The sequence below is a fragment of the Spermophilus citellus genome, assembly GCF_964194105.1.
Source record: "Spermophilus citellus genome assembly, chromosome: 14".
NCBI classification, from domain to species: domain Eukaryota; kingdom Metazoa; phylum Chordata; class Mammalia; order Rodentia; family Sciuridae; genus Spermophilus; species Spermophilus citellus.
The window spans coordinates 71,049,755-71,181,391 of NC_138194.1; the positions used below are offsets into that span (position 1 = coordinate 71,049,755).

At 39.6% G+C, this 131,637-nt stretch overlaps 1 protein-coding gene across 1 annotated transcript; it reads left to right on the plus strand.

Annotated features, from left to right (window-relative positions):
* Positions 1–66,143: 66,143 nt before the first annotated feature.
* ATP6V1C1 (ATPase H+ transporting V1 subunit C1) lies at positions 66,144–117,588 on the plus strand. Its single transcript, XM_081265715.1, has 13 exons — positions 66,144–66,319; positions 85,103–85,273; positions 86,450–86,517; positions 95,392–95,477; positions 97,242–97,336; positions 99,195–99,286; positions 100,543–100,641; positions 102,395–102,463; positions 109,211–109,303; positions 109,384–109,477; positions 111,234–111,331; positions 113,073–113,199; positions 114,158–117,588. Exons 2-13 carry the CDS (start codon positions 85,142–85,144, stop codon positions 114,251–114,253), a joined length of 1,149 nt encoding a protein of 382 aa, XP_081121841.1. The 5' UTR covers positions 66,144–66,319; positions 85,103–85,141; the 3' UTR covers positions 114,254–117,588.
* The last annotated feature ends 14,049 nt before the right edge of the window (positions 117,589–131,637 follow it).

Genomic DNA, 131,637 nt, shown 5'->3' on the forward strand with positions numbered 1-131,637 from the left:
AAAAAGAGAAAAAAAAATATTTTGGGTTGGTAATATGGCTCAGTGGACAAAGCCCAGTACACAAGGCCCTGATTTCCATTCCCAACATGAAAGAAAGGAAAGGAAAAGAAAGAGGTTTGAAACCAGGCATGGTAGTATACACCTTTAATCTCAGCCATTCAGGAGTCTGAGGAAGAAGGACCTCTAGTTCCAGGTCAGCCATGGCAATTTACCGAGACCCTCAGCAACTCAATGAGACCCTGTCTCAAAATAAAAAATTAAAGAACTGGAGATGTAGCTCAGTGGTAAAGTGCCCCTGAGTTCAATTCCCAGTACAAAACGAAAAAAAAAAAAAAAAAAAAAAGATGTCTGATCTATTGTTTAAGACAGAAATCCTATGGTATTTCATTATAGCAGCCTTTACAAACTAAGACACAACCTGAAGGCAGAAACAAGGGGTGTCCAAAGAATGCTTGGAATAAGTACCCACTCAATTAATAGATGATGAATGAATAGACACATGCATGTAGGAGCAAATATGAACCAAGAACAGTGTGTACACTCTTAATTCTAGCTACTTGGGTAAGACCCAAGTAAGACCTGTCTCAAAATAATATATGAAAAGATGTAGCTCAATGGTATAGTGCTTGCCTAGCATGTGGTCTGTGTTCCAATCCCCCGCACTGGAAAAAACAGAGGTGTGGTGGGTGTAAATATAAGCCCACTGACTCTGGGCTTGATTGTTGCATTTATGTAGAACTTTACATATGCAAAAATTCTGCTAGAAATATGTTATGAACATATAAACGTTCTGAGCAATAATTGTTAATAAAACCTGTTGTCAAAATGAATCAATTTTTAGTGGGCATGAACTAGTAGCATGACCTTGCATTAGTTAACTCTTCAAAAATGTATCTGCCTTAATAGCAGAATTATTAAAAGGTCTCAGAACTGGCATCCTAATTCATCTCTGCTGTGGTTTGGCTGTGGTTTTTCTCTTAAGGGTTCATATACTGGAAGCCTGGTCCTCCATGTGGAAGTGTTAAGGTGGTGGCCCTTTAAGAGGCAGAACCTAGTAGGAGGTTGCAAGACACACTTCCCTCTCCCTGGCTTCCTGTGTTGTGATGTGGTCATTCCTCAAGTGCTCCTGCATCGTGGTGCCATCAACATTGAGGTGATGCAGCCAAAGGGCCTTTCACCATAGTTGGCACTATGCTGTTTGGATTTTGAGACTCAAAACTGTGATCTAAACAAATCTCTCTCTGTCTCCCCACCTCCCCCCAGGGACTGAACCTAGGGTCACACATCCTCTACCCTTTTTATTTTTTATTTTGAGATAAGGTCTCAGTTGCCGAGGCTGGCCTTGAATCTGCAATACCCCTGCATCAGCAGCCTGAGGTTCTGGGATTGCATGGGTGCTCCACCACAGCAGGGCAGACCTCTTTTATTTATGAATAGTCAGCCTTGGATATTTCATTCTAGCAACAAAAGAAATGGACTGATCTCTTAAATTGCTTTTTAAACCCTCTATTAACCTAAATCTCTTCTCCTTATGCCTAATGCAGTTTTCGTGATGTTTCCAAAGTTAACTAAGTATTTTATCTTTGGTATCAAACTACTGCTCTCTTCTTCCTCTTCCTTCATTTTCTCCTCTTCCTTTTTTTTGGTGGGGGTGGTGGTGGTGGTGGTGGTGGTGGTGTGTGCGTGTGTGTGTGTGTGTGTGTGTGTGTGTTTCTGGGAATTGAATCCCGGGTCTCACACACACTAGACAAATTTTCTACCATTGAGTTACATCCCCAGTTCTCAAATTTATCCTGGCTGCTTTTGTATTTCTTCAGATGTTTGTAATTTCTTACTGGACATTCATTGTTTGACCAACTAGAACAACGGCTCTTTTCTGGGAAAGTCTCCATCAATGCCAATAGGAGGGCTGGGCTGTAGTTCAGTGGTAGAACAGGTGCTCAGCACATGTGAGTCCCTGGGTTCCTCCCCAGCACGTGCACATGCATGCACATGAACACACGCACACATAAGCCCAGTGTGTCCCTTGTGGGGGCAGCTGAGAATCACAGAACTTTGCTCCAGAGCCATAATGATTAGCCCACCATTAGACACAAGACCTAAGCTGTATCAATTATTGTGCTTCCCTGGGAATTCTTTACCTTAGGAAAAAGAGGGAAAGAAGAGGACTTTTATTGTTTTTACTTATGGAATTGCTTACTGAGCTAGACACTCAGACCATTCCCTAACCCATGAAGCAAGGAACTTTGTAATAGAGGACGTCTCAGTCAATGTCGGAAAGTAACAGGGAGAGATTTGGGAGAGTCCCAAAGGCTTTCAAATCCCTGAATCCAGAAGCTAAAGTCTTAGGGATTCTGTTTCCTGACCTGCCAAGGCTTAATTGTCAAATTCATCCTTCATTCTGCAGTCCCCAAAGTCGGCTGTCAAAAAATCTCCCTTTTGTAGAAATGAGTTTAAACTATGTTTCTGTCACTTCCTATCCCCTACCCCTGACACACACTCACCCACACATTTGTCATTGGATTTAAACATTAATCTGAATACTCATCTTAATGTAAGGTTCAGTGCTGACCATCCTTCACAAGGTGATACAACATAGGGTGAAGGTCACCAGCTCAAGAGCCTTGGGTTAATCCTACCTTCCTTACCAACTCGCTAAGTGATCTTGGGATAGATATTTATTTTGTTTGGTTGGTTGGTTTGGGGATAGATATTTAAATCACCTGCGCCTTAGCATCTCATCTGTACAAACTGAAATGTTAAGAGAATTATGCACATTAGATGGGATTATATTTTTTAAAGTCACAGGACAGCACCTGAACATAACACAAACCCAATAAATAGAACTATTATGATCTGGTTCCTCTCATGTCATTGATGTCTTCCATGGCATAATCATCCTGTAGAATTCCTTATACATTCATTCATTCTAGACCTTCATTTTCTTCCTTTCTCTCCTCCCTTTTTTCCCTTCCTTCTCTTGCATTAGTTAACTAGTAGTTAACTAATGCAAGAGTTCTTTCTAATGGTACTAGAACTCAAACTCAGGGGCTCTCTACCACTGACCTATATCCCTAGCCCTTTTTTTTTTTTTTTAATTTTATTATTTTTTATTTATTTATTTTTTAGTTTTCGGCGGACACAACATCCTTGTTGGTATGTGGTGCTGAGAGGATCGAACCCGGGCCGCACGCATGCAAGGCGAGCGCGCTACCACTTGAGCCACATCCCCAGCCCTCCCTAGCCCTTTTTATTTTTTTATTTTGAGACAGGTCTCTAAATTGCCAAGGCTGACCTTGAACGTGTCATCCTCCCACTTCAGCCTCATGAGTGGCTAGTATTACAGTCATGCACCATTGCACCCAGCTCAAATTTCTTTTATTTATTTTTACTTTTAGATTGTTAAAATAAATATTTATTTTTATTTCATGGCCTTTCTCATGGACCACATTCTGCTTCTCTTTCTTTTTGCTAATGGTTCCATCCTGCGTATTGTTCTTTCCATATTTCTTTTCCACAATACCTTCTGTTCCTATTCCCCTGCACCATGCTTCTTTTTATGCCCACACACTGGAACTTTCCAACTACAAGGAGCAGTTTGCTGCGTGTTTATTTTCTTTGGAATCATCTCCCCTTTATGGAAACAGGATTATTTATCAGCCAAGGATAAAGCTGTTCCTGGTTTGGTTAGGGCATGCTGCAAATGGCCCCCGTAATTGCAAGTCTCTGTAATAATGCTTTTTTTGGCCAGGACACAAACCACAGTCAAAAAGGTCTTCCTGAGTTCTGAAGGTCAAGCAATTAGAATTTTCTCAGGGCTTTAGAAGAGTGGAATTCTGGAACCAAGCCTGCTCCCCACGGGGAGTGTCTGCTGGTGGTAGTTCCGTAGGTTGGAACTGGACTTGGCAGTTGGTGGCACCTGGGCGCTAGTCCTGCCTCTGCTCTTGCTATCACACCTTATCTTTCAGAGCCTCAATTTCTTTATCTATAACATAGGTTTACAGCAGAATTACCTTGATTTTGTATGAAAATCAAACTGAAACAATTCGGTAGTTTGTAAGTTATGAAGTGTTCATAATGAGAGATGCTATTAATGCTAGTTTGGGGTGAGGGAGATTGAACCCTGGGTTTCTCTATCACTGAGCTACATCCGGTCCCACGCCCACACCCTTTTTCGAATTTTTAAAATTTGAGACCGGGTCTCACTAAATTCCCGAGGCTGACCTCGAACTTTCAATCCTCCTGCCTCAGCCTTCAGAGTCAAAGTGTCAGCTTAAATAGGAATCTGGTGACAGATATAAAACAAGGGATGGTCCTCTTTAATTCACTTTGCCCGGTGCCATGTGTGGACCGACAAGACAAACTCAGGATACTCTGGTGAAGACTCACACTGAGAATCTTAAGTAAGGCAGACAAATGGAGTCACTTATTTGTGGCCCCAGTCCCTCCTTGAAATTTCAGAGATAGGACACATAAGGAATAACTGCAATTTGTGCAGCTCAGTAGGAGTTTTCAGAAGCAGACTAAAAGGACCCCTGTGGCTCTCTGGGCCTTCCCTTATTCCATCTTCCCTGCCTTCATTGCTGGGTCCCTGTCCTCACTTGTCTAGAGGGGCCATCAGAAGACTCTTACCCCATCTGGCTCATGGGATACAGAATTTTCTAGCACCTCTGGCCAGCCCTACCTGTTTTCCCATAGTGCTGTTGCTCTATAAGCTTAGATTTTGCCTGCCTGTAAAATGGGAATAGTGAAGTCTATAACGCATGTCTCAACACAGAGCGGTGACTAACCCTGCCCGGGGAAGGGCCAACTTCACAAGGAAGCCAATTTTAGAGCTAAGTAGTGAAGGCGAAGGAGGTGTTGCCAGAAGGTAAAGGTTGCAGAGGAACCCCCGCTCCCTGTCCCCCCAGAGGGAACAGCGTGTGCCTTTGACAAAGGCATGAAAGAGCTTGTTGTATTGGGGAAACAGCACGGAGCAATCCTGGCTGCAGCGAGAGCCGCTGGGTGGGAGGGGCCTGGTCGAGCTGCAACCGAAGGGGACACTTGGGAAGAGCTGCCCAAGTCCAGCCCTGGGGCCTGTTTCCCCAGCCACCCTCTGCCGGCGACACAGCTGCACGACGAGGTATTGCTTTTCGGTCCCCGTGGGGAATATGATTCAGTTAGATGCTCTTTCAGCCAGCTTTTGATAGGAGTTAAAGTAATTTCCGAGATGAGTTCTGATGAGTCTTCTGAGAGATGGGCGGCTTCGTCCCCGCCCCCCACCGCCCACCCCACCCCCCACCCCACCCCTTTCTTTTAACCTCAGCATCTCAGTCTTTCTCCCTGGGGACAGAGAGCCTCTCAGGCAAATAAGGGACAGGCCCACGGTTACCAAGGTCAACGTTTAAATCAGGTTTTTGATTCTCCAAATACTGTGTACACAGTGGAGCCAACTACTCAACTTTCCCCAACCTCAGTTTCCACATTGGGAAAAAGGCTTTTGTAAGAATTAAATTAGATGATATGTAGGCTTCTCTGTTCCCAAATCCTGGTTCCTTCCTACCTTGGTGAAATGCATTCTCCTAACTACCCAAACCGGAAACCTAAGGGTCAGGTCTCAAGTTCTTGCTAACATTCCTCAGCAGGTCCGATGGACCCTACCTCCCAATTATACCTTTCTTCTCTCCACTTGTATTTCCATAAGTTCTGGCCAACACTGTCACTCACAGCACTGCTGGACCATCATGATCTCTCCCTGCTTCTCCATCCACCCATAACCTCCACAGGGTGGCCAGGGCTTTGTGCCCCAGCTGAAAATCCTCCAGTCATATTCTACTCACCTGAACTCCTAAGTCTTTATCATGGCCTACAAGACCCTGAAAGACCTGGCCTCTACCTTTTGTGATCCTTGCTCCCATCAATTCCTGCCACCCATCCATACTGCTCTTGGTACGACTCCTAGAACATGCCAAGTGGCAAGCTCTCTCATGCCCTTTCCATTTCCCCTGGCTTTCCTGTACCTGGCTCCTTGTCTACCCTCCTTGCCTAGAGCAGCTTTTTCTGTTGTTCTTTCTCCACCACAATACTCCTTTCTCCGTAGACTGACTGCAGCTTTTCATTATTGATTCACTTGCTGTCTTATGTCAGGAGCACAGGGAACCAACCGATCCTGAGATGAAGAGACATGTACAAGTGATTTGTTATTTTCATTTTGGGGAAATGTTTCCAAAGGGCAACTGGTAGGGGAGAGGGGAAGAAGGACAATAATGGTGGGATTTCAGGTAAAGTCCCCTTCGACCTCCTCCCACAGGGGAGCCCTGCAATGTAAATTTTGCCTCTGAGTTTATCCCAACTTGAAGCACCACATTCCACAGCCCTCTGTCATTAGATAAGGGCGCTGGGGTAGGCAGGGACAAACTCCCAAGGCGGCCTCTGGAAAGTGGCAGGTGCACTCATCTCTCTGAACATACCGGAGTCAGCCAGGCATGGTGGTGCATGCCTGTAATCCCAGAGGCTCAGTAGGCTGAGGCAAGAGGATCTCTAGTTCAAAGCCAGCCTCATCAATTTAGTCAGACCCTGTCTCTAAATAAAATATGAACATGGGCTGGGGATGTGGCTCAGTGGTTAAGCGCCCCTGGGTCCAATCTCCAGTACCAAAAATAAATAAACAAACAAATAGGAGCCAGTGCTCTCAGTATGGGCCTCAGCTTACCCTACAGGAGGCTCTGAGGTTGGCTTGGTCAGAGTTGTCTTGAGTTTAGTGCTATCAGAGTTAGCAAATAAAAATGTAAGATGTCCAGTTAAATTTGAATTTCAGATAAACAATGAATAATTTTTAATGTAAGTATGTCTGATACAAACTTGCAACATAGTTACATCTTTTTCATTGTTTATCTGAAATTCAAAGCATCATGGTTGCTATTTGGCAATAGAGTGAGGGGGTCAGCCCTTTGTGCCCTATATTGGCCAGTCTCTGAGTTCAGACTGTGCCAGTGGTGGGGCTTAACCCTAGGTAATGAGACTGTTCTCAGCTGAGCAATTCTCTGGCGGCTACCAGCTGAGGGCTGCCTGCCAGCAGCCCACTCAGCAACTGAGGGAGTAAATTCTTCAGACTCAGAAGAGAATTGGGAGGGCCTCTCCCAGTGTCTACTATAGAAGCTCCTTGTCCATAACTTACTTGCTTGTATGTACTGAAGGATATTATATGGCACAGAATCAGAGAGAGGTGGGGAATCAGCACCAGAAAATAGACAAAGATCAACTACCTGGGAGGCCAAGGCAGGCGGATTGCAAGTTCAAAGCTAGCCTGGAGAACTCAGTGAGAACCTATCTCAAAATAAAAATAAGAGGAAAAGAAAAAGGACTAGGGATGTAGTTTAGTGGAAGAGATGCCCCAACTTTAATCCCAGTACCATGAGGAGGAGATAAGCAGCAGAAAAAGAATTCCAAAGTTCTAGCAGAGCAAAATGTCTGGCTAAGTTGTTGCTGTGAGTACCCCAACCTACACCCCACACTCACCAGTAGATTCTCAACCTTGCTGCTGCCATCTTGAATAATGAATGTCCCTCCAGTATTGTGTCAGTCCTTCAAGGTGCCAAGTCCTGGTTCGAGCCTCTAATCAACTGATTTGGGTCACTGCACTTCAGCTCTGTGGCCTCTCATGGGGGCTCTCAAAAATGGAGATGCTTCCAAAAGATTGAAAGACTAAACTGGGCGCAGTGACACATGCTTGGAATCCCAGCAGCTCTGGATGGAGGCTGAGGGAGGAGGATCACAAGTCCGAGGTCAGCCTCAGCAATTAAGTGAGGCCCCAAGCAATTTAATGAGACTCTACCTTAAAAAATAAAAAAAATTAAGATTGGGGATGTGGTTTAGTGGTAAAGTACCTCTGAATTCAATCCCCAGTACTCCCCCCCCCTTAAAAAAAAGATTAAATGGCTACATCGGGGCGGATGACAAGGACATTAAGAAGGGGTGATATCTTTAAAAGAAGTGCACAGCCATCTGAAGCATGGTCCAGATTGGTCTTGACTGGCCCCAAGGACTGTGACCGTAAGACACAGGAGAGAAACTCAGATGTGATTACAGAGCTGATTCTCTCAAATATGATATGCAAGTAACAGAGGGTAACCCTAATAACTCCAGGAACAGGAATAAATCTAATTAAATCTAATTATATAGATACTTTGCCCAAACACAAAGGTGACTTTCCAATGCAGAGAAAAGCATTTTCTTGTGTGGAACTTGCTTTCTGGGGCAGAAGTGAACAGTATATCATATTTCAAATCTGAGTCTCTAATGGAGAGGGAAGAGGAGGCACACCACTCCTCCAAATGATTGAGGAGTCCTGTCCCTTGTTTAAGGAATATTTTTAAGTTTTTAGGCTTCTGTAGCATATCAATGAGGAATATACATTTTTGACATATGGAATATAGTTTATAAATAAGTGAACTCAGAAGCACTTCACAGCAAAGAGGTACAGGAGCTATTTCAGGGAAAGCCTCAATGGGTAGATGTAACATATGGGATCACAGCTTTCAGGGGTCCTCAGTTATGTAGACTCAGGAACTTTTAATCTCTCTTCCATCCATCATCCATCCTTACATTATCTGTGCATCCATCCAACCATCTATTCAATAGCTGTTTTTTGGGCATCTAACCTGTGTCGGGCACTGTGTATTGGTCCTAGAGAAACAGTGATGAATAAGAGAGTCAGGTTGTGCCTTGGACAGCTTACAGCCACTAAGATAAACAAACAAACCCCCAGTAAGCAGATAAATTAATTGTAAATTTTCATTTGCAAGGAAGTAATTAAGAGGCTGAAATATAAAATAAAAGATGGGGAGAGAAGATAGCTTATTTAGAAGGGCTTGCTAAATGAAACCCATTTGTAAACCCAAATTTACCTTTCCAAGGATACAAGGGGGCTGGGAATGTAGCTCAGGGGTAGAACACTTGCCTAACATGTACAAAGTCCTGAGTTTAATGCCCAGTACCAATAAATAAATAAATTAAGAATCCAACAATAATTCTCAGAGAGGCAAGTCTTCACCACTTTCTTTTTTGAAAGATGTTTTTTATTTGTTTTGCTTTGTTTTGTTGCTGTTATTTTGAGTTTGGTTTTGTTGTTGTTGTTGCGATGGGTCTTATTATGTTGTCTACACTGGCCTGAAACTCCTGGGCTCAAGTGATCCTCCTACCTCAGTCTCCAGAGTAGCTGGTACTACAAATGTGAGCCACCACACCCAGTGACATTACTGTTTTCTATGAATTTTGATGATTTTATTATGTTTATTTTGTTTATCAGTAAACAGAAGGCTGTTTGATGGTTTGCAATAGAATATAAATTGGACATTTCTAAAGGACAGTATTCTTTAAACTTTGAGTCTCAATCTACATGTGAGCTGTGAGTTTGTTTGTTTGTTTTTTTTTTTTTTTTTTGGCAGGGAGTACCAGGTATTGAACGCAGGGGCACCACTGAGCCACATCTCCAGCTCTATTTTGTTTTTTGTTTAGATACAGGGTCTCATTGAGTTGCTTAGCGCCTCGCTTTTGTTGAAGGTAGCTTTGAACTCACAATCCTCCTGCCTCAGCCTCTGGAGCCACTGGGAATACAGGTATGCCCCACTGCAGCTGGCCAATTCTAATTTTTTAAAAAACTTATTTATTTTGATACTGGAGACTGAACTCTGGGTGCTCTACCATTTCATTATATCTATCCCTAGCCCCTTTTCTTTTTGAGACAGGGTCTCACTAATGTGACCAGGTTGGTCTTGAATTTGTGATCCTCCTGCTTCAGTTTCCTAAATTGCTGGGAAAACTGGCTGATTTGCATGTATTAACACATTTAATTGCATATACCACTGTGCCCCACCGTTGTTGTTGTTGTTGTTGTTAATATGAGAGTTCATGGCACATAGCCTGAGTACTACTGCATTGCATTTCACTTGTTATATGAGAACATATACTGGGGCTGAAATAAAATCTGTTCTTATTGTGGAACATAAGAATTTCTACAACTCTAATTTTTTTTCTCAGAAAACAAAAAGAAATATGCAAGAAATGTGAAAAAATGTATTATTAAGAGCATAGCAAACCAGGTACACTGGCACATGCCTGTAATCCCAGCAACTTGGGAGGCTGAGGCAAGAGGATTGCAAGCTCAAGGCCAGTCTTAGCAATTTAGCAGGCCCTCAGTAACTTAACAAGACCCTGTTTCAAATTTTAAAATAAAGTGGGCTAGGGATCTGGCCCAATGGTAGAGCTCCCTGGGTTCAATACCCAGTACCCACCCCCACCAAAAGAAAATAAAAGCAAGAAATCCTGTAAAAGCATAGCACGTGAATGTTGCAAAAATATACATAACCCTAGAAGGCAGATTGGCACAGAAAAGAAGACAAATGAGCTCATGCTCAAATCCTAGCTCTGCCCCATCAACTGGGTGGCAGAGTCGGACAAGTTCGCAATAATGATAATAACTAACTTTCATGAACATTCACATTGTGTCAAGCACCAGGCTGGCTGATTTGCATGTATTAACACATTTAATTCCCTCCCACCTTCTGAGTTAGATTCCTTCAGCTCCATTTTTCAGATGAAGATACTTTGGCCCGGAGAGGTTAAGAACTTTATATCCAGGGTGACACTGATGAATGTTGAACTGGGGTGGGAAGGAGGCAGGCTGGGTTTTACATGACACTCCACTCTTATTTATTTATTTATTTATTTATTTATTTTGGTACTGGGAATCGCACCAATTGAATTGAGCCAATTAACTCTCACTACTACCCCACCACTGGAGCAGTCTGAATTCAGAGATTGGCCAACACAGGGCATAAAGGGCTGACCCCCTCACCCTATTGCCCCATAGCAAACATGATGCTCAGTTAATTTGAATTTCAGATAAACAATGAAAAAGATATAACTATGTTGCAAGTTTGTATCAGACATACTTACATTGAAAATTATCCATTGTTTATCTGAAATTCAGATTTAACTGGACACCCTACATTTTTATTTGCTAACTCTGACCAAGCCAGTCTCAGAGCCTCTTGCTGGGTAAGCTGAGGCCCATACTGAGATTCCACTGTGGCCTGTCCACTGGCTCCTATATGTTTGTTTGTTTATTTATTTATTTTATTTTTGGTACTGGGGATTGGACCCAGGGGGGCTTAACCACTGAGTCACATCCCCTGCCCATTTTTATATTTTATTTAGCAACAGGGTCTCAGTAAGTTGCTAAGGGCCTCACTAAGTTGCTGAGGCTGGCTTTGAACTCAAGATCCTCTTGCCTCAGCCCTCCCCACCCCACCCCCAAGCTGCTGGGATTACATACCTGGCTCCACTTCTTTTTTTTTTTTTTTTTTTTTTTTCTTTTGTGGTGCTCGAGATTGAACCCAGGGCCTTGTGCATGCAAGGCAGGCACTCTACCAACTGAGCTACATCCCCAGCCCTTCCACTCTTATTTTCTAATTCATGCATTGTCATTATACATAATAGTGGGATTCATTGTTACATATTCATACTTAAACACAACATATGCATGTACATGCTTAACCATGGTGCCACACCTCCTCTTATTCAAAACCTCTCCATGTCTGATTCCTGTCTGTGGAGGAACACCTAGGTTGCTTCATGGTTGTTGGTTGTTTTCTGCCTTTCTCATCTCCACCACTTGATGAGACCCAGCTAGTTAGCAGAATCTTTCCTGAGTTAATGCCCGCCTCCACTTTACATCTCTTCCCCCCAGTGCTAGAGATAAACTCCAGGGCCTTGCATGTGTTAGGTGTCTGTTCTACCACTGAGCCAGGTCCCCTGTCCCTCTACTATCCACCTAGAGAATCACATCCCATGCCTTTGCTCACGCTCTTCTCCTACTGCTAGAAGATCCTAGCTTTAGGTGGGTTGCAACTTAAATGGTATATTCAGAAAAAGGCATTTTGAGAAGATGGTATATGAACAAACATCACCCAAAAGGTGAAACAGCCACCTGCAAAGCTGGGAAGAAGACCTTTCTGAACAGAAGGAATGGCAAGTACAAAGGGCCTGAGGTAAGAGTGTGCCAGACATCCTTAAGGAATAACAAGGAGACCATTGTGGCTAATAGAAGAGCTAAGTCACTGAACACATTGATGCACACCTGTAATCCCAGTGACTTGGGAGCCTAAGGCAAGAGGATCAAAAGTTCCAGGTCAGCCTCAGCAATATGAGGCCCTAAGCAACTTAGTGAGACCCTGTCTCAAAATAAAAAATAAGAAGGGCTGGGGATGTAGCTCAGTGGTAGAGCACTCCTGGGTTCAATCCCCAGTACTGAAACAAAAACAGCAACAACAAAAGAACTAAGTCCTACAATTTCCTTTGTCCTGTCACTGAGGATCTTTCAAAATCCTCAAGGGTACCCATCAATATGTACAACTATAATGCACCAATAAAAAATAGAAAAAAAATTCTCAAGGGTAGGCTGGGCATGGTGGCGCATACCTGTAATCCCAGCTACTCAGGAGGCTGAGGCAGAAGGATCAAAAATTTGAGACTGGCTTGGGCAATTTAATGAGAACTTGTCTCAAAATAAAACAATAAAAGAACTGGGGATGTAGCTAAATGGTAGAGCTCCCTCCTGGGTTCAATTCCCAGTATTAAACACACACACACACACACACACACACACACACACACACACACAATCCTCAAGGCAGGTTAGACTTTTTTAATTCCTATGGAACTCTCAAATCACCCAAGGAAGAACTGTTCCACAGACGAGTTCTGGATTAATTCTGAGCTGTGCTGACCCAGATCTTCAAAGCTAAATGGGAAGCGGCAGTGGAGGGGGGAGGATTGCCTGGCTGGGTCCTCTTTGTTCACTGGAGTCATCTCGGGGGCAGAAGGATTATCCTCCACAGAGCAGCCCTCTATCCAGCTTGGTACATTAAAATGCTAATTGATACTTGGTAGCTGGCCTTGAGTAAGTAATTAAGTGGAAATATCTTCAGGGCTTTCTTTTTTCCTTTGAAATCTAGCTAAGGGGTCAGTAAACTATGGACTGAGAACCAAATACCAATGGACCCCATGTTTCTGTGTGGCCTTTGAGCTAAGAATTGTTTCTACACATTGAAATGGTTGAAACAATAAAAAATAATTTCTTGACACACGAAATAAAGTGAGATGCAAATTTAGTGTCAGTCATTTATGCCTGACACTGTGGGATACAGCCACATGAATTCATCTGTAGATTATTTTTCAGTACCCTCCTGCTACAATAGCATAGAGAGGAGTCAGATAAGAGATGACGCCTGAGGTATTTACTATTGAGAGCAGGACATAGAATAGAGGTGTGCTAGGCAGACAGGGTTCAGACATCCACCCCAGAGTTTACAAATGGGGTAGACAGCGTCTGACCAGGGACTCCTCTGGAGCCTAAAAGTATACCTAGGAACCTTGAGCCAGTCCCTGAGTTAAGGCGGGGGTGATCAACATCCTGACTGGACAGGGGGCTGGTGAACACCAATTGCTCTAGTGTAACTGGACTCAAAGACTCACTTTTTAAAAATCTCTAGCCTATTTTTTTTTCTTTCGGTACTGGGATTTAACTCAGGGGCACTTGGCCACTGAGCCACATCCCTAGCCCTGTTTTGTATTTTATTTAGAGACAGGGTCTCACTGAGTTGCTTAGTGCCTCGCTGTTGCTGAGGCTGACTTTGAACTTGCGATCCAACTGCTTCAGCCTCTGGAGCCACTGGGATTATAGGTGTGTGCCACCATGCCCAGCTAGCCTATGGTCTTCAAGGCCACATAACTTTCCTTTAATTTTATCATATAAACCCCTAGATACCAGTGAGCAACCTTCTCTTAGGACCTCTTCCCCTGTGGAAGCTTTTCTTCATTCCCCCCCCACACTCCTGATTCCCTCCTTCCCTCCCTCCTTTCCTCTCTTCTTTCTTTCTTGTACTGGGAATTGAACACAGGGGTGCTTTACCAACTAAGCCACATCCCAGCCTCTTTTAATTTTTTGAGACAGGATCTCACTAAAGTTTGCTTAGGGCCTTGCTAAGAGGCTGAGGCTGGCCTCAAACTTATTATTCTCCTGCCTCAGCCTCCAGAATCACTGAGATTGCCAAGGTGTGCCACCATGAATGGCTCTGCTTATTTTCTATTACTTTAATAAATCCTGTTACTTTGCTCTCACTTTTCATGCTCCATGGATCTTATTATTTGAATTCACGATAGAAAGAACCACACAGAACCTTCACCTCATTATCAAATTATTTACAGAAAAAGAAAATGGGGTGGTGGAGGGGCTGTGGGTGTAGCTCCGTAGAGAGCACTTGCCTGGTATGCACGAGGCCCTGGGTTCATTTTGCTGATGCCTGACCTAGACCATTACTTTGGGGTTTAACTGCATTTTGGAATCATTGGGAAAACTTTAAAAAATACTGAGCTACTGATGACTGAGCTCAGGGATGTTGATTAATTAGTCTAAACACTCTTTTAAAAGCTATTCAAGTGATCACCATGTGGAGGCAACTTCAACAATAGCTGACCCAGATTACTGTTCTCTGTGTTTAAGGGACTGTGGACACCTGATGGCCTGTTAAAATGCAGATTCTGATTTAGTTATTCTGGGGGGGGGGGGCCTGAGATTCTGCATTTTTAATAAGTTCCTTGGTGGTGCAAAGGCTACCTGTCTTTGGACCACAGGTTGAGTGTAAGGAATCTGCACTAGCCAACCTTCTTGTATTGTTTTTGGCCATGGGTGATGAGGATTAAACCCAGGGGTGCTTAACCACTGGGTTATCCCTTTTGATTTTATATTTTGAGACAGGGCCTCACTAATTAGAGTCTCTCTAAATTGCTGAGGCTGGCCTCAAACTTGTGATTCTCCTGCTCAGTCTCCAAACTGCTGGGATTACAGGCATGGGCCACCACACCCAGCTCAGTCCTTTCAAATTTGAACCCAAGTCTCACTAAATTGCTGAGGGTCTCACTAAATTACCAAGGCTGGCCTTGAACTTGTGATCCTCCTGCCTCAGCCTCCCAAATTTCCCATGACTGGGATTACAGATGTGTGTCATAGGGCCCAGCTTTAGCCTGTCTTATTTTCGCTTAAAGTTAGGTTAAAAGATGCTATAAAACAAATGTGACTCATGTCATGGTCTTCTTAGGCAACTTCACTGGACTGGAAATTACACCCTGAATGGGATTTTTGATCCTTTCTCAGAAAACAAATGGTTTTTGCCTCACTCGCCTGTCATCCCTATGACTTTCGAAGCTGAGGCAGGAGGATCACAAATTTGAAGCCAGCCTCGGCAAGTTAGCAAGACCCTGAGCAATTTAGTGAAAACCTGTCTCCAAATAAAAAAGGATGAGGATGTGACTCAAAAGTGTTCCTGAGCTCAATTTCCAGTACCCCAGTAACAAAAAACAAACAAACAAAAAAGGTTTTGAATACCTGCCCTAACATCAATCCTTTAAGACTTCATGTGTTCCTGTTGCGATGAAAGAATAATTACAGCTCTCTCCTTTCACACTCCCAGTCCTTGGGGAAAGTTTTTGAGGAGTGTACATAAAGAAACCTTCTGTTGGTTAACTGCCTTGAAATTGTGTGTGGATTGTCAATTAGTCTGAGTCCAATGCCTGGGAGAAATGCTTCCCCACTGGCAATAGTTGCACTTTAGGAATTAACTAGGAGGACTAGAATGTCCTTCTGGGCATGGAATGCTCTGGAATTTCTCAGCTGAGTCATTTGAAATCCTTTGCTAGTAAAATTGAAAAGGAAGACCCAATCCAATTCGATGGAGACATTTTACCCCTAACTTCTCCCTGCTTTGCTATAAGGAAGGTTAAGATTATAGAATTTCAAAATCTCTTTAGTTAATCTCATTGTTAGTTTGGTGGATTAGAAACATACTGTCCTTTTAAATACTTTTGCCTCCCCATCACCTCTCCAACACCTGAGTGTTTATCGCCGTAAACCCATTTATTATTGGGATCTGCTTGATCTTAAGAAATATAAATCTACATGAACCTTAAGTATATTAATATGATAGTAATGGTTTCTATGGAGAAAGGTTTCACTTCTGTTTCCTTTTACCTGAAGTAACAAGCCACCTCAAGGAAATTATCTTATCATGGCCCCAATTTGCATAGAAAAAAAAAGTCTTCTCCTTAAAGTAGTAGTTTCAAGTTTGAGATTTAAGTAACCTGATAACAATTGAAACTTTTGTGACTCAATTGAAAATTTCATAAGGCAACTGAAAGCCCATACAGAATGGAGACCTGGGAAGCCATACAACCATGGTAGTTGGTGGTATGCAAGGAGGGGGACTTTGAAGAGAGTAGGAGGCTCAGCTGGAAACACCCCTGGATTGATTAGTCCACATCCAACTCAGTGCCCCTGTCTGTATAACACATCCCTGCCCCCTGCCCCTTCCCGACTCCCAGCCATGCTCTTCCTAGAATTTTTTTATTCATTTGAAAGAAAAGTAATAGACAGCAAGGGGAAATGCAGAGAGTTGAATTTTTTTTTTTTTTTAATAGTACTAGGCATGGGCTGGGGCTGTAGCTCTGTGGTAGAGCACTTGCCTAGCATATGTGAGGCACTGGGTTCGATCTTCAGCACCAGATAAAAATAAACAAATAAAATAGAGGCATTGTGTCCATCTACAACTAAAAATTATATTTAAAAAAAAGTACTAGGCATTGAACCCAGAGCCTTACACATGCTAGGCAAGTGCCTTACCACTTTCTATATCCCCATTCTTTCGATGATGATGATGATGATGATGATGATTACTACTATTATTATTTTGTGTGGTGCTGGGGATTGAACACAGGGCTTTGTGCATGCAAGGCAAGCATTCATCCAACTGAGCTATATCCCCAGCCCCTCTATTAGGAGACAGGGTCCCAGGCTGGCCTCCAACTCGCAATCCTCCTTGCCATAGCCTCCCAAGCAGCTGGGATTATAGGCATGCGCCACTGCACCCAGCATAATATATATATTTATATTTTATACTGGAGATTGAACCCAGACATGCTTTACCACTGAGCTACATTCAAAGGGATTTTTAGTGAAATCCTGTCTCAAAATAAAAAGGGTTTTTTTTGTTGTTGTTGTTGTTATTGTTTGTTTGGTTTTTTTTTTTTTTTTTTGAGATTGAACCCAGGGGTGCTTTACATCAAGTCATTTTAGAGTTGTTTTATCTATTGTCCAGAAAAAAAAAAAAAAAGGTATTTAGGTCTCAACCTGTAGATAGGTTTTTATCACTTTACCAGCCGTTTCTTATTTTTTATTTTGAGACAGGGTCTCATTAAGTTGCTTAGGGCCTTGGTTAGTTGCTGAAGCTGGCCTCGAACTTGTATTCCTGCTTCCTCAGCCTCCTGAGTCCCTGGGATTACAGATATGTGCCACCACACCCAGCTCATGAATTTTTTCATATAATAGTTTTATTAAGATATTATTCATATACCATACAACTCACTCATTTAAAGTATACAGCCCCATGGCATTTAGTACATGCGCAGATGTGAGCCATTTCTGCTCTAATTTTAGAACTTTGTCATCACCCCAGAAACAAACCTTTTCCATAGTCACTCTCTGTTGACCCCCTCCCTAACCCCTGACAAGCACTAATCTACTTTCTGTTTCTATAGAATTGAGAAAGAAGGTTTTTGTAGTCAGAAGTCTGGGTGCTGGTATCAAAATTTGGGACCCTCAGCTGGCTCTTTCACTTCATCTCTCTCAGGGTCTCAGTTTCCTCATCTGCCAGATGCGGGATTCTCAGTCTTGGCTGCATATTAGACAGTGAACTCTGAAAAATTTCTGATGCTCAGATACTACTTGATCTGGGGTGGGGCTGAGGCATTGAAATTTTAAAAAAGAATTTTAGAAACATCTCTGTCCCAGATATTTTCCATAATCTTGCTAGCCCAAAGTGATCCCTAGACCAGGAGAATGAATTCCCTCCCGAGGACCCAGTCTCCAAATAAAAATAGCATGTTGATATTAATAAGACCCCTCAGGTGATGGTAGGCACACTAAAATTTGGAAAGTCCTGTTGTCAGCTTCCCTCTGGCTTCAACAGTCCGACAGTTTTGTGATCTCGGCTCTTTCCTACCAGAGGCACCAGGTGATATTACTAATCAGTTCCCACAAACCAAAGTTTACCCCACACTGGAAAATTGGCTCTCAGTTTTGCTCACTGAACAGGATATAGGAATATGCCATTGGCAAAGCCCTGCAAGAAGTTTGTTCAGTGATAGTTAATTACACAGTAACTTGGAAGAACATCAAGTCATTTTAGAGTTGTTTTATCTACTGTCCAGAAGCAAAAAAAAAAAAAGGTATTTAGGTCTCAACCTGTAGACAGCTTTGAAGCATTCTATACTTTCCATAAATCACACATCAGGAAAGCCATCCTTTTTACATTTGAAGCAGTATGAGAGAGAGGTCCTTAGCTTTGGCTGCCAATTAGAATCACTTGGGATATATATATATATATATATATATATATATATATATATATATATATATATATATATATACATATATACAGCACTGGGGGGTCAAACCAGGGCCTTAGCATGTAAGTCAAGTGCTTTACCATTGAGCTACCCCCCTAGATCCCACCTGGGGACCTTTTAAAACTCCTGCTTTAGCAAGATCTTTTCTCAAAATTAAAATTTTGAGAAATTTCATTTCTCTGAGCTACCCTGGAGATATAGTTCAAGGTCATTGCTAGAATGCCCCTGGGTTCTATCCCCAGTACAAAAGCAAAACAAAACAATCAAAAAACAACTCCTGTTATCCAAGGCCCCCATCCAGACCAAATAAACCAGAATCTTGGTATTTTTATTTATGTATTCATTTTTAGTACCAGGGACGCTTAACCACTGAGCCACATCTTCAGCCTTTTTTATATTTTACCTAGAGACAGGGCCTCGATAAGGTGCTGAGGCTGGCTTTGAACTTACAATCCTCCTGCCTGAGCTTCCCAAGTTGCTGTGATTACAGGCATGTGCCACTGGGCCTGGTCTGCACAGATATTTTAAATAAGACCTTTCCTTCCTACCTATAGATTTTAGGAATTATCCCATCAGCTATGTAGGTTTGATTTTCCCTTTGCCTTCAAGTACATGTTATGTTATGATGTCGATCTCAAATGTCCCCCAAAGGCCATGTATTGAAGACTTTGTCCTCAGCCTGTGGCACTAGTGGGAACTTTTAGGAGGTAAGGTCAAGTGGAAGAAAGGTCACTTGGGGCATGCCCTTGCAGGGAACATTGGGACCTAGCCCCTCCTTTCTTTTTCTCTCTTGGCTTCCTGACAGCCATGAAGTGAGCAGCTTCTTCTGCCACCCGCTGCCCCCGCCCCACTATGCCATACTATCTCACCACAGGCCCACAGGAAACAGGCCCAGAGACCATGGAAACTGTGAGTCAAAGTCAATTGATTTTCTCAATTACTCTGTCATAGCCATGGAGAGTTTAATAAGGCAGTGATACTAAACAGTTAATCAGCAGGGCTGGGGTACAGCTCAGTGGTAGAGTGTTTGCCTAGCAAGTGCAAGGCCCAGGATTCAATCCCCACACCTAAAAAAGAAAAAGATTAGTTAACAGATATCTACTAAAATGCCTTCCAGTGTACCTCAGGGAAGGACTGATAAAGAAACTTCGAGGCCTCCAGGCTCTTACCAATTAGATAAGGCATCCATTAATTGGACAGTTAGCAAACAGTGCAAGGCTGAGAGAGGGGATGGTAAAATCAGCAAGGACTGCAGAAATTTGGAGGAAGAGAGATCAGTGCTCACTGGAACAGAATGGAGAAGCGTTACAACCCAGGTGGTAAGATGGTTCATGGAGGAGGGAAGAAGGGTCTCGGAGGAGGTGAACAATTTTTATGATATTCTTATGTTCCATAGAACATTATTTGTGACTGTGAGCCAGGTATTGTACTAAATGATTTCCATGCATTGTCTTATTGATTCCTCCCAACATTGTAAGAATGATAATTGTCCCCATTCTGTAGATAATGATACTGAGGCACAGAGAAGCTAAATAACTTACCCAAGGACCCAATGTAGGAAGGTGACAGAGAAAGGGTTTGAACCTGTCATACAGATGACTGCCAAGGCCAGGATGCCACTGTGCTATATTGAACAACCACTTAACAGTCACTAAGAAGATGCCAGCATGTATGTTCCTGACCTTCTACATGAGCTTATTTATCCTCAAGACAACCCCTTTGGGTAGGAAGTAGTATTTTCAAGTTCCACAAAAAGGAAATTTGGGTAGAGAGACATTAAGTAACTTGCCTGAGGACTATGTTGCCAGATAAAATACAAGACATCCAGTTTTTTTAAAAAAAAAATTTTTTCAGTTCTGGAGATTGAATTAGGGGGACTCTATCATTGAGCTGAATCCTCAGCCCTTTTAATTTCTTTTTTTCTTTTAATTTTGAGACAGAGTCTCACCAATGGCCAAGACTGGCCTTAAACTTGCAGTCCTCCTGGCTCAGGTCCCCCACCCCCAGTAGCTGGGATTATGTGTGTGTGCTTCCATGCCCAGCTTCAATTTGAAAAATAATAAACATGTTGATATAACTAGCTCATAGGACATGCTTATTCTAAAAATTCATTGTTTATCTAAAATTTACATTTCAATATCTATCCTGTTTGTGTCTGATTTTGCTATAAAGCAAGGTTTGAATTAGGTGGTCTGATGATATTAGATGGCCTATACTTTTTTTTTTTTTCTTGTAGCACTGGGGATAGAACCCAAGGCCTTGTGCATGCTTGGCAAGTGTTATACCCCCAGATCCACTTATTTTTTTTTAAAGCCAGTTTTTTTTTGTTTTTGTTTTTGTTTTTTTTTTTTAATGTTTGAAGCTCTACCATAAATTTCTAGTGAATGCCTGTGGTCACTTGTCACATTTCCAGCAGATAGTTTGTGTCAAACAAGAAGAGTTTGGCTATCAGCAGACCAGGACACAGAGTTGCACTGGGGACTCTGCTTTCCTATTGGCGCTAATAACTTCTTGCTTCCATCTTGCCCCTCAAGTCCCAGTCTTGATGCCAACGAAGGTTGAGATCCCATAGCATGGCCTGGCCGTCCTTGCTTCTAGATGCAGAGGGATCCATTTGGGAAGTCACAGTGTTCTCACAGTCCATGTGGCCAATGAGGGCTCACCCACTTTGACGACTGCATTCCAGTTTGGCTAGAGGTGCTGGGTTGGAGATAATAGCAGCACCTTTGGGAAGAAGTAAATAGTTCTAGGCTTCCTTGCTTTCTTACATCTGAGCTGATGGTTGAGAAGTGAGGAGTTGGATTCTGCTCCCTCCTCTACCCTGTGCTCACATGATTTTGCCATCACCCCCACGGGCAGGTAATAAAATCCTTAAAAGTGCTGAGTGACAGAGTTTCAGGGTCTGGTAACAAATGCTTGTTTCTGATGCCCAGAGCAAAAGGAAAAGAAAACAGCAAAAAAAGAAGGGAGAGTCATTATGTGGTTCTGTAGACACCCTCACGGGACCACTACGTGAATAAATTGCAGAACTGCCCACAGGAATAGACCATCACAGACACCCATGGCACAAACCACAGCGACTGCAGTTCCGTGACCACCCTGTAGGCCACTATTGTCCAGGGAATTAGAACTCTCAGGGAACCTTTGAACCAATCAGATAACTTAGACCTAGGGGCAATCAGTCAGATGGCCATGTGGCCAGAGTGTCACTTAGAGAAGAAGAAGGCCTGAGAAAATGTGGCATCTCCAGGGTAGATGTTGCATTCAGTTCCAACACTCCCCGCCATGGCATTCTGGCCTAGCATAGGGAGCAGCAGGGGACTGCAACTGCAGAGACAACCGCCCCTGGGTCAAAGGCGGTGAGCACTTATATAAGTGAACATCAAGCAAACAGAACAGATCTGAGAGCTTAATGGGACCAAAGCGACGCTCAGAAAGAAGCAATAAGAATTAGCAATAAGAAGACAAGCAGAGCCAGGAAAACTGCTCCCTCCTGTGCACTAACAGGGATTCATAAGCAGATTCACCACATATTAAAATGTACACACACATTTATGCTTGGTAAAGCTATATAGGATATTGTAGAGTTTATATTTATATTTCGTATTGTTTTTTTTTTTTAAAAATGATTTTTATTAGTTCTTTTAGTTGTTTTTTAAACGTCCAAGTAAAAGAACTCCTTGAGGTGGGATATGTTCAAGCAGTAAGGAAATGGCTAAGTTGTGGCCCAAAGATACCAGTTATTGTCAGCTTAGATCTCATTCCAAGACTGTTTTGAAGATTTATTACTCAGTTGCCCTACTTTCCATCTCTTGCCCTCTGATTAGCCTTCCATGCTGCTATTATCCCTCTAAAACATGGCTGATTTAGATCACTATCAAATGCATAAAAGATAAAATTGCAAAAATTCAGTACCTTTTGCAATCTCTTCCTTAACTGTTTTCTAGATTCTTCTTTCATGCTCTTTTTCTTCTATCCCAGACTACACTGTCTTTTCTTTTGGATCTCTGATTCATACTACACATGCTCCTCTATTTCCATGTCTCTTCCGGCCCTGATTTCACACTATGCAGGACAACAGCTAACTAATCTTCAATCCTCCATGTCTTGGCATGTGAGGTCTCCTTCACCTGATCCCTCCGGTGGAGTGCTGGTGCTGCTCTTACTGTTGTGTGCAGCTAGTAACAGTGCTCGGTGACATAATCTTGGTAGTCATAGTAAGAATATTTACACCATAGAAATTGGCAAATGCTGTGCATCAGGGCTCTCTTTCCCTCCTGGAGTGCTGGCTGTAGCATTCAACAATGTTACTTCCTACTCTTCACCTAGAAGATTCCTTTTTATCCTCGAAGACTAAGTGGTTCTCTCTCTGTGAGGCTTTCTTGTACGCCCACAGAAAAACAGGGAGATGAAATAACTTCTCTTTGCTGAGCATCTGGTCTGGGTGCTTTACATACATATTCTCATGCCTCTTTAAAACAGTTGTGTCATATTGTAAGCATATTGTTGTAATGGTCTCCTTGGTCAGTGCTAAGGGCAAAGATTGTAATCTACATTGATCTGTAAAATCCTAGGGGCCTTCAAAGTATCTCATAAATAATGAGTTAGTGATTGCCATACTATTTAAGTAAAAATCAGGAAGAAAAACTGCACTTCTTTGTTTCATCTTTCTCTTTTCTCCCAGAAAGCCCCCATCACACCATAAACAATGCTGGACATTTCCCCAAGGTCTCCAGATGGTTGACTTTTTTCCTTTTTTTTTGGTACTGGGGATTGAACCCAGGGGTGCTTTTCCACTGAGCTATATCCCCAGTCCTTTTAATATTTTATTTTAAGACTCACTAAGTTGCTCAGGGTCTCACTAAGTAATTGAGGCTGTCCTCAAATTTGTGATACTGCTGCCTCAACCTCTCAAGTCCCTGGGATTATAGGCATGCGCCACTGCACCTGGCTGGTGGGTGAGTTAAACAAAACAAGACAAAACAAAAAAGACTCCATAAACATACATACTAAGGTATCACCGGTATAATTCTTCTGGAGTGTTTACAGATGTAAAAGAGGCTGCAGGAACTAACGTACAAAGGTGAAAATGTTAGGTCTGTGAATAACAGGTGAGGAAGACATTTTTGAAAAGGGGGACCTTCCAGTGATGGCTCTTGGTAAATGTTTTAGGGTAGAGGAGATTCCCTATTTGCATTTGTTTTTGCTAAATTTGGTAATTTTATGAATGTCCCCTTGCAAATCAAAATTTGGGGATCAGGTGGTCTGGCTATAGGGCCCACACTTAAAAAAAATAATTTTATCACCAGCGTACAGAGTAGGCGATGGGATCAGGGTTCCCCTTGGTGGAATGGGCTGGCTGAGAAATAAAAGCCAAGAAAAATAGAACAGTGAAAAAGCCACAGGACACACAAAATATTTTCAAAAAGCAGGGGCCAGACAGGCTAGCTAATCATATAGATAGAGCTTCTACGCTATGGCAAAGTGGAGTCCCTCATATAGATAAAGCAGGCGCAGGCATCAAAGGGCTTCCATAGAATGTTCTTCTCCAAAAAGGTTACAGGTGGGCTGTGCAGTTCCCAGTGGGTTATGCCCATAGTTGGGGGGTGGACAACAAGAGATCTTCCTAGCAGAGCCAAGATACAGGTCATGTATGTGCCTTGGGCAATCTATTGCTTGGGAGAGTCACGGATAGTTCCCAAGGTTAAACCTAAAATCTCCCTGGCTGTATACCAAGAGAAGATCCTCACGTGTTTTTCACAGATGGCTCCTCACAATTTAATTTATCTATTTATCTATTTATTTATTTATTATATCTGAAGCTCTTCCATAAATTTCTAGTACCAGTGGTCACCTGCCACACTCACACCATGCAGTTCACATTGAACCAGCAAACATGGTCTGGCTTTTGGCAGGGCAAGCCAGACCAGAGAGGTGTACTGTGTAGCTCTAATACTGATAACTTCTTGCTTAGGGACATGGTTCCTGGCCTAAAATAGGGCCTTTATAAACATACCCATTGCCATTGGTGCTAACACCTCCCCCTCCCCCTCCCCTTCCCCCTCCCTTCCCCTTCCCCCTCCCCTCCTCTCCCCTTCCCTTCCCCCTCCCTCCCCTCCCCCTCCCTTCCCGTAATGAGCAGTGTTAGGCAAAGCTGAGAAACTGATTTGAAGCTATTTTTGGAAACTTGTAATTCTCCTTGTTTCACGCTCTCACTTCTTAAATTTATTAAAGCATCAAAACATGATGAAGAAATCTATTTTGTTGTGGCTGTTGGGGTGCTTTATAGGACTGCGGATGTGGTTCAGTGGTAGAATGCTTGCCTGGCATGCAGAGGCCATAGTTCCAGCCCCAGCACCCCAAAGAGAAAGAGAGATTCTTTGTAAATATGACTCATCCACCCTTACCTCCCAGTGAGAGAGGCAGACAATAAATATTAATTTAACCTGCCTTCAATAGAAGCTGCAAAATGATTGGCTAAGAGTTTCTTTCTTGTAATTTATTCAAGTTAACTTGGTTACAAGTTAAGGTGTAGATAAAAATTGTGTCACACATGTGCTTTAAAAAGCAATAGTATATTGGGCTGGGGATGTGGCTCAAGCGGTATCGCGCTTGCCTGGCATGCGTGTGGCCCGGGTTTGATCCTCAGCACCATATACAGAGATGTTGTGTCCGCCAAGAACTAAAAAATAAATATTAAAAAAAAAATATTTCTCTCTCTCTCTCTCTCACTTTCTTAAAAAAAAAAAAGCAATAGTACAGCAAGGTGTGGTGGCAGACACCAGTAATCCCACTTGAGGCTGAGGCAGGAGGATTCCAAGTTCAAGGCCACTGTAGGCAATTTAGTGAGATCCAATCTCAACATTTAAAAAAAAAAGCAGTAGTATATAAAGAAGCAATAGTTTGTCTTATGTCATCTGAACTTAACAGCTGCATAATAACTTTTCTGCTGCAATAGCAAAGTATTCTGATCTTATTGGTCTTTCCCTAAAGGCAGACCTTTGCAGCAATAGAATCGAGAATAGAGATAGCTGTGGGCTGCAGAGGTGGCTTCATTGAAGAGATGAGACCCGAAGCACAGCTAGGCAAGGAGCTTGGATGTTGTCCTAAGGGACGAAAGTAATTGGGGCAAATGTTCAGAGCAGCATTTCCTGCTCTGTGTTTTGCAGAACAGCAGTTAGCAAAAAACCATAGACATTTAGGAAATGCAAATAATGCAAATAATCCAACTTGGATTAGACTATTATAGACTGAGAAGTCCTGAAGGAAAGAAACCTGTTTAGCTTTGTTTAATCTAAGTTTCCCAAATGTGCTTGATCATAGAACACTCTTTAACATCTTCCAGAATATTCATCTTCTGTGGAATACTGTTGGGCAATACTAATTGTTTTAGTCAGCTTTTTTGCTGCTGTGACTAAAGGATCTGACCAGAACAACTATAGAGGAGGAAAAGTTTATTTGAGGGCCCATGGTTTCAGAGGTCTTAGTCCAGAGAAGGCCGGCTCCATTCCTTGGGGCTCTAGATGAGACTGAACATCATGATGGAGTGTGTGGCAGAGGGATGCAGCTCACATCGTGGTGATTAAGCAGCAGAGAGAGACTTCACTCTCCAGACACAAATCTATACCCCATAGTGACACCCCCAATTAATCACTTCCTGCAGCCACACCCCACCTGCCTCTAGTTAGCACTCAGTTAATCCCACCTGGGATTAATTCACTGATTAGGTTAAGACTCTCACAACCCAATCATTTCTCCTCTGAACCTTCTTGCATTGTCTCACATGTGAGCTTTTGAGGGACACTTCACATCCAAAACTTAACACTAATTAATAGCATCATTTTTTTTATTGGTTGTTCACAACATTACAAAGCTCTTGACATATCATATTTCATACATTAGATTGAAGTGGGTTATGAACCCCCAATTTTACCCCAAATGCAGATTGCAGAATCATGTCGGTTACACATCCACAATTTTACATAATGCCCTATTAGTAACTGTTGTATTCTGATACCTTTCCTATCCCCTACTATCCCCCCTCCCCTCCCCTCCCATCTTCTCTCTCTACCCCATCTACTGTAATTCATTTCTCTCCTTGTTTATTTTCCCATTCCCCTCACAACCTCTTATATGTAATTTTGTATAGCAATGAGGGTCTTCCTTCATTTCCATGCAATTTCCCTTTTCTCTCCCTTTCCCTCCCATCTCATGTCTCTGTTTAATGTTAATCTTTTCTTCCTGCTCTTCCTCCCTGCTCTGTTCATAGTTGCTCTCATTATATCAAAGAAGACATTTGGTATTTGTTTTTTAGGGATTGGCTAGCTTCACTAAGCATAATCTGTTCTAGTGCCATCCATTTCCCTGCAAATTCTATGATTTTGTCATTTTTTTATTGCTGCATAGTACTCCATTGTGTATAGATGCCACATTTTTTTTATCCATTCATCTATTGAAGGGCATCTGGGTTGGTTCCACGGTCTAGCTATTGTGAATTGTGCTGCTATGAACATCGATGTGGCAGTATCCCTGTAGCATGCTCTTTTAAGGTCTTCAGGGAATAGTCCGAGAAGGGCAATAGCAGGGTCAAATGGTGGTTCCATTCCCAGCTTTCCCAGGAATCTCCAAACTGCTTTCCAAATTGGCCACACCAATTTGCAGTCCCACCAGCAATGTACAAGTGTACCCTTTTCTCCACATCCTCGTCAGCACTTGTTGTTGTTTGACTTCATAGTGGCTGCCAATCTTACTGGAGTGAGATGGTATCTTAGGGTGGTTTTGATTTGCATTTCTCTGACTGCTAGAGATGGTGAGCATTTTTTCATGTACTTGTTGATTGATTGTATATCCTCCTCTGAGAAGTGTCTGTTCAGGTCCTTGGCCCATTTGTTGATTGGGTTATTTGTTATCTTATTGTCTAATTTTTTGAGTTCTTTGTATACTCTGGATACTAGGGCTCTATCTGAAGTGTGAGGAGTAAAAATTTGTTCCCAGGATGTAGGCTCCCTATTTACCTCTCTTATTGTTTCTCTTGCTGAGAAAAAACTTTTAAGTTTAATTAAGTCCCATTTGTTAATTCTTGTTATTAACTCTTGTGCTATGGGTGTCCTATTAAGGAATTTGGAGCCCGACCCCACAATATGTAGATCGGTGCCAACTTTTTCTTCTATCAGACGCAGAGTCTCTTATTTGATATCAAGCTCCTTGATCCATTTTGAGTTAACTTTTGTGCATGGCGAGAGAAAGGATTTCAGTTTCATTTTGTTGCATATGGATTTCCAGTTTTCCCAACACCATTTGTTGAAGATGCTATCCTTCCTCCATTGCATGCTTTTAGCCCCTTTATCAAATATAAGATAGTTGTAACTTTGTGGATTAGTCTCTGTGTCCTCTATTCTATACCATTGGTCCACCCGCCTGTTTTGGTACCAGTACCATGCTGTTTTTGTCACTATTGCTCTGTAATATAGTTTGAAATCTGGTATCGCTATACCGCCTGATTCACACTTCCTGCTTAGAATTGCTTTTGCTATTCTGGATCTTTTATTTTTCCATATGAATTTCATGATTGCTTTATAATAATAGCATCATTTTTTTAAAAATTAAATTAATTATTTTAGTTAGATATGCTGGCACCTGTCTATAATACTAGCTACTAGAAAGGCTGAGGCAGGAGGATTGTTTGAGCCTAGAAGTTTGAGGCCAACCTGGGCAACAGAGAAAGACCAGTATCTTAAACTTAAAAAAGAAAATTTGTTTTAATCATTAAAACAGGGACTGAGAGTATAGCTCAGTGATAGCAATTCAAGGCTCTCGGTTGCATACCAGCACCAAAATAATTAAGTACTTTTTTGAAATTGTACATTTTTATGGGGTACCATGTGAAGTGTCAATACATGTATACATTATGTAATACTTGAATCAGGTTAAATGTATCTGTGTCTTCAAACATTTATTATTTCTTTATAGTGAAGACATTTAAAATCCTTTCTTTTAGCTTTTAAAACTATACAGCACATGATTGTTACCTATAGTCATCTTGCTGTGCGATAACACAGCAGAACCTCTTGCTACTGTCTAACTGTACCTTACTACCATTGACCAGCCTCCCCCCTCACTCCCTCCCCCTCCTCTCCTCTGCCTTTGGGAACCTCCATTCCACTCTCAACTTCTATGAGATTCGCTTTCTAAAACTGCATTTACACAAGGGAGATCAAGCGGTACTTGTCCTTCCATATCTGGCTTATTTCCTTTCACAAAATAATCTCCAGTTCCAACCACGTGGTCACAAATGACAGTACTTCATCCTTTCTTATAGTTGAATAGTGTTCCTTATACACAAGTACCATATTCTCTTTATCAGTTCTTCAGTTGATGGACACTTAGGTTGTTTCTATTTCTTGCTTATTGTGAATTGTGTTTCAATAAAATAGGAGTGCAAACACTGACATACTGATTTTTCCCCTTTATTTATTTATTTTTATGTGGTGCTGAGGGTCAAACTCAGTGTCTCCCATGTGCCAGGAAAGTGCTCTACCACTGAGCTACAGCGTCAGCCCATTTTTTTCCCTTTAGATATATACACAGTATGAGATTGCCAGATCATATGGTAGTTCTATTTTTTATTTTATTTTATTTTATTTTTTGGTACTGAGGATTGAACCCAGGAGCACTCTACCACTAAGCCACATTCCCAGCCCTTTTTATGTTCTATTTTGAGACAGGGTCTTACTAAATTGTTTAGGAGCTCCTTAAATTTCTGAGGTTGGCCTTGAATTTGCAGTCCTCTTGCCGCAACCTTGCCTGAGCTGCTGGGATTAAAGACATACCCATCCCCCCACCTTGTGCTTTTATTTATTTATTTATTTATTTATTTATTTATTTATTTATTTATTTTTTGAGATCTCAAAAGCGTTAATCTCACTTCTCAGTTCACACTACCTTATCATCACATTTTCAACAAGGTTTTTCTTGTTCTATTTCATTCCCTTCCCCATTCCTGAACCATATTTTCTTCCCTAAGTACCCACTTTCATGTTTCCTATGTTTCCTTAAACACTCCCTTATCATAGGCTGAGGTTGTGGCTCAGTGGTAGAACAATCCCCTAGCACATGGGAGGCACTGGGTTTGATCCTCAGCACCACATAAAATAAATAAATAAATAAATAGTGTCCATCTATAACTTGAAAAAATATTTTTTAAAAAACGTGCCTTTATCATATCAAATAAAATATATTGTTTAATGTATATATGGCATAAATTTTATTCTTTGTTACAATTTTTTCTTTGTACTGGCGATTGAACCTATGGGAATTTTACTTCTGAGCCACATCCCCAGCCCTTTTCATTTTAATTTTTAAAATTTTGAGACAAGGTCTTTGCCTAAGTTGCTGAGGCTGGCCTTGAACTTGAATCATCATGCCTCAGCCTCCCACATCACTGGGATTATAAGTGTGTGCCACTACTTGCAGCTCATGCAGATATATATTTTATTTTCTGTTTGTTTATTTTGGGGTATTGGGGATTGAACCCAGGGATTCTCTACCACTGAGCTACATCCCCAGTCCTTTTTTTTTTTTATGTTTTGGTTGTAGTTGGACACAATGCCTTTGTTTTATTTATTTTTATGTAGTCTAAGGATCAAATTCAGGGCCTCCTCGCACGTGGTAAGTGAGTGCTCTACTGCTAACCATAACCCCAGCCCCACCAATCCTTTTTACTTCTTATTTTGAGAGGGTCTTGCTGCATTGCCCAAGCTGGCCTCAAAATTTGTGATCTTCCTGCCTTGGACACTGGAGCCACTGGGATTACAGGCATGTGTCACCAAGCTGGGTCCAGTAATACGTTATTTTATTTTATTTTTAATTTTTCTTTTCCCATAGCTTCAGTAATACATTTTAAAGAACTGATTGGCTGTTGTGAGTTCATCCCTTCTGATTTTGTTATGGTGGTGGTGTTGCTGCTGTAGACGGAACTCAGGGCCTTGTGCGTGGTAGGCAAGCACGGTAGAGTGACTCCTTTAGTCCTCCTATGTTGTTTTTATAACTGCCCCAGAGTTATTCATCCTCTCCTGAACTATAGGACACCAAGTTCAGGATCTTGAGATTCAGGTACCAGGGCAGAAAATATTCACTATTATTGGGTTTGAAGAGTTTTCTTTTTTTTTTTTTTTTAAAGAGAGAGGGAGAGAGAGAGGAGAGAAAGAGAATTTTTTTTTTAAGAGCGAGTGAGAGAGGAGAGAGAGAGAGAGAGAGAGAGAGAGAGAGAATTTTTAATATTTATTTTTTAGTTCTCGGCGGACACAACATCTTTGTTGGTATGTGGTGCTGAGGATCGAACCCGGGCCACACGCATGCGAGGCGAGCGCGCTACCGCTTGAGCCACATCCCCAGCCCAAGAGTTTTCTTTTAAATAAATAACATGATCAGTTTTGGCATTCAGACCTGATCAGGTTCTAGAATGACAAGGAGTAAGTTTCAGAAGCAACAGCATTTGGTAGCAGAAGAACAGGAACTAAAAATCAACTTGCCTCAGAGAATTCAAAACTATGATCTTTGTCCAATTTTCAAAACTGTACCCCTGGCCTTAAAGTATGATGGTTGAAAATAAAAGTTTTTTAAAATTTAAGAAAGAAAAGTTGGGCATGATGGTGTACTGCCTGTAATGGGAGTGATTTGGGAGGCTGAGGCATGAGAATTGCAAGTTCAAGGCCAGCCTCACTCAGCAACAGGGGACCCCCATCTCAAAATAGAATAAAAGAGGACTAGGGATGTGGTTCAGTGGTAGAGTACCCTGGGGTTAAATCCCCAGTGTGTGTGTGTTGTGTGTGTGTGTGTGTGTGTGTGTGTCTGTCTGTCTGTCTCTCTCTCTCTCTCTCTCACACACACACACACACACACACACACACAGAGTGGGGGGGGGGGACAAACAGTTATAAGTTTATGGCAAATTGCCCCAAACTGGGGCCGGAGCTGTCGGCCCAGTTGAGCAAGGCCGAGGAGGAGGGAGGATTGGCATGAGTCCCTTGAGTCTCTTGGGACGTTCATAATGAGACACACTGACCTTCCCTCCTCTCCCAGCCCCTGTTTAGTAGGACAAGTAGAGCATTTGAGAGTAGGAATTCCTTGCTTCAGGTAGTAACTATGGAAGAGAATCCTGGCAAGTGGGAGGGCTGAGAGGAATGACCATCTCAGAGGAAGCGGCCAATGATGCTGAACAGGAAGTATCATAGAGTTCAAGAACTTCTGAGCAATCAAGGAAACTATTCCTGGTAATCAAAGTACCTGGAATTGTTCTCAGCTTGGAAGTTCTTCACTTCCTTTGAAGCGTGTGTGACTGTGAAAGCCCTCTGAACACTCACCACAGTTCTGATGGACAGCAAAAGCCAGGTTTCATCAGGACACCTGGTCTCGGGCTGAACTGTGAAAAATATGTACTGATGAAGAAGAAATCCCTTAAATTCTTTAACCAATTTTCATGAATTGACAAAGAGGCAGCTGAACTTAGAGAATGAATTTTGTGTGGGTATAAATGGAGAGACAGAATTTTCTGTAATTGGGATTAAAAACCACAGCACAAACTCTTGAGAGGCAGGAAAGGTTTCTAGACAACAAGAAAAAGAGCTGAGTCGAACCACAGGGAGACTTCTGGATAAGACTGGATTGGTTTTTAGCCAATCCACAGCAGCAAAAGGACAGGTTTATATATTAAAAAAAAAAACATACTGTATATCATTTGTAGTATTGTTTCCTGTCCTTGACTCAGTAGCCTAGTGCCTGGAACATAGGAAGCATTGGTTAAATATTTTTGATTGAGGTAGCTTAAATTAACTGCTGACAGAGCTGGGTGCGGTGGTGCATGACTGTAATCCCTGCAACTTTGGAGGCTGAGACAGGAGGATCACAAGTTTGAGGCCAGACTCAGCAATTTAGTGAGACCCTGAGCAACTTAATGAGACCCTGTCTCTAACTAATAAGTGCTGGCAATGTAGCTCAGTGGTAAAGTGCCCTTGGGTTTAATTCCCAGTACCAATAAACAAACAAACAAACAAATAAATACTGACTACTGCACAAATTTTATTTATTTAATTTATTTAGTGTGTGTGTGTGTGTGTGTATGTGTGTGTGTGTGTGTGTGTGTGTGTGTGTGATGCTGGGGATGGAACCCAGGGCCTTGCACATGCCAGGCAAGTGCTCTACCACTGAGCTACATCTCCAAGTCAGAGTGCATTTTATTACATATATTTATAAAACTGTAAGTCAAAGAACCCCTTCAGTTATGTAGCAGGTGAACCATGTCTAACGCTGTAGTCAAGCCCAGAGAGCACAGTGGAAGGGCCAGGTTAGCTGCTGACTTTTAGCTAGGGGACTCAACAAGGTTTGTTTTTGGCAGGGTCTGATGCATGTTGGATTATCCTAGGGGGGGAAATGCCAAATATCGGGCCTAATACCAACATTTCATTATTGGATTAGATTTATCTGGTGTCTCTTAAGTCACAGGGAAATGTAGTCCTCCATTTTAAGTGTGAGATTTATGCATTCATAACCTCAGCTCTAGGTCTTCTGTGCTGTCCCAGTATGACATAGTCAAATGAAGCTGCGCCTAGATTAGTGTCTGGCGTATTGCTCTGCCAGCCACGTATGTGGTTCTAGCCAAGCAAGGCCTAAGCTTGCCAGATGTTTCAGCAGAGCTTACAACCCATCTGTGCCTTTGGCACTTGGCGGATGCTTGTGGGAAAATGCACAGATGCGAGGGCCTGGCTCCCAGCACTAGCAACAACAGTCATGACTTCGGAAGAGTATTTGTTTTGTGTATTTTCTCAAATGTTTGGAAGTAAGCTTTAAAAAAAACTCAATAAAAATAACACAAGCTGAAAGGAAACTTCAGGATAATCAGTGCATTCTCCCTGGTGTTGAACAATAATTATCTTATAATTCTACATTTTGAAGGAAACAAAACAGTAGAGTTTCTAGCCAGACATCAATCTAAACTGCAATCTCTCTCTCTCCCTACACACACACACACACACACACACACACACACACACACAGTGTGTCAGCTTTCTATAACTATAACAAAATACTTGAGGTAATCAACTTATAAAGAGAAAAAAGTTATTTTGGCTTTTGATTTTGAAGATTTCAATCCATAATTGATTGGCTCCATTGCTTTGGGCCTATGGAGAGGCAATACCTCCTGACAGAAGCACATGGTAGAAATAATCACTCACCTCTTGACCTAGGAAGCAAAAGAGAGTGAGAATGGGGTGAAGATCACTTAATCCCCTTCAAGGGCACACCCCAGTCGCCTAAAAGCCTCTCACTAGGCTTCTGCTTTCAAAGGTTCCTCCCTCTCTCGATAGTGCCATGCTGGGGACCAAGCCTTTGATATAGGGCCCATTGGGGGACATTCAACATCCAAACTATAGCACCCAAACACGTACACATATATCTATATACCTCTATATATCTCTATATCCATAGCCATACACATATCTGTATATGCAAATACTCATCTATCTGTGCATACACATATTGTATGCATACATATATATCAATATGTTAATATATACATCTATCTATCAACATTTCATTGGGAATATGGGGAGGCAGAGAAAATAGGTTATTCATTTCTGAAAAAGATTTTTTCTTAAGTCACCTACAAAATTCTACCAATTAGTGGAGTGGTCTGCACAAGGGGCCAGGATATCTGCAGTGTCCTCCTTTTGGTGCTGCAAAAACGTGTTAACCTGGGTTGGAAGTGTAGCTCAAGGTAGGGTGCTTGCCTAGTGTGAAGAAGGTCCTGGGTTCAATCCCCAGCACTATAGGAAAAAAAAAAAGTCTTAACATTATAGAAGTTGTTAATTTCTCTGGATTCAGTTTCTTCAGTTACACAATAAATGTGGCCACCTCTGACATCTTGTCATCCTAGGATTCTGACTTCCTTCTCTTTTTTTTTTCATAGTGCTAGGAATAGTGATCAAATAATGATCATAGTGATCAAACCCTCATGTGTGCTAGGCAATGCTCTGAGCCACATCCCCAGCCTCTGACTTCCTTTTTGATCATTGAGTCCTCTCTCTCTCACACACACACCTTCCTACACAGTCACATGACTGAAAAATGTACAAACGCTGGTGGTCTTCTTGCCCTCTGGCATTCTGTGTGAGGAAGAGTATGGAGGCTACCCCAGCATCTGTGTCCTTTCCATTGCTAACAGTGATACCGCTGTTGACCAGTGACGAGTCCTTGCTTCCCCCGATGTTGAAGAATAACACCAAAGAAGCACGCCGAGGCAAGGTCAGAGTAGAAATTAGAAGTTTATTAGAGGACAGAGGAAAAGACTTCTCCCGGAGGAAGAAGGGGACCCAAAAGGTGGAATCCGCGGAAGTGCGGTTGTTTCCCCTTCTTATAGTTTTGGTGATGGAATGTAGGTGGGAGGGGTTGGGACACAGGTGGGCCAAAGAAGTCATCTGGGCAGGAAGGACTTCATTATCACTTCTTTGGGATGGGGTATCTTTAAGTTTGCTGGGGGCTGTTCATTAACACTTCTTTGAGGTGGACTTTGGCCTAGGGCCTTTTCGGGACTTCGTCATCATTCCATGAATTGTCCTGTGTTTTCCCTGAGTCATTCCCAGCATGGCCTCCATTTTAGATTTCACTCGGTATTAGACCCGATTTACCTAACTACACTGACTACCTAACTTTAAATCTGGCTTCAACAGCACTGAATTATTTTGGGAGAGCTGTCCCTCCTCAACACTGTCCTGATACTTGGACGGAGGCGTGTGTGTGTGGGGGGGATTCTGATAGTATATACGAAAATGAAGTTCTAGATGGAATTTAAATTACCTTCACTCATTGCAGTCACCAAACATGGGACACATTTCCTAAGCACCACACTGTGCTCAGTGCTTCTCAGGAGTAGGACACAGGTACTGCATTGATTTTCCATCGCTGCTATAGCAAATCACACAAACTTAATACATTTATTATGTGTTTTTGCCCCCACCCTTACTGGGGATTGAGCCAAAGGCCTTGAGCATGCTAGACAAGCCCTCTACCACCGAGTTACACCCCCAGCATTTATAATTATTTTATTATGAGACAGGGCCTCACAAGTTGCCCAGGTTGGCCTCGAACTTGCCATCCTCCTGGCTTAGACTCCCCAGTAGCTGGGATTATAGGTTGTGCGCCTGCTTCCAACATCCTGACTTGTTGATCTTTGCTGTCAAGGATGAAACAGTCTTCTTTGCTCTCTGTGATCCTCTGGTTGAAGCTGGTGTTAAGAATACTTTCATGTCTCAAAAATCTGAACATAATCACTTTTCGGAATTTGATATGTTAAGATATTTTGACATAATATTTCTTTGCTTCTTTCATTCTCTGGGTTGAAACTTACTGATGGAAGATCTCTGTCTCCTTGATGATTTCAACCTATAAGAAGCACAAACTATTCAAAAAGCACTATGGTTAGGACAGAGGTAAAATAATAAAAGAAATACACGGTATTAAGTAGAATTTAGGATTAATAAATCAGGTTGAACTAAACCTTGGAGAGTTTGGAATAGATGTTGAGTACTCCTACATAGCCACATGCCTCAGCAGTTTATCAAAAGAGAGAGGGCCATGAACGATTATGTAACACAAATCTCATCATTATGTACAACTATAATGCACCATAAAAATGTGGGGAAAAAAATAAAATTCCTTGATCACACACACAAAGAGGAAGGGGGGTGCTTCTTTGTAGATATTGAGATGGTTCGTCCTTGCCTTACCCAGACTCGAAAAAATGATTTTTTTTCTACCTCCTGCTCCTCCCTGAACCCGGTGCTAGTTAAGACTGAACAGGGGAGAAGGAACTTGTGCATCCCAACAAGAACTCCGTGAGCAAGTCCTTTCTCCCTCACTCCCTCGGTTTTCAGTAGGCCTCGCCTTCTGAACCAACTCCTTTCAGGCAGGGCTCTGTGGGCCTCCGCCCACCTGATCTACAATCAGGGGCTGTAATACTGCTCAGGCGCAGTGTCAGGCTGGGTCGTGGTGCTCACTGCCCACTGTGCTTAGCCCGGGGCTAAATCTCATTGTAATGGGGGTGGGCAAGGAGGGGAAGAGGGGAAGGGGAAGGAATGGGATAGGGTGTGGCCATTCCTTTCCCTCAGACTTTCACAGTGCACCTTTTGTATTCTAGAATTAGAAATCTGCAAGTGGGAAGAAGTGGGATAGCCCTGGAGAAAGGGAAATGAGGGATGTGGTTCTCTGCAAAGAGCTGGAAGCTAAAAAATCAGGATGTTCTTCCTTATCAACCACGGTTTGATGTGGTCTCTGCCAGCTTCCAATACAGCAAAAAATTTCTCCAAAGCGCTCCTGAGTCCAAAGACTCTGGAGACTGAAGCAGGAGGATATAGGTTCAAGGCCAGCCTCAGCAATTTATTTATTTATTTGGGGCTCAATGGCTGAGCCACATCCCCAGCACCCCCCCCCCCTTTTTAAAAAATTTTTTATTTTGAGACAGAGTCTCTCTAAGTTGCTTAGGGCCCCACTAAGTTGCTGAGGCTGGCCTTGAACTTGCAATCCTCCTGCCTCAGCCTTCCAACCTGCTGGGATTACATGCATGTGCACCACAACTGGCTAGCCTCAGCGATTTATCAAGGCTCTTGGCAACATAGTGAGACCCTGTCTCAAAATAAAATAAAAAGGGCTGAGGATGTAGCTCAGTGGCAAAGAGTTGCTGGGTTCAATATCCCGTACCAGAAAATAAAAGTTCTCTGTATGTATAAATACTTAATGTTGTTTTCACTATTCAAAAATTTTTTACTATTTAAATAATTTAAAAATATTTAAAATTTACCTAAATTTTAGTGACTCAATATTATATGTAGACACTTGGATTTATATTGAGGTTTCATATGTATTTTTATTTGGTACTGGGGATTGAACCTGGGGCACTTTACCACTGAGATACATCTCCAGTCTTTTTTTTTTTTTCTTTTTTTTTTTTTTTAAAGAGAAGAGAGAGAGAGACAGAGAATTTTTTTTAATATTTATTTTTTAGTTTTCGGTGGACACAACATCTTTGTTTGTATGTGGTGCTGAGAATCGAACCCGGGCCGCACGCATGCCAGGTGAGCCCGCTACCGCTTGAGCCACATCCCCAGCCCTCTTTCTTTTTCTTTTTTTAGACAGTCTCAGTTTCTCAGTTGCTGAGGCTGGCCTTGAACCTGTGATCCTCTTGCCTCAGTCTCCTGAGTTACTGGAATTACAGATAGGCACCTCTGCATCTGGCTGTATTTTTAATTATATATTTAACCTGTTTTAATTGTAATTTGTGCATTTTTTTTAGTCACATTTTATTTTCCATTCCCCTATTAAGAATCATTTGAGAGCTAGAGATGTAGCTCAGTGGTACAGAGCTCACGTGACTTAAGCAAGGCCCTGGGTTCACTCCTCAGCACACACAGACATAAAAGAATAATTTAGGTTGTTCCAGTTTTGCATATTAAAAATCCTACATGAATAACCTTGCATTTTCTCCATGAGCACAAATGGTATATTTTTTATAGATAATTTTGCAGTCTAACTTTTGTTTTCTCTAAAGAGAGAAGACAAACATCTACCCAGTGCATGGAATGACTGTGATGAATAAGAAACTCTGTAAATATAAAATTGCTTTATGATTGTGACACATCATATAAATATACAGTATCATTCACAACCTACTATAGTGATCGTTATTATCTGAGTTACTAAAGCTCTCTGATAATCAATTTTCTTCCAGTTATAACATCTTCACCATCACAGAATAAAATTGTTAAAAATCACTTGAAAAACAAAATCCAAATACGAAGATTACATGATAGGTTGTCTTATTCAATAAGGTCTCAAGGACACAGACACACATCGTTGCAGGTTGAGCTTTTCAGAAGCAGAAACAGAGGAATCTGGAGTGTAAGATATTTAGAAGGGATCAACTCCAACAGAAGAAGCTGGACTGTGGGGTAGGCCCCACAAAGGCTTCAATCCAGTGGGCAGCATGATGGGAATATGGCCCATCAGAGCCCTGAGTTGGGTTGAAAGGGGCTGGGTCAGCAAACAAAGGTATGAACTCAGGAGAAATGGGGTTTGCAGCTGAAGCAGCCCTGAAGCAAACAACAGCTGGAATTTATTTGCTGGCCCCTTTCCCTGGGTGGGCAGCATGTCCAACCTTCCTTGAAAAGTCTTGGAGGGTGTGTCTCCATGGCCACCACTGTTCACCCCTATACGATTATTCTCTGCGGACATTTTGGTGGCACATCCCTGTAATCACAGCTACTAGATAAGTTGAGGCTGGAGGATTGCAAGTTCAAGGCCATCCCGGGCAATTTAGCAAGATCCTGTCTCAAAATGAAAAATACAAAGGGTTGGGGATGTAATTTGTGCATCCGTGGTAGAGCATCCCTGGATTCAGTCCCCACTATCACAAACAAAACAAAGTAAAACAATTTTAGATAAAATAAATTTCAATAGTTTATTTTGAGCAAAGAATGATTCATGAATGGGGTAGTACTCAGAATCAGGTGAGTCAAAGGGCTCCAGGTTGCTACTCAAAAGGGAAGACAGAGAAAATGGACTTGATTGATTCAGAATGGAAAGACTCTAGTTAGAGGTTAGTTGATGATTTCTGATTGGTAAAGTCTGTGGTTTTGTTTTACTATTTACATTGAGCTCTGGTTTGCTTATTTAGGAATCTGAAATATTGGAACTGACTCAGTCCATCATTTTCCTTTTTGTTTTTTGGGGGACGAGGGATTGAACCCAGTGGTGCTTAACCACTGAGTCACATCCCCAGCCCTTGTTATTTTTTATTTTGAGACAGGATCTCAAAATAAAGTTGCTTAGGACCTTTCTAAATTGTGAGACTGGCCTTGAACTTGTGATTCTCTTTGCCTCGGCCTCCCAAGTCACTGGGATTATAGGCATGCACCACCATGCCTGGCTGGGATTGGCTGAGTCTCATAGCCTTCCTGTTAGGCTGTTTTTAAAACAACTGTTCCCCTTTGTTCAACCTCTCATTTGTGACCAAGTCATGGTATTAGGCTGATTGAGGAAAGACTTCTTTATTGATCCTCTCACTTTAATTGCTCTAGTCACCGTGAGACCATTTGGTGTACCCTTAATAGCTGTGGACACACATTGAAGACTTTGAGAGAATACAGTGCACCGGGGAAATTACAATGATGACTATATTAGGAGTTTAATACCAAGAGACTAGAGTATGCCAAAGTCCCTAAGAACCAAACTAGTTGAAAATCAAACAATGGATGTATCAGGGGTTTCCAATCTATTTTAACCAGGTGGTCTGTTTTTTAATTTCTTGCAATTGAGTTTCTGTAATACAAAAGACATTTATCCAGGTAAAAAAGGAGTCATTCGTTACTATACATATTACCAGAGTTGTAGGCCAGAGGTCTGATTCTGCAGGTCCCAAAAAGCCAGATCTGGCTGCCTGCCACCTTGAGAGTCCAATCAGAGACAATAATGGTGGCAAAGTACGAAAGAAATATATTCAATATGGCCATATAGGAAGAACTGGGTTGGGGAGGGAACCAACATCCTAAGTCCTGCCTTTGGAGTACTGACATCAGCTCTAGGATTGTACAGGGGACAGACAAAATCAGGGCCCACTGATATGCATAGTAATCAGTCTTGGTCAAACTGTGGTCTGGTTGATCACTATCTCAGGTCTGATTCTGTGGGATCCTTATGGTGCTGCAAAAATTGTTATTGCTGGGGGGGGGGGGCGGGCAATTCATTTTCCATCATGAAGTAATCTGCCTACAAGTCTAGCTGTTCCTGGAACCTGTGATAAGCTGAGGAGAAGGTGACTCTAAGAGAAATCAGTTTTGATAGACAAAAATGGAGTTAGGCTGGGTACAATAGTGCATGCCTATAATCCCAGAAGCTGGGGAGGCTGAGGCAGGAGGATCATGTGTTCAAAGGCAGCCTCAACAACTTAGTGAGGCCCTGAACAACTCAGTGAGACCCTGTCTCAAAATAAAATATAAAAAGGGCTGGGGATGTGGCTCAGTGATTAAGTGCCCCTGGGTTCAATCCTTGGTACTAAAAGGAAAAAAAAAAAAAAAAACCTGGAGTTAGGACAATGACAAAAATCCTCCTTCACACAGACTCCTCTTTATTCAACTAATAGATAGTTTGATGCAATACTATTACCTAACACTACTTGAGTAAGAGAATTCAGAGACTTTTGCTGGGAATCTATAGTCTTAGCTATAGAACCAACCATAGTAACCAATGTCAAAGACAAATTTCTAATCATATTTTATTTGTATTCACCTCAAACCCTGGGGAAAGGTACTTAACAAATGATGCCCACCCAGCAATGTTGAAATCTGCTGAAATCTTTCATTTTCACAGATGATGCAGGTTCCCAGGATGGACAGAAAATTAGCTTCTGATTGGTTATGGAGTAACAGTGGTGCCATCAAAACTGCTAGTCTCCATTGGCCTATGAATCTCCATCCATCAAGGAATGGAATGGCCCAAGCATATGGCTAAGTTCAATCCTCCACAGACAAAGATATACCCTGGGGATACACATAAGGTTTCTCCTTGGATGACTTAATTTATGAAGCCATTATTTGGAACAGAAGCATTTTCAGTTTTTAACCAAGAGACTAGTGCTGAGTTATTACATGTTAGAAGGCTGCCAAAATACATGGGTAGATAGGCATCCTTGCAAATAGCTCTATTTAAATTCCTTTGGCTACACAGCCTCCTTTCAATGTAGTCAGCAGACCTGTTCATCCCATTCCATGGTTGGGTTAGATTAAAACAAGGAATAAGAATATACAGGTCTAGAGATTTAATTCTGTACCAATCTAAACAGATGGTTGCATTTGAAATTCTGGTAAAACAGTCACAAGGTAGACCAAAGGATCTCTAAAGTTTTATCTGTATTTTGGCTTAGGGTACAAAGCCCAGAATTCAGTTTAATTTCCTGCAGAAGCTATTGACTATGAGATTCTAATTATGGACTGTCATTACTATGCACAGATAGAAAGGAAGAGGAAGAAACAGGCGAGAAAAAGGAATATGGCTTCTTGATCGGGAGAGGAAGATCTTCATTTGTAATCTTGTGAAAGCTGCATATGCTCAGGATGCCATCTGCTTCTGGGGAGAGACCTCCCTGGTCAACTTTACCTTGAGGTCTGCAACTGGCAAATAGTTCTGAAAGTCTGGAGGGGGCCTTTTACCAGAGACACGGGGATCCAAGCCCCCAGGTCCTGAAACTTTGCTGCAGTGTGAGGGGTGAGAAGAACTTGGCATGATCCCTTCCAGTGAGGCTCTGGGACAGTCTATCTTTGGTATATTTTCTGAAAGACCAAATTTCCTGTTCTAAGTCATGGAAAATCTAATCACCAATTAGTGGGTCACAGAAAACATCTTTTTAATGATGGAAATGTGCTTTGGCATAATGTATGAAGGCCTGGCAATTCTGAGTCACATCAGAGGTCAGCAGTACCAGGGATACATGAGATTCTATCATGAAGGCACAGTTCTTCCAGTTAGTATTGTTCGTAGGTATCAGCTTGTGCTTTCCACCAGGACTATCTCAATTGTCATTAAAACCAGTGGCAGCTAAGCGTGGTGGTGCACACTTGTAATCCCAGGGCTCCAGGAGGTTTAGGCAGGAGGATTGAGCCAGCTCCAGCGATGGCAAAGCAGTCAGCAACTCAGTGAGACCCTGTATCTAAATAAAATACAATAAAGGCCTGGGGATATGACTCAGTGATTGAGTGCCCCTGAGCTCAATCCCCATAGCCCCCACCCCCGCCTTACCCCTCCACTTCCTCACTCCCCCAAGCCCGGCTGCAAAAACAACAACAATAACAACAAAAAAAAAAAACAGTGGTAAATTTTTTGGCTACAGAATGCCTAGAGCAGCAGGACATGCCTGTAACACCAACAACTCAGGAGGCTGAAGCAACTTTGAGGCTAGTCTAGACAAATTAGTGAGACCCTGTCTCAAAATAAAATTTAAAAAGAGCTGTGGATATAGCTGGGTGGTAGAGCACTAATGGGTTCAATACCTAGTATGAATATTAATTCTTTATTTTTTGGTCTGGAAAATCTAGTATATTCAATTAGATTAGACAATTATAGTTTTAGAAAGCCTCTGTTCATTCAAACTTTCCAGAAGGCTGGGGATGATAAAGACAATGATAGTCATTTTTACTGTCCCAAACTACTATGGAAAGTGAGGACTGCTGTTCTGTGCTATTGGAAGCACAGATGACCTTCGATTCTGGCACTACTCCATTCATGTGTCCATTGTACCAGTTCTAGCTGATGGTTTAGGAAGGTCAGAGTTTGAAATGTTAAAATCTTTACGAATACACACAAGATTCTCCATTCCATTTGTTAGGGTTAAAAGACACCCAACCCATTGTCCTTATACCCATCTCTTCCTTCAAAGACTCAAATGCCTGATACACTGCACCTGCTCAGACATCTACTCCCATTGGTACACATTTCCATTTCACCCCAGAGAAAGATTTAACAAGTGAATGGCCACCTGTGTGAGTGGTGTCTGGGCTATACCTGCCACCATCATGGGGTCATCACAGGCAGCCTGTTGGTGTGTGGTCTACTTCCCTAACCTTATATCGCCTGCTTTTTTGGACCATACCCAACATCAACTGTGGCAGGTTAGAGTCTCTGGAAGTTTGAGGTGCAAGGGATTTATTAGAGATCAACACTTGTAAAAGGGCGTGTGTGAGAGGAAGCAGGACTGTACCCAGGAAGAAGTTAACTATTATGTCAGCCCACCTAAGCCTTTGGCAAACTAGCAGGAAAATCTGAAGCAAGCATTGCTTGTCAGAGTTTCTCCAGGTCAAAATGGCTGCACCTTTTTATCCCTGCCACTCCCCTCATTCCTTAGCCATTGACCTGGAAAGGGCATGACCTTAGATGAAGCAACTGAGGACCTTTAAGGAACTGACAACTGAAGGCTGTTGTTGGCCACATTTTTACAGCTGAGCAGCATGCTGTTCCTTCAGGGGGGATTTTGATGACATATCAGTGTCTACCATATCTTTGGGGTCACATTCCTCATACCCAGCTCTGTTGTAAATAGAAAAATTGACAAAAGATCCTTCCAGTTGCAAACCAATTGTAGAATACTGTAAAACTAGAATAGAAGTCTAACAGCATAAGTTTCTTCCTGACATAGGAAAAAAAAAAAAGGATAGGAGGTCATTTATTCATGCATATTGGGGGTGGGGGGGAAACGCTACCTTTTTGCAATTTCTTTATTACAAAATGGATACTCCCAAAGAACAGTGGTTTATATTTCCCTCTTTTAAGTCTCCTAGATGAAAATCTTGAAGGATTTTTCCTTTCCAGTCTCATTGGAAAGACAGAGTCATCTGTTAAACCCTGTTACTAATACAGTTAAACGGTATAAAGCTAAACTCATCTCACATGACTGTCATGGGTTCTCTCCAAGGGGCTGAATCACATATACAAAAGCAATCTCTCTTAGAAAAGAAAATAGAAACATGGAAAATGAGAGGAAGCCTCACTGTTAGAGACCCTGCAGGAAGGGAGCTTGGAGGTTAGCCATGAGCTGAACTCCTAAGGTGCTAAATTGGTCACATGATTTCAGCCTGCCAACAAGTGTGTGCTTAGCAATACTGCTTCTGAGGTCACGGTTCCTGAGGGGACTGTGAGGACCACAGAGACTAAATAAGTCCTTCAAAGTCACATTGCTCACTTCTGACAAAACTGGGGCTAAATGGGCTAAATCCCAGACCTCCTAACCACAGCTGTATTCCTCTCTTTAGCACCCAGTGATGTGTCTGGTGGACTCATGGATACAAAAAATGGAGGCTTTGCTGCTTTTCATGACCCCACTCCACTCTCAAGATCCCCATAGCAGATGCTATGTGTGCAGGGGTCTGGGGGTGCTTTCTGCCCACAGGCCACAGCTTCTTCTCTATCAGAGCACTTGTATGCATAAGAGAGCCCCATGTGCCTGGGGAGTCTACCTGTCCCTGACTCCCAGCTGTCCTTAGTTAATGACTGGCAGGTTTGGGAATATAAGTATTCTACCTCCTTGCTTCCCAGGAGACAACTCTGAGACCTACTCTGTCACCAGGTCAACCCTGCTCAATATCGCCTCCTTTCCTTGTTTGGTCCCTTCCCTTTTCTGACCCACTTCTTCATTCCCCTCATGATTTTTCCCCAGGAATACTCCTTAATAAATAATTTTCATACAAACTCTCCTTCTTTCAAATCTGCTTCTGGAGAATCCAGATGAAAAAAACAAAAACAAAACTGCTGACTCTGAAATTATGATTACAACCACTCTTTCCTGAGCACTGGCTGCCTGGATGTGGGCCTTAAAAATCTTTGGTTAAAATACTGGATTCATTGGTGACTCATTGTTTGTCTTGGGACATGCAATTGAACCTCTTCTATCTAAGTTTTCTTGTAAAACATGGAAAAGAGTCTCTCTTTCTCTCCAGAATGCTTAGGGCCTATCTATTGTGTCTATCTACAACTTATGTGAGTGTGCCAGGGGATTGGCATTTATTCCAGAAGAGGGTCAGGCCACTGCCTTAGCACACAATAAGTCTGCAGCTAAATAACTTGAGTACTTGTAACCAGAGAGTGAAAAAAATTATTTCAAAACTTTAATGATCAGTGGGGCAAGAAAAATAGCATTTTTTTCTTTTTTCTTTTCTTTTCTTTTTCTTTTTCTTTTTTTTTTTTTTAGGACTAGACCATGAAAGGGTTTTGCAAGCATTTGTTGATAGACTGGAGTCCTACAGTCAGGTGATCTCCCAGAGCTTCCCAAGGGGACACAGGCAAAGAAACTGAAGTGGAGGGAGTGGAATAGGCATGAGCCAGAGCAGCAAGTCTGAAGTCTTAAGGAGCACCTGAAGATTCTAGAAAAAGAGGATGGCCATGAGGGTGGAATGGGCTGGAGGGGGTGAAACTGGTGGGTGCACAAAGCACATACAAACACCCCAGGGAGAGAAGCTTCCAAAAATGTTTAGTTACTTACAAAATGCCAGACAAAAAGACTATCAGAGACTTATAGCTAAACAACCCTGCACGCATCCTATCTGCCTAGGAAGAGCCTGCAATGGCCAATTGAGATGCCTGAAGTTCCTATAATTAATCCAGCCAACAATCTTTAGGGCAAGACATCTTAATCTGATATCTAAGGATCTTGAAGTCAGGTATGTGAACGTGGATAAGGAAAAAAATTGTCTCTTCGTTATCACCAAATTGTATTTTTGGGGTGGAGGGGGTCTGTATTTTTTTAACAAGCACTCCAAGTGATTTAAGAGTAAAGCTTAAGTAGGGGGTCTTGCCTACATAGCAATGTTGGGGAGAGAAGAAAATGCTGTAGTTTTCCAAGGAACAACTCAGCTGTCCTTGACATACTAATTTGTACCTGCTTCCAGAGAAAATGGAGATTGCAACCCTTGCTGGGTTGTAATCCAGCCCCCTACTGAGGCAGGTTCACTTTCCACTTCCCTAAACTTTAATTCCCGTCATTCATGTGTGTAAATTACCCTATTTCTCAAAGCTCAGTTTTGGGGCTTTCTTCAAACTAGATGAATCTTTTTTAGTAAGTAGGTCTGAGTTCTAACTAAAATTTCTATCCAGATTTAGAAACAGTGAGATATTTACTTATTAACTAATACTTATGTAAATCAGCATTCTAACCTTGGTGTAATTGAATGCAGGATTTTTTTTTTTTTTTTTTTAGAAGCTCTGTGGAGTAAATCTGTGGCACAGTTCAAAGGGAGATTTAAATTGCTAATTTCCCAGCACTGGAATGTGAGGAAGGATTGTCACAGATTTAGCATGAAAGGCACATATTTAACATTCCTGTGTAATAACCCTCTCTTAAATTACATTTGGGTTTGAGAAACACCAAGAATAAATTCAGTACAAGGGGGACACTTTGTTGTTTATTTTACAGGAAATGAAAATTGATAAAGAACTTCTGCTAGCCAGGAAAAAAAAATCCTTTTTCCTTAGTCTCCCACATGATTTTATACCATTGATCACATTGGAAATAACTTCTTTTTCCCTAGTGCTGTCTGAGTTCTGTGTTTTGGGACCCAGAATAAGGAAGTGAAGGGATACGTAAGAGACACACATGATGGAAATGTAAAGAATAAGCGTGTCACCAGACAATAGATGTCTTTTGGAACAAGGACATTTTTATTTGCCTAAGGCTCAGAAAGTCACACCAAAGGATGCTGGGAGGAACTGGTTAGGTCTCTCCTTTTCCAAACTACTTCCTTGCCTCTTTGTTTTCAGATGGCCAAGACAGGTATTTTTGACTGCTAGCAGAATGTCATTGTGACGTCTCAATGACATAGTTAGTGACAATTCAATCAGTTTTTATTGGGTGTCTTCCACATACCTCAGGGACTGGGCTCAGCCCTTTATGTACACAGGCTTACTGACACCTCACTATAATCCCATTAGGTAGAGGGATTTTCCAGTGGCTGGCCTAGAGACAGCGCCTAAGGAATGGTGGCTACCATCTTAACTCACCATTACTTTCAAGAATAACTTCTATATGAGACAATAAGAAATTTTTAAATTTCAATATGAGCCTTGGAATACAGATTCAGTTTTAGTACCTGGAGAAAGATGGGAAGGAGGCAGAGAGCCAGCTAAAATAAACGCAAGGCTTCAAGAAGGAAAGTCGAAGGACTGTGAGGGTGATTAGGAGAAAACTGGTTTGTTTAAGTTGAAGAGTTTGTTCCCAGGCTTATCTGGAGTCCTACCATCCTAGGTGATGACCTAATTACCTCTGAAAAGTTCCACCTCTTAACAATGTCCCCATGGCAACTAAATTCCGAAAGGAGTTTTGGAGGAAGCATTCAAACCACAGCAGTAGGAGTAGACCCCCACTCCTGAAATCACTTAATGAATCATCAAATTAAAGAACTAGCAGTTTATCCTCTGATACTTATAAAGAGATTGCTCAGATCAGCAAAATAATGTTTATTGTTCTTAACCACATGTACAAAGAGTTGTGCAACTTTTCCTTGCTGGACCTAAAGTAATTACCTAATGAGGAAAAGGTGCATTGTATCTTAACAGTTAAATAATGTTTCCAAGTTTGAAAGTATTTGTTTTATTTTAGAATATAATCACATAAAATTAGGTTCCTTTTTGATAATGAATGCTAAACATTTGCTCATGTTTTTTCATCCGCAACACCAAGTTATTCCATTGAATTTCTTTATAATTGATTGTACCCAGCAAACTGACAGGTATACAGGGAGACTATTTCCTCCTTGATTACAAGATGTACGTTTATTGAAAGAAAACTTTTGGCAACTCGGGAGGCTGAGGCAGGAGGATTGCAAGTTCAAGGTCAGCCTCAGCAACTCTCTGAGACCCGTCTGAAAACAAACAAAAAACAAAATGTAGCACACTGAGGAAGTAGCTTAGTGGTAAAGCAACCATGAGTTCAATCCCCAGTACCAAAAAAAGAAAAGGGGGATAAAAAAGGGAAAGAAAGAAAGAAAGAAAGAAAGAAAGAAAGAAAGAAAGAAAGAAAGAAAGAAAGAAAGAAAGAAAGTTAGTTTACCATACCACTTATTTAGCTGTTCAAAATAAATAGGTCTAAATGCCAGCTATCAGATTTATGCATGCTTGCTTTCATATACCAATTTTATTTTCTTTTATGTCCCATTACTACTTCTCTCTAATTCATTGTTTTCATTCTAGGTGGTAGTCACTCGCTTTGCTTTGGGAATGTACATGTATTTTCTCAATGAACCCACCAGTATTACTACACCATTTAGGATTGGGTATGGTAAAGTTTAACTGGGAAATGTTTCTTATGATCATTATCATAAATAAAACTATGTAGTAAATATGATTTCAAAACACTCTCCCCTCATTATCTCTAACCTTAAAACTTGTGAGGTGCTAACATTAATCCCATTTAACAGGCTAGTACTTGGTATTTTCTCAGGCTCATATGACTAGTAAATAATGGAGCCATGGAATTTATTTATTTATGTATTTATTTATACAATTGTGGATTTGGTAGTGTTATATAAATAATTTAATGTCGTGGGATTTAAAAAATTGTCAGTTATCTCATATTTTTTATAGTATGGACTGTATCTAGGTATGCTGAGTTGATAACTTTAGGGTACTATTAATGTCAGGGATTGTTTTAGTGTGATCTGGTGTTTAGCTTCGGTATCAGCTTTTAAAAACAAAAGTTAAATAAAAAGGTTTTTCAAGTGTGTGTGTGTATTTAATTTTTCCAACATTTTTTATTGGTGCACTACAGTTGTACACACTTGAAAAGTTTTAAAAGTGTGTGTGTGTGTGTGTGTGTGTGTGTGTTAACAGAAAACAGGTTGTGATTGTTCTTTATATGCTACTTGTGTACAGTATCTTTGGCAATTTTTTTCCAGAGGCTCAGGGTTTGCTTCCATCTCTGAGGCTTACCCTGCTGAAGCAGAGAAGTGAAGCCCTCTAGCTCACCAAGCTGAGATTCATGATCATCACTCTTGGACCTGACTAGGGGCCTCTGTTCAGATAACTTGGCTACTATCTTTTTGAGACTCAATTCCCTTTCTTGTATTCCAATTCAATTCATAACAATGATAATTGTTATGTGCTGGGCTGGGTGGGGCACACCTGTAATCCCAGCAGCTTGAGAGGCTGAGGCAACAGGGTCCTCAGTTCAAAGCCAGCCTCAGCAACTTAGCAAGGCCCTAAATAACTTAGAGAGACCCTGTCTCTAAGTAAAAAATAAAAAGGGCTGGGGATGTGTGTGGCTCAGGGGTTAAGCACCCCTGACTTCAATCTCCTCGCCCCCAGTGATAATGATCACTATAACTAGCATTTTATGGGGAGTCATTTTATGCCAGGTACTTGCTTAAATGCATTGTATGTATTATCTTACTTAATCCTCTTAATAAGCCCACTGAGGGGTTCACAGGTGGGAAAATTGAGCTCATATACATTAGCAAGTTGGTAGAGCCAGGCCCACCTGACTTGTGCGCAAAGCCTGCTAAGAGCCACAGCCAAGTAATATGATGCATGGCATTTTTGGTTGAAAGGTGATGCCAGCTAGCCATTGAGATGATATGATCATGTTAAGATTGGCATTCATATGGATATTGAACTCCTGCTGTCCACCTCTGCCTTCTACAGGACTCCTGGAGAGTTCCCATTGGTTGGAGAAGTACAGTAGGAGGGAATTCCGGGAGAGGAACTCTCTGGGGTTCCGGGAGAACGCTGCGTGGGTCGATCGGGATTGCTTCCCGGGGGCATACAGGACATTGGCGGCAGTTTCAAAAAATAAAGTTTGTTCCTGCTTGAGTGGCTCGTGATTTTGTGCCTAGCCAGACTGCGGCAATTGGTGGCCCGTGCAGGGGGCCCCTGAAGCTTGGAGGTGAGTAAAATTGCTCGCCCCTGAGGGAAGGCGACAGAATGGGTGACCATTTCAAAAAACAATGTGTTCTTGTTTTGATTTATTTTGTTTTTGTTTCAAGCTGCCTATCCCTAGAATTTTCTCAGGCAAACTGGGAAAAATGGTTGGCTCAAGGTTTGAAGTTGCTCGGCCGTGAGAAAGAGAAAATTGATACAACTATTTTTTTGTTCCATTTTTGTTTCATTCTGTTTTGGTTTTGTTTTATGCTATCTTATTGGGTTGCATTACCTTTATAGTAGATTAGAAACTAGTAAAAAAAAAACTGAAAGACCGTTAAGTAAATTGTTAAAGGTCCAGACTATGGTAGAAAACATGTTAGGTCAAGCAAAAGAGAAGGTCTCTCGAGCTAGTCAGACAGAGGAAAATTTGAAGAAAGAAAGCTTAGAGGAAAAACAACCATCAGGCGGGGAATTACAACAGGAGGCTGCTACTAACTCCATTCTATCACCAGAGGGCGTAATTCAACCAACAGCTCCATCTACAGGTGAGCGGCCCTCAACTCCCGCAGTTGATGGATGGAATCCTGAGGCAGGACCCCAAAGATTAGCGTACCCTGTACTTGAGCAGGCAGGAAGGCAACGAATTCACCGTGCTTTAGATTTCAAAACAGTGAAGCAATTAAAGGAGGCTGTAACAACCTATGGGCTGCAAGCACCCTTCACTGTGAGCATGGTCGAATCCATTACCAACTTAGACATGACGCCAGCAGATTGGGCTAACATGTGTCGATCTGTGCTACATGGAGGACAATATTTGTTATGGAAGGTTGCCAATGAGGAATTTTGCATGGAGACAGCTAGGCGAAATGCAGCAGCCGGTTACCCTCAAAGAAATCTAGATATGTTATTAGGAAAAGGACCTTATGAGGGTCAACGGCAACAAATTGAATATGATCCTGGCGTATACGCACAAATTGCTGTAGATGCAGTTAGGGCATGGAAAACTTTACAGGGGCATGGCGATTTACAAGGACAATTATCTAAGGTAATACAAGGAACTAATGAACCTTACGCTGAATTTGTAGATAGGCTTATTCAAACAGCTTCTAGAATATTTGGAGATACAGAACAGGCAATGCCATTTATAAAACAACTGGCTTATGACCAAGCAAATTGTTGGTGCAGAGAGGTCATTAGACCATGGAGACATGAAGATTTAAACACATTTATTAAATTATGTAGAGACATTAATGAACAAGGGCAAGTCTTAGCAGCAGTACAACAGGCTTTAGATGCCAGGCCAAAAACATGCTATAATTGTGATCAAACAGGACATTTTAAAAGGAGTTGCCCCATAGGAGGAGGGTTTAACAAAGCTAGGTATCAAAGGAATAGAATACCAGGTATTTGCCCACAATGCCGTAGAGGGAGACATTGGGCTAATGAATGCCGTTCTCAAATGACCATAGAGGGTATTCCGTTATCAAAAAACGGACAAGGACCAAGTGTTTACCCACGATATCGTGGAGAAAGGCATCAGGCTCCATTGCCAAAAAACGGACTGGAGGGCCCAATGCCCCGGGGCCCAAAACCACAAATATACGGGGCAATGGAGGAACCCAGCAGCACCATCAAGGTAGTGCCGAGGACGCATTATCCATTAAATCCCTCATCAGACAAACTAGAGGGAGCGCAGGGTTGGACATCTGCGCCTCTGCCAGAGCAGTACTAACTCCAGAGATGGGAGTTCAAATCATTCCCACAGGAGTAAAAGGACCTCTTCCCCAAGGAACAGTAGGCTTATTATTGGGACACAGTTCTTCTACACTAAAAGGACTTATGATAAGTCCTGGGGTAATTGATCCCGATTATGAAGGTGAAATAAAAATTATAGCCAGTTCTCCAAAGGGTATATCAGTAATTTCACCAGGAGATAGAATAGCACAGTTACTAATAATACCCAGCCTGCATGATAAATTTTCCAGTTGTACTGTAAAAAGAGGTTCCAGGGGATTAGGCTCCACAGGTGTAGATTGGGCTATGCTGTCTTTAAATTTAGATTCTCGCCCCATGCTAAAACTAAATATTCAAGGACATGACTTTAATGGGCTACTGGACACAGGTGCTGACCTTAGCATCATATCTCGTCAAGAATGGCCAAAACAGGGCTGGGGATGTGGCTCAAGCTGTAGTGCGCTCGCCTGGCATGCGTGCGGCCCGGGTTCGATCCTCAGCACCACATACAAACAAAGATGTTGTGTCCGCCGAAAACTAAAAAATAAATATTAAAATTCTCTCTCTCTCTCTCTCTCTCTCTCTCTCTCTCTCTCTCTTTAAAAAAAAAAAAAAGAATGGCCAAAACATTGGCCATTACAACAAGCCACTCAAACGCTTCGAGGCCTAGGAGTGGCAACTAATCCCCATAGAAGTGCAATGGTATTAGATTGGAAGGATCCTGAAGGATGTGAAGGAACTATACAGCCCTATGTATTGGATCATCTTCCTATAAGTTTATGGGGATGAGATGTCCTAGATCAATTAGGTTTGAAATTAACAAATAACATCAATCCTAACGCACCCACTACTAGAGCTAGACAAGGCTTTAGGAAAGAAAAAAGATTAAGAGAACAAGAACAAGGTATGACAGCACCAATTCAAATAGATCAAGAAATAAATAGACATGGATTGGGTTTTCAGAAAGGGCCACTGAGACAATCAAAATTACTTGGAAATCAGAAAGAAGAGTGTGGGTTCCTCAGTGGCCCCTGACTAAAGAAAAGATACAAGTAGCCCATGACCTGGTCAAACAACAATTAGCGGAAGGACATATACAACCTTCCATATCTCCCCATAATACTCCCATTTTTGTCATTAAAAAGAAATCTGGTAAATGGAGATTATTGCAAGATTTAAGAGCCATTAATAATGAGATGGTTATCATGGGACCTGCTCAATCAGGGATTCCCCAATTGTCTGCTTTACCAAAAACCTGGTATGTTTTAGCTATAGATATTAAAGATTGTTTTTTTTCAATTCCAATTCATCCCGAGGATAGTCCACATTTTGCATTTACTATCCCTGCAGTAAATCATGAAGGTCCTGATCAGAGATATGAATGGAAAGTACTCCCTCAAGGGATGGCTAATAGTCCAACTATGTGTCAAATTTATGTTAACAAAGCAATCCAGCCACTTAGAAATCAAAATCCTGAACTACAAATATTTCACTATATGGATGATGTGTTATTGGCACATAAAGATAAAAACACATTGCTAGAATGTTATGCCACACTTACAAACTGATTAAAAAATTATAATCTAGAGATAGCAATAGATAAAGTACAATTAAATCTTCCAATTAATTATCTAGGAGTTCTATTATCCTCAACCATGGTCCGTCCACCAAAAATTCAAATACGAGTAGATCAACTCAAATCACTTAACGACTTTCAAAAGTTATTGGGAGACATAAATTGGATAAGGCCTTATCTAGGCATACCAACAGGAGAGTTGGGGCCTTTATTTGATATTCTAAAAGGTCTATCAGATCCAAATTCACCCCCCATGTTAACGCATGAAGCAAGAAAGGCATTAAAAATCATTGAAACATATATGGAAAATATGCATTTGGATAGAATTGATATAAGTTTGCCTTTATTATTTATTGTACTACCAACAAAAAATATTCCTACAGGAGTATTTTGGCAAGAAGGTCCATTATTGTGGATACATTTATCTTATTCTCCAAACACTATTCTTACTAGATATCCTGAGGCTGTAGGACAATTAATACTCAAAGGAATAAAAGCAGCAAAGGGAGTGTTTGGGATTTCTCCCAATAAAATTATTACTCCATATACTATGAATCAAATTGATGAGTTAGCTAATGAGTTAAATACTTGGGCAATAATCATGTGTAAATCTAATGTTTCATTTGATAACCACTTACCATCTAATCCTTTGTTGTCATTTTGGTCTAAGCATCCTGTAGTTTTTCCAAAAATGACAAGAAAAACACCTATCATGAATGCTCCAAATATATTCACTGATGGGTCAAATAATGGTACAGCAGCAGTAGTTACACCTGATCAAACTTTTACATTTTTAGTACCCAAACAATCAGCTCAAAAGGTAGAGATTAATGCAGTATTACAAGCTTTTATGATGTTTAAAGATTCTGTATTTAATTTATTTTCTGATAGTCAGTATGTAGTTAATGCTATAGTATCCCTTGAAGATGCTGGTAGGATTTCCCCTTCTTCTACTGTTTTCTCTTTGTTTTCCACTATACAAAGTCTAATCTGGGACAGAAAAGATCCATTCTTTATAGGACATATCAGGGCACATACAGGATTGCCTGGAGCCCTTAATTTGGGCAATGAATTAGCAGATAAATCTACACATGACATACATATTTTCTCCACACTAGAAGAAGCTATAAAGTTTCATAAAAGGTTCCATGTCAATGCTAATACTTTACAAAAGCATTTTAAAATAACTAAAGAACAAGCCAGACATATAATAAAACAATGTCAAAATTGTGTGACATTTTTACCACAAGTTAATCTTGGAGTCAATCCTAGAGGACTGATACCTAACCATATTTGGCAGATGGACGTCACACACTTGCCAGAATTTGGAAAATTAAAATATTTGCATGTTACAGTTGATACTTCTTCTGGATTTTTGATGGGCTCCCTTCATGCCGGAGAAAAAAACTAAAGATGTTATAGCTCATTGCTTACAAAATTTTGCCACTGTGGGCGTTCCAAAACAGTTAAAAACAGATAATGGTCCTGGTTATGGTTCTACCTCTTTTAAACAATTTTGCTCATCATTTGGCATTACTCACATAACAGGAATTCCATACAATCCACAAGGACAAGGCATAGTTGAAAGAGCTCATCAAACTATTAAAATGTACTTATTAAAACAAAAGGAGGGAATTGGAAAGGGGTATATATCCCCCAAAGATAAACTTAAAATAACCCTTTTTACTCTAAACTTTTAAAATTTGGATTCATCAGGGCTTAGTGCTGCGGAGAGACATTTGTATCCAAAAAATGTACATAAGCCTAAGGTACTTTGGAAGGATATTCTAACAGGACAATGGAAAGGTCCTGACCCAGTGATTGTCTGGAGTCGGAGCTCTGTTTGTGTTTTTCCACAGGGAGAACAGCAGCCGATTTGGATTCCAGAGAGGTTAACCAAAACAATTTCTACAGACCAAAAAGAAGATGATTTGACTCAAATCCATAACAGCTGATATCCAGAACTCCAGCTTGGCTATTCTTACATCTGCAACAGTGATTAACCAGGATGCTTTTTTCAATATCTATTTTATTATTGCTTTTTCCCACATCATAAAGTTCTATTTTATTTTTGAGCTCATACAGACCTAGGTTAATGTTTTTCTGATCAGTTTTATTTTTTGACTATGGAGTTTTTAAACATTGCAATGGAGATTTCACCTGTGTAAAGCTACAAGGCCTTTACTATTGTCTTATGTGTTGTATGTTACGTGTGCACACTTCTGTTTTGTGTTGTATGTCTGTATGTGCGTATGTCCATATATCATATATGAGGAGCGCTCATGAATAAATGGATCCGAATTTTTTTTATTCACGTGATTTTAATGGTTTAATTTAAATTGGGTAAACAGCTGTTGAGGATTGTTTTAATATGTGTACAAATAAGCAGGTTAACAGATCTGTTTGTTTACTTTCACCTTTCCTTTTCATTATATTTAATAATTCTGTTCAGGATAATGTAAATCATTCAAAAAATTGTTTTCTTAGTACCTGTTGGAATGTTACATAATTTTTTTTTAGCATCATTGTCAGAATTCCTATCTTCATCCCAGTGCCGGTGAAGACAAGATGAAACCAAACTACAGTTTCTTCGATAGTTATCACAACAAACTGTATAAACTGATGCATCAATGAATAATAACTCAACAAGTAATGCTCAATCACTGAGTCGATTTATTTTGGGAGGAAATGGACATATTGATAGATTCCTCCGCTTTACTGCTTACAAAACTTGCCTAGACTATGTATCACTTGTATGCATTGTGCTCTATCTGTTGATGCAGCGAATTATGGTAGTGCTGGCGTGTCTTTGCTGATGTGTCACCAGTGATGCAATTTTTCCTAAAGAGCCGTCAATTGACTTGGTGTCGTGGCATTTCTGTATCCTCCTCCCTTCTACTAGTGATGGTCTAATTTTGGGGGCCAACAGAGGTGAGGCAAAGAACATCACCCCCCCACTAGTGCATAGGCCTATCCACAGGTATGGCTATATGCTGGACGGGTAGTCAGTGACGGGTGTGATCCAATTGCAGTGGTATCAACCTTAGACAGGAGGCTGACGCCTAGAGGTCAGTTTTCCAATGACAGGTAAGAACCATATGTTGAATTGGACAAACCTAACAGGCATGGTCCCTAGCTACATTGCTTGTTGCTTAATTGAACAGAAGGGGGGAGATGCTAAGAGCCACAGCCAAGTAATATGATGCATGGCATTTTTGGTTGAAAGGTGATGCCAGCTAGCCATTGAGATGATATGATTATGTTAAGATTTGCATTCATATGGATATTGAACTGCTGCTGTTCACCTCTGCCTGCTACAGGACTCCTGGAGAGTTTCCATTGGTTGGGGAAGTACATTAGGAGGGAATTCCGGGGGAGGAACTCTCTGGGGTTCCGGGAGAACGCTGCGTGGGTTTGCTTCCCGGGGGCATACGGGGCATTGGCGGCAGTTTCAAAAAATAAAGTTTGTTCCTGTTTGAGTGGCTCGTGATTTTGTGCCTAGCCAGACTGTGGCAAAGCCCATGCCCCTGTAATGTCTACAGCTTCCTGAGTTCTCAAGTTCATGCTCCTTCTTAATAATCAGAAAACTCTCATGCCCCTCAGACAATCACTTATGCCAAGAATAGTTTGTCAGTTGTTAATTTCCATAAATTGTATTAAATGCAGTGTCAACTCCCATCCATGTCACCCTCATACAAAAAGATATTATAATTTTAATTTTACTTTTCAGGATACATTCCTCCCTATCCTGTTTGAGGCCCCTTACCACAGATTCCAGGTCCCACATCCTGCATGCCTTTTGCTGATGATCAGTTCAGGACTAGATTTCTATTGCTGAACTTCAGGCCAGGAGCCAGGGGCCTGCTAATGGCTCAATTTCTGCTGGAATATCCTTTTACTGTGCTCTGCTGGAGTGACTTCCATTTGCAGCCCCCACATGTCCTCTCATGCAATACCTGAGGTCTGTTTCCTACATCCCCTGGACACCATGTTGGATTGATTGGTCTGGACGTCCCTCTCAGACCTTATAGTTCTTACCAGTCTAGTTTCCTCAACTCTCCATTTTTCTCTCATCTTCGTCCCCACAATGGTCGCCATGCTTCTTTGGGTTTGGATAACATCCTTTATTTTCTTCCAATCGATAAACAAAGACTGTTTGATATGGCCAAGTTCTATGCAGAACTCTAGCCTTGATTTCATCCTACACAATTATTAGCCTGTTTAGTTCAGTTCAATAAGTATTTATCAAACAGGAATGTGTTCATGTCTTCAAGGAGCATGTAGTCATTTGGGGAATGATTGTTGTTGTTGTTGTTGGTACAGTGATTGTCAAAAATGTGAAGGGTTTTGGATTTTTACCCTATTTGTAAGCTAGCAAGTTAATTTGTCATATTTTAAAGGATACTGGTTTAAGACACAAATCTGTCAGAGAAAAGGACCTTATTACTCATGGCAGGGAATTCAGCATGAACATCAGCATTTTTATGTCAGTTGTCCTTGCCTTCTTGTCCCTTAGCTATGGTGTAGACAGATTTGGGCAGAAGCCTGCACACAGTGGGTTGTGTTACAGGATAGAAACTCTGAGCTCAGGGAACTTGAATTTTACCTACACAGATATACCTCACTAACATAAGATGATAAAATACTGCAAACTGAACATGGGATATATGAGAACGCTCTGCTTCCTTAGTAACTTTTCTATACATCTAAAGCTATTCTAAAATAAATATTTGTTAAGTTTTTAGAAAGCTTGTCTCCTCTTTGTTCTGAAGGGGGTTTCTATTTCTATCTTCTAACACTGTTTGTTATACAAACACTTGTGAAAAGAGTTCCCAGAACAAAAGCAGAAATGCAAGCAATTCATGGAGTACCTGTCACCCAATAATATCTACTCTTCTGTCTACATTGTCTTCCCACTCTGCTGGCCTTGATTATGACCTGATTGGTAGTAAGCTTTCTGCCACTCTAACAAATACCTGAGAAACATCAAATTATGACAAGGAAAGGTTTGTTTTGGCTCACAGGCTTGGAGATCAGTTAGTCCCAAAGCTTTGGGGCTAGTAGCCAGGCAGACATCATGACAGGGAACATGGGAGTATAGAGTGGAACCATCTGCTCCTCATGGTGGGTGGGAAGGAGAGAGAGGGAGAAGGCAAGAGGAATCCCACAGTGCTCCTCCCCCTTTGTTTTGTTTTTGTACCTGGGATTGAATCTAGGGGCACTTAACATCCCCAGCCCTTTTTGAATTTTTTAAAATTTTGAGACAGGGTCTCACCAAGTTGGTTAGGCCCTTGTTAAATTGCTGAGGCTGGTTTTGAACTCACAATCCTCCTGCCTCAGCCTCCTGAGCTTCTAGGATTAAAGGCATGAGCCATCCTACCTGGCCACAATCCCCTTTGAAGGAATGCCCCTAGTGAACAAAAAACTTTGCATTATGCCCGTCTCTTAAAAATTTCTGCCTTCTTGCCATGTGATCAATATTCTGGGTCAAATCCCCACTATCCACCCAATAATAATAATAATAATAATAATTGTTATTATTATCATTATTCCACTACCTTCCAAAAGTGCCACGTTGGGGATCAAGACTTTTTTTTTTTTTTGCACTGGAGTTTGAACTCAGGGCCTTGCACATGCTGGGCAAGTGCTCTACCATTGAGCTGCATTCCCAAGCCCTTTTGGATTTTTAAAAAATTTTTAGACAGGTGTTGTTAAATTTCCCAGGATGGCCTCAAATTTGTGATCCTCCTGGCCCAGCCTCCTAAGTAGCTGGTGTGAGCCAACACACCCAATTGGGAATAAGCCTTTAACACATGGACCTTTGGAAGACATTCCAGATCCAAACTACAGCAGCACTTAAAATGAGTGGTCATGGTTTCAACTGATAATTTTTGTATTATTAACTATTATGTATTAATAACTGTCTTGGAAGATAAATACATTAAATGCATCACTCTAAACATAGTTGTTGGGCTGGGGATATAGCTCAGTTGGTAGAGTACTTGCCTTGGAATGCACAAGGCCCTGGGTTCAATCTCCATTATATCTTCCTTTATAATGTAAACATATAGGGGCTGGGGATGTGGCTTAAGTGGTAGCGCGCATGCCTGGCATGTGCGTGGCAGTGGGTTCAATCCTCAGCACCACATACGAATAAAGATGTGTCCTCCAAAAACTAAAAAATAAATATTAAAAAATTCTTTAAAAAAATAATGTAAGGGCTGGGGATGTGGCTCAAGCGGTAGCGCGCTCGCCTAGCGTGCGTGCGGCCCGGGTCCAATCCTCAGCACCACATACAAACGAAGATGTTGTGTCTGCCGAGAACTAAGAAAAATAAATATTAAAATTCTCTCTCTCTCTCTGACTCTCTCTTTAAAAAAATAATGTAAACATATATCATGGAAGATATATGTTTGCAGCAGGTGTGGTGGTGCATGCTTATAATCCCAGCTACTGTGGAGGCTGGGGCAGGAGGATTGCAAGTTCCAGGCTGGCCTAGGCAATTTACCAAGACCATTTCTCAAAAAATAAAAAGGGCTGGGGATGTAGCTCAGTAGCTCAGTGACAAAGCATCCCTGGGTTCGATTCCTTGTACCAAAAATATAAAAATAAAAATAAAAAATAATACAAGTGAAATTAGCAAGCAGAGGTTTTACACTGCAGAGGACATGGGTCTATGTGAAGAGCATGGAACTCAGAGTCCACTTCTGGGGCTCAGGTATAGCTCAGTGGTAGAGCAGTTGTCTAGCATGAGTGAGGCCTTGTGTTTGATTGTTAGCAATGGGAAAAAAAAATCACATCTGCAGCTTGCTAACTTCTTGGGCCTGTGGCACAGGTCACATATGCACAACCACATGAATAGACATATTCTCGAAAAGTGTCCTTAAGTGATTTTAAGGCCAGGCCCAGGGGGGCCTCAGATATGCTTTTGGCAATGGGTAGCTTTCATGAAGGAGTCATGGTGAGCTGCGGCTAAGAAATTCTTGGAAATCTAGTTGTCCATCACTGTTGAAGTCCAGCTTCTTCATCATGTAGTTAAGGACACCAGGATCCTTCTGTTTCTTTGTGAAGGCAGCCAGTTCTGTACTCATGAAGTTTAGGAATCCCATCTTGGAGAGAGTGCAGCTGCTCCCATTCTTTCCGGCATACTTCTACAAAACAGCAATCAGGGACTCCATGAACGACTCAGTCTCTGTAGGGTGGGACATTTTTGCTGAGTTGGAGTGGAGCCAGGAACAGGCCATTGCAGCTGGGAGTGGTGCCTGACTGATGTTGGATCAGGTAATTCTCTTTTGAGGCTGTCCTGTGTGTTGGCTTCCACCTAGCAGATACTGGTTGTATCCCTCCCTCCAGGGTGTGCTAACCAAATGTCTTCAGATATTGCCAAATGATCTCTGATTAAGAACCACTGGTCTAGTATATTCTATTCATTAATCCTGTGCATTATACCCTAAAATTTCAAGATAGAAACCTCATACCATTTTCAATACTTAACCTTCAGAGGGGCTTAGTTCTCCAACTAATCTTTAACAAATGATAATAAAACAACTATGTTTATTTGTGGTGCTGGAGATTGAATCCAGGGCCTTGTACATTGCAAGGCAAGCACTCTACCAACTGAGCTATATCCCCAGCCCAACAACTATGTTTATAGTGATGCATTTAATATATTTTGTGTAAGATTTCCCCCTATCTTTTGTATTATTTCCGATCTCACGATATCAAATGGAATCAGCATTTTTTCAGGCTTCTTGTCCATACTGTCAAATTGATGACAACAAAAGTTGTATCAATTTACATTTCCATTGGCAACTGTTTCCTTATTGTGATTGAGAACCCTGGGCTTTGCTCAGCATGTGCTCTACCACTGACTTGCCCTGGGAGTCTAGCTTAGCACATCCTCACCAAAAATGTATGTGTATATTTGTATCTTTGCTAATATAAGTTCTTAATTTATATATAAACATATTGTTCATATACATATGTGTGTGTGTGTGTGTGTGTGTGTGTGTGTGTGTGGTACTAGGGATTTTGGGTACTAGGGATTGAACCCAGGGGCACTTAACCACTGAGCCACATCCCCAGCCCTTTTTAATATTTTATTTAGAGACAGGGTCTCACTAAGTTGCTTAGGGCCTTGCTAAATTGCTGAGGCCGGTTTTGAACTCAAGATCCTCCTGCCTAGGCTCCTGAGCTGCTGGGATTACAGGTGTGTGCCACCACACCTGGCTCTTATTTATATTTGAGCACTAGTAAGTATGAACATTTCCTCACATATTTTGGCTAGTGGTATATCTTCTTTCCTCAGTTATTCATGCTTACTGCTCCTTTGTTGTTTTTTTTTGTATAATTCTCATCAATTTTTCAGAAGTCTTTATGTAATTTAACTTGGATGTCATAAGATTATTCAAAAAATAGCTCACATAAAGCATTTGAGCTTAGGCTTTGTTAAAGGTTGGGCAGATGGCAAAGGATTTATAGCACTGAAAATGAACCAATCTCAAATGAAGTTCTCATTTTTTTTTTTTACAAGTCCTTGGTTATCTTTTTTTTTTTTTTTCATTTGTTTGTTTGTTTGTTTGTGTGTTTTTTGGTCTTTCTCCTTTCTCTTCCCTATGCCTTCTTCCCACCTCTCCACTCCCAGCCCTTGATTCCTGTTCCTCTCCATTGTAAACTCATTTAGATATCTTTTTGATTTCTTCGTGTTTACCTAAGTACTTTGTCTTCTGCCCTAGTAGTTTATCAAGGTACTTTCCTAAACAAGGACACTTCCTTTCCTAAGGGGAATACCAGTACCAAATTTTAAGATATCTTTAACATTGTAAGACAGTTAAAAAAAAGTTATGAATTCAATTGTTCTATTTGCTTCAAGTGTTTTCCCAACTTCAATTTAAAAATTTTATTGTGGCTGTCATTCCATTCTGCAGGGCTATTTTCTGGAACATGGTTGTTTATCTCCATCCTCCTTCTGACTCATCTAAGTGCTTGCCATCACTCCAAGGAAGAGTCAAGAAACATGAACATGAGCTTTCAGAGACACCAAAACTATCTTTTCCATTGTGAACTAAAGGCTGACAAAGATTATCACTTTATAGTGGATAACGATGAAAATGAGCACTAGTTATCTCTAAGAATGATCAATTTAGGAGTTGGTGCAAAGGACAAATTGCACATTATTGAAGCAGAGACAATGAGTTATGGAGGCAGTCTGATTAAAATCATGCTGGCAACTTTGAAGTAGTCTGTACAGCCAAGGGTTTCCCTTGGGGGCTTTAATTTAATACTGCCTGTGGCCTTATAGTTGAAGCGTGGTTCAGGGCCCAGGCCCATTAGTGGACAGGACTGGACAGCTGTGGAGAAAGATGCAGAGTCAGAAGATGAAGAGGAGAAGGATGTAAAACTCTTATTTATCTGGAAATTGACCTGCCACTGGAAATGGTAACATTTTCAAGTAAGAAAAGTAAATTTGCTGCTGATAAAGATGAAGAATATGATGATTTTGTTGAGTATGAAACTGAAGAAAAAACTCCACTGAACAAATCTATATGAGATATCAGATACTCTAGTCAAAAATGTATAAAACTCAAGTCAGGATAGGAAAGACTCAAAATCAGCAACAACAAGATCAAAAGATTAAGAACCTCCCTCCCCCCCCCAAAAAAAAAACAGTAAAAGAATAATTAAAACACCAAAAAGACATAATTCTGAAGAAAAAAAAGCAAATATGCAAGTGAATATAGAAAAAGCTAGTTCTTTTCACAAATTGGAAGCCAGGTAAATTGTTTCTGTATGACTAACCAAGAGACTTCTCAAAATCTCTGAGGCTGGTTTTGAACAATTATAAGTCTCTCTAATAAAATAGTTTAAACAAGTTGTTAAAATTTCCTGTCTTACCTGGTATGGTGGTGCACAACTAAAATCTCAGCTATTTAGGAGGCTGAGGCAGGAGGATGGCAAATTCAAGGCCACCCTTGGCAATATAGAGAGACCCCATCTCAAAATAAAAAATAAAAAAGGGGGCTGGGGTTGTAGCTCAGTGTAAAGCAGGACTCCAATCCCTAGTACTGAAGTGGAGGAAAATTTTCTGTCTTGTTTCATTTCCATAACAGTTGATATCTGGCTGTCCTTTTTAGAATGCAGAGAGAACTTTCTTTACCATGTTCGATAAATGTTGCCCAGGTTCCACTGCCAAGAAAGTGTCATCTAAAAATGCCAGTTTAGGTTTTAAAGATGGAGCTCCTCTCTTTGCTTAGTTTTAATGTATGGACTGTTATTATAGGACATAATAGCAGCCATGGTCAGACATGGAAATGGTGGGGAGACAGAAAATATACAAGTGAAGTATTTTAACAAAATGAAAAGAAATAAACTTGTATTTTTTCCTTTAAAAATGTTAGGGGACTGGGGTTGTGGCTCAGTGGTAGAGCCCTTGGCTAGCACATGTAAGATTCTGGGTTCAATCCCCAGCACCATATATAAGATAAATAAATAAAATAAAGCCATTGTGTCCATCCACAACTTACACACACACACACACACACACACACACACACACACACAAATGTTGTCAGGAAAAAATAAATCTTTGGATGTTTTTTATGACTTTTTTTTTTTTAAGACAGGCTCTTGCTAAATTGCTCAGGTTGGCCTCAAACTTGTAGTCCCATTGCCTCAGCCTCTAGAGTAGCTGGGGTTACAGGGATGTGCCACTCACTTAGTTCTATGCACCTTATGCTTTAAGTTTAGAAGGCACTTCTAGATTGGTAGTATTTAGAGTTGGAAGAGAAGAAAATGTGTGGCATACTTGTTACATTCTTAGATAATTATGTATGCTTCTATTAAGGGCAGAGAGAAGTGAGCCTCCCTTATCTTTGTAAAAACACATTCTTTACTATTATAAACCAATGAAAAGCAAGTATGTCCAGGTTTTGTTAAACACATTTGCTAGATTTTTAAGTGAGATATGCTAGGCCAGTAATGATTAAGGCTAACATTTATTGAGCATTATTCTGCCTACCAACTATTACATGGAGGTTGGAAAATGGAGCAAGGTCGGAAGTAGATGCATTTGACTTAAAACTCACGAATTCAAGATGAGAAGTCTACTCAGGATGACATATAACAAGAAGAAACCAAGAAGTTTCAAATGCAGGCACTAAAATTTCACTGCCTAAAGCTATTATCACCAGCCTCATTTGGCCATTTCAATTTTAACTAACCTGGGGCTGGGGTTGTGGCTCAGTGGTAGAGCGCTCACCTAGCAAGTGCAAGGCCCTGGGTTTGATCCTCAGCACCACATAAAAAAATAAGTAAAGGTATTGTGTCCATCTGTAACTAAAAAATAAATATTAAAAAAATTTTAACTAACGTGAAATAACTTTTAATTTAAAAGTCAATTCCTAAGTCACATTAGTCACATTCAAGTACTCAATAGCCCATGGGACTAGTGGGTACCAGATGGATAGCAAGCACAGAATAAAATTTCCATCATTACAGGAAGTTTTGACATGGAACTAATGAAAAATTGTCTTTATGTTCACATTGTGATGCCAGATAAAGTCTATGGAATTTCTGACAAGTTTCCAAAGCTGTGAAACGAACTGAAAGTCATCCAAAATTGTGCAGTTTGGTTGGTTTTTTTACTTTCTGTTCAACCTAATTCTGTAACCTTAAGAAATTTTGTGGTGAATTTCTGCAGGGACACATAACAGAAAATGTATAAGATAGATCAGAAAACCTATGCCACTGGCATTTCCTATGTGCCAAGCACCATGCTATTGCAACTACATCTAACCTGCAGGATAGCTCTATCTGTATTTATTTATTTTTGTACTGGGAATGAACCCAGGGGTGCTTAATCACTGAGCCACATTCCCAGTCCGTTTAAATACTTTATTTAGAGATGGGGTCTCTAAATAAAGTATTTAGAGTTGCTTAGGGCTTCGCTAAATTGCTCAGGTTGGTTTTGAACAAGTGATCCTCCTGCCTCAGTCTCCCAAACTGCTGGGATTACAAGAGTGCACCACAGTGCCTGGCTATCTGGTTTATTGTTAATCACCATTTTGCAGATGAAGAAGTTGAAGTTTAAAGGTAGAAGGTCACAAGCTAGCAAGGAGGAAGGCCAGGATTTAACACCAGGAGTGTTTATGGTGCTATTTGGCTCTGTGCCTTCTAGTTCTTCTCTTTCCTTAACTATAAATCTAAAAGGATCAACTTAGTGAAAACCTCAAAATCCTCTGTTTCTAAAACTCAAGTGTTCTAAATTAGAAATAATACCACCTATCTACCCAAGCGAATGAACTATGCATGAGTAGGAAGGGCAGTTTGCTACCTATTTTTTCCCCAAAGAATAATGCTTCCCTCCGTCGTGCCTCTGTCCTGAAGCTTTGCTTGGTTTCCCTTATCTAATGTGGTTTGGATCATTTATAATCACCACACACCACAGACCCTCCCCCTGCCTAACTTGATCAGAAGCTCAAGGTAAGGGGCCATTCGCTCCAGGAATCCTAAAAACAACCAACCAGTGCGGGTATATAGCGGGTGCCCAGTCCATGGACGTTTATGGAACTAAGTGGAACCGGACTGCAAGGAAACTGTGAATCAACCGAAGAGCACGATTGAGGATATTACTCAGAAAACTGGCCTGTGCAGGGGGTTGGAGATAAATTCTGACCAGCAGAAATCTCAAGCGGGAAAACTTTAGGGATAGAGTCCATGACGCTCGCAGGTGGCTAGCCCGCGGCCACCCACAACACCCGCAGCAGCCGCCAACCCCACCCACTCCAAGCGGCCGCCGCGGCCCCAGCTCCTGGCTCCCAGGCTCCCCGGAGCGTCCCGGGCCCGCCCTCTCCGGCGGCCGCGGCTGCGCAGTGGCGCGCGCCGCGGTCAGCTGACTGCTCCGGCCGGCACGTGACTTGTTCTGTGGGCTCTGGGGTCGAGGAAGCTGTGAGGCCGGAGCTTAGGTCCGGCAGGGATGGAGCGCTGAGCCGTTAACGTCTGCCAGGCCGCCCGCCTCCTCACCTGTTTCCGCCGCCGCCGCCGCCGCCGCTTCCTCGTTTGACACCTTCCCGGGTCAGTGAGCGATAGCTATCCCTGAGGGGGACCCCTGGCCAGGCCCAGGCTTGCGCTGCTGTCGCCGCTTGGGAGGGATGGGGGCGGGGGCGGGCCCGAGACCGTAGCGTTGGCGTTGGAGCTGGAAGGCCTGGTGCCTGTGTCTGCTCCGCGTCTGCTGGTCACTGCTTTGGGCCTAGGTTCAGTCTCTAAGGAAGAGGAAGGAGGGAAAAGAGAAACGGCCTCAGGGGGTACTCAGTGGCAGAGGCCGAAAGGAGAGACAGAGCGGACTTGGGACCTTGCTTAGGCAAGGGTTACTGAGAATCCACGCGGTCTGATGGAGGGGATGGAAGGTGACAGAGTGGTTCAGGTGAGGATCTGGGGTGGTGTGAGTGAGGTCACAGGCAGCTCTAGAGACCAGGACTGGGTGTATGGACTTGTGTGTGAGTAGGGGGTTGGCAGTTTAAAGGGCCTAACAGCTCCTCTGCACGCAGGGATTGTCACAGGGAAAAACAGGGTCGGTCTAGGTAGGAGAAAGCACAAGAATCCAGGGAACTCAAAACCTTTTTTTGCTGTTTGTTGGTAGAATGGGGGAAGGGTAGGCAGAAATCTCCGAAAGGGAACTTGTGCGGAGAGTCTGTTAAGGCATATTGAATCACCTGCGAAACAGGAGTAAGAGGAAAGCTGATATTATTTTCAGAGGAAAAAAATCTGAGAGTTCTATCCTGAGGGTGCAGCAAGTTTAAACTAACCAACCTTAGGAGTTCCACCTAATGATATTGGGAAGAAAAGTCACATATGCGACACATTAAAGTACTCTGAGGATATATATATAATTGTCAAAAAGAATGCAAAGTGTTTTGAAAGCGTGAAGCAGGAGCTATGGGAAAATACCCTGGAGGCAAGAAAACTTGAATTGGGTCTTGTCAATCCAGTGGGATTTGAACTGGTTGAGGAAAATGGGGACACCTTTCTAGGCATGGAAAAGCAACAGGATTTGAGAGCCTGAAGATGAGGGGAAAAGTTTTGGAGAGTGGGGGACAAAGGCCAGGTTTGTGGTGGGTTGTGTAGTGGAACAGTGGGAAATAAAGTTGGGCTCAAATAATGAGAACTTTGAATGACTTTTATTTACTTACTCAACTAATGTATTGAGTACATGCTATATACTGGTATTGTGGTGATGCAAAGATTCAGAAAATAAAGGATTTCTATCTACAGAGAACTTTTAATAGTCAAATTGGAGGCGATAGAGTTTAGTAATGATCATGCAAGTGTGAAATGTGCTTTGAAGGAATATCAGTGGTGTGAAAGAGTTTACCAGGAATAAATTCTTTATGGAAGAATGTTCAAAGAAGGTTTTTTGAGCTTATGACTTGACCTGAGGTCTGCAAAGAGGCTGAAAAGGGGATGTGATGGTACCAGTGGAAAGAACCTTAACTGAGGAACAGTGTGTATGAGGAGGAATACAGTGTTTGAGAAGTTGTTGGAGGGCTAGGGTGGCTGAAAAGTGGGTAGGGGTTATGAGAGCTAGGGTCAGGCCCAGCAGGGCTTTTACCCTAAAAGCAAAGAAACCAGTAATGATACAAGCAGTGGAATGAGTCAGACTGTGGTTTTTGAAGAGATAATTTTGTGAAGAATGTGGAGGGTGGCAAAAATGAATGAGAAAGCCAGCTGAGGAAAACATTGTTGTAGTCCACTGAAGGATTTGAAGGCATTTTTCTCTCTTTACTGGGGATTTAAGGAGACCTTTTAACTTTATTCACCTTGAGAGGATTAAGGAGTTGGGAAAGAGGAAGAATGATAGAGTTCTGTTTGTCCCTTTCCCTGAAGGTAGTTATAACTACCTCCTAAGCAGTCCTGAAATACACAGGGAGGCCTGGATTGTTTTGAAGTTCATGGGAGACTTTGTAAAAATTTATTTTGACTTTTCAAGTGTGTTCCTTAGTAATGTCATCTGTTTCAGAATAGCTTTTGTTGAAATATAGTCACAGGAAGGGATCAATTATCTTTCATTTTTTTTTTTTTTTGTTGTTGTTGTTCTTACAGGTCTTTGAGGGATGGTAGTTGAAAATGCTCTCATTGGATAGATAGGGACCTATCTCCATCTTTGGAACTAGAAACAGAAGTAAAGTGATTTGGCTAAGCTTGGCCTGACTTTCACAGTCTTCTGACTGCTCATAGATTATTCCTGCTGATTACCTACCCAGCACTTACTACTATTCAACATGTAGAGAGCAGGGTGAGTTTTTCAAAGTACCTTGTAATCTTTGATTTAGCATTTTGGGTGAAATTTCTCTAGGATAGCTTCAAGGGATTTGGGAGTCTGTACTTTAGAAACTGCTTCTCTAGGAGCTTGGGGAAAGCACTTCCATTTACAATCCAGTTGGGGGAGATAATAAGCAGCAAGGTGAGCTGAAAGTACTCAGTTTGCCATTCTCAGTTCTTTGGCAACAAGGGAATTTCAAATTTTTCTGAAGATGGAGCCTCAGGGTTGTGTCTCAGAACTCTGGAATCTCTTTCTCCTTTTGTTATTCTTTGCAGAGACTATATAAAATTTTAAGAAACAGTACTCAGGATCTAACTAAATGCTGAGAGCTATGTGACTAGAATAATTTTACTTTTATTTTTTATTATTTATTTATTTTTAAATATTTTAATATTTATTTTTTAGTTTTTTTCCTCATACACAACATCTTTGTTTTGTATGTGGTGCTGAGGATCGAACCTGCGCCGCACGCATGCCAGGCGAGCGCACTACCACTTGAGCCACCTCCCCAGCCCATAATTTTACTTTTAAAACTGGATAGGAAATACTCATTTTTATTTTTTGGTGTATAAGTCTTAGGAGCCTCATTTATTTAGCTTTTGAAACCCAGAAAGAAGCTTCTGGGCTTCACAAATTTGATTCTGTGATTATTTTCACAACTTGTGAAATAATTTTATTGGCCAAAGCAAAACTGGCCCCAAAACAAAACTTCTGCAAAGGTAAACCTTTGCAAAAGGGTCTTCTTGCAGCCTACCTGTCCTTAGCTGTAAGTCTTGATTTTGCTTAGAAATAACAATTTTGATTGACAACAGTTTTGACTCAATAGTTTTGACTGAGCACATCCTAGTTTAATTTTGTTCTTGAACATATTTTGATCTATCTGCAGCATACATCTTTTCTACCTTTTGGATGTAGACTTACATATCATTTTAGTTATAAATCAATTCATGTTCAATTTTCTTTCTCTCTTTTTTTTTTTTCAGTATTGGGGGTTAATCCCAGAGCTTCATGCATGCTAGGCAAGTGCTGTACCACTGAGATACATCCCTAGCTCTAGATTTTCATGTCATCAATGTTTTTTGTTTTTTTTTTAATATTTATCTGTTTTTTAGTTGTGGTTGCACACGATACCTTTATTTATATGTGGTGCTGAGGATCGAACCCAGGGCCCTCGCACCTGCTAGGTGAGCGCTCTACCACTAAGCCACAACCCCAGGCCTGTCATCAGTGTTTTTAAGACAGTGAAAACGGGGGCTGCAGTTGTAGCTCAATGGTAGAGTGCTTGCCTAGAATGTGTGAGGCACTGGGTTCGATCCTCAGCAGCACATAAAAATAAATAGATAAAATAAAGGTATTGTGTTCATCTACAAATAATTAAAAAAAAAAGACAGTGAAAACATTAGCATGATGCTTTTGGAAAGAGCTCAGGAAATGTAAAAATTTCCTATTGACATGAGTCTTAGAATTAGAAATTTCATTTTATTTTTTTTGATAATGAAACAAAATTATTTTCCAAAGGGAGAAGAAACTACTTCTAACATTATGTGAATATGCACATGTGCTATAAACTTATTGAGTTTAAAAATGATCCAAGTAGGCAGGAGGTTAGGTGCTTTGGTTATATCATGAGATGAAAGGCAGAATATTAGCTAGGTATCTAAAAAGTGATTGGTATCTGTATGTATTTTAAAATAGAGAGTGATGTGTCTTTTGAGGTATATTAAGTAAATTTATCAATGAACAGTGAAGTTGTTTGTATATTAAGCTAACCAGCAGTTGAATTAACCTTACCATGAAAGGTTATCTTCTTGACCCAGCCTATAGTTCAGTGTTTTTGCATGGGTGCTGTTGGTATTTTGGACAGTACTATCTCATGTTTAGCCTTCATCCATCAAATGCTAATTAATGATCCTCACATTGGGACAACCCCAAATGGTCCCATTTACTTCCAGACTTCTAGAGGAGAGGGATACCATTTGTTGCAAAACATGCATGTGGTGCCATCATTTATATGTTAAACAAATATTGAATATTGAAAATACAGAGGCTAAGAGAAAGGTCTTTTTTTTTTTTTTTTTTTTTTTGGCAACAGGGGTTGAACTCAGGGCATCCAACCACTGAGCCACATCACCAGCACTATTTTGTATTTTATTTAGAGATAGGGTCTCACTGAGTTGCTTAGTGCCTCACTTTTGCTAAGGCTGGCTTTGAACTCATGATCCTCCTGCCTCAGCCTCTGGAGCTGCTGGGATTACAGGCATGTGCCACTCTGCCCAGCTAGAGTAATATTTTAATAGATTCAGTTCTTAATGTTTTAATGTAACTCCTTTAGTATGAAAATACAGAAACTAGTCTGATATTTCTTTGAGGAACTTATCTGTTCAAAAGCTGCTTGAATAACTCAAATAGGTTTCCTGTACCAATAAAATGTAGTCACTAGCTGTGTGACCTTGAACAAGCGGTGTCATTAACTCTTTCCTCTTCTGCAAGAGGAGGGCAGTGATAATGTCTACTTTGAAGGAATTAAGTACAAAATTGCCTAACATACTGAATGAAATGCTTGTCACTGGGCACTGCACATAGTATATATTCAATAAGTGGTTGTCCTTACCATTTAACATAATCTCAAGCTTACTGGAGTTAAAAATATGGAAAATTTATTTTGACTCTTTAACTTGATAAATTTCAGGCCAGAATACATTGCAACAGAGACATCAGCACCTTCTAGCAGAGTGTGGTACTATGGTTCAGTCAAGATTATAAGTGATCAACCCAAAAGAAAGGGAAGTAACATTTGGGGAGCCATGAATGTAGATTCAGGGAATCCCCTGGCATGGAAGGAATTGTCTGCTCCCTTTGTCATTACTGAGTTGAGTTGCCTGTACAGAGAGGAGTCTCTGGGAGCCTAGAAGATTTTGATGATGACTTTCAGTAGTAGCCGTTCAACTGTTCCCTATTGGCTATATCTGCCGTTTCAACCAGCTTTACTAGAAATTACTAGAAACTTTCCAACATTGTATTTTGTGTAACTACTTCCTGCAACATGTTTCAAGTCTTTTTTCCCCCCTGTATTTGGGTGGAGCCCAGGGCCTCATGTATGCTAGGCAGGTGCTCTACCCCTGAGCTACATCCCCAGCTCTTGTTTCCAGTTTTTATGACATCTCGTGTGAAAGGAAGGCTTTCCTTTTACAAATTTATTTCTTGTCAACTGTGGCATGAAAAGAGTGTAGTGGTGTATAAAATGTATCTATTAAAGATTAAATTTTCTTTTATATTTAAGTATATTTATCCAGTGAACTTGGGGTAGTCTTTAATGGGAGATAGAGTATTTATAAATATTGTTGAAAACAAAATATATAAGAGTTAAAATTTGTTTAATGAATGTGTAAGTTGTGACAGTTTTTAAATCTCATTCCATATGAATCATGGAAATATTCCCTGAAAAGTAAAATTCCCCTTTTAGTTATTGGAAACATTTAAGCAAGTTACAATAGAAGTAAGCCTCTCCCACCATCCCATTTAAGACGCTTATGTTTTGAAGGATGAAATCTTTACATTCAAAGAGGAAATGGTCATTCTTTCTTTCATTTTATGCAGTGTAAATGATTTCTAGGCAATATGGCAACTAAATTTTAAAATGAATGGCTTAGCTGGGCATGGTGGCTTTAATCTATAATCCCAATGACCTGGGAAACTGAGGAAGGACGATTTTAAGTTTGGTCAGCATGGACAATTTAGCTAGATTCTGTGTCAAAATAAAAAATAAAAAGGGCTAAGTATGATGGTGCATGCTTATAGTCCTAGAGACTTGGGAGGCTGAGAGGCAGGAGGATCACAAGTTTGAGATTAGCTTCATAAACTGAGTGAGACCCTGTCTCAAAAAAAAAAAAAAAAAAAAAGGGCCTGGGGATATAGCTCAGTGATAAAGCACCCCTGAGTTTAATCTCCAGTACTGAAATACATACATAAATAAATAAATAGGGATGGAGATATAGCTCTGTGGTAGAGTGTCCTTGGGCTAATTCCTTGGTACCCAAATAAATATTTTGTGTTAAATGTTTCATACTGGTCAGTTTCACTAAAAGTTGAAGTACATATTTGGAAGGCCATGTGATATTTCACTGATACCTGAGGCATCCATTTTCCTTGTGCTTGTTGAAATAAACTGCTTTAGTAAACTTGGTACAGTTGCCCTTTGGTGTCTGAGAGGACTTGGTTCCAGGACTTCTCACGGACTCCCTGGTGGATACCAAAATACAAGGATGCTCAAGTCTTTATATAAAATGGCATAGTATCTACATACATTACACACGCTTTCCCATATACTTTAAATTATTTCTAGATTAATTGTACTGGGTAATATAGTGATAAGGGTAAGAGTCTGCATATTCAGCACAGATGGGATTTTTTTCCTTGAATATTTTCATTCCATGGTTGGTTGATGCCTGAGATGAGGAATCTGTGGATATGGAGGCCTAACTAATTATAAGAACTGAAAAGGAAGTTGTTTGCATATTGGCCAGTTTCTAGGCTTAATATATTGTGAAAGATGACTGCATTTCAGAGACTGCAGTATTCTTGAAAGCATTAAAATCAGTTAAGGGTTGGAGCACTTTTTGGGGTGCTGCTGTTTTCTGCAGCCCTGTCATGGGTCAGGCTCGTACCTTCCATTCACAGAGGCAATGCACAGCAGATCTCCTGTTTAGGCTGAGCACCCCCACTTTTTGTGTTGTTGAATAAATTACTACATTATTGTTTTAATTTTACATTTTAATTAGCTGTGGTAGGAAAATAATTAATTGTTTTCAAACTCCTAGAACTGAGAGATACAGTATATAAAAAGTTCCTGAGGGGCTGGGGATGTGGCTCAAGTGGTAGTGCGCTTGCCTGGTATGCGCTGGGTGCGGGTTAGATCCTCAGCACCACATAAAAATAAAATAAAGATGTTGTGTCCACCGAAAACTAAAAATAAGTATTAAAAAACTCTCTCTCTCTTTAAAAAAAAAAAAGTCCCTGAGGTTTGGACCCAGGTTTATCTTTCATTTCTCCTTCCCACTTGGCCTGAGGTCAAAATGGATGAAGAGTCCAGGAAGATTGTGAAGATAAAACATGAAAATTCAGACAAGGACTAGTGCTTGATGACAGTGAAGACTGGCAGATTTGAGTTGCATTTCTAAGAAGCAGGGTTAGGGGCATATGTTTTGTGTTATTCAGTCTTCTGTCCCTTAGAGAAGGAACACTGGTCACAAACCTATCTGATATTGTATGTAAGGTTGTACTCTGTTCTTTAATAAATTCTATATACTTTTAGGAAACTATATATTTTAAAATTTTGAGATGTCTCATTAAATAACCCAGGTTGGCTTTGAACTTGTGATCCTCTTGCCTCATCCTCCCAAGTAGCAAGGATTATAGGCTTTGTGCCACTACACTTAACTGATTTATACATTCTTCCTTTTCTGGTACTGGGGATTAAACTTGAATTTAATGGTGTTGTACTACTAAGTGACATACCCATTCTTTTTTTTTTTTTTTTTTAATTTGAGATCAGGTCTCTAAGGTTTTAAGGGTCTCACTAAACCGAAGAGCCTGGCTTCAAACTTGTGATCCTTCTGCCTCAGTCTTCCAAGTTGGTATGGGTGTGTTTAGCCTTCGGCCAGCACAGGCTTCATAAAAGAAGGTTCAGCTAAGTGAGAAATCCGAAGGGAGTTTTGAATTAAAGAGACAGGCTCTAATTACCTTTAAACCAGCTCCAGCCTCCAGCCACCTATTATGGTAGCAGGTAGCAAGGTTTACTGAAAAGAGAGGGGGGGGGGAGGGAGGGAGGAGAGAAGAGAGAGAACACGCCAGGGAGTGGACTTTTATTGGGGAACAAAAAAATTCTGGGGAAAATCCCATCCAATGAAGATTAAGGAGGGGCAGTGTCCCAAGGTCAGGTGCGATGATTGGGTCTTCCAGGTAGTGGCCAGACACGCTTCCACACGGACAAGCCCTCGGACCTGAGAAGAGTAGGGAAAACTCTAGACACAAGGATGTGTCTAAGCGCCTCTCGCCCAGCCAGGGAGGTAACTCAAATCACGTACAAGGATGGCCTTCCACAGGTGTGCACTACTGTACTTGGTTGAGTTATGCATTTTTTTTTAAATTTTTTTAAATATTATTTTTAGTTTTCGGCGGACACAACATCTTTGTTTGTATGTGGTGCTGAGGATCGAACCGGGCCGCATGCCTGCCAGGCGAGCGCGCTACCGCTTGAGCCACATCCCCAGCCCTGAATTATGCATTCTTGAGCAAAGCAAGAGTTTACTCAGATATCATTTTGTTCTATACTTGATTTCATATGTTGTTGTTGACTTTATTTTCTCAGCTTGTTAGTTGTCATCAAAAACGTATACAAAGTGGTTTGATATATGTGCAGTATATGTGTGTGTATATATGGTTTCTAAATTTCCTAGAACAAAAAAGCATTTATGTGTTATAGAACTAAAAATGCTATGTGGTTCTTGATGATGATATGACATTTAGCTATCTTTTAATAAGCATATTGCCATTTCTTGTCACATTGAACTCACTATATAATCATGAAAATGCCTGTTTTGGAATAGTGGCTCAGAAATCTGGCTGATCACCTGATTTACCTGAAGGACTTAATAAGAAAAAAGATAGTCCTGGGCCTCACCCAGTGTAGATTCAGGAAATGAGTAAAGGAGCAGAATAGGTTTTTGGATAACAAAATCTAATCCTCTCATTTTACGAATGAGGAAATTTTTACAGACAATAATATTCAGAACTGGGGTTAGATCCCAAGGCTTCAGTTTCTCAGTGCAGTGCTCTGTCGGTTACACTGTGCTTTCTGAGGTTAGCATTTGGATTTTCTCTGGCTATGATTCCTAGTGAGATAAAAACTTTTGTTGACCAACCTTGATCCCATGCTTGAGATGTAGCTGCTGTTAATCAGCTTTACTCTTCTGCTTTGTATCATCATCAGGTTTCTTTGTTATAATGTTAATAGCTTTTAAACTTTTCACTGTTTTCAAGTATGAGAGTAATGTGCTAATAAGGGTTTTTTTCTTTGCTGTTGTTTTTGGAATGCATGCTTACATATAGAATTCATTATTTAAAAATTGAGAAACAGGAATCTGCACAAAAAATGAAAATAAAAACATTCATGAGCCACTCCCAAGAGGTAATCATTAACGGCTTTTTTAAAAAAACATAAATTAATGTTTTATGCTTATCTCTATCCTTATTTCCTTTATTAAAGTTGATATAGCTGGGTCAAAGGATATGCACATTTTTAGATAGTGATGATATAGTATATTCTAAAACATTTTAGATCTTTTATTAATGATGTCAAATTATTATAGTTTCAACAGTGCTTTTATTTATATAGGTACTAGGGATTGAACCCAGGGGTACTTTACTACTGAGCTATATCCCTAGTACTTTAAAAAAGTTTTTATTTTGAGACAGGGTCTTGGTAAGTTGTTTAGGGTTTGCTAAGTTGTTGAGGCTGTCCTTGAATTTGTAATCCTCTTGCTTTAGCCTCCTGAGTTCATGGGATCACGGCATATGTCAATGCTCCTTGCTTTATCAATGTTTTTAAATGACTTTATAATTTACCAATCAAAATATCTTGCCATATGTTTGCAAATTAATGGCACATACATGAATGTAAGTGACATCTATTCAGGCTGCATCTGTTGTTGTTTTTCAAATAAAAGTGAGTATTTCTCCCTTTGTTACCAAAGTAATACATGTTCATTGTTCTGTTCCATTCTTCATACACAGTATTCAGTCTTTCAGCCTAGATTTGTTAAATTTTTGGTGTTCATTGTTATTAATTCTATTTTCTGTTAAATGTAAAACATGGGACTGAGAGAGGCTGGGAGGTTGTGGCTAAATTCCCACACAGAAATAAATAGTAATTAGTAAAACCAAAAACTCATGAATAATATGTATAACACAACTGGCTGAGACTTCAGTTTCTGACTGCAGTGGAGTAACTGGTACCAGATGTGCTTTCCCACCATAAACAACTACAAATGTGGACAAGACATAGGAAGAAACTGCTTCTAGGTAGTGGATAGCGAGCAGTACAAGAACTGAGAGAAAGGAAACAAGTGATGTGAGCTCTGTAATCTCTCCAGCTTTCTTCCTGTACATACATACTCTGCACCATAGTTAGCAAGCGTAAAACCCAAGAAGAGCATATTGATCTTACTGATTTAAGGAGATTAGGTTTGGGGAAGGTTTATCTGGCTAGAATTTTGCAAGTCTGATTGTCAGAGACATAAAACCCCAGAAAGTGACATAGGTCTCTCTCAAGGAGGATCCACAGGGTTTGAAACTGAACAATTGCTGGAGCTCACAGGATTGGGACATTCAATAAAATCCCCAGTGGTCAGTAACAAAATTAAATTAGTAAAGCTGAGGGCTCATTTTAACAAAGTTTAAGAACGAGCCTTGAGTAGATCAAGCTGATCCTCATGTCACTTAACTGCCTGTCAGAACAAAGTACAACACTCTTAAAAGGAAGACAGCAAAACCCAGTGATCAACAATGTAACATTGTGAATTATAGTAGGCTCAATGACTTAACAGAAAACATGAACCTAATGAAGAAAGAAATGGAGAACGTTAAAAATGGAATTTATAATGTAGAAAAAGGCACCTGAAGTGAGATACTCACTGGATGAAATGAATGATAGATTAGAGACTATAAAGAAAGGTCGGCAAAATAAAATGTAGAGCAAGAGACTATCCAAACTTAATGCAGAGAGAGAGAAACAACTGGAGGAAAACAAACAAGCAAACAAAAAATGAAGCTCAGAGACCTGTAGAATAATATCAAGTGGTTTAAAATGTGATTTTATCTCAAGAGAGGGGAGCATAAAAAATTTTTGAAGAAAATAATGGCTGAAAAAAATTAAAGATTTGATGAAACCTATAAATACGGATCCAAGACACTCAGCAAATTTCAAGCAGGACAAATAATTATTACCTTGGGGTAGGCAAATTTTCTATCTACCACAGAAAGCATCTATTATTTTAAAAAATATACATTGGACGCTGGCAGAATTGAAAATTTCTATTCAGAAGCACCATTAAGAAAAGGTAAGCCACAAATTGAGAGAAAATATGTAAATATCTGTGTAGTTTGGATATGGAGTGTCCCACAAAATTCCATGTGGACAGGCGTGGTCCCAGCGTGGCACTGTTGGGAGGTGGTAGGAAATTTAAGAGGTTGCCAGAGGTACACACCTGTAATCCCAATGGCTTGGGAGGCTGAGGTTCAGAGCCAGTCTCAGCAAACTCGAGGTGCTAAGCAACTCAGACCCTGTCTCTAGATAAAATACAAAATAGGGCTGGGGATGTGGCTCAGTGGTCAAGTGCCCTGACTTCAATCCCCAGTAACCCTTGCTGCCCACCCCCGCCCCCCCCCCCAAAAAAAAAAAAGAAAGAAAATTTAAGAGTTGATGCCTTGTTGGGAGGCTTTTAGCTCATGGGGTATCTGTGAAAAATTATGCCCCTTTCATACCTTTTCTTTCTTTTTCTATGCGGCCACAGGTGAGTGCTTTTGCTCTACCACATGCTTCCGCCATGATGCACTGCATCACCGTAGCCCTGAAAGTAACTTGGCCAACCAGTGATTATAGACTGGCACCTCCAAAACTGAGCCAAAATAAACCTTTTGTTTTTCTAAGTTGATTATCTCAGGTGTTTGTTTGTTTGTTTTATAGTACTGGGGATTGAAACCCAGAGCCTTGTGCCTGTTAGGCAAGTGCTCTACAACTGAGTTGTAATCCCAGCCCACAGGTATTTGTTGTAATGGCATAAAGCCTACTAATACCATGTATGGATATCACAAAGAAATTATCAGTATACAATTTCTACAACTCAGTATTAAGTCATCTTATTATTATTTTTTTTTAAATTGGGCAAAAGACTTGAAAAGAGACTTCTCAAATGAAGATCCACAAATGGCTAATATCATGGAAAGGTGCTGAACTTCATTATTATGAAAATGCAAGGTGTCCCTGCAGTCCTGGAATGACTAAAAATGAAAAGACTGAGAACCCTAAGTGCGAGTGAGCATGTGGAACAACTAGAGCTTGCATACCTTGCTAATAGGAATATAAAATGTTAGAATTTCTACTTAGAAATTCTGTTCCTAGAATTTTACCCAGGAGAAATGGAAACACATCTTTACAAAAAAAACTTTGTGGAGGAATGTTCATAGTGCCTTTGTTCCTTTTATTTTTTTGGCACTGAGGATTAAACTCAGGGGCACTCAACCACTGAGCCACACACCCCCAGCCCTTTTTTATATTTTATTTAGAGACAGAGTCTTGCTAAGTTTTTAGGGTCTTGCTAAATTGCTGAGACTGGCTTTGAATTTGGTGATCCTCCTGCCTCAGCTTCCCAAGCCACTGGGATTACAGGTGTGTGCCACCATGCCTGGCAGTGCCTTTGTTCTTAATGGTACCAAATTAGTAACAATTCAGATGTCCATCAGTAGCTGAACAGATAAATTGTAGTATATTTATGCAGTGCTGTTCTAAGCAATAAAACTTAATGAAGTACTGATATACACAACATGGACAAATATCAAGGACATGCTCAGCAGAAGCAGCTAGATAGAAAAAAATACATTCTACCACGCGGCCTGCGCAGTGGTTTCATTAATGAGGTTCTAGGCATTAAGTTAGTTAGAAGAGATCGAAATAAAACACACAAACTAGTACCTTATTTTACATTGCTAGGTCCGAGACGGCTCGCCTCCCTGGTTCCCGCCTCCAGCCGCCCAGCAGGGCAGCGAGGATTACTCTGGGCTAGCAGGAGAGAGAGAGAGCGAACACGCCGGGGAGTAGCCTTTTATTTGGGGGACAAGAGATTCAGGGGAGAATTCCATCCAATGAAGGTTGAGGGGGGGCTGCACTCCAAGGTCAGGGCCAGTGATTGGGTCTCCGGGGTCAGTGGTCATGCACACCCCCACACAGATGGGCTCTCTCATCAGGAAAGGGTTGGGAAAGCTCCGACACAGCCAGAGCGCCTCAGGCCCTTAACGGGAGTCACCCAATCACGTGTCAGAATGGCTCTCCACAATACATGATGTATGCTTCCATTAACAATGAAATTTTAGATCATATAAAACTAATCTGTGGTGACATAAAGCAGATCAGCATTTGTCCAGAGCTGGCAGTTGGGCAGGGATTGATGGGACTAGATGTGAGGGAAGGTTTTGAGATGATAGAAATGATACTTTTTTTTTTTCTTCAATACTGGGGATTGAACCCAGGGTCTCAGTTTAGCAGTGGTTACACAGATCTATATGTATGCCAAAAACTAATTGAACTCTTGGATATATGATTGTATATAGATTATATTTAAATAAAGTCGATTTAAGGAATAAATTGGGAAATGAAAGGAGCCCACCAATTATGAGTTAAGTAATTTATGTTATTTAAGTCTCACATTATTTGTTTATCCAAGAATATTCAACAAAGACATTTTGAGACTCTATCATGCCAGCTTCTATGCCATATATTGAGAGAATACCATGGTGAGCAAAAACTACCATGATTTCTACTTTATTTAGAAGGCAGATATTAGTAAAAAGTGTTCTATAGAGAATGTGCTATAAGAATATGTAATATTACCCTTAGCATATAATATATAGTCTCATCTAGTATATAATATGGTACATAATATATATCATCTGAGGTATTTTCTGTGCCTTGGTTTCTTTGTAATTACTATCCCTCTCATGGGGTTGTTTTAATAAGTTAATGAATTAATATATGGGAAGTACTTTGGTGAAGTAGATAGGAAGCATCTGATCAGTATTGGTTGCTGCCTTTAGAATATTTGATGATCTTAATTGTCTGGTGTTGCAGAGGTACACCTAGGCTAGCTCAGGGAACACTGGATTAGGACCAAGGTTGGGATGATGAGCTAGCTAGAAGTGTTAGGTGCTTTTGAGACATCAGAGTGGAAAGGTAGTCAGTGGCTGATATTGTTGGGGTACAGTTCTTTTTGTTGCAGGAGAGCCCAGGCTGACAATATAGTTTGGGAGTGTCCAGCATTTTGCCTGGAATTGCCTAGGGTGTAGAGAAAACCAACAGGAGAGAAACACATTTACACATTTGCACAAGGGAGGAATGTAGACTTGAGTCTGAGTCTTAAGAACCCCAACCTTTAGTCAGTGTGCCTATTTGATAATTTTTTCTTCTGTTTAGCATATGATGTATCTGCATTTATGTTTGATTTCAAAAATACAAGATGAAGCAAAAGGAAATAGTTAGCAATAAAAACAAGTAATTTGGCTGGGCATGGTGGTGTGTGCCTGTAATCACAGTGGCTCAGGAGACTGAGGCAGGAGGATTGTGAGTTCAAAGCCAGCCTCAGCAAAAGTGAGGCGCCAAACTTGCTATCCCTAAATAAAATATAAAAAAAAGGGCTGGGGATGTGGCTCAGTGGTTGAGTGCCTCTGAGTTCAATCCCTGGTACCAAAACAAAATCAAACAAACTCCCCCGCAAAACCAAGTCATTTGAAGCAGTGGAGGTGTTCAGGTTCTTGTTGAGTTCCTAACCATTGGCCACTTATTTTGACTCTTTCCTCACATCTGAGAGAAAAAGGGAAATGTGTTTAGCAACATGGATTTTATTTTCTCAGCCTCCCCACTCCCCAAATAGTACAGTGTATTCCCAAATAATAAAATGTATCCCCAAATAGTAAATTATATCTACATTTTATTTTCAACTAAGTTAAATTATTCTTAAATTTCAAGAATTTTTTTAAAAATGTGACTCATATAAGTTTAACTGTGGACATTGTGTGAGGCTGTGGGTTCTATCCTCAGCACCAAAAAAAAAAAAAAAAAAAAAAAAAGCTTGGGGTGGGGGATAATGTGATAAGTGCATGATAGTGGCATTCATAACATATAAGTAAACAGGATATTTCCCTCCTGGGACACTGGCGAGAGCCTGAGAACGAGAATGTGTTAGGGACATAGTTAATATAGTTACCTCCAAAAAGATGTAGGTCATCATTTTATTCATTCCTTCCAACAGTTGTGTAAAGAGGTTTGTGGAGTTTCCATTTTGCACATGAGAGGACTTACAAGGGGTTAGAGTAAGGGTTTTAACTCTTGTGAGACTCCAAAGTTTTTGTGTTCTTCTATGATCTGACAGGTTAGGTCCCTTGAATCTCTAATTTTTTTTTTAAATCTTTTTGTGTGGAGTAACCATTGTTCCTTTTAGGAGGTAGGATAGTTTTGGATACCAGGTTCTGGACTATTTTAGAAATTTAGAAATTGTGGGTGAAAATAGAAGAGTCAGACACTTTTATGTAGCAGAATCCATTAGACTTCCAGGGTACTCTGAACTTGGAACTGAACAGGGTGAAGGGGTTCTAGGTTGCTTGTGGATCTCTCTTCAAATGGAAGATCTCAGGCATATGTGACTGCAGAGCATTCTTCTTTCCTAACCTGACACAGTAAAGAGAACATGGCCTTTATAGTCAAACACAACTTGGATTTGAATCCCATCTGCCAGTTGTGTGGCCTTAGATAAATTATTAATCTCTGAGTGTCTCATAGGGTGATTGTAGGAATTAACTAAGGTAATGCATGAGAAATGTGTAACACAGTACCAAACATAAAGGGCATATTTATTTATTTATTTATTTGTAGTATGGTGGTACTCGGAATTGAACCCATGTGTGAACTACCATTGATCTACATCCCCAGCTCTCTTTTTACTTTTTACTTTGAGACAGGGTTTCACTAGGTTGCTGAGGTTGACCTTGAAATTTGCCATCTTCCTGCTTCAGCCTCCCAAGTTCTTGGGGCTATAGGATTCACCGCTGTATCCATCTTATTACAGTCTTTGAAACAGGTGCAGTTTAAATAATAAAACACTGCTGTCAGGGAGAATTGCAACACGTGACTTCATTACCTGTCATTTATTGGGGAGGTATAAAAATGTATTTCAACAGAGCTAGTTGTATAACGTAAATACAGTAAAAGCTCAGTTTTCCAAAAACCATAGTAACTTTGAAGATCTGGATTACTAACAGAAATTTAAAGATGCCATTGGATTCTCTTGATAAACTGAGGAATTTAAAATACTGTGATTGGTGTTGAGCTAAATAGCTAGATTTGGTTAAGTGCAAGAGTATTAGATAAAGGAAACCAGAGATAGGGAAATAGCTAAGGCCAAAGTAGTCAAAGGAAAGTGAAAAGGGTACCAGTTGTTGGAGCAGTTTTGGTGAGGTGACCTAAATGTGGTGGAGCACAGAAACCAGATGACAGGAAGGCAGCAGATAGGTCCACAGCATTTCATCAGGAATTAATTATAAAAGGCAACTTCCTGAATAGGTTTTGGAGTTAGTATAGGTATAGTCTAAGCTCCTATCCTTTAACATTGTTAAATATATGCAACATTATTAAATATATGGACCCTAAAGGAGGATTAACTTGATAGATTATTCTGTTCTCTGAATATGCCACTTGATAGTTCACTAACATTTTATAGTTTATAAATTTTACTAAGCAGTGTTATATTTTAACTCATAAGTTAATTACATTCTTATAACAGTTTGAGATTTTAAAAAAATATTTCATATACAGAAAAATTCAAATATTGCAAATTAGCAGACATCCACACATCTACTACTTAGATTTAATAGCTATTAACATTTTGCTATGTTTGCCCCAGATTGATTGATCATCCATTCATCCAGGAGGAGGTAGGGATGGATCCTTCCTTCCCTCCCTGAACTCAGGGTCTTGGGCATGTTAGGCAGATGTTCTACCACTGAGCTACATCCACAATCAGATCTTTTTCTTAAATAAAATCCTGAATTCCTGGAATTACAGGTGAGTGTCACTGCACGTGGCTTAAGTTTACTTTAATGATACCATACATAATAAGTAGACAGATTTACTTTCATTAAAGTGGGCTACTGAGATTATAAAAGTTCATTACAATTAACTATATTTTGAAGAAAATTTATAAAGTCCTTTCCCATTCATTATCTGATTTTGTTCTTAGAATTTACAGACATGGAGTCCAGTAGTGGTAGAGAGCTTATGATGGTTCTCCTGAAGGCAATTAGATTGGAAAATGATAATGTAATGTTATCATTTTTATGAGTTATTTTATGTTGTATTTTTTATCTACTTAGATTCTGAGTAGATTTATATTTTACCCACTCCCTCCTGTGTGTATTTGGGGAGGGGAGGAAGAGGAAGGAAAAAAGATTGTAGAAGAGGGTTGGATGTATTTTAATGGGAGTCTTTGGGAAGAAGGATCCACAGCTGCTTCTGTAACTCAGCTTCAGTAGTGTTTTTACTCCTTCCCACAACCTTGTACTTGAACAAAACCAGGTAGGTTAGCAAGACACTTTTTTTTTCTTCAAATGTTTGATGGTAACTAAGAATATATTGGAGATTTGAGGAGATTCCTCTAGGTTGAATATGGATAATCATCAATTTGACTACTTTGTAGGATTTTCTAAATTAGTGTGGCAAATTTATTTGGTCACTACTATTCAAGTACACTTATTCAATTAAGTCTTTCTTGGGTTGATTATGCATAGTTTTAATGTTTTTTCATTTTGTTTATATGTGTTAAATTTAAGGGAAATCTATAAATTTGTGACCCTTGGATTTGGTTGAATGAAAACTTCTGACTGGTATTTTGGGTAGTCTCACTTCTTGAATAATTTCTATTTAGGATGTTATATAATGTTGAAAATATTAAGTAATTCATATATTAGGTCTTTTGCCCTTTGGTTCTGGGGATTGAACCTAGGTCCTCATACATGCTAGGTAAGCACTCTGTTATTGAGTCATATCCCCAGCCCCTATATTAGATCTTTATCATCTTTTTTTTTAGTGTCACAAATAAATCACAGATATATTTACTTCCAGATAAGTAAATTTGCTTGATATCATATGCCAGTGTTAGATTACTTTTGAAACAGGTTTGTGCTAGCTTTTTGTCACTGTGACAAAATACTTGGAAGAATCAATTTAAAGGGAAGAAAGGTTTATTTTGGCTCATGATTTCAGAAGTTCCAGTCTGTGGACACATGGCTCCATTGCTTTGGACTGCAGTGGCGCAATACATCATGGAAGGAACACATGGCAAAGTAGGACTGATTAGCTCATAGCTGTGGGAAGCAAAAAGGGAGAAGCTAGGCATAGTGGCGCATGCCTATAGTCCCATCTACTTGGGAGACTGAGGTGGGAGAATTGCTTGAATCCTGGAGTTTGAGGCTAGCCTGGGCAACATAATAAGACACCAGTTTAAAGAGTGAGGGAGGGAGGGAATGGCCAGAGTTCTATGTCTACCAGTGACATAACTTTCTCCATTTAGGCCCAGTAGCACCATGGGCTGTGGACCAAGTCTTTAACACATGGGTTTATGGAGTACATTTTAGATATAACTTTATCCTGTGACTGAAACATTTTAGAAATGAATGATATTAAATATGCTTTTGTGTGTTTGCTTTGTTTTACATTATAGCTTCTTTATTGATTTCCAAAGAAGTTCCTGGTAATAAACATGACTGAATTCTGGCTTATATCTGCTCCTGGGGAGAAAACCTGTCAGCAAACATGGGAGAAACTGCATGCAGCGACTTCGAAGAACAATAACCTTGCTATTTCTTCCAAGTTCAACATTCCTGACTTAAAGGTAAAGCTGCACTGTGTAAGAGTATAATCAGGAGTGTAATCAAAGTGTTTGGAATCAGGAGGGGCCAATTCTTTCTTTTGGTAGAAATGAGATACCCAGTTCCTTCAGTAGAAAACCCTCTCATCTCTAGTTAAATCTAGTTTCGTTTCTTTGAGATGTTGTAACTACCCAAACTAAATAACATTTTTTTTCTTCCTAGACTTTTTTTGTGCTTTTTGAAATATGATTTTCAGAGTTGAAAATCTTAATAATATATATGTATATATGTATATACACATATATATATATATAATTTTTTAAATAGTTGTAGATGGACAGAATGCCTTTATTTTGTTTGTTTATTTATATGTAGTGTTAAGGATTGAACCCACTGCCTCACACATGTTAGGCAAGAGCTCTGCCATTGAGCTATAGCCCAAGCCCAGAATTAATTTTTCTGTTAATTGATACTCTGCTAACATAGTAAATGTCTTACTATAGCACCTACTTAATCATATTTGCCAAATCTAACCTCATTATTTAATCTATTTACAATTCTATTCTGATCTGATCTACTGATGCTAGAGCAGTAATCTAGCAGCTTCAGTGTGAAACAGGCTGCCAGTAATCAGTTGATGAAGCTGCTAGTAATTGGTTTAATGAACTTTTGTTAAGAATGGTGATATTCCCATTTTGCTAGTTAACTAAGTAAGGTGGTCATATACAGTATTCATTTAAGACTTACTGAACATATTCAGCATTTGATATTTTTTTTTGGAGTTTGGATTCCATTTGGACAGGATGTTTCTTCCAAAATAGGATCTTTTGCATGCAATTTTGCATAGAGATTCAATTATACATCCTCAGATGCACATCCATGGACCTCCTGCTAAGGGTCCTTGTTGTAGAGCAGGACTTCAAATGACCAACTGTCACTGGACAGTACAAGTATAGGCATACCTTGAAATGTCTTCACATCCTAAATGGTGCTTGTACCCATGAATCAGAGGATTTGTTGTATGTATAAATAGATTTGAAATGGCTGACAAATATCTTTTTAGTACACTTGCATGTTATAAAATAAAACATGAAGAATTTAAGATTTGTGGGCCCTTTAAATCAAGATATTGTATAATCTTGTAAAAAGGGTGGGTAGGGATGAAAGCTAAATAATAAAATGCCATCTTTCCCTTCCAGGTTGGCACACTGGATGTCTTGGTTGGCTTGTCAGATGAACTGGCTAAACTGGATGCATTTGTAGAAGGGTAATGTACATATATGCATGGGGTAGTGCAAAATGAGAGACATTATTATCATGCTACCTGGACATTGGATTTGTTATCACACATATACTCTGTTTATAGGAATAGTTTTAGAAAATAATGACTTTTTTTCTTTATAAAGCAATTTTGTGAAGGTACAGTTTATGTTCAAGAAAATATACCGGTTTGAAGTATGAAAATAATATTCTTTTTAATATCTTTATTGAGATAATTTACATGTCATATAGTTTACCTATTTAAAGTGTACACTTCAGTTATGTTAAATACATTCACAGAGATGTGTTACTATTATCACAATCAGTTTTAAAACATTTTTATCACTCTCCCTCCTTCAATAAAACATCCTGTTCCCATCAGTAGTCACTCTCTGTGCCCCACTACCCACTTATCTACTGTCTGACATTATAGATTTGCCTGTTCTGGACATTTCATAAAAATGGAATTTAATATATGGTCTGTTGTGATTGGTGTTTTTTTTTTGGTGGGGGGAGTGCTAGGGGTTGAACCTGGAGGTACTCTACCATTGAGTTATATCCCCATGGTGCTACTCCCCACCCACTCCTGCTTTTATTTTTTTGTGTGCTGAGGATTGAATCCAGGACATGCTAGGCAAGCACTCTACCATTGAGCTACATCCCCAGTACTCCTGGTCTGTTTTAAAATTTTTTTATTTTGAGATAGGATCTTGTCAAAGTTGTCCAGGTTGGCCTTGAACCTGTTACCTTCCTGCCACAGCCTCCCAAGTTTGGGATTACATTATGAACCACTGCTCCTGGCTAAGACTGGCTTTTTTGTTTAGCATAATGTTTTGAAATTTTAGCCATGTTATAGCAAATATCAGCGTCTCATTTCTTTTTATTATCAATTCTATTATCATCAAATAATATTATCAAATAATTGATTTGATATTAATCCACTCATCAGTTAATTGGACATTTAGTTTGTTTCTTCTTTTTGGTTTACATGAACAATATTGCTATGAACACTTGCATGCAAAGTTTTTTGTGTTCAGTGTTTTCTTTTTTTTTTTTTTTTTGAGAGAGAGAATTTTTAATATTTATTTTTTAGTTTTCGGCGGACACAACATCTTTGTTTGTATGTGGTGCTGAGGATCGAACCCGGGCCGCACGCATGCCAGGCGAGCGCGCCTCCGCTTGAGCCACATCCCCAGCCCTCAGTGTTTTCTTTTTCTTTTTTTAAAGATTGTTTTTTTAAAGAGAGAGAGAGAATTTTTTTTTTAAATTTTTAATATTTATTTTTTAGTTCTCGGCGGACACAACATCTTCGTTGGTATGTGGTGCTGAGGATCGAACCTGGGCCGCACGCATGCCAGGCGAGCGCGCTACCACTTGAGCCACATCCTTAGCTCCCTCAGTGTTTTCATTTGTCTTAGAAATGTACCTAGAGGTGGAATTTCTGTGTCACTTAGTTTTTTTTTTTTTTTAATATTTTTTAGTTACAGATGGACACAATATCTTTATTTTGTTTATTTTATTTATTTTTTAAAATGTGGTGTTGAGAATCAAACCTATGCCTCACATGTACGAGGCAAACTGTCTGCCACTAAGCCACAACCTGAACCCTACTTGTTTCCTTTTTGAAGAACTGCCATATTGTTTTCCAAAGTGTCTACATTGTTTTGTATTTTCAACATTAGTGTTTAAGGGTTGTAATTTCTCCATGTTGCTACTATCAGTCTTGATTATATCCATCCTAGTGGGTATGAAGTAGTGTCTCATTGTATTTTTGATTTGCACTTCCCTGATGACTAATGATAAATGTTGAGTTTCTTTTCATGTGTTTATTGGCCATTTATTTTTCTTCTTTGGAAATGTCTATTTGGATCCTTTGCCCATATTTAATTGGCTTATTTTTCTTTTTATTATTGAGTTGTAAGTGTTCTTTACATATTCTAAATACAAGTCCTTTGTGAGATATGACTTGCTAATAATTTCTCCCAATCTATGTGTTGTCTTCATTCTCTTTTTCTTTCTTTTCTCCTCCGCCTTCCCCTCTTGTTTTCCTGCTTCTTCCTCTTCTTCCCCTTCTCCCCCTCGCCCTCCCCTTGTTCCCCTCTATAGAGATTGAACACAGTGATGCTCTACCATTGAGCCACATCCCTAGTCCTTTCTGTTTTTTATTTTGAGACAGGGTCTCAATAAGTTGCTTAGGGCCTTATTAAGTTGATGAGGCTTGTCTGGAACTTGTGATCTTCCTAACTCATTTTCCTGAGTCTCTGATATTACAAGTGTGCACCAGCCCCTTTTTATTTTTTATTTAAAGACAGGGTCTTGCTAAGTTGCCCAGGTTGACCTCAAACTTTTGACCCTCCTGCCTTAGCTTCCTGAGTGGCTGAGATTACAGGTGCACACCACTGCACCTACCTTGTCTTTACTTTGTTGATTTTTGTTCTAGAAAGCACAAGAATTTTTAATTCTGATGAAGTCCAATTTATCTACTTTTGTTACTTGTGTTTTTGGTGTCATATCTAGAAAACAGTCGCAGTATACATCTGTGGTTTTTTTCCCTAGAGTTTTATAGTTATAGCTTTGATCCATTTTGAGTTTATTTGTATAGATGGCATGAGATAGAGCTACCTCTTCATTCTTGAGTTTGTGGACACCTAGTTGTCCAACAGTGATAGAGTGTTTGCCTAGCATGTCCTGGATTTGATACCCAACAGTGCAAGGAAAAAAAAAATTTAGGGACTAGTGTGCATCTCAGTGATAGTTGTCCAGGCACCATGTGAATTATCTTGGCATGTTTCCTGAAAATCAGTTGAACATAATAATGAGGGCTTATTTCTGGACTCTCAGTTCTGTTTTATTGATCTGTTGTTTTTATACTTTGCTATTACTGCATTATCTTGATTATTGTGGCTTCATAGTAAGTTTTTAAATCAAAGTGTGAGTTCTCTTCTTTTCAAGATTGTTCATTCTTGGTTTCTTGCATTTTCAAATGAATTTTAGGATTGCTACATCAAGTTTCTGTGAGTCATCTGGAATTTTGAAGAAAATTGTGTTTAGTCTGTGATTCAATTTGGGGTATATTGCCATCCTAATAACAATGTTGTCTTTGATCCATTTTTTTGAAGATGCTGATACTTCTGTCTGCAGAATTTAGTTATAACTATTTAATATAATGCTTATTCCATAAGCCCTATATTCCCCTTACTACTTAATTTCTAGTTTCATATGCTACTTATAATACTTAAAGTGACATTAATGTATACAAATAATATATGATACATGTCAGCTGTACTCTTGTCAAATCTGTAAAACAATAAACATTACATGTTGACTGTTTGAAGAGCTTACAGTTAATTATAACTTCAATTATAATATAGTTTCTAGTCTAACCCTCAATTAAAATAACTTTAAAAACTGCAAAATTCCTAAAAATTTTTAGGCTTAGTGAAATAGAACACACCCTCTTTGTGTATTTGTGTGAGAGAATGCGTGTATTTACCACCTATTGCCCCAATGCTTACATAGCACTTGAACCCAAACCCTCTGGGGGGGGGGGGAGACTAGTACCCCCTAATTTAAGTATAACTTCAACTATAATGAAGTTTCTAGTATAATTCTCAAAGCAACTTTACAAACTGCAAAAATTTTGAAGATTTTTAGGTTTAGTGAAGTAGACCATCTCCTTATATATATATTTTCTCTTACCAGTTTTTCCCCAATACTTACATAGCAATCAGAGACAAAATTAATTACAACTTCATGCAACTGTATTTATTCTGATAGTTAATATAGCTAATTAAAGTAAAGCATGAAAACATTTAGATGAGTATTTTAACATAAAATTTTAGTCCCGGCCTTTTAATTAATTTATACTAGAATTATACATGCAGTGTCCTCACCCCAGTGAGAATGCTGTCTATATCAAAAAGAGAAAAGGAGCAAGTTTCAAGTCAACTATCGTAGTAGCTCATAACACCTTACTGAACCACATCTACATGGGATATAGTAGTGATTAAAATATGGGGCCAGGGTTGTAGCTCAGTAGTGGAGTGCTTGCCTAGCATGTGTGAGGCACTGGGTTTGATCCCTGGCACCACATAAAAATAAACAAATAAAATAAAGGTATTGTGTTCATCTACAATTAAAAAAATATTTTTAAAAAATTAAGCAATATGAACAAAAGTTCAACAGTCATACTATAATAGGGTGATAATTTTTGTGCCAGCTATTGCAGTCATACAGTTAACCCAAATTAATACAATTTGGCATAAAATGTGTTTTAAATGTATTACAATAAGGTTAAGTCATAACTAAGCTATGAAAAACTATTTAAAATAAAACTCTGAGTAACCTTAACACACAATAGCTAAGACACAAACTTTATGAGATATGACTTGTAAATAATTTCTCCCAATCTGTGAGTTGTCTTCATTTCTTTTTCTTTCTTTTCTTCTCCTCTTTCTTCCTCCTTCCCCTCTTTCTCTTCCTATTTTTCCCCTTCTCTCCCTCCCCTTCCTCTTCTGTACTGCAGATTAAACATAGTGATGCTCCACTACTGAGCCATATCCCTAGCCCTTTTTATTTTTATTTTTTGTGGTGCTGGGGATTGAACCCAGGGCCTTGTGCATGCAAGGCAAGCACTCTACCAACTAAAAGCCCCCCCTTTTTATTTTTACTCTTTTGTGTTTTGGTATTAAGGATTGAACCCAGGGATGCCTCAGTATGCTTAGCCAGAAACATAACTACTTAAATAGCAAAACTATAGCCTAAAACTCAAAGGACTTTACATCTCTCTAGAGGAACCTGTTCTATAACTGATAAACCCAGACTCATCCCAGCACTTTTTGCAGTATTAGACTAGGTACTGCCATCTTCAGTAAACCCTAATATGGTCTTATTGTAAACACAAATATACATAAAAACATTAAGTCAAGATGTAGATTATAAGGTGGAAAGAAATGGGCTACATTTTCTATTTTAGAACATCTCAAAATAGCTCTTATGAAATTCAAGAATCAAAGGCAGATTTAGTAGTAAGTTAAGAATAGAGAGCCTAACTAAATAGGGATATAAAGCTCATACATACCATCTGTCACCCTCCTGAAATATTATAAACTAAAAAATATAATTTTATTAACACATAAGAAGACATAAGTTGTAACAAGGTAAATGTACTGGAGAATATGTTTGGAATAACCAAAATATAGCTTAATATAAAGTACCCAGCCTACACCTGGAAGATTTCACATAATTTGAACATTTTGAACTAATCCTAACTCACCAACCTTACAAACTCCAATACTATTAACAAAACATTTATACCCAATAAAAATTTAGGTGATAGAAATTACTGGAGCTATGGAGACAATACCATAAGGGAAAGATAAAAGATACAAAAGCACAAAATAGCAGAGACTGTTACCTTTTACATAATTACTAACCAGAACTTCACAGAAAGTACTTAAACTAAGAACTCTGAAACCAAATTCATCTATGTAATGAAATTGTGGGTGGCTTATGAGTGGAAGTTTCCTAAACTTAAGTTTTGTCACTTGAAATTCAGTTTCACTGTATTTTAGCTGAAGATGGGCATGGGTATAACTTTCTGCATTTTGATTAATTGGTGGAATCAATCTAAAATTCCTTTGACTCTGGAATGCAGATTGTTTAAATGTATATGGGCTTAGTTAAATACTGTAATTTGTAAAATTCAGAATTTTGGAGAATCATTTGCTTGAATTTTTAAGGGAATAGGCGTGAATAGAAGGAGCATTTCCTAGAACCCTGTGTAGACAGTTTTCTCATTTATGCCATCAATTTGTTTCTGAATTAATTTGAACCGTCCTAAAGCAACTGCTCTGGCCGTAGAGTCTAACATCAGGGTTGCAGAGAGAATCTTTTAACCTAACCTAAGGAAGTAAACAGACTTCATGTTGAAGAGATGGTCCTGAATATTGAAGGCAAGAAAGCCCCGTAGGAGAGAGTTTTATAGTAGGTTAGTCAAGAGATATTAGAAGCCTCAAATGTAGCCAAGTATTTGGTTATAAATGGAAAAGAGAAGATAAAAAGTAGTAGATTACATTTAGGATTTTAATTCCATATATCCATACAGAGTAAATAATTATTATGAATTATTTACTAATAAGTAAAAATACTTATTGAAGAAATACTCAGAGGACAAACTGATGGAAAAAATAGTCTCTTGATTTCTGGATTATAGGGTTTTTTTGTTTTTGTTTTGTTTTGTTTTGTTTTGTTTTTATGCTGGGAGTGGAATCCAGGACCTTGAGCATGCTAAGCACACACTCCACCACTGGCTACACTCCTAGCTCAATTATAGGTATTTAATTAAAAAAGAGCTTAAGGAGACTTATTTTTAGTTGTAATCCCTGAGAGGCTACTGGCTTCCTGAGGTCCCCTCTACCTCATTCATTACAGTTTCAGGTCATGACACCCAGAGAGACTGAGAAACAAAGTTCCTGGGAATACAGTTATTAACATTATATATGGAGCTTTATTAATCACCTTGATGACTTTTTAAAAAATTGGTTCTGAGGACTGAACCTTGCTCTACACTAAGCTACATTCCCAGCCCTTTTTATTTTGTATTTTGAGGCAAAGTCTCACTAAGTTATGGAGGCTGGCCTTGAATTTGAGATACTCCTGTGTCAGCCTCCTGAGTTGCTGAAATTATGGGCATCTGTCATCACACCTGGCTGACCTTGATGGCTTATATAGGTCTTGTCAATGAAATCCTGAATACAGTTTAAAGTTTGCCAAGAGCTTTTAGAGAAGGGATCTGAAAAAGTTGATTTGAGGCAAATGTACTAAGCTTGGCCAATAGAATTGAAAGTTACCTACACTGTTTGTCAGCTCTTCTTTTTTGTGCTGCTCTGCAAACACCATCTTTTTTTAGTCTACCTGAAAGATATGAGAAGCATAAAGATCCTGTGGTGGTGGTGTTAGTCCTTGGTGGCCAATTGACAGATGGTAGCTCAATGACCCTAATGATTCAGCTTTTTTAGAGTCAAAACATGGTGATATGTTGATATCATAGTTTATGCTTTCTCAGTAATCTAATCATTAGGTTTTTTGTTTTTGTCTTTTTTTTTTTTTTTTTTTTTTTTAGGTGACTGCATGCATTGGCATAGGTACTCTCGTAAAGATGCATAGGGAGATCATGGAGACAGCCAAGTTCATATACAAACCCCACATTCAGCATATTGAATAGTTAAGGCTTGCTTTATTGTTTCTGAAATTGTTTTACTTTGTAAAGTTTGAAGATCACGTACTATAGGATTGTCATTCAAGTTTAGTCCTTTTGTCATATTTTCCTGGCCTTTCATGTTTATAATGTTTATACTATTACAAGTTTTCCAGTTTCCTCTCCCAGCAATTGAGCCACCAGGACTTCAGTGTATGTCCTAAGACTTTTTTTTTCCTTTTTAAAAATATTATTTTAGTTGTGAGGGACCTTTTATTTATTTATTTATTTATTTATGGTGCTAAGAATCAAACCCAGTGTCTCACACATGCTAAGCAAGCGCTCTACTACTGAGCACAACCCCAGCCCCTCCCCTGAAGACCTGTTTTGATCATGCTGTATCCCTGTCTAGAGTCTGCACTGAGGAGAGCTAGCTGCACTCTTGCCCTCCCACGTCCTAGCATAAGCCCCCTTACTCAGCATGCCACTCTTGTGAGACTTAGCTTAACCATTCTCTGAATCCCATGCTTTTCACATATTCTTGTCTTGATGCAGATGATACCTAGTGGCAATGATGTAGTTTCTTCCCATGCAGCCATCCATTCAGAATCCTTCCTATCCTTCTTTGCCCATATCCTGAACTGCTGTTTTCTTGATTATAGTAGCTGGAACTGATCTCCCTTTTTTTATGCTTCTCTGTTTGTAATCTCAGCTGGCACTTAACTCAAATTGTTTGTCATTTATATATCTTTATATCTCTCCAGATAGATTTTAAACACTGTTAAAGTAGTGCTTTTGTAATTTTCAATTCAGCCAGGACCTAGAAGACCCCTGGGAAAGGAGAAAAGAACCCCAAGAGTCAAGAGACCATCTAGAAATATGGGTCTTGTGACTTTGGATAAGTCACTTATTTTCTCTTTTTTTTTTTTTTTTTTGAGAGAGAGAGTGTTTTAATATTTATTTTTTAGTTATCGGCGGACATTACATCTTTATTTGTATGTGGTGCTGAGGATCGAACCCAGACCGCACGCATGCCAGGCAAGCGCGCTACCGCTTGAGCCACATCCCCAGCCCCTCACTTATTTTCTTTATTCTTGTCTTACTTATAAGAGATTGACAAGATCAAATCTAAGTGCCTTCGTGATGTTGGCAGTATGGTTTCTTTGTTGCATAACTACTTGCAAATAGTAGTTGCTCCAAATAAATAAATGCAGGACCCCAGCCTTCTTCACAAAGTTGTTTTGTTGACTGTATATCCCTTTCCTTCTAAGTGAAAGCACAGTGTCTGGCTCGTAGTAGATTGGCAGTATGTACCTTTTTTTGTTCTTGGCCCTTGTCCATTGTTAATTTTCTCAGCATATAATATATGGCTATTCACAGACTATTTTTCTCTAGTTTCCCCCTACTTCCTTTCCAGGTTAATAAATACATTGCTTATAGTCTCCTTAAAACCCTACAGCTATTTAATTAATATTTGCACTTAACAAAATCTTGATGTGTTTTATTGTTAAAATGTTACATATAAAATAGAACCATTTTCTCTCTATTATATAGATGTATATAATGGGAAAAAAATATATATATGTGGTTAAATTCATGTCTTTTTGTAATATAGTCATTGTATAGCATGGAATATAGGTATTTTTCCTGAAAATGGTGGTGCTGTTTTTTTTTATTCCCCAGGGTGGTTAAGAAAGTGGCTCAGTACATGGCTGACGTATTGGAGGATAGTAAAGATAAAGTTCAGGAGAATCTTTTGGCTAATGGAGGTAAGTTAATGTTTCATGATTCTATAATTATTAACTTATGTAAAATGAATGATTGAGCTAAAAAAAGGATGTAAAAACAATCTATATATAAGATGTTAAATACAACAGAAAGCCATTAAATAGTTGTTACTACTAAATTTGGTGATATTGTCAGTTATATCCTATTCCCTGAACTATAACCTATGATATGAGGTTGAGTTTTCTGCAAAAGCAGTATTACAAAATTGTACCTTAACTGTTCTGGAATTTGTTTGCTAACTTATGTTTATATCTCCACATTACATTTCTCAGCATTGTTCTCTAGCTACCTGCTATCTTTTCTAGCTTTTTATATTTAATAGCATCTAACTGCTCAAGCCCTAGAATAGAAATTATTAATTTTTAAAAAGACTTTTTAAAGGTGGACACAATATCTTTATTTATTTTATTGATTTTTATGTGGTGCTGAGGATCAAACCCAGCACCTCACATGTGGGAGGCAAGCACTCTACCACTGAGCTATAACCCCAGCCCTGAAATTACTAATTTGATTGCAGAGCAATGCCTCTTCCTCTCAAATTTGAGTATGACTTTTCTTGGTACCCATAAAATAGTCTATGGGCGTCTCTATAGCTACAAGCTAATATTTACAGAGCTTGCTCTGTATAATAATGGTTTTATACAGACAGCTTTGACCTCTTTGTTGATATTTTTACATGGATTCATTGTTTTCTTATGAATTATTACTTTAGCATTTGTTTCATTTTAAATTAGGTCTATCTTTAGATGTTATTATAGTAGGAAATAACCCTTTTCATTCTATACTGTATTGCCCTTAGTGACAGAACACTGGTTTTTAAATCCAGTGTTCTTGTAGTCTTATTTATTCGTACAATAGATGCTCAATAAATATTCAATCAATTACAATATAGTAATTTATTCTTGCTTGTTATAGTAATTATCCTGATCCAATTGCTTGCTATTTCTGTTAACTTTTTAGAACAAAATAGAAGGTATATGTGTTGACTTGTGACACCTTCATTGATCTTCAGTATGTGGCATGGCAGTTGACAATTTGGTTGTCAGCTACATCTGAGATTGCTTTTGGAAATACCTGCTATTGCCTCCTTGGTATTATGTAAAGAGCAATTGAGGAGAGAGATATTTGATATGAATTATTTTTGGCAGTTAGCTTTGTCATACTTGACATTTGTTTTTCCTAGCCTTGATCCTCTTGGACTTGAGGGGCGAAGTTATTTTGATTACTAATGCAGCAGTTGTCGAATATCTGTTTTTTTCAGTTCTTCATTTGAAAATGAAAGGCTTCATGTTTCAAAGATTGTTGGTATGTAGACTTAGAAACAGTCATTACATGGCTTTAACAGATAAGCTTATTTTCAATTTGGGGGAATTGTCAAAGAAAGAACCCTTTTGTCAAATCAGATTTATCAAGGACACAATTTGAAGTAGTTTTTTAATCTTTGCCTTTCACCTTCATATGAGGCACATCATGGATATGTACATATTCCACTTACTAAATTGTCAAAATAAGAGCATCTTTATATATGTTGAATTTTGCGTAAAAGAGTCTAGAAGGTAAATTTTGATTAATTCATGTTGCTTAATCTAAATACATGTTTAGTTAATCAGGACTCTTCAGAAATGACATCTTTACTGATGTTCTCAATGTTGATTTCAGCATTAAAATGTATTGCTGTGTGTGAAAAATCCGTTAAAAAAATATTGTTGCTTCTCTTTGGTAATAAATATATTCCCTTATTTCAGTTGATTTGGTTACTTATATAACAAGGTTCCAGTGGGATATGGCCAAATATCCAATCAAGCAATCCCTGAAAAATATTTCTGAAATAATTGCCAAGGTAAGATAAAAATTAGGATAGGTTGTACATACTGATTTATAGTGGCTTTTATAATTTAGTTATGATACGTAGGCTTTTTAGGTTTTTGATATGCAGTTAACTTACAGCTTGTAGATAAAAATTAAATGATCCCTATTACAGTGTGAGATGTTAAAATATATTAGATTTTTGTGATGCTGAGGATTGAACCCAGGGTCTCACACCAAAAGGCAAGGTATATAAATTTTAAAGATGTTATAAAGTATAATGTCAGTAATGTAAGTATATGGATTATCTAAGTTGGATAGTTTACTTATTTACATAGCTACTTAAATATGGCATCAACAGGGTTTAAATGAGAAACTTTAAAATTCTATAATTATTATTCATACGAGTTTTAAGGATAATTTAGATCATGTAGAATAAGGAATTGGAATCCAGTAAAGATTTATGAGTTATCCAAATAAATGATAATTGCCACTTAGGTATGTATGTATGCAGTACTTTTTTAAACATTAAACCTTATGGGTTCTCTGACTCCTTCTGACTAATAGTATTGACCCTTTGCTCCAAAGTGCCTATGTTCATGTACCACATGATTTTTTGTACAGTTTTCAGAGAGCACATGGACACTGAAGCCCATCCATTAACTCACCAAGGGCCCCTTTTTATTGAAATGTCCTTCAGCTTGAGAGAATATGTAAAAGTCTTAGTACAGACCTTAATGAAACAAATAGACAAGGACCTGTTAATTTGCTAGCATTCTTAATGACCTGTCTGGAGGGAAAGTATGGTTTAAATTATTGGGCAGACTTCCCTTGGCTCCCAGTGACTTTAATTGTACAGTATGTTCTAGAGTTAAATGAAAATGAATTAACTATCAAAAAATTTTATCAGGCTGAAGTAATCTTTTTTAATGCAGTACTGGGAATTGAACCCAGGACCTTACACATGCTAGCTAGGCAAGTTCTCTGCCACTGAGCTTTTTTTCTGTTTTTGGTAATGTTGAGACAGGGTCTTACTAAATTGCCCAGGCTGGCCTCAAACTTTTATGTTCCTGCCTCAATCTCCCAAATAGCTAGAATTATAGGTATGCACCACCACACCCTGCTAAAGTCATTGTGTAATTTAAAGAAAGTGATTCTTTTACAGTGACTGAACCTTACTGTCTTTGGATCCTTATCAAGGATTTAATCTGCTTCCCTATACTTTTATAGATATTGTAGAGAGGTGAAGTGAAGTGACTTAACCTAGCGCAACACATGGAACTGATTCAGAACCATTTCTTCAAATATTAACCTACTTTATGTTTTCTCCCTAAGTAGTTAATAGTTTTAATCCTCTTTGGAAAATCAGCTTTTGTAACATTTATAAATTCAATTACATTAATTTTATTGAGGAAACATTTTGTGTGATTATAGTGGAATTTTTGACAACAAATTCTATACAAAATTCTTTTTTTTTTTTTGCACTTTTTTTTAATTGGTTGTTCACAACATTACAAAGCTCTTGACATATCATATTTCTATGCAAAATTCTTTAGCCTTGTGAATTGAAGCCTTAAAATTAATAAACTTCAAATCCAGTGGCCTAGATCCCATTTACATGGTTTACAAAGTAATACAGTAATAGGTTGATGTACATGTAGATTAAAACATTAATAAAAAAGGTTCATATGGAAATTATCCTATTAAAAATGAAGTTGGTTAAAAAAAACGGAATTGGTTATTTAAAAAATTACCCTTTAAGGTTGTGCTTTTAAAGTAATAAGATAGTCTTACATCAGAAACTAATGTGTTTTGTGGGAAGTTAAGTTCAGGTACTTTAATTTTATTAGTAGAAGCAGGAAAATTTTGACTCTTTCTTTTCTCTTTTGAAGGGAGTAACTCAGATTGATAATGATCTGAAATCTCGAGCATCTGCATATAATAATCTAAAAGGAAATCTTCAGAATTTGGAGCGAAAGAATGCGTAAGCATAGCAAGTATATGTGAATATTAAGCATAGGGGCAGCATGCTAGCATCATTAATGAGGTGTTGTTGGGGTTTAGTAAGGTCCAGTGTAAGCTGTTTCTATAATCAAAATGGTGTTTTTTTTAATATCATGGGGAAAGTTGAATAAGGTTAAGTGTGTAGAATTCAGACAAGTTGAAAACAGATGTGAGGCTGATTTATTGTGTTTGCTTCATAAATAGTACTTGTGAATTGGGTTCTGGTTTATTCATTTATCTATTCGCTGTTTCTCAGAAAAATTCTAAAATTAACTTTTAAATTATGTTTATAGTGTCTGCATAGCAATAAACTGCTTAATTCTATAGAAGAATTCATTTATTATGTAATAATTCTTTGACTTATCTGTTTTCTAAGTTTAGATTTTTTTCACACATCAGATTTTCTTAAACTGTTTGGGTTGATCTCCTTGTACTGTAACTAGAACAAGGGTAGTTTTAAGCATATAACTGTTCAAGTTGTATGTTCATAAACCATAGGGAAAGTTGATTGGGAGATCATTAGTGATACAAACAGGACAAGACATTTTCGTCATGGCAACATCATTACTAGAATACCAAATGGGGCTGGGGATGTGGCTCAAGCGGTAGCGCGCTCGCCTGGCATGCGTGCGGCCCGGGTTCGATCCTCAGCACCACATACCAGCGGGGATGTTGTGTCCGCCAAGAACTAAAAAATAAGTGTTGAAAAATTCTCTCTCTCTCTCTCTCTTCTCTCTCTCTCTCTCTCTCTCTCTCTCTCTCTCTCTCTCTCTCTTTCCTCTCTCACTCTCTCTTTAAAAAAAAAAAAATAGAATACCAAATGAAGTCTGATTCAAAAGTTGATTATTGGGTTTAGTAACAAAAATTGCCTGGTATCAAATGAAACCTAGAGAGATGGAAGAAAACCAAAGGTCAGCTTAAATGTCATAATTACAATGAAATGACTTATGAATAGCATCTTACCAGTCAAGATGTAATCAAGAGAAAAGCTGAGTTATAATCATTAATCATACACAATGGTAGATACTGGAGGCAAATTTTGATAAATGTTGCCATTTCTTTGGTTGTAAGATTGGGATATATTTGGCTAACTGTTGGCTTCTTATAAAGCAAAAATGCTAAGACTAATTCCTCTTGAGATATGCATGTAGCAAATGTGAATATGATCAGCCTGCTGTTTCTTGAGTTACAGAAGCACATAATTATCCACCTAATGATTTTTTTTTCCCTCTTTAGGGGAAGTTTGCTAACTCGAAGCTTGGCAGAAATTGTGAAAAAGGATGACTTTGTTCTTGATTCAGAATATCTCGTCACATTACTGGTTGTAGTTCCCAAGTATGTTTTTTATTACAAAGGATTTTACTTGTTAAAATACAAGATTAGTATCTGGTATTGCAATATAAAGTTTTCCTTAAAACCCAAGTATAAAACAAGTATAACCTTGTTATTCGTCTGTCAACCAACATTTTCTCATAAAGTCAATTTTGGTGTATAACATGGTTATAGAGATACCAATTATAAATTGAGATTGGTATAGTTGGATCATCAAAAAATGAAGTAATGCCCAATTATTGGATTTTTAAGAATTCAGATTTTATATTTTTTTCAAAATAAGTCTTTGGGTTTGTTTTTCTGAAAAATCTTTATGACTAGTTAGGATAAGTTTAAACACTATAGGAAGCAAAGAATGAATTAGATTGTGATGAGCAGGGTTTTTGTTTTTTTTTTAATAACATCTTTAAAGTTTTTGCAAAGGTAAAATATCAAACTTAAAATAGTTCTTAGTACATGAACATATTAAATTCTCTAATTGTATTTTAAGATAGTCTTTAAAACTTAATATCCATGTACCATAGAAGAGTATTCTTGATCTGCAGTTATACAGAATGAATTTTACAAATATAATAAATATATTTATATCCTTACTTAACACATAACAGTATAGCAGTTGACAATAGTAGCTCACAAAAGCAAAAAGATTAGCTCTGCAAATTTTTTTCTGTAAAGGGCCAGATAGTAGGTGTTTTGGGCTTTGCCAACTGTCTGATCTCTGTCACAACCACTTAGCTTTACTATGTCAGCTTTGTGGTTATAGCTGAAGTAGCCACAGACAACATAATAGGTCCTAGAACAGACAGACAAAGCATCTCCACGGAATTCATAGTGGCTACGACATTAGCCTGGCTTGTATACTTTTTCCCTTTTACTGCAGTAACCAGACTTTTGGATTTTTGCACATGGAGAAGAGCTTAAAACTAAGGGTTTGGCTTCAAACCCTTAATTTTGTGTTTTGGTTATATAACTCCCCTGCTATATTGGAACACTGGTTATTTGTAGTAAATACTGTGTTTTTGCACCAATAGGAAAATTACACTATGTAAGAAAATAACCTTTGCCATATAGTTCTCTCAGCCTTTATTAAAAATTTATGTTTAAAACCAGAATTTTTTAGTTTTCTGTACCTTGTAGTTGAAAACACTAAACCTACATAGTGCACCTTACATAATGAATTATTCTCTGTCCTGGCCTACAAACACTATAATTATTTTAAATCTCAAACATAGTTGTCTCTTTACACACTTCCAGAAGCCACTGGCCTCTAGAGAAGGTGGTTGCACAATGTTCTGTGGTGACGTAATTTACTGTCACTTGATTTACTTGCTACTTCCTGGTACTCTTTTGCTTTTTGTACTTTTATTCAGTCCTGCTAATGGCCACTGAATAGAAATGATAGTGATTTCAGTATGACCTTTTTCTTGTTTTTTAAATGAGGCATAATACTTACCAACCATATAGTTTGAAAATAATATAGAATGTGTATGGTGCTCTGCTTCCTTTCCATACTAAGTTCTAGCATATGCTGTTTTTGCATTAGTTACTGGATATAAGAGGGTGGTGATCTGTACTTCCTGCATCACTCAGTGAATCTGAAATTCATTCTCAGTAGAAAACTTGAAATTGTTACGTTTATTTGACGTATTTCCCTGAAACCATATATCCTATCTGTCCTGTAATTTTTTTCTTCCTGGATATGGCAGGAAGTAGGACTTGTTTTTCTTTTCCAGTGCTTATTGTATCTTTTCTGCAGGTTAAACCACAATGACTGGATTAAGCAATATGAAACACTAGCTGAAATGGTAGTTCCGAGGTCTAGCAAGTAAGTAGCAGTCTTTGTAAAACTGTTTATTTCCTAGAATTCTTCTTAGAGTTTGGTTGTTGGATTAGAAAATATCTTTGCATCTTTCCTTTATGGTAGATTTATAATTTTAGAACGATCATTTTTAGCTTATAAGTGAAATATATTAACATTAGCTATCATAATGTTAGACTTGGAAGGGACTTGGCACAGTCTTTTTCACCCATTCATGTTTATAGACATAGAAATCTGAGGCCAGCGAGGTGAAGTAGTTTGCCCAGAGTCACACATATCATTAGTGGCAGGGCTAGAACTGGAACCAGGTCTCTGGTGTGGTGCTTTTTCTGCTCACTGTGCTGCCTTTAGAACAGTCCTCATTCTCTGTGTGACTGTAATTTTTAATTTTACCTTGCAAAGAAAGCCTTCCAGGTGCCTCTTAGAGTATTGATCTCCAAACGTTCACTGTCACTTTGAGCATAGATTTTGCCAAATCTGTACACTACTGAAAAACCAAAAAACTAACAAAAAACTCAAACCAGGTGTAATGATGCACACCTGTAATCCCAGCCACTCAGGAGGTTGAGGTGAGAGCATCACAAGTTCAAGATCAGCCTAAGCATGTTGGTGGGACCCTGTTGCAAAATAAAGAGGAAGGGCTGGAGATGTGGCTTAGTAGTAGAGCACCTGTCTAGCATGTAGCCCTGGGTTCAATCCCCAGTACTGGGGGAAAAAAAAAATCCTTTTAAATTTAATATACATTGTCTAATTTGATATTTACACCCGTTCTGTGAAGTAGTTTGGGCAGTCATCCTTTTTTTTTCCAGAGATGAGGAAGACAAATGGTTGCTCAGAGCATATGGTTATGTAAGTGTGCAGTGGCAGAGTTAGGACTAGAACTCAGATCTTTGAACTCTAGGTCCCATAAATATTCTCTTACATCATTCCTTGTCATGTTCCCTACATTCCCTATATCCCTTGTGTGATAATATTCTGCCATTATCACATACGACCTTCTTTGAGAAAATACTAAATACAGTGTATGTGCTCCCAAAGAATTCCTTTGTACGTAAATGCCTGAAGAAGAGACGACCTTGTGAAAGGAAGGTGTAGGAGATAGTGAAGAATTGGAATTAGTAAGGTCAGGCCCATGAAATATTTTCTTTTCCAGTTTCATTGTGTCATATGGGAGGTAGCTTAGTATTTTGGAAAGAGTCCTGGACCCAGGGATCTGAGTTCTATTGCTGGTTCTGCTACCAACTTGCTGTGTGACCTGGGGTAAGTCTTTTAACTTCTCTGGGCCTCATTTTCTTTGTCTGTAAAATGAGCATAGCATCTTTCTTGTATATGTTATGAAGTAAGTTAGGTTAAAGCTTGATAGGATATATCAGATAGTACTATTGTCATTTCACAAATATTGATCTTTTGAGAATTAAACCACAAACCTGTGCCCATCATGAGTCTATTTCCCACTGGAGGGAATACCTTCTATGCAAACCAACCCTTCACATGCTAACTAGAGACTACAATTTGTGTCTTGGTATTAGATTCTATTTGGGCCGTTTATCCTGATAGATAACACCTTCTTACCTATGGAGGATTCATACTGCAGGGGTTGACTATGCCCAGGTGGCAGTGGAGGAGGAGGATAAGAACTCATGCACAGAGTGGACACACACCAGCCAGATGTCCAGGGGTTGGTGTGTAGGCTAATTAAGCAGCCCCAAATTTACTCTGAAAAGGGGGACTTTAGACATATGATTTTAGAAATTTACCTCTTGCAAATCACTCTAGTAGTCTAAAGGAAAAAATTCCAGGCAAGAACAGTTTAAAACAGGCCTCTGAATGACCTGTAAGTGCACACTGATGGCCTGAGTCTCCAGCCCTTTCTCGCTTGGTTCAAACATCTGTTCTACCTATTTCTCAGTCCAAAGTACATTTGGTTAATTGACTCAAAAACATAGCTGTTTAAATGTCATTATAGAGAACGTGGCGCTAGCTCAGGTTCAGGTCATCAGAAGAGCTGTAGCTTAGGTAGAGCAGATAGGCTTCAGAGTCAGTCTGACATTTCCCCCACTGTTTAGGAACAACCTTAGGATTGATGCTGGTTTTTAAACTAACATTTTTGAGTAATTACTATGTGCTAGTCATTGTTCTAAGTGCTTTATACAAATAAAGTAAAAAAAATTAAAGTATCACTTTCATTTGATACTTTTTAGCATGGTACCTGAATGATGATGAGTCTTGGAAGCAGTGAAGATGAAAGTGGAATTTTGAGGTAGAAGAATAGATTGAAAAATGTCATCCTTAACCCTCAAGAAATGATTACATTTTTAAAGTGCACAAAATCTAGCCATCCTACTGAGTTGGGAGGCTGAGGCAGGAAGATTGCAAATTTGAGGGCAGCCTGGGCAACTTAGCAAAACCCTGTCTCAAAATAGAAGTTCTGGGGATGTAGCTCAATGGTAAATAGTCCTGGGTTCAATCCCCAGTACCAGAAAGGGGGAGAGAAATCTGGGTATTTACAAGATGTTTTACATAAATCTTAAAAGACTGGCCAATTTGAAATATTGCTATTTTGAAAAACAGGGATGTGTAGGAATGCTTGTCAAGGCTATGGCCAAGAAAGTAGAGGCCGGTCTGCTGTTCTGCTTTTTATTGGAATACTTCAGAGAAGGGTTCTTTTTACTTCTACTTTCAGAATTATCACTTTCCTTATTTTCTGTCTAGTTTTGCTTATTACAAAAATAACAAATTGAAGGCTGGGAGTCAAGTTTAGTGGTGGAGCACTGGCCTAGTGTGCACAAAGCTGTGGGTATAACCCCAGCACTGGGGGTGGGGGTCTGATTGGCTCAGATCAGGGGTTAATTTTTGCCCTTCCTCTGTCCTTGGAAACTACCACAAAGTCAGTGGAGCTTCTTAGAGGATTTGTTCAGTGAGCTAGAGTTTCTGAAGAATCTTGCTAGGAAGTGAAGAAAGGATTACACCAGCCATTATGTAGAGAAGTTTCTCTTTTTGGAGGTTTGCAAAGGTATGAAGCACGGGCAGGCAGAAGTAGTGGATTAACTGGTTAGGGAGAAGCAAGCCTTAGGAGGGCCGCAAGGTGAAGCAGTAAGAAGAGCTCCTAAATTCCAGAAGAAACTGCCCCTCACAGAAGTCACTGAAAAAGCCATGAGATGGCTTAAAAACAAACTGGCAACAGACTTTATTTCCTCTGGGCCCAGTGATACCTACAAGATGTAACAGGAGAACTAAATGAATAGAGTGAGTTTGGCTTTTATTTGAATCTGGTAGGACCTTTGCAAGTTGTGTTAGACTAAGCTTCCTGCTGGGTACAATTCCTGGCCAACATTGTATCTGAGAATAGTTCAAGTTCATGTTTACTCATGAAGAAGTGTGATTTTCCTATCTCTTTTCTCTCCTTGTGGCTTTCATTTTGTTGCTTTACTTTGGTTTCACATATCATTTAAAACTTTTATGGGATTTGCCTTGGTTGGAAATCCATCTGTCATCTGCCAACTCTCCTCTTTGATGCTCTCATCATTTCCACTTGGTTTCTCTTGCCTCACCCTTGACATCTAGAAAGGTTTACCTCTGGAGTCAAATCTTTAATCCAGCTCTTTACCAGATCTTCTCTGAAGGACATTGCTTTTGTACTTTGTTCACTTCCTCAGGTCCCTAACCCTGTGTTTGCATTGCCATTGATTTCTTCTGATCGGGCTTTGTTTCCTGTTTAGCCTGGACTCTGCTGATCACTTTATCCATTCATCTGCAGAGCCATCATCTCTGCAAACTCACACCTCAAATTAATCTTTAATGCAGTCCGATAGCTTTGGTACCCGAGTTGCTTGAGTGAGCTGAAGAGATGCTGTAAATCCATACTCAGGTTATTCTGTCTCAGGGATACTCTGCTCTTTCATAGCTCTTACCTTCACTGTAATTTAAGAATTTTTAAAGCTCCACCTGTATTCTGCATGAACCTGTAGCTTCAGACTCACATATGGGGTTCCCATTGGGTACTCCATGTGATGATCTCTAGGAAAACAGCATGATCTCCTCCATTTTGGACTCAAACTGTCTTATAAAGCAGCCTCAGAGGCTGCCACTTTCTATGGTAGTTGGTTGAACTATATGAAATTGGTTCAAAATGGCCAAACATCCCTAATTTCATATGGTTTATTCTATTTTAACCCCTCCCTCTACTGCTGCTTCAGTTTAGACTCCTCTCATCTCTGGCCTGGACACTCTAATGCCATCAGCTGGTCTCCTTTTTCCCTCTCTCACAACTGATACATAAATCTGTTACTGCCGTGTTTATTTAACTTAGATTTTTGCAGTGCTGGGGTTTGAACCAAGGGCCTCCCACATACTAGGCAAATGCTCCATCACTGAACTACACTCCCACTCCCTGCTGCCCTTTCAAAACTCTGTTTCTTCCTCCCCACTTTACTGCCTCTACTCAGCACACCTCTACCTCCACCTCACCAATACTGTGTTTCAGCTGTGCTTATTTCAGGCAGTTCCCCAAATGCACCATGCTGTTCCCCAGCTGTGTTCATTTGCCTGGAATATTCTCTTGCCTGTCCTCCAGTTTTCTAATTGGCATCACTACTATGAAACTCTTGAATCCATCCAGGTAAAAGTACCATCTCCCCAGTCTCATGTTCATTCTCTATTATAGCACTTACAGCCATGTTGTACTGACCTCTTTACATCTGTTTCCTTCATTGGACCCATCCCTTGGAGTCAGGGAATGGGGTCTTAATTGGTTTTACTCCTAGTAGTTAATAAGAGCTTGGCACAGGGTAGTACTCCAGTACATGGTAAACAACTAAAAAGTCCCTTATATTAAGGACTCATTGTTTATTTTTTATAAGGCTTTAAGAAATACCCTTTCTGGAGAGGAGAAGTAAAAACCAAGTGGCTTTTATTTTTTTCTTGATAAGGTGACACAGTAGGATCTCGTCATAAAACAAGATTGGGTTTTTATCTTGGTTTTTCTGTCAGGATTTTGAACAAACAGTACAACTTTGCTGGTTGTCAAGCATCAGATATTTTAGAAAGGGCCTTCAAATAGCAAAGTATTACATAAGATTGATATGTTAATGGTGGAATATTGTTTATGGTTCTGAAATAACCTGTCAAATTAGATTTGGGTTTGTTTTAACCTCAGCCAATTTGCACATCACCAAGTCAATCTTGGCAAGCCAAAGGATCATTAAAAGCTTTTTTTTTTTTTTTTTTAATCTAGTTCTGTCCATTTAGTAGCTGCCCTGCTTTGGGTTTGAAAGGCACTTAGGAGCAAGAACTAAAGATAACAGTTTTATAATTATAGTTTAAAATATTTAAAGGTTCTAATCCAGTGTAATTGAGTTCCTTAGCACATCAGTGATCGTGGTGATGGGTACTTCCTGGTGTCTGTTGGTCTTACACTTGGGAGGTGGCCCCTGCTGACTGGCCCACCCAGAGCCAGGGTCGATGTGGGTCTTAAAGCCATTCTTTGGTTAAGCACTGTAGTTACCACCTTAATTTACTCAGCTAACCAGGCAATTCTTACACATCTGGAAAAAATGAAACTTGTTTTTTTTTAAAAATAAAATTTAATAAGTTATCTTTAAATTCTATAAGCACTCCCTCATTTTGTGAAACTTTTTTTTTTCTAAACTTCTAAAGTACAACTTTGTAAATAAAAACTAAAAATAACAAAAGATACAGGAAACTTTTGGAAGTAATGATGTGCTTATTACCTTAACTGTGGTGTTGATTTCATGGGCATGAATATGTCCAAATCTTCAGATGATGTACACTAAATATGTAGTTATCTTATTTCAATTATACCTCAGTAAAGCTGTATTTTAAAAAAAAGACATGAACATTAGAAAACCCGCAATACAGGAAAGAAAGAAAGATCGCCTTGCCCTTTGTAACATTCCTCTGCCCCAGGTCATCACTGTTGAACAGTTGAGCATACCGTTTCATAGATCTTACATGTGGGGCTCTATACTAAGGAGCTATTAGCAGTAAACTTTTTTTTTTTTTTTTTTGCTACTGGTAGTTTTTGAAAGCCAGATTACATGTAGTATGATCATGCAGTTGCCCTTCCAAGTAGTGGGCTTTTCCCCACAGCATTATAAATTTATATGACAGTTAAAATTTTCTGGCACTTAAGTTGAAAAGGTCTTCCTAGTGATGTCCACAGAGCTGTGAGTGAATAGAGGCTCTGCCTTAGGGGCACCTTTAAAGCCTGAAGTGGAGTCTGAGATGCATACAGATACATTTATTCAGAGGTTATTTAGGCAGTTGTATTTGTGATTTTTGATTTGGGGTATGATGGTAGAAAAGGTATGAGGTAGTACAGGGGGACTGGGCCAGGCCTCCATGGGGCTGGCTGGGTTGTGCTGGAGAGAGGAGAGAATTAGGCTTCCAGAAGCAAAGAGTGTGCTTAGCAAGGAGATACCATAACCAGTTCTCCTGGTACTGACAGAGTGTAGATTGTGCTTCTTAGAGTTTGATGCTTTACTTGAGTTAATGTTTAATTCTGTTGGTTAATAGGAAGTAAATGTAATACAGGATGTGAAGGCATCATAACCGTAAAACAAACAGTGTCTTCAATGTTTGAGGGTACAGATAAGAGCATCCAGGTGGTTTCGGAAGGGCCATTATCCCCTAGTGCTGCTGCTCTTCCTCTTGTTTCTGAATTCTGCCCTTAATATGAAAGAGAAAAGAATGTATAAAACTTCAAATGACCTACAAACTTCTTTTTTTCCTTAGTGTTCTCTCAGAGGACCAAGACAGTTACCTTTGTAATGTCACTCTGTTTAGGAAGGCAGTTGATGACTTCAGACATAAAGCCAGGGAAAACAAGTAAGATTATTGTTTGTTTTCTTTAATTTGTTAAATTAGCCATATATGATATGAACAAGTTTCCCCTCCCACAAATTTAGATTCATCGTTCGTGACTTCCAGTATAATGAAGAGGAGATGAAAGCAGATAAAGAAGAAATGAACAGGCTTTCTACTGACAAGAAAAAGCAATTTGTACGTGTTCTATTTTTCTTTGACTTAAAATAAAAAAGCAAATTTCTTTGATTTTGTGTTAAAGACATTTCATTTTAGTTTTCTATTGAATCATCAGAATGAATTTCCTCTAAACAGTCTAAGAGCTCTAGTAATCTTAAAATACATACCAAAAAATTATGTACTCCAACTAAATTCATGTCAGAAACAAATTTTAAATGTAAATGTTTGGTTACTATATTTGTAGAGAAGGACGATTTTTAAGTAAATAATGAAGTTCTCTCTTCAGGAAGAATATTCATTTTCTTAAGAGAAACCTTTCTGTCTTTTAATGAAGCAATTTATACTTAAACTATTGAAGAGCTGTATGTTGTGGTCATAACAGAATAGGGACAAATGGATTTGGAAAATCAAGATGGCACCAACTTACTTGCCATCTTCAAGTGCAAAATTATTGTAAAGACTAAAAACTTATATGAAGAGGGAAGTGTGATGAGTTAAAAAGTGTGTCGCTCTGGTAAAGTGAGGGGAAATAAAGGCAGATTTCATGGGAAATTATTTCCAAGTGTTTCATAAACCATTCCTTCCCAAATGGGAGAAAACCATCCTTGACCAGTCAGTATCCAGCATAACCAACTTATTAGGGAAGATCCTAAACCTTCTTAAAGAATAGCTATTTTGACCAAAGATCTCATTTTTTCTTGTCCTCATTGCTTAAATTAGTTGAATGATACATCCCAATGAGCTTCTTAATATTATGCAAGTATTTGTTAGCATGGTTGATGATGTATGTCTTTGCAGTGTGGAGAGGAAGTTTTTTATTTGAATTATTTTTTCTTTAAAGAGGCATTTAATCATAACATATTTTAAGTTCAAAAAGAATTTATGCTACATAATAGAATCACTGAAAATTTAGAGCATGAAGAGGTTTTAGAGACCTAATAAGAGCTCAGGAGCTCGGGATAGTGAATGACTTGCCTACATAGCTGTTTATCTTTATTCCTAAATTCTTTGTAAGTTAAATTCTATATAAATGTATTAAATGTTTTAGAGTATTGAATAGTAAATTCATATTTTTATGTTTTACATATTCAGAGTACCCTTTATTTTGTACCAGTTTAGACTACTTTCACAAAAATATTTTTTGAAAGTAGTCTAAACTGGTACAAAATAGAGGAGTACTCACTGTATTAGTGAGTTGTTTCAGTTCATTTTAGTGTCTGTTGAGATTACTGAGTATTGGCTAACCTTTTAGTCTAATTTAACCTTTTGGTGTAACAGTGACATAAGATAATTTGGTATCTAATATAATTAGAATAATTCTTAAAACTTGAAAAAAGATTTTGTAGTTATGTATGAAGAGAATGCCTTTCTTTATTTTTATGTGATGCTGAGGATCAAACCCAGTGCTAGGCAAGTGCTCTGCCACTGAGCTACAGCCCCAGCCCATAATACTTAAACTTTTAAAAGGTGAATTACATGACTTAATTTTCCTATAGATTCTCAGTAGCTAGTTACTCTAAAAATATTTGTTCTAAATGGGTGGCACACACCTGTAATCCCAGTGACAGGGGAGACTAAGGCAAGAGAATCACAAGCTTGAGGACATCCTCAGCAACTTAGTGAGACCCTGCCTCAAAATAAAAAGGGCTGGGGATATGGTTCAGTGGTAAAGCACCCCTGGGTTCAATCCCCACACCCCCCCCAAAATATTATTTTTTAATTTATCTATCTAATTGTAAGACCAAACTTGTGTTTTTTTGTGTTTTTTTTAAAGGGACCACTCGTGCGGTGGCTGAAAGTGAATTTCAGTGAGGCATTTATTGCATGGATTCATGTGAAAGCATTAAGGGTTTTTGTTGAGTCTGTTTTAAGGTAAAGAAAATTGGGAAACTTGGAGCTGAAGAGTTTATAGATGCTGAAGCGTACTTGAAACCTCTGTTATAACACAGGAGCACTATGAAATTGATTTGGAGAAACCAAAAAGCCAGTCATGAGGGAATACTGTCATTTTCACACAGTTTTAAGTATGCATTTGTTTTGTCCTTTAATTCCAACTTTAGAAGAAGTGATGCATACTGCTATACTCTCTGGTTCTGTTCTTAGGTGTATCATGCATTGCTTAATTATAAGCTTAATGCTGAAAAATTCTCGATTTTGTTGTTGTCCAAACACCACACAGAGCACTTACACAGACCTAGGTGGTATGGGTCAATCACTTGACATGGCACCTGGATGCAGGCAAGAGATGCAGTAAGGAGATGTGTGAGGCTGTTGCTTGTACAGGGCATACTGCTGTATAGTAAGCTTCTTTTAAACTTCTGACGAGGATACTCCCTAAAATAATAAATATAATAAATACTAAACCAGTAATATTCATTTATTTATCAATACATGCTTATATGTTCTGTACTTTTATATGACTGACAGCACAGGTTTGTTTGCACCACATAACCACAAACATGAGTCATGCGTTACAGTGACTAGGTGATGGGAATTTTTCAGCTCCATTGTGATCTTATGGGAACACAGTATATGTGATCTGTCACTGATCAGAAGCATCAGTCTGCAGTGCATGACTTGTAGATTATAAAAATTAGCCAATGTTTATTTAAAAGGAAGATATTTCAGTTATTTTACATTTAGTTTGGTATACAGTATATTGATGATTTGTTGAAATTGTTTCATATTGACCTAAAATGCTTTATTATTTTGAGATACTTAAATTCAGTTATCTGTGAGCCTCTGTACACGTTGCTCAGATTAGAAATAATTCTTTTTTAGCCAGGCGTGGTGGTGTATGCCTGTAATCCCAGCAGCTCGGGAGGCTGAGGCAGGAGGATTGAAAGTTCAAAGCCAGCCTCAGCAATTTAGCGAGGCCCTGAACAACTCAGTGAGACCCTGTCTCTAAATATAAAAACGGCTAGGGATGTAGCTTAGTGGTTAAGCGCCCCTGGGTTCAAAGAAATAATTTGTTTTTTAAAAAACAACTTCTCTGTAGCTGTACTATTTTTAAGTTTCTTAACCCACATGCACTTTAAAATAAATAATGAGATAAAAATTTCAAAGTAATCTGGTAGCCTCACATGTTATCTTTACTTCCTGAGAGTATGCATAGATTACCTTAAAAATGGAACAATATTGAAGTAGTTCCTAGTAACTAACTTATTTTTTAAAATAGATGTTTCTAGTGGGCATTGAGGACCAGAGAAGGTTTGCACTTCTATGTAAAAATTTCTATGGCTGCTGTGTGCACAGTCCTGGAATTCCAGAGACTCAGAAGTCTGAGGCAGGAGGATCATAAGTTTGAGACTAGCCTCAGCAACTTAGTGAAGCCTTAAGCAATTTAGCAAGACTTTGTCACAAAAAAAATAAATAAATAAATAAAAAGGGTTGGGGAATGTGGTCAGTGATAGAGCACCTCTGGGTTCAATTCCCGGTAACCCAAAATAAAAAAAATAATAAATTTCTGTAACTACTTGTCACACTTGTGAAGGGAGTCCTTAAAATGAGATATCCTCTACCCATAAATGATGATTATAGTAGGAAAATATTTGTTCTAAAGAGTAAATCTTTTTATAAGCCTGTGTTGCACTTTGTATTTCTTCTTTACAAGGTATGGCTTGCCAGTGAACTTCCAAGCAATGCTACTTCAGCCTAATAAGAAGATGATGAAGAAACTGAGAGAAGTATTGTATGAATTGTATAAACATCTAGACAGCAGTGCAGCAGCTATTATTGATGTAAGTACTTACTAGATGGCTTGGCAGAATGGGAATTGGAAAGACAGAAAAAAAATTATTACAAGATAGGAAAGGGGAGGTAAATATGTATCATGGTAATCATTTTTTATTACTTCGAAGTTCTCAGTTTTTTAGATAAAGCAAGCAAAATTCAGGTGTTTATCCTATTACATGTTAATTAGAGCTATGCTTTCCTTGATATTTCTAAAAGCCAGTCATCATCTGGCAGAATATCAGATGTTTATAGCTTCAGAAATACAGAAACAACCATGCAAGTTGTTGTTGCAGGAATTATAAATTGAAGAGAGGAAGAAAATAAGTAGTTATTTTAATTTTATTTGGTAAAAAGAAGAAACAGAGTCAATAGGTAAGCATTTTAAAGAGAACTATCAGTTTTCTAAAATGGTTCTTTTATTAAACAAGATATAAATAGTATAAGTGTTTTCTGTTGTTTAATCTTTCAGTGGGCTTTTATTTTAGATATTTGATTTCACATATCTTGCTGGTTTTTTTTTTTCTCTCTTTAGGATGGTAGTATACTATATGTGCACTAGTTAAAACTATGAAAAATCAATTTTTTCTTGATAGATGGGAAATGACTTGCTACATTTTCATGGAATAGTGAATAAAATGAGGTCTATCTCTTTCATACATAATTTTCTAACAGTAAATTCTTATATATATGTGATACCTTTAAAGACATACTTTGTTTATTTTTATACAACATTTTATAAGTCTTGTATCTCATCAGCCCTTATCCTAAGCCAGAGATATAGAAAGTAACTTTTGCAGCATCCAGAAGGGTCGTGAGCTGATAGTTAGACACACAGGCTCCGGAGGCAGCACTTAAACCTGGCTTTACTACTGTGCACTGTGCCTCTTAGCCTTTTAGAGACTACTTCCTCATTTGCAAAATGGAGTTCTATAAGTATACACCTGGTTTTGTGTTTTTCCATAGGCTCCCATGGATATTCCTGGCTTAAACCTGAGCCAACAGGAATACTACCCCTATGTGTACTACAAGATTGATTGCAACTTGCTGGAATTCAAGTAAAACTGAAGCCCTCTCAGACGTCCTGTGCTTGTGTTGCTGTGTGTTAGCAGAACTAGGCTGCAGTATCATAATACTTTTAACTCTGTCCTTTGCTTGCTCCCACCCCTTTCCCTGGTGAGTTCTCCCTAGTGGTCCTATCTCACTCAGTGTTTTCTTTTTAAAGGAAAATATATATATATATTGCTTCTTTTTATTGGATCAGGTCTGTAAATGTGTACTAAAAAAATCAGAGTTTATTTATAAACAGAATAGTTTATTTAAAGAGAAGTTCCTCATTGATATTGTGATATGCATTAATTCCATTTGTTACCATTGTGCACAAAAGCCTTGTTTACAAGGGAATGGTGTAAGCATTTATACCATTTTGTTCACTGTGCGTAGTAGACATAACTGTTTAATAGTTATTAAATCGTGATGTAAAGAAATGTGACAATATTCAGGTATGTGCTTTCTGAATGTTTCTGATTACAATCTATGAGCACTGTTGACACCCACAGGAGAGAATAAAATTACCTGTGCAAAGGTGTATTGTGGTGTGTGTAACTTCAGATTACAATTCAGTGTGAGAGTTTAATAAATTATGTCATAGCTGACTTGCTATGCTACTTTCAGGATTTTGTCATATGCTGAGGTGTGACTATTTGTGTCTGGCCTGTGTATGATTTAATTGTGCCAAATTTGGGTCAGAGCACAGATTTGAAGATTATTCTTCAACATATGAGTACTTACATTTGGATACTAGACTTTTAGTTCTTGCAAATAAGTGGGACCAATTTTGAATAAAGCCTAGCAAAAACTATGCAGTTTTAGTAATTTGTCTAAGTCTTCATTTTGCTTATTTTTTAAACTTTTTTTTTTGTACTGGGCATTAAACCCTGGGGCACTCTACCACTGAGCTACATCTCCAGCCCTTTTTAATTTTTGAGACAGGATCTTACTAAGTTGTCCAGAATGTCCTCAAACTTGCCATTCTCCTGCCTCAGCCTTTGGAGTTGCTGGAGTTGCTGGGATTACAGGTGTACACTCTTGTGCCTGGCATATTTCTTTTTTAAAGTCTATAATTATAAAAAATTTCATTTTGACAGTTATGTAATTTATGACAGCCTCTGAAAATAGAGATATTGCTGTTTTTAAAGCAGGGTTCTGTGGTGGTGATGCCCTTCCTGTGGACTCTCAGCCTTGCAAATGGGAGGAAGAAGTTTGTATCATAAGGGCGTCTCTAAACAGTCCATTCCCTTTAGGAAATTAGTCTCCAGATTCCTTTTTATTATGGAATTTTATATTATCTTGTTTGCTTGAAGTTAATATTTAATGATGTCTATGAAGAACACAAGAAATGCCCTGTACTCCCTAACTTCTAACTCTCAAGGGAAGCTTTTTATTCTTCGTGCCCTCCTCTATCTATAACATACAGAGCTTTCGTCTTATAAAACTAGGATCATACTATATTCTATCACTTGCTTTTTTGCTTAAAACTATATCCCAAATACCCTCCCATGTCAGCATAGCTGGAGCAACCTCATTCTTTTTTTTGGAACCAGGGATTGAACTCAGGGGCACTTGTCCACTGAGCCACATCCCCAGCCCTATTTTGTATTTTACTTAGAGACAGGGTCTCATTGAGTTGCTTAGCGCCTCAGTGTTGTGGAGGTTGGCATTGAACTTGCGATCCTCCTGCCTCAGCCTCCCGAGCTGCTGGGATTACAGGTGTGTGCGCCCCAGCTAGAGCCACCTCATTCTTTAGACCAAAATCACATGTCTTTGCCATAATGTATTTAGCCAATGTCGGATATTCAGGTTGTTTAGTTTTGTTCCTCACAGACACCACTGCAGTAAGCAAGCATCCTCGTACAGATCGATATATACTTGTATTAATCTCTCTGGAGGGAGAGACCCTAAAGTGGAATCTGCAGCATCATTGAATATTGTATAGTTGAAATTTTGACATACTGCCAAATTACCATTCAGAATTCTAAATTCCAGATGTATTTGGAATGCAGATTTATTTTCAGTTTTCCTTTGAATAAGAGGAAAATTTTGGGTTCTGATGTCAAAAAACTCTTCTGGTTGCAAGTGTTGAGTAAGACGGGGATATCATGGGAGAGTGTGTTTTGACAATTGACGATTGCCTGGTCCACACTATGCCTTAAGTTTGTATTTCGACTGTGATATTATTCTGATGGGAGGGGTAGGGGTTGTGTCAGGTTTAGACTTCACTGTAGCCTCTGTCAGGGACGAAGTACAGCAGCAGGACCAGGTGGCTCTGGAACCAGACTGTAGCTCTGCTGCTGCTGAACTCTGCAGTTCTGGGCACGCCATCCAAGTCCTTCTCTTTGCACAGTGGGGCTGAGGAGAGTGCCCAGCATAGTGCTGTCGTGGTGAGTAAAGGAGACAGACCCCTTGCCCCCAGAAGAGTGTCAGGTGAAAGCTTGACCCCTGTACTGAGGGTCCTTGAGCGTGTGCAGCTCTTCTTCACTGATTTGGGAATTTTAAGCATCACAATTATTGTAGAGCCTGAAGGTTAGATGTAATTGTGTGTAGAGGAGGAATGGTGGCATTTGTGTCTGAAACATAACACTAAGACAGTTTGAATGTCACAGAGCCTCAGTCCGTGTTGGAGAATTTCTGTTGTTCATAGAGGCCACCATTCTTGGGAAAGGACTCCCTTGCCTTCCTGAGGAATCTCTTATTCCCTGAGGATGGAACTCAGCTAACTTTGAGATTCATTAAACATGTAGAGACCATTCTTGTCTGTTCCCTCAGCCCTTCACTGTGCTGTTTGGGATGGGAGGACTGGTTGTTGCATTTTATATATGGAGAGACTCAGGGCAAAGAAGTTAGGTGATTTCTGTGCTAGAAGTCACAAATTTCGAGTCTGAGTCAGAACAGAATCTGAACCTATGATTTCTGACTGCTGGGTTCTTGTCATGCCACTTGCCCTCCCCAGGTAGTGTAAAGGGAGCCAAACCCACCTATCCCTCAACCCTCGTCCAAGACAGTGATACAGGAGAGGTTTCAGGGATGGATTTAGGTTTTAGGGTGTTAAATTATGCTGTCATTTGGCAGGAGCCAGAACATCCCCAGTGATGGGTGATGGTGTGTTGCATGCTAATTTAGTAGTCTACAGCCTTCAGCAAAGGAAGATACTCCCCTGCTAAAGTTGCTGTTGAGCAGAACTTCGTGGAACATATTCCATGTGGATTTTTGAATGAGCTTATATCAAGTAGCAGTAATACTTTGTATATATATATACTCAGCAATGTGAACTTTACTTGCTCTCAGTTCAAAATTCTGGTTCCAGATGTTGGAAATAAAGTATAAGAAATTGATCTAGATTTGAAGGTTTTCTTCTTTTTTCTTGGCTGCCCTTTCTTTCATCTTAAGAAGAAATCAAAGAACATGTGCACAAGGTTAAAAACCACATATGCAAATATAAAAACCTTGCCTGCTTTGGAATCAGTGTGGTGATCCTCTTGTTAACATCAATAAAAGATGGTGTGTCAGAGATCTGTAATAGTATTACATTCTAGAGAAAGCTTAGAAAACTTTCCTAATTGATTACTTGTCTCTAAATGGAAGTTTACCCATTTCAATAATGTAAATTTATACATAGTTTTTATTTTCTAGCACAAGCATTAGAAACCTTTAGACTAATATCTGAATGTCATTTTTTAAAAGAACATGGTACATTGCAATTTATCAGCAGATTTAACTTTAGTCTAATTTTAGATCTGAATGCTATAATATATGAGAGGGAAATGGAACAAGAAATTCATAGAAGGTAAAATGGATGAAAAAGAAGACAACCAGGAATAGTTGAAATAACACAAGAGGGGAAAAGCTTTAAAAAGAAGCTGAAGATGGTCAGCAAACAGGAACACTTCCTGGCAGTTGCTCAGTACTGAAACATCATTCAGTGTTTCTTGAACACAGTGATTCTTTCTTGGGGAATTTAATAAAATTATAGATTTGTTATAGAGATGTGATTTCTAGTTTTGAGGAATACTCTGCATTTTTAACCAGCACCCAGGAGATTCTTTAAAAAATATTCTTCCTCTGAACCCCCAGCTGGTACGTTGTCTTACAGTTTGTGAGCACATCTTGAGGTCTTGTTCAGATAGTGATTCAGTTTCATGACACCACACTCCATAGGGTCCCATGATTGGCTTTCCCTGCTCTCACCTGAGGAAGCACCCCATCAGGCCCAGTCTGTGAGATGGCTTTACTCATGAGATCGCAGAACATGGAATTAACATTTGCAAAAAAATCCTGTCCACAATGATCAAGGTCAAATTTTTATCTCTTAGTTGGAAACCCATTTGGCATGTTTTCCCACTACTTATAAAGTGTAAAAGAACAACCAGAATAGACTTTGAAAGACTGGTTTATATGAGGAAATCAAGAAAAGAGTAAAATCAAAGTGGAGACAGTAAAGGTTATTTTTGATGTTAGACAAATGAAGGAATACATCTCATGTACAATATTACTTTGAACTTGAAGGTAGTTGTTTAACTAGAGGATGAACAGAAACTATTCAGAATATTAAATCCCAAGAGTAGCTTTTCTGCATTTTACCATTTCCTACCTAGGTGGACGACCTCTTAAATAAGAATTCTTAGTTATCTTTTTCTAGTCTTGTATAGGTCTGAGAAATAATCTGCATTACAACTTGCTGTATTTTATATATATTTAGGTACGTAGTTTGACTGCCTGAGAGCAGATATAAGTCAGTTATAAATTCACTTGCTTTTTTTAAAAAAAAAATTGTGACTACACAAGTACTATATCTTACCACAAGAGGGCACTCTGGCACCATTGAAAAGTTAGCAAGTAGTTTCTTCCCCCTCTCCCTCTTGTGGTTGGTTCTGAAGTACACAATTTAAAGAAGTCCACACACCCAACCAGAAGCATTCTGATTTGGAGTATTTTATTACACACATTTAATACAAAATTCTCAAAATTTTAGATGACTTGTATTCATTTTGTGATGATACATTGTGTGTGTGTGTGTGTGTGTGTGTGTGTGTGTAAAATCCAGAATACATTCCAGCATATTTACACTAGCCAGTCACAAAGTTTTCAACAGGTGTGTGCTTACTTAGCAGATTTATTGAGCACATACTATGGACCAGGCAGTATTTTAGGAACTAGGGACAAAGCCAAGCAGCTGGAGAGGCATAAAGCCTATCATCATGGGGCTTTAAGCCTAGCAATCTGGTGGCAGCCCTGCTTGAAAAACTGCCGACTTGTCAGCACCAAATTATGAAAAGGATTTTACTGATTAGTGAAATCCACAATCTAAAAATATACTTAGTTTTGGGTTTCTGTTCAGAAAAGTCAACCTATAGTGTCAGTTCATAATAAAGAATTATATATATTTTACTATGACCACATAGGTGTGATTGAACACTGTCCAGAATAATTCATTATGATGAACTTTCTATGCCTGTGCTACACACTGTGATAGTCCCTGGCAATCACTGGACATGTCGTTAGTGTGACCCCCCAAACTAGAATTATTAATAAATTTAAATAGCTACACATGGCTGGTGGCTACTGCATTGAGCAGGTCTAGCTGGTCACCTATAGGTAAGCAGCTCTATTTTAGTCAGCTTTTCACTGCTGCAATTTAAAGATCTGAACAGAACAACTGTAGAGGAGGAAGAGTTTATTTGAGGGCTCACAGTTTCAGACATCTTAATCCCTGGAAGGCTGGCTGCATTCCTCCAGGCTCAAGTGAGGCAGAACATCATGGCAAAGAGTGTGGCAGAGGGAAGTGGCTTCCATGAAGATCAGAAAGCAGAGAGACAGAGTCCACTCTCCAGATAGGAATATGTACACCAAAGCCACACCTAATTCCCACCTGTTCCAGCTACACCCTACCATCTCAATTACCACTCAGTTATTCCTACCAGGGGATTAATTCACTGATTGGGTTAAGACTCTAAAAACCCAATCATGTCTTCTCTGAACTGTATTGTGTTATCTCACATGTGAGCTTTTGGGGGACCCCTCACATCCAAACCATAACAAATACCTATTATCCTTGAGTTTCCAATATACTCAATCTCTTTTGGCCTTTTATTGTCGCTGTAACTGGAAGAAGCAGCCCAGCTTCTGTTCACTTTGATTGCCAGGTTTAATTTCCAAACAAGTCTGAGAAATAAGGGAAGACTGCTCTCTGAATCATTGTTGATGTGCCTCAGATTGCTACAGACAGCATTCTCTTTGATCACAAAGACACTTTATGTGCATGAGGATAAACCGGATGCAATATTGAAAGACCAAAAAGCTGTTTGTGATGGGAAATATTGAATCAGCAGAATTGAAAACACAGCTGTGTGGTTCTAATGGGAATATCATTTCCTCTGTCAATCAGTGCTCACTTAGCATCCATTGTGTATACGGCCTTCACTGTGCCAGACTCTGTAGGGAGACAAAGCTCAGCAAAGTTCTTGAGTGATATTACTCGTCTCTACTGACTGAGGAATCTAAGAGGTTCAGAACATGATGAAGCGGTTAAGTTCTCTAAAGAAGTCTGACAAATGATGGGTGCCCTTAGGAAGAGGCAGATTGCATAGCATAGGAAGGGGGTTTTGTTCTAGCACTGGCGTATTGGCATGAATCTTGCCTCCCTCCTGGGTCAATGGTGCCACCCTGCAGGACTGTGGGTCAGGAGCAGGCACCAGACCCCACACTTCTCGCTGCAGCCCTGCACTCCCCCTCCCCAGCTCATTACCCCATTTTCTTTCTTAGCCTTTGTGTCCAAACAAGTGGCACATTCTGGAAGCCCCTTCTCCTCCTCCTGGCTTTCCAATCTGACAGCTCCCAAATGGGCCGTTTTGTCCCTGATCTCTGTTCCCCTTCAGTTCACTCTAGTTCTGCAACCAGAGAATGGGCTAGTCACTCCATGCACAGAATAAAGCCCCTTTGTTAAAATTGGATTCCCAACCCTTTTTTTATTTTTGGTTTAAATTGCCTTCTCTATGTTTTCTCTAAAGCAGAATATGTTTAATATGTCTTTTTTGGTACCAGGGATTGGATTCAGGGGCACTTGACCTCTGAGCCACATCCCAGCCCTATTTTGTATTTTATTTAGAGACAGGGGCTCACTGAGTTGCTTAGCACCTCCTTGTTGCTGAAGCTGGCTTTGAACTCACTATCCTCCTGCCTCAGCCTCTCAAGCCTCTGAGATTACAGGCGTGTGCCACCGCATCCGGCTGTCTTTTATATTTTGATGGGAGAAGTGTTTGCTAGGAATGTGCCAAGGGTCTGCTTTCTCTCCTGCTTTCTTGGAGCTGGCTGTGTTGGCTGGCATCAGATCTGTGCTTTCTCAGAGTCTGATCTGGGGCAGCCTCATATCCTGGGGTCTAAACTGTATCTTCATCTGTAGAAGAGGGATGATCACAATAATGCTGTAGGACTATTGTGAAGATGAGGGTTAAACCTTAGATTCAAATTTTCTAACAAGGCCCGTGACATTGAGAAGAGGTCAACATATTAACTGTTTTTGTTATTGTTGTTAGTGTCATCAAAGGAATCAAAAAGATTGTTTTTGATATCTTAAGTGAAATTAGTTGCCCTTTAACTACATCTATTTAGACGGCATATTCCCCTTTAAATAGCTACCAGAATCACATGACTAGCAGTTTTACTCCTAGGTGTATACTCAAGAGAATTGAAACCATATGTCCTTACAAAAACTTGGACATGAAAGTCCAAAACAACATTGCTAATAAGGGTAGAAACAACCAAGTGCCCTCATGGAGGGTGAATGGGTCAATGACATGTGATGTACCCATATAATAGAGCATTATTCCACCATGAAAAGGAAGGACGGTCTGATCATGCCATCACATGGATGTGCCTTGAAAACATGCTAAGTGACACCAGACACAAAAAGTCACACATGATATGATTCCATTTATAAGAAAGGTCAGACACATCCATAGATTCAGAAACATGAGTGGTTGACAGGTACCGGGGAGGGGTTTGTAGCTGGGTTTCTTAGGGGAGCAATAAAGATGGGAAGTTAGGTAGCAGTGATGGCTACACAACTTGGTAGACACCGAAAAACACCAAATTAGACACTTTAAAAGGGTTAGTTTTATAGTATGTGAATTATTTCCCAATTAAATCTATCAGGGATTATCTGAAATTCTCTTCTTTAATGTTTTGTGTGCTTTTTAAAAATTAATATGAATTCCCTTTTATGAAAGACAGGGAGCTGTGGACTTCAGAGTCTCACTCGGCAGCTATCCCATCAATCTGTCTTTTTGTTTGCACTTGCTTCACTTGTCCTCCGACTCACTGTGGCGATCTGCAGAGCCCCCTCCACTTCTGTGACTGTTACAGATCTGTCCCAGGAGAGCTCACTCAGTGGCTATCACATCAACAGTCACCATTCATCCCCAGCAGTCCCTGAACAGAGGACGGCTGACTGAGGATAAATTGTCAGACTCTACTGGTCTGATGATATCCTTCTTGGTTTAGTAGGTGCCAGTCACAGTTTGCTTAGGTAAAAGTGCCCTTAGATCATTCATTCATGCAACAACCATTTACTGATGGCAGAATCCTCAGCCACTCAGCAAAGGTTGAACAGCTGCTGAATACCTGGATGTTTAAATGACAGAAAGGACCCTACGCACCTGGAACTTATGTACTTGTGGATAACAGGCAATAAACACCTACTGAACAAGGTGAGACCTACCTATGTTAGGTTTCCATGGCTATGACAGAACAACTGAGAAAATCGATTTTCTTAAGAGGAAGATTTGTTTTGGCTTATGGTTTCAGAGTTTGGGGTTCTTTGTTGTTTCTGTTTGGGGGCCTGTGGTGAGGCAGAACGTCATAGGGGTGCATGGTGGAAGCTGTTTACCTCCAGCCACAGGGAAGAAAAGAGAAGAGAGGGGCCAGGGTCCCAATATCTCCTTCAAGGGTACATCCCCAGTGACCTAACTTTTTCCCATAGGCCTCACCCCTTAAAGATTCCTCCACCTCCCAGTAGTGCCACTGGGTGATGACCAAGCCATAAGCCATGAAACATGAGACTTTGGAGGCTATTTAAGATCTGAACCCTGACTTTCCACCCTAGCCCCAAAGGCTTTTGTGTATCTCACATGCAAAATGCAAGCAGTTCATCTCCAAGAGTCCCCAAAGTCTTAACTGTTCAGCATGGCTAAAAAGTCTCCAAGACGCAAGGCAAATTCAGCTGTGAGCCCTCTAAAAATTCAAAGAGAAAGGTAAACACTTCTAACATACAATGGCACAGAGTAAACAAAATAGCAAGGAGGAATCAGACGCAAGACAGACCAAAACCGAAACCCAGCTGGGCAAATACTATTTCTATAGCTCCATGTCCAGCATCTGGGGCACACAGAGCTGTGATGTGAACCCCATTGGACAGCCCTGCCCCTGGGATCTCACCCCTGAAACTCACATGGCCACTCCCTGGCTGGCTCCAGTGACTAAATTCACTGAGTCTAGTCTATACCAGGAAGTGTACAGGATTCTGTACTTGAAAGTCTTCCCCACCATTTTTTTTCTTGCAGGGCTTCACAAATGCTAGGCAAGGGTACTTTCTTCTCCCTTTTAAGAGTGTTATATAAATATATTTAATGCTATCCTACAAATACCCATGAAGATCCAGGCAGAATTTAGCAATTTGTAAGCTTTATTACTAAAATTCTTTTGTAGCTGCTCTGATTTCTTTAAAAACATAATTGTCGCCTGTTTATAAAATTATTAGGCATTTTAAATAATAGTTGGCACATATCTGACTCTGTAGACCCCTACTAGTCACACAGTAGTCTTTTTGCTAATAGCCAACAAAAGACAATGAGTCTTTTGGGGCAGGGCAGGGACACTCATTTCCTTTTCATTTTTCCACTGTCTCCATTCCTTCCTTCCACTTTCCTTAGTGGGAAAGGATGTCTTTTTCTTCAGACTGTTACAGCCTTGTGGTGGGAGACAGGAGGCGATGACCTCTGGTCAGCAGAAGTGCAAGTATCTTGTACATTGCTGTCTGTCTTCTCTCTTGCCTCTGCCAAGATCTTAGGCCACTTAAGGCATTTGTTTGGGCCAGCTTTATTGCATCCCTCCCATTCTTGGGGGCGGTGGGTGGGGGTGGGAATGCAGTCTTTGGGGAGACGTGACCCCTGGAGTGTTGAAGTGATTGCTTGAAAATGTTAGCCTACCTTCTGGAATCAGGGCGGGTATCATTAGGCACTTATGTTGAAAGGAAATGTAAAATTTTCCATAGTTGGAACTATCCAGATTTTAATTGGCTCCTTGCCCTCCCGTTCAGAGTTCCTTTTCTTAAAATAAATATTTTGGAAGGCTCTTATCTCCACAGCCAGACTCCAGCCCCAGCTCCTGCCCAGGCAATTTAACTCTTCAGCCACCATCTGGTACACACTGTGGTTCCTGTTGGCTTCCAAAACTCATGAATCCCCACATTGGAACTGAGGGGACAGTAGTATCTATTAGGCTCCTTTTTTTATTTTTGAATGTCATTATTAATTTTTCTAGCCTTTTTCTGTCTCTACCACATTCTTTGCTACTTAATTTTGTTTGGTCAGAATCTTGAACCTTCTGGTTCCCTTTTGACTTTTTCACCTTGGTCATTCTGTTTATTCTTGCTTTTTGCTTACTTCATTTTGGGATCCCTTTGCAGTGAAATTTTCTTATTAGGATTGAAGTAAAACAATAAAATAAAAAATAAGACCTGCTTGCCTGACACTTCATGCAGCTAAGCAGTTATTTTAAATATTTTCTGAAGTTGAGGGAAATATTGATAAAATTGTGCAGTGAGGTAGTATATCAGAGTTCTCCAGGGAAATGGAATGTGTGTGTGTGTGTGTGTGTGTGTGTGTAAATATGCACCTGTGTATTTATACATGTATATAATGTTTATTATGTAATATATATGCAATATATATTATATATATGAACAAGGAATTGGGTCATGCAGTCTTCCTGAGTCTGAAGGCCAGAAGCTGATGTAGAACTTGGAAGAGCCAACGTCCCAACTTGAAGGCCCAGTCAAGTGGACACATAAGATGAACGATCACAGGCATCTCTTGCTTTCCCAGTGACCACACAGCCCAGCCCTGGGTTGGAGATTTGTTGTTTGGTGTATACAGAAGCTAAATCAAAGAAAAGAATTGCAACCTCAGTTCACAGCCATGGCGTTATTTTAGTTTTGCAATCCTCTGGCTTTACATCCTGGCTGCTGTGTGTCATACATGTTCATTTTACTGGTCTCTGTTCAACTGTCTCCCATTCCCCACAGAAAGTGTTTCAGATCTTCTCCCCTTTTCCCAAGGTCACTCACTACTCAAGCCCCTGCCCATTTGCTCTCTACACAAGATCTCCTCTTCTTCATAGATGGAGAAACCAAGACCACAGCAGTTAGTTGGCTTGCTAAGGTCACACCTCTGCTGAATGGTCTGACTGGGATTTAGTTGGAAGCATTTTGCTCGTTAGTCCTGGGGGTCCACTGGGTGCTAGACTCCTTGCCAGGTGCTAAACACCTCCATCTCCAAACATCTGAGACTCCTATATGCCTCTGTCCTCATTCCTGGAAATCCGTCTTCCTCAGCCGGCTGCCTCCGCCCTTCATATGAATGATCTGCTCCTATCTTACCATCTCATGCCTGCCTTTCTGCATACAGGCCTCTAGCACTTTGTTAGCTTCTGTAATATTCTTTTATTTCCAGTTTTTTATCCCTTTTATGTGTATTAAAAAAAAAAAACACCTCAGTTCTATTTAAAAACGAAAAAAAAAAAAAAAAGGGAACTGGGAGACACCAAGCTGATAAATAGATAAATGAACAGAGACACATAATAAATAAGCTTGTGTCTTTTTACACTGTTGCTAAAGAGTGAGCAGCCGCGAAGAAATACAATTGTATGGCCCAACAGTTTGGTAGTACCTGGAGGAGACTTGGGCAAGGCCCATTTGACTGGATTCCTCTCCATGTCCAGGGATAAGGATGTTTTTTTTCCTCCGGGTTCAGAGAAGGCAACTCTCCCATCAGGGTCTTGAGACCTTCTTCAAAGTGAGGTCAGAATTAGGACCTGCTTCAGGGAAGAAGGGTGGAGGAGGCTAAGAGGGACCTGACTGAGACAAGTGGGCTCTAGGGGAGAGGGAAAAGGAGCCCCTTACTAGAAGGAGCCCCGCATCTGAATGGCCAGCTACATACAGTTGTCCCTTTAGTTAGATGAACCAAACCTCCAGCATATGCTTGTACCAGATCAACTAGAAGAGAAACATGATCAATTTAAATAGTACCAGATTCAAAAAAGACCTATACAACGTGCCCACAACTGATTTATGGCTGAACTGTTTAACCAAGAAGAAACATTCTGATTCCCAAATAGCGAATAATTGACATTGGATTTGATTTCACAAAAGCTTGCCTGGGAACCTGCACTTTTCTTCCCAGGAAAATCACATGTAGCCAGAGCGCTGAGCCCCGTGTCACTTCTCTTCCCTGAGGTGAGGGATATCTGCACCCTGCTTTGGGATGGGTATACCTTTACACTGTGGCACTGTCTTTAATAAATCTTATGTTGCACTTGCTTTCAAAGCATCACTGAAGTTCTTTTTCAGAGGCTTAAGTCAAGAACCTGCCTAGGCCAAGTTGAGGTTCCATTGCCCCTCTACAAGGACCTCCTTAGACTCTTGCCAGGTGACATTACTGCTTCTGCTGTTTGCTCAAGTGCCAATGTGTCCTATTTGGGGAATAGCATATACTGGACTCTACCCAACTATGTTATTAAAACAGAGCAAAACTCCATCTTTTAAAAAACTGTTTTTAGTTATACATGACAATAGAATGTATTTTGACATACACACACGTGGAGTCTAACTTCCCATTCTTGGATTGTACATGATGTGGAGTTATGCTGGTGGTGTGTGTATATATATATATATATATATATATATATATATATATATAAAAACATAGGAAAGTTGTGTCCGATTCATTCTACTGTCTTTCCCGTTACCATCCCGCTCCCTTCCCATTCCCCCTGCCCAATCCAGTGAGTACCCCTGGCTATGGTAAGTCAGTATTTGCATATCAGAGACAACATTTGGGTTTTGGCTTTTTGAGATTGGCTTATTTCACTTAACAGGATGGTCTTTATTTCCATCCATTTACTGAAAAACGCCATAATTTCTTTCTTCTTTATGGCTGAAAATTTCATCTTTTTATATAGACTTCATCTTTTTATATAGACTCATGTATATGTGTATGACCAGGAAGGGGGCATCTGCTGATAAGACCTGGGGTGGGGTGAGAGGAGTGGTCCTTGAGGGCTTACAGCTGTGAGACAGACCAAGCTCCAGTTCAGGCTTATCTCTTCATTAAAATAGGATTTTTTTTTCCTTAAGCAAAGGAAGAAGTAATAAAAGCCCACAAAAGCCCGATTTTGTAATACAGTCTATAACGTGGGAATCTGGTTTTTGTTTGGTGCTAGGGATCAAACTCGGGGTGTTGCTCATGCTAGCCAAGCACTTTGCCACCGAATACACTGGGAATTGGTCCATCCCCTTAGCACAATTAGGCCCAACTTAAAAAAATATCCTTTGTATTCATCTTTGTTAACTGAAAATTACTATTTAGTCCAGTGTTTTCAAACTGCAGGCTAAGATTCATCAGGGGGTTGTGATGCAATCAGTCTTTTCTTAATAAAAAAGAGAAGGAAGAGGGAAGGAAATAGAGGGATGGGAAGGGGAGGAAGAAAGGAAAACAACTGAGTAGAATAGGATAAAATAAAAAGCACCGGTGTTCTATACAGGCTGTGAGGGCAAATATTGTTTGGAGAAGCTTTGAAATGTGAAATGTTTCTCTTACTGTGATTTGTGGCCCCTAAAGTTCAAAACTCAGTGACTTAATGTATTTTTTTCCTTGACTTTGTAAGGAAGCTAAATAAGACTGAATGTCTTCTTTTGTTCATTGGAAGCATATATATTTTAAACAGGTCTCACTAAATTGCTTCAGTTGGCCTTGAACTTGTGGTCCTCCCGCCCCAGGCTTCTGAGTTGCTGGGATTACATCTGTGCACCACCATGCCCAGCTTGCAGTGTACATTATCTTAAGTAATTTTAACACTGATACGAACCAAACACTTCAAGTTTATTCTTGCCATTTTCTCATTAACTTAAACTCAAAAACAGTTGTGAATGTTGATGTAGGAATTTGTCTGCTCCCTTGGCGGGCTCTCTCCAGTGCCCCATGCTTTTGCAACTTAATAAGGAAACTAGCCAGTTACTAAGTGGCCTGGTGAGAATTTCATTCCATCTAGACTTCTTATTACAAACTATTAAGAGATAATGTAGCATCGTGAGGTTTTCAGATTTATCAATAAAGGATCCAGAAGTCATACTATTTAGATGGAGGGATTTAGAAGCTGAATTTTCTGAAGTTATGAAGCCTAAGACAGGCATATAGGATACATAAAAGCATATCATCCCACATCCGTGTAAACCTAATGGATTGTATTAATCACACAGAATGTTTGATAAGAGACTTATCGGATTGGAACACACATGACATGTTTAAACATGGAAATGTAACTATTCCTTTTCCTCTTTCCCTGGTCTTAAGGGGAGTTAGAGTTAAGTTAGCTGATGTGGCCACTTAGTGCAGGACTCACAAGTGCTTCAGCGTGAGGCCAGGACTGAAGCACCGGGGAACTCGTGCTTCAGTATGTCTCAAGTCAGATCGGCTTCATTATCTGTAATTTCTGTTTCCCATAAAAGAAAACCGTTCCAGTAATTCGTGATCCCATGTATTATTTAAAAAAATGTTTAGTTGTAGATGGACACAATACCTTTTTTTATTCGATTTTTATGTGATGCTGAGGATCAAACCCAGTGCCTCACATGTGCAAAGCAAGCGCCCTGCTACTGAGCCACAATCCCAGCCCCACTGTGCGTTATTTTTGTAATATATTGCATTATATGTGTGAGTAAAATATAGTTGTGATTTTTTATGTCCTATTTGGTATTCTATTTTTACTTATTTAGTACATTCTTACTTAGTGTGCTTAATTATTCATTCTTAATTTTACTGCGAGTGTGGGGCTATTTCCTTTTAATGGGAAAGGAAGTGGAACCATATATAGATGACTGCGTTATTTAAATCTATTTTTACTTAGTAGCAGCGCTCTTGCTGTTTGGCTTTCAGAAAGTGAGTCTTAAGTAGGGAAGCGACAACCAGCCTTGTCTTATTTACTACTGAACTGAATCCCACCTACCAGCATTCTTAGACTCTTAGTTCTATTTCCAACCCATATTATTCTTTGGGCTACTCAGACTGGTGGAGAAAACCATTGGTTCCAAATTCGCACTTGTGCTGGTATTTTGCCAGGGAGCCTACAGATGGCAGGCCTATAGCTAAGAGTCCACCATGTCCCAGTGTGATGGCTCATACTGTAGGAACTGGGGGTCACCCATAGTTTGGCTTGAAGGGGAAGGAAAGAGTTAAATCCCGAGCATGTTCTCCAGTTAGCCCTCCTGAAGTATCAGTGGAGAAGACCCGGGTTCTGAGGTAACAGGCAGCCAGATTGCAGAACCACATTTTGCTTTGGATGAGGAATGCTTAGAAAAAATGCCTTTTCACTATTGTCCTTCCAAATGCCCAACTGACTGAAGCTTTGATCAACGTAATTGGTTGTTGGAGGTCCCAACCTGCCTCTGGGTTTATTCTGTGCTGTGGTAGACAGCAAAGCAGAAGAGGCTGCCTTTCAGGTTGCCTGAATATCATGCACTTGATGTGAAGAAATTTCCGGAAAAACCTGAAAATTCAAAATACATTTCCATAGACAACAGGATTTTTCTTTACTTCATTTGAGTTTCCATTTCAGGCAATGAAATTCGAGTCTGTTTGGTTTTTAGACTACAGGTTTTCTCTCATTTGAAATTGGCCTTGGGCACATTTCTATCCTGCAGTACTTTCCCTTCCCCCAAAAGCGACAGTGATACTGAATATATGGTGCATGTCTGTATCTCCATTGCAGATGAAAGGAAATTAGCATTTGTGTTTTAAAATCTTGGTAAAATAATAGCTCGTAAAAACTATCCATTTATCACAGGTCATTTAAAAAGTGTTCACCTCAGTTGGCATCTGTAGTATCTCCATCTTCTTATGTGATAGGGTACTGCCCAGCTACATGAATTTCCCTTTGGGCAATTTTCCTCCTTCATTGTAGAGGAACAGATTTAGCAGGAAAACCTGCAGCTCCATATTGGTTCACCTCCCCTTTGCATTTTGTCACCTGGGGTCTTTCCCTTGGGTGTAAAGGTGGCAGCTGGGGCTCAGGCTCCAGAAGCTAGACTCAGGGTAGAGTGGAGGTTACTCTGGGGACCACAGAGGTTTGATGGTGCTGGGAGCAGCTAAGACTTTGTTTCTTCTTCCATCATCTTGAGGTGACCCCATTGGGTGTGTCTCTGAAATTCTGACCTGCTATGAGATCTTTGACTCAAAAAGGATTGTGAACAACTATCTTTCAGGATCAGTAACAGCTGCCCTCACACTGTTCTCAGAAGGAGGACAAAGGATTGATTCCACCATGGCAACATATTTCTTTTTCACAGTCTATCTACTCAGTTGACATTTACTGGATTATTTCTGTGGTGTTTTCGTTGAAAATATCTATCAGCTGTTCATCAACTATATATGGAATCTTCATACATTTGAAGGGAAGTCTGAGTTGGATGATTCCATCATTCATCCATTTCCTGAATGGACATCTATCTGTTGAGTTCCTGCTGTGTGCTGGTCATTGTGAGTGGCTGGAGATACAAAGAAATGAAAAGTGCAGACCCCTCATGAATTTTTTTTGTTGTTTAGCAATATTGAAAGGACTCAAAAGATGGTTTACCCTCCAGCCTGGGGGTCCTTAGTGATCCTTTCCTGTGGACTGAGGACCTTTATGTTCTACTGCAGCCAGAGGACATGAAAAGTGGCAGCTTATGTTAGGGAGGCTCCTGATGATCCAGAGAACAGTGAGGCGACCTCAGTGCCAACTGAAGATCTGGTGGTGATATCAGTAAATACTTTAGAGATGCCAAGTTCAGAAAGGCCGAGTTGCTGGGGATCGGGGACATCTCAGAGGAGATGGGGAAGGGTTCCACAGATGTTCCACAGATGTTCCCTCCCACCTCTTCTCACCTGATATCATTCCTTACCCCAGAACCTGGAGAGAGCTTAGACTCTCTCACAAAGCAAGCGCTATGTCAGTGTCCGTCTGTGGCTGTCGTGCTCTGTGATAGTTCCCAGGTGATCAAACATTGAGTGGTTCATCAGCAGTGGGAGTGCTGGTCTGAACTCTCTGCAGGCCTCTTTTGGGCAGATGGGCCATCTCTGTCC

What these genes read in the sequence shown, in the direction of transcription:
- ATP6V1C1 (XM_081265715.1), top strand. Translation starts at nt 85,142, where the DNA reads ATGACTGAATTCTGGCTTATATCTGCTCCTGGGGAGAAAACCTGTCAG. An exon ending in AATTTGGAGCGAAAGAATGC is followed by an intron (nt 99,287 to 100,542) that starts GTAAGCATAGCA and finishes TTCCCTCTTTAG; the next exon opens with GGGAAGTTTGCTAACTCGAA. An exon ending in CTGACAAGAAAAAGCAATTT is followed by an intron (nt 109,478 to 111,233) that starts GTACGTGTTCTA and finishes TTTTTTTTAAAG; the next exon opens with GGACCACTCGTGCGGTGGCT.